The sequence below is a fragment of the Sus scrofa genome, chromosome 2 (genome assembly GCF_054392235.1).
Source record: "Sus scrofa isolate SSC_HxYL_T2T_F1_AM1 chromosome 2, Sscrofa_HxYL_maternal_Yorkshire_Landrace_v2.0, whole genome shotgun sequence".
Taxonomy (NCBI): Eukaryota; Metazoa; Chordata; class Mammalia; order Artiodactyla; family Suidae; genus Sus; species Sus scrofa.
The window spans coordinates 78,280,460-78,406,711 of NC_139384.1; the positions used below are offsets into that span (position 1 = coordinate 78,280,460).

Below are 126,252 nucleotides of genomic sequence, written 5' to 3' on the forward strand. Positions count from 1 at the left end.
GAAATATCCCTCTCCCTTTTTGAAGAAAACCATTCTAATTAATACAGTTAGAATCAGCCTTAATTTATTCAGATATAACACAAGAATTTCTCTTGACTCAGAATGTTGATAATCTAGATATTCCTCGAACTATGTTATCTGGACTCTAAATAAAAGTCAAATGTTCATAATTAGAAAGGGGTTTTGGGGGGTTTTGTTGGGGAGGTCTTTGTTGCTTTTTTAGGGCCACACCCTTGGCATATGGAGGTTCCCCAGCTAGGGGTCTAATGGGAGCTGTAGCCGCAGGCCTATGGCACAGCCACAGCTATGCAAGATCTGAAACACATCTGCAACCTGCACCATAGCTCATAGAAGTGCAGGATCCTCCACCCACTGAGTGAGGCCAGGGATCGAACCCACAACCTCATGGTTCCTAGTTGGATTTGTTTCTGCTGTGCCACAATGGGAACTCCTAGAAAGGTTTTTTTATGTGTCTTTTATCTTCATGGGTTTTTATTATTCTTTGACTTTCTGATTTCCCCTATTTCTAGAAATGTATGCTCAATATGTGGGTTGTCTTTTAAAAGTCTTTTCAAGGGAAACCTATGCACCACTGGTGGGAATTAACTTTGTTTGGCCACTGTGGAAATTCCTCACCTTTATGGTTAAAGGGGAAACATGCTTTTGGGACAAATAGGGTATTGGGGCTGACATATAGACACCACTCTATATAAAATAGACAGGTAACGTGTATAGCACAAGAAAATCTACTCAATATTAGAATAGGGGAAAAGAATCTGAAAAGGAATGGATATATATATGATGGGTTTATTTTGCTGAACACCTGAACTAACACAACTTTGTAGGTCCACTATACACCAATAAAATTAAAAAAATAAATAAAACTGCCCTGTGATTTGCTTTTCCATTTTTGGGTATACATCTTAAGGAAATGAAAACACTAATAGGAAAAGTTACATGCACCGCTCTGTTCATTGTAGCATTATTTACAATAGCCAAGATATGGAAACAACCTAAGTGTCCATCAGTGGGTGAGTAGAGGAAGAAAACATGATATATACACACAATGGCACACGATTCAGCCATAAGAAGGAAGGAAATCCTGCCATTTCTGACATGTATGGACCTTGAAGGCATTAGGCTAAGCAAAATAAGTCAGATAAAGACAAGTCATGTAATTCACTTATATGTGGAATCTAAAATCAAACAAACAAACCCTAAACTCAGAGAAAAAGAGGTAAGATGTGTAGTTTCCAAAAGCTGGGGGTGGGGGTGGGGAGTGGGAAATTGGATGAAACGAGTCAAAATGTACACCCTTCCATTCATAAGATAAGAAGTACTAGGGGGTGTATGATACAACACAATGACTATAGTTGACACTGTTCTGTGGTATATTTGAAAGGTAGGAAAGCAAATCCTAAGAAATATCGAGAAAAAAATGCTTTTTACTTTTTCTCTCTATATACAATGATGGATATTAATTTATTGTGGTAATCATTTCATAAAATGTTTGTCAGATCATTATACAGAACACCTTAATTTTATACGGTGCTATATATCAATTACATGTCAAAAAACCTAGAAAAATAACTTTTCGACTGTAACATCTAAACTCAGTCTAGCTGGGAGTTCCCTGATGGTGCAGTGGGTTAAGAATACAGCATTGCCATGGTTGGAGCTCAGGACTCTGCGGTGGCATGGGTTCAGTCCCTGGCCTGGGATCTTCATGCAGCAGGTCCTGCCAAAAAGAGAAAAAAAATCCTTACTCTTGTAGACTTCACATTTTGGTAACTATAGGTTAGCAAATGCAAAGTCACAACCTCATTACCCCATAGATGGCATTAGTATACAGTGCACTTCTCAATCATTGAACAGGAGTCCCCGTTGTGACCAGTAGGTTAAGAACCTGACTAGTATCCATAACGATGCAGGTTTGATCCCTGGCCTTAACAAGGACATGATATTTCCATATCTCAGGTTTTCAAACCGGACTCTAAAGTGCATTGTTATCATAGGAAATCTATAATCCATCATATTAGTGCCACCAGTGCCCCTAAAACCACTGGTTCAGTATCCTAAGTCACAGATGTGTGTATAAATGCCTCAGCCTCTATGTGCTGGTGTTCTTTATCTGGAAATTGAGATGATAACAGCCAGCTCCACAGATGTGGGGCATCTTAGAGTGGTGGAACTTAAACATTTGGTCCTTGCTTTGTACCAGAATTATAATTATTTTTGGAATAGTGGGTTTATGGACGAAATGCAACCCTAAGAGAGTTTCAATAATCTTTTATTTGATTATAGTTTTACTTAAAGAATAGTTGATTTACAGCATTGTGCCAATTTCTACTGTACAGTACAGTGATCCAGTCATACATATATATACATTCTTTTTCTCATACTATCTTCCATCATGTTCTATCCTAAGAGATGGGATATAGTTCCCTGTGCTGAACAGTAAGACCTCATTGTTTATCCATTCTGAATATAATAGTTTGCATCTACCAACCCCAAACTCAGTGTCCTTCCCACTCCTTCCCTGTTCCCCCTTGGCAACCCCAAGTGTGTTCTCCATGTCTGTGAGTCTGTTCCTGTTTTGTAGATAGGTTCATTTGTGCCATATTTTAGATCCACATATAAGTGATATCATATGGTGTTTGTCTTTCTTTTTCTGACTTACTTCTCTTAGTATGAGAATTCCTAGTTGCATACATGTTGCTGCAAATGCCATTCTTTTGTTCTTTTTAGGGCTGAGGAGCATTCCATTGTGTATATGTAATTGGTTATATGGCAGAAAATCTGAAGGGTCTCTTTTCCCAGGGCATGCACATAGAATGACTTGGAATCCTTTTTCTTTTTCTTTTTTGGTCTTTTTGTCTCTTTTTAGGGCCACACCCACAGCATTTGGAGGGTCTCAGGCTAGGGGTCTAATCGGAACTGTAGCAGCTGACCTACCCCAGAGCCATAGCAATGCGGGATCTGAGGCGCACCTGCAACCTACACCACAGCTCACATCAATGCCAGATCCGTAACCCACTGAGCGAGGCTAGGGATCAAACCTGCAACCTCATGGTTCCTACTCAGATTTGATTCCACTACACCATTATGGGAACTCTGACTTAGAATCCTAAAATGTGTCTGAGCCCACATGATAAAACGTGGCTTCCCCTGCTCCTTCTGCCATTTCTTTTTAATATTTATGAAAATCACTGTGTTGTTCTTTGAGTAATTCAATGTCATGGAGCTATTAAGTGGAAAATAATAGATCCCATTGAGAGTCCATGTCATACACACAGGCAAGTACCATTTTATCTTGTCTCTTGTCCTATGGGGCATCCCATAAGCACAGGCAAGAAAGCATCAGTGTGTGCAAGCCATATTGATTATTCTGTGTTTATGCGAACCAAAGAAGGGTCTACTCAATAGTTATCATACCTGGGGAGCTAAGGATCAAGCATTGCTGCAAGCTGGGCATGGGTCGCAGACTCAGCTCAGATTGATGTTGCTGTGGCTGTGGTATAGGCCCAGCTGCAGCTCCAATTCGACCCCCAGCCTGGGAACGTTCATATGCCATAGGTCTGGCCATTCAGAAAGAAAGAAAGAGAAAGAAAGAGAGAGAGAAATCAGTGTGACTCAGTCATTTCCATCTAAGTGCTCAGTATCTACTTGTGTAGGGACAAAAATAAAATGTTTTGTCAGGTATTCATTCGAAATTACATGTCAGATCACAAGATACTTTGGCCAAATGACATGAACCTTAGGGTTATCAAAATTAATAATATTTTTATCAAAAAGTTTGCCCTTAGTTTATGCATCCATCCCATATTTACCCACATAGACAGTATCCATTCCCTGTTTCTTACTCAGTGAGGTGGTATCAAACCGAAATCAACTCAGATGACAATGTTGATGCTCTGAGATACTAAGAACTTGCTCCAGCTCACTAGATAATAAATGCAGCAGATAGGATTTAAAATTATATGGTGGATCTCTGAGTCACAGGTAGTTAACTTCTTCACACTAATACAACTCAGGAAGTTTAAACCAGAGATCCACAGGTCTTAGCCAATGACACATCTTCTGTACATCGTCTCTGTTTCTGGTCTCCTGAGTATGGATGATGTTATGTCTCCAATTTAAATGGAGAAGGCTGAATTACAGGAATGGAGGAGGAAGTGGACAGGTGAGGCAATATCCAGGAGCAGAGATCTGCCCTCAGCTGTTATGAGCCAATGATTTCTGTGATCCTGCCTATGATCTCAGCCATCCTTTCTACGGTTGGTGCCACCCACAGCTCCCCACTGCGGTTTACCTGTAACCTCCAAAGTGAAGATCACAGTAACCGGAGATGCTTGATGGAATGGCCAGAGAAGTGAAATGACTGGGTTGGCAAAGGGACAATGCTGGCCAGGTGTCTGTGTCTGCAGTCAGGCTGTTTGATTCAAAGCTGACTTCATCCTATTCTATCCCATGATCTGGTGCAAGTTACAATAAATAAAAAACCTATCATCCTTCTCTCATCTGTAAAAGAACAATAACCTGTACACATATATCTGAGGGGTGACTATGCAGATGAAAAGAAATAAGCTACGTGGAGCACTTAATTCAGAGCCTGGCCCTTGGGAATCTTTAATGAATATTCATGATACCACATAAATAATCATCTGGCATCATCCTCATAAACACCTTCATGATCATCTTGGAATGTTTAGGGGACAGTTTAGAGGGACTCATTTCCTGCTCTGGTGAGAGAGATGCCAACAGAACCTAGAGCCAGGATGGGAGGAAAGCAGAAATAAGACTTCTCACTGAGACCAACAGCATCAACTTCATATGCCTCTGAGCTGACTGCGTATTGGTGCCCTACTCGCTCATCCTCCAACTGTCCTGCTTATCCTGATGATGAAGAAACCATCCTGCCCCAGTCCCTCCTGTACTCAGTATCTCCAGTGGTACTCACTGCAGGGCACGCTGGGGCATGACAAAGGAATAATGATCAATTGCCCTTCTCAGGCTGGGTGAGTGATGAAGGTTCAGTTTCTGTTCACAGGACAGACAGGAAGACAGAGTCAGATGGACCCCTTGATGAAGACAATGACTATGACAGGAGAAGACACACGTACTGATCCAGCTGGACTGGGACCAACAAACTGAAATGTTGCAGGGCACAGGCTGCTTATTTACAGGAGTCTGGGCTTGAGAGCTCAATGCCCAGAGCTCATAATTAGCCAAATTGGTCCATATTATCTCAGTCTCTGAGGGTTTGTTAATATTAATGGTACAGGACTACAAGAGATCTCCTTCATAGGATTTGGGTCCTGCCCCTTCTCAGGAAGAATCTCACCCTTACTCCTCCTCCCGAGTTTACAGTTTCATACATCTTAATAAGAAAATTCAGACTTACTCTGTGTGCATGTATTAGTTTCATGTGTACAGCAAAGTGATTAAGTTATGCATGTATGCATATATGCATATATATATTATTTTCATATCCCTTTGCATTATAGTTTATTATAAAACACTGAAGATAGTTCCCTGTGCTATAGAGCAGATCCTTGTTGGTTATCTATTATATATAGTGTGTATATGTTAATCTCAAACTCCTAATTTATCTCTCCCACATCCCTTTGGTAACTATGTTTTCTATGTCTTTGCATCTGTTTTGTAAACACAGTTCATTTGTATCACATTTGTCTATGTGGCATCATTTTTTAGATTCTACATATAAGCGACATCATATGATATTTGTCTTTATGTGACTTCCTTCACTTAATATGATAATTTCTAGGTCCATCCATGTTGCTGCAAATGGCATTATCATTCTTTTTATGGCCCAGTCATATTCTACTGTATATATGTACCACTTTTTCCTTGTCCATTCATCTGTTGATGGACATTTAGTTTGCTTCCATGTCTTGGCACGGTGCTGCAGTGAACATGGGGGTGCATGCATCATTTCAAATGATAGTTTTCTCCAGATATATGCCCAGGAGTGGGACTACAGGATCATACAGTAACTCTATGTTAGTTTTTTTTTTAGAGAACCTCCATACTGCTCTCCACAGTGGCTGCACAATTTACATTCCCACAGACTTGTTAAATTAACCTCTATTGACATGTGAGTTTATAATCATCAAATGCATTCAAATGACCGAGTGATTTTAGGGAGAATTGGGTCTCTATAGCAAGAATCTGATGGTATTCTTATTTTCTCAGTTAATTTTTTTGATTGTGGAAGCAACACTCAACATGAGATCTACCTTTTTAACAGATTTTGAAATATTCATATATTATAATTGACTGTAGGTACACTGTTGTACAGCACATCTGTAGGGCTTGTTCATCTTCATTCACTGAAATTTTACGCCGTTTTATGAGTAATTCTCATATTATTTCCCTCTCCTGCCAGCCCCTGGCAACCAGCTTTCCACTATATGATTTTATGAATTTGACTATTTTAGATGAATCATATAAGTAGAATCATGCAGAATTTGTCTTTCTGTGATTGTCTACTTCACTTAGCATAAGGTCTGCCCATGTTGTTGCAAATGGCAGCACTTTTTTCTTTTTTTTTTTTTTGCTTTTATGGCCGCACCCAGGGCATACAGAAGTTCCCAGGCTAGGGGTCCAATCGGAGCTACAGCTGCCAGCCTATGCCACAGCAGCACATCATCACAGAAGCACCAGATCCTTAACCCACTGAGCAAACCTGCAACCTCATGGTTCCTAGTCAGATTTGTTTCCACTGCGCCATGACAGGAACTCTGTAAATGCTTTCTTGAATGTGGTTTGTAGAAACTAAGAGAAAGCAGTTTCCATAGAAAAGGGAACGCTAACAGAAAACACAAGCATACATAACAGAATGAGAGTTAGAAGGCAACAAGAAATCTTAAAGGGCTGCTCCCCAACCTGGAAGCCTCACAACCAAGGTCATTAATTCCATGTGTTTCCATTTCTCTCTCCTTCCCATGTTATTTTATGCCAAGTACTCTATGATATCCCATTCCTCTAAGGACTTACCTCACTGCCTTCAGATCTTCAGATGCCATTTCCCAACTTCTAAAATATATTCAGCCATGATTTCTCTAGGTTTCCATAGTGTTCCAGGCACTGTTCTTTAAAACATAAACTCAGAGTTGCTGTTGCGGTGTAGTGGGAAAGAATCTGACTGGTAACCATGAAGTCGTGGGTTCAATCCCAGGATTTGCTCAGTGGGTCAAGGATCCTGCATGACTGTGGATGTGGCTGTGGCTGTGGCTGTGGCTGGCAGCTATAGCTCCGATTAGACCCCTAGCCTGGGGACCTCCATATGCCATGGGTGCATCACTAAAAAGCAAAAAATAAAATTAAGTAAATAAACTCATTTATCACTCTCAACCATTCTGTGCAGTAAGTACCATTAATAATCCCATTTCATCAAGTAGGAAACTGAGGTACTGAGAAATCAGAGAGCTTGGCAGTGGTTAGCAAAGAGTAGAACCAGGATTTGTGGCAGAGGAGTCAGGCTCTAGGATTTATAATTTGACATGATCCTTACTACCACACCTAGCTTAGCAGTTCAGTACACTGGTTCTGAAGCATAGGCTACCTTCTGTGCAAGCATAGTGATGGCTAGCCTCAACCCCGGAAGCTTAGTTGATTTGTCCCATCAAGCCCACCCCCTCAGATTATTAATTAAAATATGAGATTTATATAAGTGTTTCTCCAGTGAAGCTCATTGTCCAGATTGAACCATACACCACAATCTTACCAAATTAGTTCTTGTCAGGGGGCAATGAGGCCAAGGCACCACCAACACACATGGCTGTGCTAGAATACTAGGTGAAAGTGGGAAAAGGCAGAATCCTCCAAGAGGCAAATTTTGGCACCTCCAAAGGAAGAATGGTCAAATCATCTGAAAGGGGCTGATGCTGAGCTAGACACCACAGAGGCTGATGGACTCTTTTTTGAAGTGATAGATTTTGAAGGCAAAGATTAAATTGTGCTAACAATTAGAAGGAAGGAAGAGATTATCCATGAAAATGTTACTTGTATAAAATAACGACATTTGTAATTGCTTCTACTGAATGAAAACTAAATTGTTAGCCAAAGTTTACATTTTTTTTCTGTTTTTTGAGGGGGAGGGGTGTCACTAATATGATAAAAATATTTTTCATTTGTGGACTCCATTCCATCCATCGCTTTGTCAGTTACACGGCAGAATTATCAGCTCCATGGATGTAAGAAACTAAACAGGTGTCTTGGAATTCCTCCTCTGGGCCTCTCAGAGGACCCAGAACTCCAGCCACTCCTCTTTGGGCTGTTTTTCTCCTTGTACCTGGTCTTGGTGTGCGTGAACCTACTCATCATTCTGGCTGTTAGCTTCAACTTCCACCTCCACACCCCATAGGCTTCTTCCTCTCACACCTGTCTTTTTCTGATATTTGTCTTGACACCACCATGGTTCCCAAGTGATGATGAACATCCAGACAGTAAGCAAAGCCATAACCTAACCTATGCTGACTGCATTACCCAGATCTATTTTTTCTCAGTTTTTGTGTGTTTGGACAACCTCCTCCTGGTCATGATGGCCTATGACAAATTTATGGCTATCTGTCACCCCTGCACTAAACAATCATGATGAACCCAACACTTCTGTAACATGCTGGCTCTAGTCTCTTGGATTGCCAGTGTCATTGTTCCCTTCCTCCAGAGTCTGATGGTGCTGCATCTCTCATTCTACACACACACGGAAAGACCCCACTTCTTGGTGAACTGGCTGAGGTGCCTGAGTCCACCTGTTCTGATGCTCTCAGCAATTACACTGTGCTGTATTCTGTGATGGGCCTGATGGTTATTATTCCAGTAACTGGGATTCTTTATTCTTACTAAGATTATTTCCTCCGTATTGAAAATGTCCTCAGTGGAGGGGAGGTACAAAGCATTTTCCATCTGTGGGTCTCACCTAGCAGTCATTTCCTTATTCTACGGGACAGGGTTAGGCATGTACCTCAGTTCTGCCTTCTCCTCCTCCTCTACCTCAAAGGGGGCAGTGACCTCAGTGATGTACACCGCAGTCATCCCCATACTGAACCCCTTCATCTACAGACTGAGGAACAAGGACATGAAGGGGGCTCTGAGGAAATGTGTCAGCAGGTCTTTCTTCCCCCTGTGAAGAACCATGGATGCTGAGACTGGGATGTTATTATGATAACCAAGGGTCAATACCCTGGTAGACAGAAATACCAAATATTTGACTCCTTTGAGCATGTGACTTGTCCCTTTTGTTCTAAAAGACCATCACTTGGGTTTCTTTTGAGTTTACATGCCCACAAGAAACCACTTCCCATGAAATACCTTTAGTGACATTTATGCCCTCTTACCTCTGCAGATGGGTTTATACTTGGTCTCTGAGAATTGTCATTAGCTATATCAAGATAATCATCAATTCATCCACCATAATGGCAAACACTCAAATGTTTGAAAATACCAAGAACTAGCAGGGACTTGGAGCAATGGGAACTTTCAGAAACTATTAGTATACTAGTATAGTTATACAAGAAGTATAACTCCATGCAATTACTTTGGCACTTCTACTAAGTGCAAATATACTCCTACGGCAGAGGTCTCCAACTCTCAGGTATATACCTAGCAGAAATGGGTGCTTATGTGCGCAAAGCAGATCTAAAAATGTTGATAGCAGTGATTTTCATGATAGCACCAAACTAGAAATAATTCAAATGCCCTTAGTGGTTGAATGGATAAATAAACTATGGCATATGGCATAAATTACACAGAATGCAGAAAATGCAGAGAACTCCACACCAATACAAAAAGATGAAATTAGAGCTATGTACAACAATATGGACAAGCTTCAAAGACATAATTTTGAATGGCATGAAAGTGTGTTTGTTTTATGATCTCACCTTTATGAAATCTAGTAGCAGGCAAAGCCACCCAATGGAGAATGGAGTCAGGATAGTGGGCCCCTTGGGGTGGGGAGGTATTGACTGGATCAGGGCACAAAGACACATTTGGGGTGATGAAAGTGCTTTATATCTCAATCTAGGTTAGTAGCTACATGAGTATATGCATCATTAAAGTTCTTGCATTGAAGATTTATGTATGTTATTTTTTTATACAAAAAAATTAAAAAATTAATATATGTCTTCAAAAATTAATATATGTCATTCAACCTGTAGGTTTTCTTTCCTAGATGAAGTCTTGACTTAAATAAAGCCAAAGTGGGGTTACCACTGTGGCACAGTGGTTTAAAAATCTGACAGCAGAGGCTAGTATTGGTGTGGAAGTGTTGACTGAATCCCAGTCTGGGCATAGTGGGTTAAAGTATCTGGCATTGCAGCAGCTGTGGTGTAGGTCACAACTGTGGCTTGAATTCAGTCCTTCACCCAGGAATTTCCATAGGTCACAGGTATAGTCATAAATTTCTCTCTCTCTCTCTCTCTCTCTCTATATATATATATATATATATACATATATATATATATATATATGTATATATATATAGTGTACAGAGATCTCAGGGAGGAAAACATGTTAACTCATTTGTGCAAATACCTTTGATTATATTAATAAGAAACTATCAGAAACTCCCTGTTTAGATTTCTTGTAGTCCTGTTCCTCACTGACTCACTCTCTTCCCTTCTCTTTGCTAAATTCTTGATTGTTTGCTCCCTAGGAGCCAAGACCTGTATTTGCCAACTTTGGGTTGACTGTGTATAGTAAATGTATACCACAGCGTGCCCTCTTGAGGTTTTGTTAAATAACAAAACCAAATATATGCTATCTTTGTTGTAATATGGCTTCATCCTAGTACAATAGAGTGTATGTACATTATCTATCTATCTATCTATCTATCTATCATCTATCTATCTATCATCTATCTATCTATCTATTTATCTATCTATCTACTAGATTTCAGCCTGAGGCACAAGCAAGCCTGTGAGCACTTTTTCCTTCATGATTTAGGAAGATTTAAGTTGATGAAGATAAAGGAGAGTGTTCTTAGGGTGTGGGCAAGCCAGTGGGCAGAGTGGAACATTTTCAGGGACCAAAGATGGTTTGGTGCAGGATACATGTGGGTGAGAGGTATGGAAACAATAAAAGAGTAGCAAGTCTTATGTGGGCATGTACGTTTAATTCACTGAATGGTTTCCAGAGAATTATTCCCCTAAGTCTTCCAGAAAAAAAGAGAAAAGGAGGTTCATGTGATGGTGGGCTGCTTGTCTCCCTAATCCTGTGCTCATGTCAAAGCCCTGATTTATCTGTTTTAATTTTTATTAAAATATAGTTGATTTACAAAGTCCCTTCAATTTTTGCTGTATGGCAAATTGACCTAGTCATATATCTATAAACATTCTTTTTTTCATACTATCTTCATCCATCTTCTAGCCCAAGAGATTGGACAGAGTTCCTTGTGTTGTACCGTAGGACCTCATTACTTATCCATTCTAAATGTAAAATTTTGCATCTACCAACCACAAACTCCCAGTCCATCCCAATCCCTTCCCCCTCCTCCAGCAAACACAAGTCTGCTCTCCGTGTCCCTAATCTGTTTCTTCCATAGGTAAGTTCATTTGTGCCATATTTAGAATACACATATAAGTGACATCATATGGTGTTTGTCTTTCTCTTTCAGACTTGCTTTACTTACTATAAGAATCGATAGCTAGGAGTTCCCGTCGTGGCGCAGTGGTTAACGAATCCGACTAGGAACCATGAGGTTGTGGGTTTGGTCCTTGCCCTTGCTCAGTGGGTTAGGGATCTGGTGTTGCCGTGAGCTGTGGTGTAGGTTGCAGACATGGCTCTGATCCCATGTTGCTGTGGCTCTGGTGTAGGCCGGTGGCTACAGCTCTGATTCAACGCCTAGCCTGGGAACCTCCATATGCCACAGGAGCGGCCCAAGAAATAGCAAAAAGACAAAAAAAAAAAAAAGAAAAAAAAAGAATCTATAGCTATATCCATGTTGCTGTAAATGGTGTTATTTTGTCCTTTTATAGCTGAATAATATTCCATTGCATATATGCACCACATCTTCATAATCCATCTGTCGGTGGATATATAGGTTGTTTCTATGCCTTGGCTATTGTGAACAGTGCTGCAAGGAACATAGGGGTGCAAGTATCTTTTTGAATTAAAGTTTTGTCTGGATATATGTCCAGAACAAATATCCTCATCTTATTCAGCTGCCCGTCATCTCTGGAGCTGTCTCATAGTCTATCACTGTGCAGTCCAAGATGGTAACCATCAGCTACCCATGACTATTCACCACATTTCAAGTACTCACTAACCCATGTGCCTAGGACCATATTTGGGCAGTGAAGATATAATACATTTTCATTATCAAAAAACAAAAGTTCAATGGGACAGCTTTCTCCTACTCCTTTCTGGGAAAATGAAATTTTCCTGGATTTCTCACTACTCTTGCATTGAGAGCCCTAGCCTCCCAAGACACCACAAAGTATATGAAGTAAAGACAGAGAATGTTAGATTTCACTTCCCTTGGAAATGTTTTGCTCTTGTTACATGAATGAGCCCATGATGGCCTCTGTCTATTGGCCCAAAGGATGTTTATAGCTTCCTTGTGGGTTATCACTCTTCAGTGCAAAAGCCTGTCAGCACCAAACTCAACTTTTCAGGCATCCAGTTTTTAAAAATAGCTCAAACAATCACATTTGAAGTCATTTAGAGCTGTCTGCTTTGCACACCCTGAAAAACTCACTGGAGAGCTGTTACCAATGGATGATAGAAGGACCTCATAGATTTAAGACCCCAAGCAGCTCTAGCCCTTCCCTTCCATGGCTCTCTGACCCAGGGATACAGTGTTCCTGTGCGTGAAAGTGAGCTCAGAGTTTCCCACTTTGCCGTCTTGGACACTTTTCAACTATGTTTTATTTTGTTCAGTGAGATGTAGAGATCTCCTTTTACCATGTGAAAACCAACTTGTTCTAATTCTATGCTTGTGTTCCTCCCTGCATTGTCTTATAGATGCATTATTTTATTTTATTTATTTTATTATTTTATTTCAGTGGCTAGACCTGTGGCATTGGAAGTTCCCATGCTAGAGGTTGAATCCAAGCCTCAGCTGTGACCTATACCAGGGCTGTGGTATTACCAGAGACTTTAACCCGCTGTACCCAGCCAGGGATTGAACCAGGGATCAAGCCAAAGTCACTGCAGTGACCCAAACCTCTACAGTCAGTTCCTGAACCTACTGCACGACAACAGAAACTCCTGAAAGCCTGATTTTATTTCCAATATGCATATCACAGTTTTCCATCTATTCTAAAGTCAGGCATCTGATCCAATCCCAACTCTGCCATTTACAGCATATGACTGAAGCAAATTGATCATCTTCTCTACTGTGTTATTCACCCTAAAATAGAGGTAATAACCCTCAGGTAAGGTTATTATTAAATAAATGAATATTAATAAAGAGTGTGGTCTTCATTGCTGGTACTTCCGTTAATAAGTTTTCTTAACTGTGAATACCAAACTCTTTATTACTATTCATTCATTTAATAATAATCCTGACCTAAGAGTTATTGTCTCTATTTTAGGGATGAGTAACACATAGAGGAGCAATGGAGTTGTGTATTATCTATACAACTTCATATATATTCATATGACTGTGAAGAATATATTCATAAACTCTAATATCTTCATATATTCTGAAAAATATATTCAGATATTCAGGTCTGAAAGAGCAAGTCTTTGATTTAGGGTGCTGACAGGTACTTAGATGGCCCTATGGAATTGCTCTTTAAGGATGTTGATTGGCAAAGAATGAGTAGTTTAGATTCTAATGGGATATTTTTCAGAGAGACTCCTGAGCCCTGCATGACATCATGCCTAAGGAGAGGGGATCTCGTAATGTGAAAAAAATGTAACTGTCCACAAATATCCCATGTGGAAATAGAATTGTCAGGCACAGTTTCCAATTTTATCATGGTTCCTTCTTTCTTTCCCAAGGGCAAAGCTGTTTAGAAGGAGTCACACTAGGAACATTTATTTAATTAGGTGCTTTGGGAATTCACCCTCGGATGCCCTGAAAGGATAAATGTTCCTTGTGTGTCCCTGTGCTCCCAGCTCACTTACCCCAGACCAGGAAGAATATTATCACCTTGCCTATTCCAGGTGGTATCTGGACTTCATACCAACTTTCTTTCTGGGGATCTCTCACCATCCATCTTTCCATCCATCAGTGCAACCAGATTTTCTTCCCTGCTATCACCTGGATGATCAATGTGGGCTTAGTAAGTGCTTTCAGAAAGAGAACCGTGTATATGTGCATGTGGAGAAGGCTTTTGTGAGCAGTTAAGTGATTCTAGGGACAGGGACATGAGTAGTGGCTGTGAGCTTCTACTAAAAATTTCTGAAAAAACGTAGGCATGTGGCTTCTAAGTGGACCAGACTCTAGTTGAATTAAATGATAGTGATTTATCTTCTACTGATAACTTCAATGGTAATGGGACTAGTAAACTGATAAATTTACTGATAACTTCCCTGTAATCTGACTGCCCTTTCAGGGCTTGGTATGATACTGCCTGAGCATTTGAGCTAGATTTTCCCTATCATTTGGAGAAATAGCATCTCTTTCTTTGTGTGCTATAAGTGACCCTCCAACAACACAGCTTGTGTTATAATCCCCCTGACCGCTGGAAGCACTTTTATTTTATTTACTAAATTATTTTTGGCACTTTAAAAATTACGAATGACTTTAAATTTTGGTAAAGGGTAATTTTGTGCAATATCTTTCTTAATATATATTTCTTAAGGGTAATTTTGGTACAATATATTTCTTAATTTTTTAGCAGACTTCAATTGTGAGGATAAATGCTTCATGGTCACACTGAATTCATTTTAATATTTTTGTACTATTTTTGGCAGCTGTTTGTATTCTGCCATATAACATCATAAAAGGAATGCTTAGAAAAGTTTTAATATGGCTGGAGGAATTTTTGAAGCTCATAGCAACACAAATCATTTTGTCACTCCACAAATTTTTCCTCTTCATTGGTATATTTTATTCCTATCAGAATGAATTTTGATTCTTCCCTATTGTTTAGGATTTAATCTAGTGAATGCGCTCCTGATTGAAATTATAGAAACCCCGTGAAACCAGCTTCCACAGAAAAGGGAAGATTCACAGAAAACACGTATATGTATTTAAAAAGAATGAAGAAGGTGACCAGAAGTCTTGAAGGTGCTGCTCCCCAAACTGGAAAGCCTCACAGCCAAGGTCATCATTTCTGTTGATTTCCATTTCTCTCTCCTTCCCATATTCTTTGAAGCCAAATGATCTACGATATCCCATTCTCTCTAAGTATTTGACTCACTGCCTTCAGCTCCACAGACTATATTTCCCAAATTCTAAAATGTGTTGAGCCATGATTTCCGATGTTTCCATCATGTTCTAGGCACTGTTGTTTAAAACATCAACCCATTTATTCCTCTCGACAATCCTACAGAGTAGGTATCATTAAAATCCCATGAGCATCATTAAAATCCCATGTCAGCAAGTAGGAAACTGAGGTACTGAGAAATCCAAGAACTTGGCCAAGAGCAATGAAGAGTAGAGCCAGGATTCATGGCATAGCAGTCTGACTCTAGGATTCCTAATTTAACATGATCCTGACCACCACACCTAGTTTCACAGTTCAGTACACTGGTTCTGACTCATAGGCTGCCTTATTTTCAAGTATAACTATGGTCACCCCTAACCCCAGACCTTCAGGTGATGTGTCCCATCAGGTCTACCCCCTCTGGTTATTAACTAAAATATGAGTTTTATTTCTAAATATCTTCATGGAAGCTGATGGCCAGATTCGGCCACATGCCACTCTCTCATCAAATTAGTTCTTGTCAGGGGGCAGTGGGCCCAGAGCACCACCAACACACATAGTTTGTCTAGAGGACTAAAGAAATGTGGGACAAGGCAGAATCCTCCAAGAGGCAAATTTCAGCACCTCCAAAGGAAGAATGTTCAAACCATTGATGTGCTCCATTGGAAAGGGGCTGATGCCAAGCTGGGCACCACAGAGGTTGATGCTTTCTTGAGACAGATTTTGTATGCAAAGTCTAATTTGTGATAAATCTCAGAAGAGGGAATAGATTATCCCTGAAAATGATACCTGTAAAAGATAATGACATTTGTAATCACTCCCAGGGAATGAAAACTAAATTGTTAGCCAAAGTACATATTTTTCCTGTTTGTTTTTTTTTCTTTTGAGGGGGGTTACCAGTAGGATAAAAGTATTTTTATATGGGGGACTCATGTTTGTTTGTTTTAATTAGCATAGGTTTGTCAGTTACCTGGCAGAATTAACAGATACATGGATACAGAAAACCAAACAGGTGTCTCAGAATTCCTCCTCTCGGGCTTCTCAGAGGATCCAGAACTTCAGCCCCTACTGTTTGTGCTATTCTTATCCATGTACCTGGTCTCTGTGCTTGGGAACCTGCTTATCATCCTCACTATCACCTCTGATTCCCACCTCCACACCCCCATGTACTATTTCCTCTCCCACCTGTCTTTTTCCGATATTTGTGTCAACTCCTCTGTAGTTCCCAAAGTGCTGGTGAACATCCAGACAGAGAGCAAAGCCATCACTTATGCAGGCTGCATCACCCAGATGTTTTTTTCCTCAGCATTTGTGTGTTTGGACAACCTCCTCCTGAGTGTGATGGCTTATGACCGCTTTGTGGCCATCTGTCACCCCCTGCACTACACAATTATGATGAACAAACACCTCTGTGGACTGCTGGCTCTAGTCTCTTGGCTTGCCAGTGTCCTGGTCTGCCTCCTCCACAGTCTGATGGTGCTGCGTCTCTCGTTCTGCGCACACACAGAAATTGCCCACTTCTTCTGTGAAATGACAGAGGTGCTCAAGTCTGCCTGCTCTGATGCTCTCACTAATTATGTTACACTGTATTCTACAGTTGGTCTTCTGGCTGTTGTTCCACTGTTTGGGATCATTTTCTCTTACTCTAAGATTATTTCCTCCATATTGAAAATGTCTTCAGTGGAGGGGAGGTACAAAGCATTTTCCACCTGTGGGTCTCACCTAACAGTCATTTGCTTATTCTACGGGACAGGGTTAGGCGTGTACCTCAGTTCTGCCTTCCCCTCCTCCTCCTCAATGGGAACAGTAGCCTCAGTGATATACTCCATGGTCATCCCCATGCTGAACCCCTTCATCTACAGCCTGAGGAACAGGGACATGAAGAGGGCCCTGAGGAAGCTTTTCAGCAGGTCTTTCTTCTCCATGTGAAGAGCCATGGATGTTGTGACTGGGGAGTTATGATAACCAAGCGTCAATACCCTGGTAGACAGAAATACAGAATCTTCAAATCCTTTAAGTGCGTGCCTGTCCCTCTTTTTCTGAAATACCATCACTTGAGTTTCTTCTGAATTCACACACCCATGAGCAACTGCTACCCATGAACTTCCTTTAGTGACATTTATGCCCTCTTTCTTGCGCAGACATATTTATCCAAGTCTCTGCTGCATCATCAATAGACATACCAATATAGCAAATAATTCATCCCCCAGAGGAGCTAAAATCCAAAAGATTGACAATACCAAGAGCTAGCAAGGACTTGGAGCAATGGGAACTTTCACACACTACTAGTTGGCTAGTATCCTTATACTAGAGTATAAATCGATGTAAGTCTCTGGCACCTCTACCAAGTTTAAACATACTCCTACTCTACAGCATAGCTCCCCCATTCAGGTATATACCTGACAGAAATTGGTGCTTATGTCTACAAAGCATGTTTAAAAATGTTTGTGGCAGTGGAATTTTGGATAGCACCAAACTGAGAATAATTCAAATACCCATCAGTGGAAGAATGAATAAAGAAGCTATAGCATACGTAAATGCAGAAAACTCCACACCAATATGAAATTGGAGGAGACAAGATGGTGGAAGAGTAGGGGGACACGCTCGCCCTATCCCACAATCACAAAAAAAAAAAAAAAATCTACAGGATAAATGACTCGCACAGAACAGCAACCAATCATTGGCAGAAGAACCTAAACTCCAATAATGGCAAGAAGTTCGTGACATTACTAGGTAAAATAAGAGAAAAGAGGAGTGAGAGAAGGTGAATCCCAGCTGGACAGGCACTACCAAAAGGGAACTGCAGAGGAGAAAGGGATCCTGAACCCTGGAAATTCACCTACTAGGGGTAAAGATCAAATGAACCGGAGGAATCTCCAGATGCAGAGAAGAGTGCAGCAGTAAGTTGGAGTACTGAAATGCCGATCAAGAACTGAACAGACCATCTGAACTACGGGCACAGTCACCAAAAATTAAGACGCCTCGGTGGGGGCTGGGCACCGAGTCCTCGGTTCCGGAGGTTAGTTGTCTTTTTGTTTTCTTTTGGGTTTCCTTTGCTGTGCAAAAGCTTTTCAGTTTGATAAGGTCCCATGGGTTTATTTTTGCTCTAATTTCTATCGCTTTGGGAGACTGACCTGAGAAAACATTCATGATGTTGATGTCAGAGGGTGTTTTGCCTATGTTCTCTTCTAGGAGTTTGATGGTGTCCTGTCGTATGTTTAAGTCTTTCAGCCATTTGGAATTTATTTTTGTGCATGGTGTGAGGGTGTGTTCTAGTTTCTTTGCTTTGCACGCAGCTGTCCAGGTTTCCCAGCAATTCTTGCTGAATAGACTTTCTTTTTCCCATTTTATGTTCTTGCCTCCCTTGTCAAAGATTAACTGACCATAGGTGTCAGGGAAGACACTCTTTTCTTACTGATAACTTCCATGGTAATCTGACTGTCCTTTTAGGGCTCGGTATGATACTGCATGTTCATTTGAGCTAGATTTTCTTTATCATTTGGGGAAATAGTTTCTCGTTCTTTATGTGCTATAAGTGATGCTTCAATGACACATATTGTATTATCACACCCTGGCCATTAGAAGCACTTTTATTTCATTTACTGATTTATTTTTGGCCCTTAAAAATTTGCAAATGTCTTTAAATTTTTGAAAATTATGTGTCATCATTTTCAGAATATATCTATTTGTGTGAGGTATCAGTATACGAATCTACAATATATTTCTTAATTTTAAGCAGTCTTAACCTGAGAGGACATATACTTCCTGGTCACACTGAATTCATTTTAATATTTTCATATTACTTTGCAGCTGTTTTTATTACTGTCATATAACACCATAATAGGAACACCTAGAAAATTTTACTATGCTTGGAAGCATTTTTGAAGGGCATAGCAACCCAAATAAATAATTTTATTACTCTGGTCATTTTCCCTCCTCACTGGTATATTTTATTTATATGAGAAAGTATTTTTAAGGTTTCCTATTTTTCAATTATTTAATCTAGTTCATGCTCTCTTCAATTGAAGTTATTTAAACCAGATTCCATAGAAAAAGGAATATTAACAGAAAACACAAACATATTTATACAGAATGCAGGGTTAGAAGATGATCAGAGTCTTGAAGGGCTTCTCCCCAACCTGGAAAGCATCAGAACCAAGGTCCACCTCTTTCCATTTCTCTCTCCATTTCATATTCTTTTATGCCAAATTATCTACAATATCCCATTTTAAGTACTTGCCTCACTGCCTTCAGCCCCGCAGACTGTATTTCCCAACTTCTAAAATGTATTGGGCCAGGATTTCTCTAGGTTTCCATAGTGTTCCAGGCCTTGTTCTTTCAAACATCAATGTATTTATCCCTCCCAACCATCCTGTTGAGTACTTACCAGTACTAATCCCATTTCACCAAGTAGCTAACCAAGATACTGAGAAATCAGAGAACTTGGCCAAGATCAGTGAGATGTAGAGCCAGGATTCATAATGGAGCAGTCAGATTCTAGGATCCTCATTTGACTTGATACTTACTGCCACACTAGCTTAGTGCTTCACTACATTGGTTCTGGAATATATGCTGCCTTTTTGCAAACCTAGTGAGAGCCAACTGGAAATCCCAGACCCTTGGAGATGTGTGCCATCAGGTCCACCCTTTCCAATTATTAACTAAAATATGAGTTTCATTTGTAAGTTACCCTAGGGAAACTTTTCTCAGATTGGCTAGACACCACTCTCTTATCAAATTAGTTGTTTTGCGGGGGAGCAATGGGGCTAGGGCATCACCAACACACGTAGCTCTGCTGGAGTATTAAAGAAACATGGAAAAAGACAGAATCATCCAAGAGGCAAATTCTGTGACCTTAAAAGAAAAATGTTCAACCATTGATGTGGTACATCTGAAAGGGGCTGGTGCTGTGCTGCAAACTACAGATGTTGATGTTTTCTTGAGACAGATTTTGAAGGCAATTTTGACTGATTTGTGATAAAGACCAGAAGGAGGGAAGAGATTATCCTTGAAAATGTTACCTGTATAAGATAGTGACATTCATAATTGCTCCCAGTGAATGAAAACTAAATTATTAGCCAAAGTATATGTTTATTTCTTGGGGGAGGGGAGTTTGTGTGGTCAATAATATGATAAAAATATTTTTTATATTGGGGGCTCTTATTAGTCTGTTTTAATTAGCATTGCTTTGTCACTTGTCTGGCAGAATCATCAGCTCCATGGATGCAGAAAACCAAACAGGTGTCTCATAATTCCTCCTCTTGGGCCTCTCAGAGGATACAGAACTGTAGCCCCTCCTCTTTGAGCTGTTATTGTCCAGGTACCTGGTATCCGTGTTCAGTAATCTACTCTTCATCCTTCTGTGAGCTCTCACTCCCACCTCCACACCCCCATGTACTTCTTCCTCTCACATCTGTCTTTTTCTGATATTTGTTTCAACTCCACCATAGTTCCCAAAACTCTGGTGGACATCTGGACAGTGAGGAAAGCCATCACCTATGCAGGCTGCATTACCCAGATGTTTTTTTCCTCAGTATTAGTGTGTTTGGACAATCTCCTCCTGACTGTGATGGCTTATGACCACGTTATAGTCATATGTCACTGCCTCTACTATACTCTCATGAAGAACCCACACCTCTGTTACCTGCTGGCTCTAGTCTCTTGGTTTGTCAGTGTCCTAGTCACCCTCCTCCTGCAGTCTGATTGTGCTGCATCTCTTGTTGTACACATGCACGTAAATTACCCATTTCTTTTGTGAATTGCCTGAGGTGCATGTGACCACCTGTTCTGATGCTCTCAGCAATTACATTGTGCTGTATTCAGTGACTGGCCTGCTGTGTGCTCCTCTGCTGACTGGGGTCCCTTTCTCTTTCTCTAACATTATTTCCTCCATGTTGAAAATATCCTCAGTGGAGAAGTACAAAGCTTTTTACACCTGTGGGTCTCACCTAACAGTCATTTCCTTACTCTATGGGCCAGGGTAAGGAATGTACCTCGGTTCTGCCTTCTCCCCCTCCTCCTCAAAGGGGGAAGTGGCCTCAGAATGTACACCATGGTCACCCCCATGCTGAACCCCTTCATCTACAGCCTAAGGAACAGGGACATGAAGGGGGCTCTGAGGAAATTCATTAGCAGGTCTTTCTTCCCCCTCTGAAGAGCCATGGATGCTTCAACAGGGAAGTTACTATGATAACCAAGGGTCAACACCCTGGTAGACAGAAATAGGAAATCTTTTACTTAATTGTGGGTATGCATTGTCATTTCTTTTCTGAAATACCATCGCTTGAGTTTCTTGTGACTTTACACACCCATGAGCAACCTCTTTCACAAACATCCTTTAGTAACATTTATACCCTCTTTCTTATGCAGGAATGTTTATCCTTGGTCTCCTCTGCAGTATCATTAGACATATCACTATAGTCAACAATTCATGCCGAGAGTGGCTAAAACTCAAAAGACTGAAAATCCCAAGAGCTAGCAAGGACTTGGAGCAGTGGAAACTTTCACACACTACTAGTTGACTAGTTTATTTATACTAGAGTATCAATCAATGCAATCACATTGACACTTTTACTAAGTCCAAACATATTCTACTCTAAAATAATTTAAAAAAATAGAATCCAACTGCAACAGCTCAGGTTGCTATGGAGGTTTGGGTCCCATCCCAGCCTGGTGCACATGGTTGAATGATCTGGTGTTGTTGCAGCTGAGGCATAGGCCATAGTTGTAGCTTAGATACAGTTCTAGGCCCAGGAATGTCCATGTGCCACAGATAAGGCCATAAAAAAGTTGTCTTATGAATATGTTCATGGTTCATATTCAAAAGTTTTGAAAGAATAGAACATTTAAAATATTTATCTTATCCCTCTGAAGGAAGGAAGGAATAAAAAAGGAAGAAAGGTAAAAACATTGAATTTGTTCTTGAAAATTTCATTTGAAGTGCCTGTGAATCACCTCATTATTAATTTACACTTGCTGAAGTTCCCAGGTGGTGCAGCGGATTAAGGATCCAGTGTTGTCACTGATATTGCTTGCTGCTGCATTGCAGGTTCAAAACCTGTGCCAAGAACTTCCACATGCCCTGGGTGTGGCCAATAATAATTACTACTAATAATAATATCCATTTGGCAATGTAATATGTTGGTCAGACGTTATGTGTGAGCAATAGTTGTGGGAAATAAATTAACCTCCTCCACTGCTGCTTGCAGAGATTATAAAAGTGGTTGAAAATTTTCCATTCTCACCTTTCAGAGAACACCACCATCTTCCAGTAATTCATTGAAATAACCAACACAAAGGGAAAGAGGAGGGGCACCAGCTACATGTTCTCTAGGCCTTTTAGAAAATATAGAGTTGTTCCTTTGTACCCATACATGAGGATCTACAAGCAAGGTGATAATGTAGACATCAAGGGAATGGGAAGTATCCATAAAGGAATGCCCCATAAATGTTACCATAGCCATCTTGGAAGAGTCTTACAATGTAACCCAGCATGCTGTTGGCATTGCTGTAAACAAATAACTTAAAGACAAGATTCTTGCCAAGAGAATGAATGAGTGAATGAAGCATAAGTGCTCTAATAGCCCAGATATCTTCCTGAAATATGTAAAGGTAAACAACAAGAAAAATAAGGAAGTCAAAGAGAAAGGTCCTCTGGTTCAGCTGAAGCTTCAGTCAGACTCCACCTAGAGAAGCAGACTTCATGAGAATCAATGGAAAGGAGGCTGAACTATTGGAACCCATTCCCTATGAAGTCATGGCATGATAAGTGTAAAGAAAATAAAAGACCTGGTTTGGTTTAAAAAAAAAGGAAAAGAAAGAAAAGAAAGACAGAAAAGAAAATATACCATTCTCTTATCTCTGTGCTCCAAAAGAGCATCACAGAAAGTTAGTTCTTGGGTCTGGTTCTTAAAGAATTAAACTTTCTCTGGGGGACACCATGTCATTTAAGAGCCAAAACAAAGAAAGAGGAATTTCTCCTGGAAGGAGTAAACTCATCTCCCTCCAAGGCTGCATGCATAGATGACATCTTGGCTGAAAATTTTCCATACTCTTATCTCTATGCCTCAAGAGAGTGGAATTGTTTGGAGAGTGGAAAGACAATGGAACAGTTTATTTAATGAGCACCTCTGGGAATCCAAATCAAGAGATGCTGGAAACTTGAAATATGTCCCTGATGCCCCTTTCCTATAATTCTCTGAGCCCAGCCAAGTGCAAACAGAACTGGGCTTCTCAAGGACAGACCCTGGAGAACAGAGGGCTGCAGTGATAACCTTTAGAGAGAAAGTACCAGGAAAGGCTTGGGGAGTGAGACAGAAAAGAGGGGAGAGAGTGGGAACTGGGCTTTTCCTCTAGAACAATGATATGTAACAGTCCCATATTTATTTATCCTGTGACTGTGAAGTCCCGGTACTTTGAAAGTTCTTTAGTTTCTATGGAAACAAGTCTTTTCCAGCTCTTGCTGTTTCCTTCTCTTTCTTTGTGGAATTTGGAGCATCTCTCAAATAATTTTTCTAGTGTGTCTCCACTTCAGCCCTACTATTCCACAATTGCAGGCTTCTGTTGGATTTCTTGTGTCCAATCATTTATTCATCAAGTATTCAATGGAGATTGAATATGCACAAGGTATGGTAGAATTTATTACTAACGTGATTGGATTTTTCTATTATTTCAGTGTTTATTTGTTTAGAATAGGTGTTACTTGTTCATGATATATATTTTCTTAAAATAGATATGAATGCATTTTATCTAATATAAATACTGAATCTGGTTACTATATTCAAGCATATGATGAATTGGAAGTTTTCTTTTTTGTGTTATAACTTATTCCTTTAGTTCCATTTTTTTTTTCTGCACATGCAGCATGTGGGCCAGAGATAAAACGCACACCACAGTTGCAACCCAAGCCACTGTAATAACAATGCTGGATCTTTAACCCACTGAGCCACATGGGAACTCCTGGTCTCAAACTTTATTACATGCCTATCATTTGCATGAGTCGAGCACTTACTATATGCCAGGCAGCATATAAGTCACTGGAAAGATGATAATGAGCAAAAACTGTCATGACTTCTGACCCACAAATAAACACAGAATTACCAACATCAGAGTCACATCAAGAATAGTAGAAAATTAGAGAAAAAATAAACCCAAGGGACCTAATCAAACTGACGAGCTTTTGCACAGCAAAGGAAACCCAAAAGACAACTTACAGAATGGGAGAAAATAGTTTCAAATGATGCAACTGACAAGGGCTTAATCTCTAGAATACATAAACAACTTATACAACCCAACAGCAAAAAAGCCAACAATGCAATGGAAAAATGGGCAAAAGACCTGAATAGACATTTCTCCAAGGAAGAGATACAGATGGCCAGCAAACACATGAAAAAATGCTCAACATCGCTGATTATAAGAGAAATGCAAATCAAAACCACCATGAGATACCACTTCACACCAGTCAGAATGGCCATCATTCATAAATCCACAAATAGCAAGTGCTGGAGGGGCTGTGGAGAAAAGGGAACCCTCCTGCATTGTTGGTGGGAATGTAAACTGGTACAGCCACTATGGAGAACAGTTTGGAGATACCTTAGAAATCTATGCATAGAACTTCCATATGACCCCACAATCCCACTCTTGGGCATCTAGCCGGACAAAACTCTACTTAAAAGAGACACATGCACCCGCATGTTCATTGCAGCACTATTCACAATAGCCAGGACATGGAAACAACCCAAATGTCCATCGACAGAGGATTGGATTCGGAAGAAGTGGTGTATATATACACAATGAAATACTACTCAGCCATAGAAAAGAATGACATAATGCCATTTGCAGCAACATGGATGGAACTCGAGAATCTCATCCTGAGTGAAATGAGCCAGAAAGACAAAGACAAATACCATATGATATGACTTATAACTGGAGTCTAATATCCAGCAGAAATGAACATCTCCTCAGAAAAGAAAATCATGGACTTGGAGAAAAGACTTGTGGCTGCCTGATGGGAGAGGGAGAGAGTGGGAGGGATTGGGAGCTTGGGCTTACCAGACACAACTTAGAATAGATTTACAAGGAGATCCTGCTGAGTAGCATTGAGATCTTTGTCTAGATACTCATGTTGCAACAGAACAAAGGGTGGGGGAAAAATGTAATTGTAATGTATACATGTAAGGATAACCTGACCCCTTGCTGTACAGTGGGAAAATAAAAAAAATTAAAAAAAAAAGTATAGTACAGAAAGGAGTTCCCTTGTGGCATATCAGGTTCAGGATCTGGCATTGTCAGTGCAGTGGCTTGCTGTGGCATGGGATCAGTCCCTGGGCCTGGAAATTCCACATGCTGTGAGTGCAGCCAGAAAGAGAGAGAGTTTTTTAAAAAATACATTCCACCGACACCACACCCAGATTCCAAGAATAAGAATAAAATGTTAAAAAAACAATAGTCTAGGAACATCCACTTGTGGACCTCACACCCTGTCCTTTCAACCTTCACTCTCTGTTCTCCATCTCTCTGGCCTCTCAACTACCTTCATCTATCTTTCTTTAACAAGCTGACCAACCCACTGGGCAAATATCAATTCTGTTCTCTCTCAGCCCAAAATGATTGTCCTTTCCCAATCTCCTCTGTCAAATTCAACAATCCTTCCTCTCACAGCTCACTATTCATATTTGAGAGGTTTCTTCTACCCACCTCCCCAGAGCAAGTTACTCCTCAATGATTTTTCTCTCTTTAATGAATTGCATTCTCTAGGCATTACTAATGCCAAACTTTTTATCTATTATGGAGAATGTAAACATTTATTTTCATCTTAAATTTTCCTTTCAATTTTTAGAGTGGTCTGATACATAGGACTTTTGAATATTTTTTATCAAATCTTCTATTTTTTGTAATTAATGCCACTGATTATACTACTACACATTTCCACTTTTGAGCATGAACAAATGAGCTCCCATTCTCATAAACTTTGTATTTTATTTTAATAGTTTTGGGATTTGTTTCCTCTTCTTACCTATGAGTTCATATGATTTTCCCTCCTCTTGGAAGAATCCACCTGGCAGGAAGTATCTGAAAGCGGAAGCCATAAGGATCATTACTAACTACAAGAGCTACACAGCAGTCAAAAGAGGTAACAGGCCTGTTGTGTTTATAATTGGAACTCCTTCTTTGATGGCTGTCTTGTTTAAAGGGAAAAATGATCACTGATAGACAATTTGTAAGAAAAAATTTATTTATTTGAACAAGCTCACATTGATGAAGTGTCTGCTGTATATGTCAAAAGAACCACACTAGAAAAATATCATCTCGTTTAACTCATTCACTAGTCTTATGATCTATGGAATATTACCCCCATTGTAGAGGTGAAGCATCTGCACCTGAGAAAGATTGAACACCTTTGCTTTGAAGTCACACAGATGTAAGTTGGTGGACCAAAATTCTATTCAAGGAAGCCTGACATGAGATCCCATTTTCCTCGTTTTTGTTTTTCTGAACTCAAGCCACAGCAGTGACAATGAGAAATCCTTAACTGCTAGGCTACCAGGCTACTATCCCATTTTCTAGATCACAAATCCATACTATATGGTGGGAGATTTATGTACCAAAAATAAATATCATAAAAACATATTAATACTGATAATAATAGTAGCTATCAATTATTGAGATCTCACTGTGTACAAAGAAAGGCATTTTCAGACCTCACAAAGAATGTAACAAGAGTACCTGCAATTTTCGAATTAAAAAAAATAAAAAGGTATGGGAGAGTTAGCTGTGACATCAATTCAGGTCATAAAATTAAGGATCTAAAACTGTTGGAATTGAAAATCCATGATTTAGTCTCCACTAAATGAGTTATTACAACAAGTGAAGTTTGGAAATTATTGAAGAAAAGGACTTAAATGTCTTCACTTATTTTGGAAGGATGCTATCAAAGAAGAAATAGGTTTATGTTCATCAATTTGTAGAACAGAATTGGAACCAGTGAGGAGGAGATAAAAGGAAGGAGAGAGAGCAATTTCTGCTTACTAATGTCTGAATAACTATGCACATTTAAAATGGAAATGGGCTACCACCTGAATGAGAGAATCACTGGCAATAAAATGATTAATAGCAGGTGCAGGATGTCCATGAAAATGTGGAATAAAAAGGTGGTGACTAGCTCAGGTGCCAGTTGGCTGTTCACTGAAATTTGCTTTTGCCTCCTTCCCCAGCAGACACGCCAGCTACATGGAAGCAGGAAACCACACAGGAGTATCACTGTTTCTCCTCCTGGGCCTCTCAGAAGATCCAGAACTGCAGCCACTCCTTTTTGGGCTGTTCCTGTCCATGTACCTGGTCACCGTGCTTGGGAACCTGCTCATCATCATGGCTGTCAGCTCTGACTCCCACCTCCACACCCCCATGTACTTCTTCATCGCCAACCTGTCTTTTGTTGACATCTGTTTTGTCTCTACCACTGTCCTGAAGATGCTAGTGAACATCCGGGCTCAGAGCAAAGACATCTCCTACATAGGATGCCTCACTCAGGTGTATTTTTTTGTGGTCTTTTCTGGAATGGATGATTTCCTCCTGACTGTGATGGCCTATGACCGGTTTGTGGCCATCTGCCACCCCCTGCACTATGTGGTCATCATGAACGCCCGCTTCTGTGCCCTCCTGGTTCTGATGTGTTGGTTCGTCATTTTACCCATATCTCTGTTTCATATTCTACTGTTGACGCAGCTGACATTCTGTGTAGGCACTGAAATACCACATTTCTTCTGTGAACTGGATCAGATTCTCAAGGCTGCCTGCTCAGATACCCTCATAAATGACATCTGTTTGTATGTGATCACTGCCCTGCTGGGTGTGTTTCCTCTCACTGGGATCCTCTTTTCTTACTCTCAGATTGTCTCCTCCTTAATGAAAATGGTGTCCACTGAGGGCAAGTACAAAGCCTTTTCCACCTGTGGGTCTCACCTCTCTGTGGTCTCCTTGTTCTATGGGACAAGTCTAGGGGTCTACCTCACTTCTGCTGTGATCCATTCTCCCCGTAGAAGCTCCATTGCCTCAGTGATGTACACTGTGGTCACCCCCATGCTGAACCCCTTCATCTACAGCCTGAGGAACAAGGATGTGAAGGGGGCCTTGGGAAGGCTCCTCAGCTGAGTCCCTTGTTAGTGATGGGCCACTGGCCTCAGAACTAAGTGAACATGGTGGACCCCAAAGACAACTGTTGGCAATTTAAATGTCTTTGTTCTTTTTCTCCCCTCAAAGCATGCTTGATTTTTTTCTTTTCCCTAAGCATATGTGACTTGACATGTATTTTTTTGTATTGGTGTTTCAACAGCCTCCTCAGCAATTCACTTTTGACATTTCTCCCTTATATGTTGTCCATAAAATTCCATGTTTAGTCAGCATTTGCAGTTATTTATTTATTTACTGATTTATTTAGTCTTTTTAGGTCTGCACCCATAACATACAGAAGTTTCCAGGCTAGGGGTTGAATCAGAGCTGCAGCTGCAGGTCTACACCACAGCCACAGCAAAGTGGGATATAAGCTGTGTCTGTGACTAATACCACAGCTCATGGCAACACCAGATCTTTAACCCACTGAGCGAGGCCAGGGAATGAGTCCACATCCCCATGGATATCAGTCGGGTTCATAACTGAGCCATGATGGGAACTCCTGCAATCTCTCTTAAGATTTACAGTTGTAAATTTAAAGCAGTAATTATATCAAGCATTGATGTGGTCACCCCCAAGTTTTTCCTCTCAAACATTGGTGGTCTTCATCTTCATTTGGTTTTGTGCTTGTTGCCACCAGAATACATAGGATAAAAATCGTATAACAGCCATAACCAAGTACTTCTCATATCAGTACTGTGCTTGTTTCTTCACATGTATGACTTTATGTCATCTTGAAAATATCACTTTTAGATATTTTCTGTCATTCACCCCACTTTTCAAAACAAGAGACTGAGGTTGATTTGAACTATAATCTGGCTGGTTGACAATGACCCTGCCATCCCACTTTTCATAAGAACAGAGATGTGATGATTCAACTTCAAAGTAGGAATCTATATTTCCAAGCTAGTTTGTTCAGATGATTCATAGTAATATACTGCCTAGAAAAACTCTGAGCTGTTGCTTCATTCTTTGTGATCCTCCTTCCTTCTTTCCTTCCCTTCTTTTATTTGACATTTATTTCCCATCAAGGTATTTTTAATATATACCTTCTAAGATCCTAAAAAATGTGACAATGAATACCTTTAAGAGTTTTTTTGTAAATGTCCATCAACAGAGGAAAGGAGAATGTACAAGTGGTACATATATACAATGGAATATTACTCAGCCATAAAAATAATGAAATTATACCATTTTCAGCACCATGGATGGACCTAGAAATTATCATACTAAGGGAAGTCAGACAGAGAAAGACAAATACCATACAATATCACTTATATGTGGAATCTACAATGTGACTCAAATTGCAGAAAAGAAACACAGACTTAGAAAACAAACTTATGGTTGCCAAAGGGGACAGGTTAAGGGGAGGGATGGATTGCAGTTTGGGATTGGCATATACACACTCTGGTAAATGGAATGACTGGCCAACAGAGATCTGCTGTATAGCTCAGGGAACTCTATCCAATATTCTGTGATAATCTTTATGGGAAAAGAATCTGAGAAGAACGGATGTATGTACATGTATAACTGAATCACTTGATAGTACAGAAGAAATTATCACAACATTGTTAATCAACTATACTTCAATAAAACTTTTTTTTTAAGTGTTGTTTTCTCACATTGTTTAACTTACTTCCTGGTACTCCAGAAATGCCATCAGGAAGAGTAGTTACGCATAGATGGAACATGTTCAGAACTTAGCTGGCTTTTTGAGAAAGTTGGTTGAGTTGACTCTGCAGTGAAGGATGGAGCAGTAGCTGTCATCTATCAACATTCCTCCCTAGATCCTCTCAGCTTCTCCATGGCATGACGGCCAATGGCCAGCACTACCTGATACTTACTTTGCCTAAATGTGGTGGCAGAGGTGAAAGGGAGTTATGCCCCATCAGAGACAGTCCTTGATGGACAGGTGTGAGCTACACCCTGTGTTTCACCTTTTAGCTATAGAGGGATCCTGAGGCTTGGATTTTGTACCATTTCCCAGAATTTCCCCCATAAGAGGAAAACTCTGCTTATTCACAGTGGTAGCTGGCTTAATGCAAGTTTTTTGGTGTGTGTTTTCTTCTCTGTATTCACTTCTCCTCTAAACCACCCATGTTCCTTGCACCTTCCAATAAAGTGCTTGCATATGTATCCTTGGTTCAGCATCAGCTTTTGAGGAAACAAAAACTAAAACTAAAACAGGTGAGGAGTTCCCATCCTGGCTCAGTAAGTTAAGAACCTGAATAGTATCCTTGAGGATGCAGATTTCATCCCTGGTCTCACTTAGTGGGTTAAGGATCCTGCATTGCTGTGGCTGTAGTGTAGGCTGGCAGCTGCAGCTCTGATTCAACCCTTATCCCGAGAATTACCGTATGCTGTAGTGTGGCACAAAAAAAAAAAAAAAAAAAAAAAGACTGGGAATCTAGTTTTGGGAGCCAGTTTGTTCAGGTGATTCATAGAAATTTATTGTGTCAGATAATTCTGAGACACTGCTTCATACTTTTTTTTAATTTTTTTTTTTTTTGTCTTTTTAGTGCTGCATTCTCAGCAAATGGAAGTTCCCAGGCTAGGGGTCGAATTGGAGTGGCAGCTGCCAGGCTGTGCCATAGCCACAGCAACACAGGGATCCCATTCATGTCTACAACTTATACCTCACCTCACCACAACACCAGATCCTTAACCCACTGAGTGAGGCTAGGGATCAAACCCACATCCACATGAATACTAGTTACTGCTGAGCCATGACGGGAACTTCGCACTGCTTCATTCTTATCCTTCCTTTTTCCCTTCCTTTTTCCTTTTCTTGTTTCATTGGACATTTATTTCCCATCCAATACAGTTTTAAGATGCACTCCAAGATCCTAAATCATCTAATAATTAAAACAATAGAACAAGCATTTCATCACATTGTTTATTTGGGGGGAGGTGAATTTTTGAAGGTGCCATCAGGAGCGGTAGTTACACACTTGTAGAATGTACTTAGAACTTAGTTCACTTTATGAGAAGAATATTGATAATTGATTCTGCGGTGAAGGATAGAGTGGCAGAATCTGTCAGCATTTCTCCCACATTCTCTGGAATCCCTTCCCCATGTCCATTGCATTCCAGTCTGACTGCCCCTGTCAGCACCAGGTGGAACCTACCTTCTGCAGTGCTTGATGGCAGACCTGATTGCAAATTATGCCCCACCAGGGACAGACCTTGATGGAGAGTCATGGAGTATACCATCTTTTTCACCCTTTCGTCGTGTGTTAATTCTGAAGTTTGGATGTTGTGTCATTTCCCAGAATTTCCCTACAGGATGAAAACTCTGCTCACTCGTGTCAGGGGATGACTTAAGGTAAGCTTGTTTGGATGTACTCTCTTCCCTGTATCACTTCTCCTCACTCTAACCCATGTTCCATGGTCCTTATTCCTTCCAATAAAGTGCTTGCACATGAATACTTGGCTGGGCATCTGCTTCTGGTGAACCAAAGCTAAGACAGGTGATAAAGACAGTGAAGGGAAAACAATACCATAAACAGTACCAAGGACTTCGGGGCAAAAACTAAAAAGTAAAGAAATAAACAAGTATTAGATATATACAAAGATCTCCAAATTCCTGCCATATCAAAGCTTGTTAGTTTAGGAAAAACATATTCAGTGTGGCTTTAACTCAATTTGATTCCACTAAGTTTAATCCATAATGTATTTATCATCTCCTTTATAAAACACAACTGAGGACCAAAGAGATAAATGTAATTGCTATAAAGAGTGGCAACCATAAAAACAATGGTGTGTAATAAAGCATGTTGATAACAAAGATACAAACTTTCAACACACCTTGAGTAATTAAAAAAAAAACTTTTTAAAATTTGTTAATAGATTTCTTGAGGGATAATTTATATACCATGAAATTCAGTCATTGAGATTATAAGTTTAAATTCAACAGTTCTGGTAAGTCTAAAGTTATTCAATGATCATTATGATCTAGTTTTAGAACATTTCTATTACCCTAGAGAGTTCCACTGTGCCAATTTGCAGTTAACATTCATATCATATCATATGATATCACTTATTGTGGAATCTAAAAAAAATGATAGAGGTGTTTTCTTGTGGTTCAACAGATTAAGGATCTCACATTGTCACTGCAACAGCTTAGGTCACTCCTGTGGTACTGGTTTGTTTCCTGGCCCAGGAACTTCCACATGCCATGGGTGCAGCCTCTTACCTGCTCCAAAATAAAGTTACATGTGAACATATTTACAAAACAGATTCAAACTCATAGGCTTTGAAAACAAACTTACGGTTACCAAAGGGGAAAGGTGGAGGGGGGGGAACCGGGAATTTGGGATTGGCATATGCACGCTATTGTACATGGAATGGAAAGTCAATGGGGACCTGCTGTACAGCACTGGGAATGCTACTCAGTATTCTGTCATAACCTATAGGGGAAAAGAATCTATAAAATAACCTATAGGGGAAAAGAATCTATAAAATAATGCACATGTATGCACATATAACTGAATCACACTACTATATCACAGAAATTTATACAACATTGTAAATCAACTTCAATAAAAATGTAAAAGTCTCCATCACTGATTACTATGTTGAAATGTTATGGGATATGTTGGATTAAATAAAATTTATTACAATTGATCTCATTTAAGAGCTCCCACTGTAGCACTGTGGGTTAATGATCCAGCTTGTCTCTGGCATTGCTGGTTCAATTCTGGCATGGCACAGTGGTTGTTCAAGCACCCATCGTTGCCACAGTTGTGGTGTAGGTCACAGATGAGGCTTGGATTTGATCCCTGGCCCAGGATCTCTAGATGTAGCAAACAAAACAAAACAAAACAAACAAAGCAGGAGTTCCCCATTGAGGCGCAGGAAGCAAATCCACTAGGAACCATGAGGTTGCATTTTGGATCCCTGGCCTCACTCAGTGGGTTAAAGATCTGGCATTGCTGTGGCTGTGGTGTAGGCTGGTGAATACAGCTCTGATTAGACCCCTAGCCTGGGAAGTTTCATATGCCACAGGTGCAGCCCTCAAAAAAGAAAAAAAGGCAAAAAAAAAAAAAAAAAAAAAAAAAAAAAAGGAAAAGTGGCAAAAAAACAAACAAAACAAACCAAAAAAAACAAAACAAGGAAAGAGAAAAATCCAGACTTTCAGTGCTCCAAAGTTCATTTTTTTGTTTCCTTTTTATTTTTTCCCCATAAGTTGGAACAGATTTATTCCAATAAAAGAAATGGTGTGATTTCTATTTATTTATTCTAATAATAGAAATGGTGTGTTGAACTGACTCCTGCCCTTAAATACTTATTAACTGTTATCTTCTAGGCACTGGTATAAAGGTTAGAATGAAATAAAGGCCCAAATCTCATAGAGGGTACATTCTGTGGGAGAAAGAAATGAGAATAATATATAAATACATGGTAAAAATAGACTTCATGGTAAGTACCGTAAAAATGGTAAACATTAATTAGGAAAAAATTTTAATATAGTGTTATAATTACTTAACCATTCAGGACAGTTCCACATGTGGATCTCTTCATGTTCTCTATGGTGTTATCCTCTCTGATATAACATGTTTGGAGAAGAAGGAAGGAAAGAAGAAAAAATATTAGCTTGACTTTGAAAGGTTCAGTCTGAGGTGCCTGTGAAACATTCCAATAATAATTTCCACCTGACAGTGTTATGTATTGGTCAAGTGTCCCATCTTTTGTTTTGTTTAGTTTTCTTTCTTTTTTTCTTTTCTTTTTTTTTTTTTAGGGGCACACCTATGTATATAGAAGTTACCAGGCTTGAATCAGAGCTGCAGCTGCCAGCCTATGCCACAGCCACAGCAATGCAGGATCTGAGCCCCATCTCTGATCTATGATGCAGCTTGTGGCAATACTAGATCCTTAACTCACCGAGAGAAGCCACAGATCGAACCCACATCTTCATGTATACTAGCTGGGTTCTTAACCTGCTGAGCCTTAATGGAAACTCCCAGTGTTCCCTTTTAATACCAGTGGTAGTAGAGAGAGTTGAGTCTTTATAGAGAAGCAGGTCAGAAAAACAAGATTATGCTTGGCTGAGACTTACTTACGATGCTTCAGTTCTTGGTTTGGCCCTCACTTCCTAAGGAAAGCTTTTCCCAACTTGTGACCCCCATACATCCCAAATAAGTTCTCTCGGGACACACTCCATGTTGTTGCAGATCACAATCCAAACAGCCTTTGGAGTGGATTGTATTGAATACTGTGCTGTGTTGCCCCCTTCTCCTTTCAGAATTAAAGTCTTGTTTTTCCAGGTTTATAGAGTTCATCCATCTAACAGCACTAAGCCTTCACTTTGAAAATTGCCCTCAGGTAAAGGAAGCTGCTTTAACCAAGGTCACAGCTCTCAGATCTCTAGCTGTGGGAGCATAGCTGACCCAGAGCCATCTGGTTCCACCACTGTGTTTGCCCTGACGTTACTCCTGCGCCCAGCCACAGACTGAGCACAGCAGGTACCAGTGCCTGCCCACTGCCATGGTCACACAGTGACAGTGATCACCAGGGTCAAATTACCCTGCCTGGAGGGTGACTCCTGTTCTTGACATGAAGAAGTTGAAATGTCAGGCAGTAGCATAGGCTGAAGTCCAATGGGACTATGTCTCTGGAAGTGCTCTCTTTTTAGGTGTCAAGACCTTCCAACCTGCAGTGGCCAGAAGTTTGGAGACCTGGACCACAAACTCCCCACATGGCTTATTGGGAGTGACAGCTATTGGGATCCTCCTGATCTCTGTATCCCATGAGGGGTATGGTGGAGGAGGAGATCTCTCTTGGTTGCTGCAGGGAACATAATAACATGGTACTGACAAGAAGTAAATTGTTTCTGCTTGTCCTGAAAAATCAGGACAAAAAAAAAATCACATTTATATCAAGTGAATTAATGAACATTCATTATTAAGGGACAAGGATGGATGCTATTTAAGACTGAAAGGACAATTTACCAGAAAATTTTAAAAAAATGACATTTATATGCATCCAGTTATATTGCCTCAGAACAAAAGAGAATTTAAAAGCCAATCAGACCACCCACAGTCATACTGGAGCATTTTAACATACTCTCTCAATAAAGGGCAGACCAGGAGATAAGGTTTATAATGACACAGATTTTAAAAACACAGGAAGATTTATACATCAGATATAGGGAAAATCTATTATACCCATCAATTATAAAATATACATTCTTTTCAGCTATATTTGAAGGATTTTTAAACATTTGACCATATATGAGATGTATCAGTCGAGATTGAAATCCACTGTAACAGACTCTTCTTACAAGAGTTGTTTAAACCAGTTGGGAATTTATTTTTCATGTTACATGAAGTCCAGGAGTAAGCAACCCATAGTTGATTGTATATAGCCAAGTAATAGCATATGTCCCTATTATATGATCAGTAGTCTACGACTGTCATCTTACTGGTCTATTCTTTAGAAAAAAAAGAAGAGATAAAGGGCAAGTGGTAAAGAGAAAATGCCAGATGTGATGTTTCCATTTCCATGGAATTCTTTAGAGTGTATAAGCAGTGACCTCTGCCTCTTTCTCATTGGCTGGGACTGTGGGCTCATGGGCACTCACAGCTTCAAGGAAAGCTAGGAGATGAGTTCTTAAAAACTGTTCCCACTGCCAACTTGAACACAATTTCGGTTTTGTTATTTGAAGGAAGGAAGGGAGGAATGGATACGGGGATAGCAACTTCCTGTATCTCACGTATTAGGCCACATAGCAAGTCTCTGTTTGACTGTATATCATATAGAATCTGTATCATGAAGATCATGCATTCTGTGCATAAGGCAATTAAATTAGAAATCTATAAAAGATAGCTAAAATATGCAGAGTCTGCACATTAAAAAATATATTTCTAAATCGCCTGTAGTTCAGTCCAAGACATCTCGATAAGAAATGGACGGATTTAGTACTTACATACAATACAAATATTATATATCAAAACTTTTTTTTTTGTCTTTTTGCCATTTCTTGGGCCGCTCCCACAGCACATGGAGGTTCCCAGGCTAGGGGTCGAATCAGAGCTATAGCCACCGGCCTACACCAGAGCCAAAGCAACACAGGATCTGAGCCACATCTGTAACCTACACCACAGCTCACGGCAATGCCAGATCCTTAACCCACTGAGCAAGGCCAGGGATCAAACCTGCAACCTCATGGTTCCTAGTCGGATTCGTTAACCACTGAGCCATGACGGGAACTCTGATATCAAAACTTTTGTGATGTAAATCAAGGGGAATTTGGAGTGCTAGATAACCTTTAATACTCATCAGTTAACAAGTTGTCACACTTTAAAAATTAAACACTCACTGATAAATACAGTCACAGAACCATAACATTTTTAAGGTTGGTCCCAGTATAACATAGCTCAAGATTTGTACCTGAAGGTTTTCTACATTGGTCACAATAGGGTTTCTCTCCAGAGCGAGCTCTAAAAGGAGGAGTGAGGTATGAAGCACCCCTTAAAGCTATCTTATAGTCATTTCATTCATAAGAGTTTCTACCCAGTATGTATTCGTTTGTGCATTATAAGGTTAGTGCTGGTGCTGAAAGCTTTTCCACATTGAATACATTTATAGGGCTTCTCTCCTGTGTGAGTTCTTATGTGTACCCTTAGGCAAGAGGAATTCCTAAAGGCCTTCCCACATTCTTTACACTCATAGGTTTTCTCTCCAGTGTGAGTTCTCTTGTGTACAATAAGATAAGAGCCTGTGCTGAAGGACTTTCCACATTGATTACACTCATAAGGTTTCTCTCCAGTGTGAGATCGTCTGTGTTTCTTAAGGGATGACTGGTCAATAAAGGCTTTCCCACAGTCACTGCATTCATAGGGTTTCTCTCCAGTGTGGGTTCTCATATGTTTCTGAAGGGATGAAGGAACAGTGAAAGCCTTGCCACACTCCTTACAATCATAGGGTTTCTCTCCAGTATGAGTTCTTTTGTGAACATTGAGATGAGAGCTCTGGCTGAAGGATTTTCCGCAATGATTACACTTGTAAGGTTTCTCTCCAGTGTGTGATCTCACATGTTTCTTAAGGGAAGACTGAAAAACAAAAGCTTTCCCACAATCACCACATTCATAAGGTTTCTCTCCAGTGTGAGGTCTCACACATATCTGAAGGGACAAAGGGCCAGTGAAAACTTCCCCATGTTCATTACATTTTGAGCATTCCTCCACAGCATACATTTTTTTTTGGACACCAAGGAAAGATCTTTTTCCATAGTCACTGTATTCACAGAGTTTCTCTCCAGTAGGTATTTGTCCGTGTGCTAAAAAGGAAGAGTGTAAGCTGAAGGACATAAGGTGTTGATTATACTCAGAAGATTTCTCTCCTGTGAGAGTTAAGTGTTTCCTGAAGGACGACTCTTGATTGAAAGTAATTCCACAGTCACTAAATTCAAGATTGTTTTCTCCAGTGTGAGTGCTCACATGACTCCTAAGAGTTGAGAAATGGCCAAAGTCTTGCCCATATTCCTTATATTTGTAGCATTTCTCTCCCTTGCAAAATCTTGTACAAATAAGGTGACAGTTCTTTCTGAAGAATTTTCCACAGTGATTAAATCCCAAGGGTTTCTCATGAGGTTGAGCTGGTACCTACAGAATAAACAGTAAGTGCTGACTAAAGGCTTTCTTACTTTTATTACAGTTATGAGAATTCAATCCCATGTGTAGTCTGCCACATATAAGAAGGACACTATCACGACTAACATTTTTACCATTTCAGGGTGTCTATATTTTTTGCCCTCTTCTTTCAAGTAGAAATAGCTGAACACTCTTCCCAAGGCCCCATGGTATTCATCTAAAGTATAGTTTTTCTAATGATGAGTGAATCATGAGTGAATTATAGTAAATACTTAATAGTAGAATCATATTTAAGTGAATTTTTACCTTTTGGTATTCTCTGCCAGGCAGCAAGTGTTGAGGTAGGTTTGGAGATTTCTGCAATTTTATGAGATTCATAAAGGCTTTCCTGAGGCATCTTTCTGGTGAGTGAATTTCACTTGCCTCAAGTATCTCCCCTTGTTTGGGAGCTGTTGCTATTTTAATTCATTGAAATTCACAGAGTTATCCCTCTCTAAAAATCCACAAATCCTATCCAGTGACTCTTACCATTTTCATGCTCTTGGAAGTTTTTTCCCCAGGAACACTCTGCATAAGAATTGCATCTTTTGATTTAAGTTGAGTTTCCCAGTCTGAAAGTGAATAGGGGAAATTTTTATAATTACTGGGAGAAAAATAGAGTTGAAAGAAAAAAAATGAGGCAGGCACCCTTTGGATCTGTTTTCAAATAATACTAAATATAGAAGGAAAATGTGAAAAAGAAGATGCAACCAGTGATCACAGAAATTAATTTTCAAACTTGGCTCTGGGAGATGTCAGTGATAGAAACAAACAGTGGAAATGTATGGTATTTTACTTAGGATTCAGAGGCTTGAGACAGTAAGAGAAGATATTATCTGGAAAGCAAGTAGAGAGAACTGAACAAAAAGTGTTCAAGGACATGTGAAATTGAAAGAGGAATTTAAATAGTTCTTTCTCTGAGACCAGATGCAAGTATGAAATGAATGGAGAAAGGGCAAAAGAAGGAAAGCTCATGTAATGGCCTCAGTCTTCTTTTCCCACCCTGACTGATATCCCCAGTGGTACCACCCTTTGCAGGCTAGGGCTATTCCACACAGTGACCCCTTTCTGCCTGGGGCTAACCTGTGCCAGCACCTTGGAGAATTCCTCTCCCCTCTGGCTTCTGCTCTTCCTGCTCCATCTCAGTGATCAGGCTGTGCTTGCAGAGTTGATACCCTGCTTGTGGGGAAAGACACATGATGTGGGGAGACTGTTAAGAAGACAAGAACTCTCCAGGAAACTGATCCTAGTACTTTGGTCTTCAAGGATTCTGAAGATAGGCAAGTGCAACTTTAGGAGCAGCAAAACAATCAGATTAATATAGCTCTTTTGCAGGACTCCAAAAAAAAACACCCAGACTCCTTGTCCCACATGATTGGACCCTTGAATTCCAAGCCCAAGATCTGCAAATTACCTACATTTTTTAAGGAAAGAGAAAAATACAATCCATGTATTTTCATGGGAATCCTCAAGACTGCCCCACAAGAGCAGGTACCATCCATTCTGTGTTTACCATGTATTGCCATTCTTTTCATGGTTCCTAGAAAAGATATGTGATGAAGAACCATTTTGTGCATGAACAAATGGATAAGAAGGAATGAGGCCAAACTTACCCAGAGAGGCCAGGTTCCTAAAGTTCTCCAGCATCACATCTCTGTACAGGATTTTCTGAGCAGGGTCCAGCAAGGCCCACTCCTCCTGGGAGAAGTCTACTGTCACTTCCTCGAAGGTCACTGAATCCTAAAACACCACATATACATTCTGGTTCAAACAAGAACCATCTTTAACTGAATCAGAAAGAAGGTGGGCGAGGCTGATAGAACTTGGGAAGGAGACCCAATGTGTAAGAAGCTCAGACATGCTTCAAGAGGCCTCTCATTATCTAACCAAAGCTCAGTTCTTGTAACTTTTCACTTTTGTTCCCACTCCCTGAACCATCTCATTCATGTTCATGGTTTTAGCAGCTTTTCTAACACAGCTAAACTATTATTTCCACAACTAGGTTGCAAGACCTCCAGTCTTATTCAAGATCCAGTACAGACTGAGCATACTGCAGAATGAGAAGAATACTTGGAAAAATGAATGAATGATTTTCCTAGTGAAAAATCTTTATTTTCCCTCATGGTACTCAGCAGAATATGGAACTAATATTCACCCTGGTAAATTATCTGAAAAGGAAATTAACAAATGTTAAAGCCTTGCCTAAGGCATTCTCTCTCTTCCATTCAAAGAAGCCTAGAGAGGGGAGTTCCTGTCATGGCTCAGTGGTTAACAAATCCAACTAGGAACCATGGGTTCGATCCCTGGTCTCGCTCAGTGGGTTACGGATCCGGCATTGCAGCAGGCTGTGGTGTAGGTTGCAAATGTGGCTCAGATCCCAAGTTGCTGTGGCGGTGGCGTAGGCCAGCTGCTGCAGCTATAGCTCCAGTTAGGCCCCTAGCCTGGAAACCTCCATATGCCATGAGTGCAGCCCTAAAAAGACAGAAAAAAAAAAAAAAAAGAAGCCCAGAGAATGGTGAAGCCTGAGGCTAGCCTGATTAGCCTGTGAAGCTGTGGGTCATGGGCAAGAAACGAATACTTTAGGAACAATGGTTTTTTTGAAAACAGTAATTTCCCACATACCTGTGACCAGGTTGTCAGCAATCCTGCAGCCATTCTTCTGATGTGTCTCCTTCCTGGCCAGGCAGGGTTCTGAGCAAACAGACCTACTGAAAAAGGAAGAAGCTGTGAGGGTCTAGAACTGACAGATATTTAACACTTAACAGGCCTGGAAGCTTCCTCATAGTAGCTTTAGATTAATCACACACACACAAATGTACACATACATACATGCAATACAGTACAGATTTTATCTCCCTAAGAACAATTAGGAATTGAGAATATGGTATGTACTTACTTTGCTGTTTTTGTTTTGTTTTGGTTTGGTTTTTTGTTTGTTTTTTGTCTTTGCTAGGGCTGCTCCTGCGGCATATGGAAGTTCCCAGGCTTGGGGTCTAATCAGAGCTATAGCCGTCGGCCTACACCACAGCCACAGCAATGCAGGATCCGAGCCTCGTCTGCAACCTGGCAGACAACTCACAGCTCACGGCAACACCGAATCCTTAACCCACTGAGCAAGGCCAGGGATTGAACCCACAACCTCATGGTTCCTAGTCGGATTCGTTAACCACTGAGCCATGACAAGAACTCCCTTACTTTGTTTTTTTAAACTTTTTCCTAGACTGACACCACCAACAATGCCTAGATTCATTAACAACTCAGGAGCAATGAGCCCTCTAGGGTTAAAACTCCTCTAAATGCCATTTGTATAAGAAACCAAGATTCATTTGGGAAATAGCTATAGTCCAGCATAGAAAAAGAAATGTTTCAAGATGAATCAGGAACAGCTTATATCAGAAAGTAAAGAACCTACCAAAGACTAATGGAGTTGTGTTGAGAAGACACAGGAGACAACTTAAAAATGCTCCCACTGGCTTAAGATGGAACAATAAAGAATAATGACTGCAGTCAACTGAAACATATCAAATGTAAAACAAAACCATGAGTCCATAATGTTCCCCTCCAAAAAAAAAAACCCTTCAATAGTCACTATCAGAAGTAGCCAGGATATCATTTTGTTATTCTGATGATTCATAAGAAGAATAAAACACTATCACCCCCCCTTTATGGATAATATTTTATGATTACCAAATACTTGTGATAAGGGAAAGTTCTTTATAGGAGAGTTACAGAAATTTTTTAGAGGCTTCATTTATTTATTTATTTTTTCCCATTGTACAGCATGGGGATCAAGTTACCCTTACATGTATATATTTCTCCCCACCCTTTGTTCTGTTGCAACATGAGTATCTAGACAAAGTTCTCAATGCTACTCAGCAGGATCTCCTTGTAAATCTATTCGAAGTTGTGTCTGATAAGCCCAAGCTCCCGATCCCTCCCACTCCCTCCCTCTCCCATCAGGCAGCCACAAGTCTTTTCTCCAAGTCCATGATTTTCTTTTCTGAGGAGATGTTCATTTCTGCTGGATATTAGACTCCAGTTATAAGTCATATCATATGGTATTTGTCTTTGTCTTTCTGGCTCATTTCACTCAGGATGAGATTCTCTAGTTCCATCCATGTTGCTGCAAATGGCATTATGTCATTCTTTTCTATGGCTGAGTAGTATTGCATTGTGTATATATACCACTTCTTCCGAATCCAATCCTCTGTCGATGGACATTTGGGTTGTTTCCGTGTCCTGGCTATTGTGAATAGTGCTGCAATGAACATGCGGGTGCATGTGTCTCTTTTAAGTAGAGTTTTGTCCGGCTAGATGCCCAAGAGTGGGATTGTGGGGTCATATGGAAGTTCTATGCATAGATTTCTAAGGTATCTCCAAACTGTTCTCCATAGTGGCTGTACCAGTTTACATTCTCACCAGCAGTGCAGGAGGGTTCCCTTTTCTCCACAGCCCCTCCAGCACTTGTTATTTGTGGATTTATGAATGATGGCCATTCTGACTGGTGTGAAATGGTATCTCGTGGTGGTTTTGATTTGCATTTCTCTTATAATCAGCGATGTTGAGCATTTTTTCATGTGTTTGCTGGCCATCTGTATCTCTTCCTTGGAGAAATGTCTATTCAGGTCTTTTGCCCATTTTTCCATTGATTGATTGGCTTTTTTGCTGTTGCTTATGTATTCTGGAGATTATGCCCTTGTTGGTTGCATCATTTGAAACAATTTTCTCCCATTCTGTAAGTTGTCTTTTTGTTTTCTTTTGGGTTTCCTTTGCTGTGCAAAACCTTGTCAGTTTGATTAGGTCCCATGGGTTTATGTTTGCTCTAATTTCTATTGCTTTGGGAGACTGACCTGAGAAAACATTCATGATGTTGATGTCAGAGAGTGTTTTGCCTATGTTCTCTTCTAGGAGTTTGATGGTGTCTTGTCGTATGTTTAAGTCTTTCAGCCATTTTGAGTTGATTTTTGTGCATGGTGTGAGGGTGTGTTCTAGTTTCTTTGCTTTGCATGCAGCTGTCCAGGTTTCCCAGCAATGCTTGCTGAATAGACTTTCTTTTTCCCATTTTCTGTTCTTGCCTCCCTTGTCAAAGATTAATTGACCATAGGTGTCAGAGATTATTTCCGGGTTCTCTATTCTGTTCCATTGTTCTGTCTGTCTGTTTTGATACCAGTACCACACTGTTTTGATGACTGTGGCTTTGTAATATTTCTTGAAGTCTGGGAAAGTTATGCCCCCTGCTTGGTTTTTGTTTCTCAGGATTGCTTTGGCAATTCTGGGTCTTTTGTTGTTCAGAAGCTTCACTTATTACAAAGAAAATGCTAAAATCAAAAAGTCACCATTCTGCAACCACTAGTGAATTAATGGATTTAGTCAGTGACAATCAATGGCTCCAAAAATAATAGGTGAAAAGTTAATTGGGATGTTTATTTTCAACTTTTAATTTTGAAAACACTTCAAACTCAAAAGTTGTAAAAATAGTATAAATGAAATGAACTTCCTTACACTCTTACCAATTGTTAAAGTTCTGTCACATTTGCTTTCTCTCTTCTCTGTCTGTAGGGGTGGGTGTGTGTTTCATCAAAAATAATACTGAGAGGAATCCACTTGAAACTGCAGACATCATTACCCTTTTCTCCTACACACGTCGGTGTCATAGGAACATGGGACATTTTTTAACACAAACAAAATGATCAAAACTAAAATTTAATCAAAACCAGATTTAATCTTCTTTAATCTGGACAACTCCCTCAGCTTTTCTTCATTTTCCCAGGTTTGGAGATTCCAGGCCAAAAGTTTTGGTTCATTCATTGTTTTCTTATGATTAGATTCACAAAGTTCATTTTTGGATAAAATATTACATAACTGATGCTTGTCCTCCGTGCATCACTTTAGGAGGCATAGAATGCCAGTGTGTCTCATTATTATTATTACTATAGTTGATATATAATGTTGTGCCAATTTCTGCTGTACAGCAAAGTGATCCAGAATATATACACACATTCTTTTTTTTTTTAATAGTGTCTTCCATCATGATCTACCCCTATCCCAGGAGATTGGATATAGCTCTGATTCGACCCCTAGCCTTGGAACCTCCATATGCTGTGGGAGCGGCCCCAGAAATGGCAAAAAAAGACAAAAAAAAAAAAAAAAAGACACCTGAGGTAAACTGAAAATAGACAGGGTATAAGGTTATCGTGGAAAAGAGAAAAGCATTCCTGGTTTCAATATTAAAAAAGAGAGAGAAAGACAAGCAACCCCTGACAGGAGCTGGCGTGGTACTTTCAGCTAGGCCTGGATATTGTGAGGAGCTGGCCTGGAACTCACAGGTATGTTTGCGTTTTTTCCCACCAAACACCCAAAATATCAACAGTACACAAGGTCACTCTGTGACCGTGATATATTAAGACAAAAGCAAGGCTGCTCTGTGATTACCTGAACATGGACAAAATATTAAATCTAGGCTTCAAAAATGACCAAACGTCCCCCTTTTCTGGCTAATATGAGTAACTGCTGCTTGTTTATCAATTATAACTTTAGCCTTGGTCTAGCTTTCCTCCTTTGTCGCTAAGATTTACTATGATAACCAACACAGAACTGCCTAACAACATCTAAGCCAGGATTCACTCCCCAAATCATCTAATACATGCCCCAGTTCTTTCCTTATTTTTTTAAAATATAAGACATCGTAGTTAAATTTACAAAGATCTGTCATCTTAAAATATATTCCTTTAAGTTACACAGTTTTAGGTTCTCAAGTGACAGAGGTCAACTAGACATCAATAAAGTTTAAAAAATGCCCAACGATGACAAAGAAATTATTTAGAAAACTAGAGAATTTGCCTTCAAAAGTAGCTCTTTCTACCAAAGTGGAAAAAAAGATGCTGTTGGATTAAACTACAATTTTATTTTAAATATCACTGCCCCTCAGAATAGCAGTATGGTTTGAAAAATCACATTCATTTATAAGCAATTCTTGATCCTTGAAATGACATAATTCCAAAATGCATTGTGCTTCTGAGTCAGTAGTTTTCATCCTGGATGCCCTTTAAAACAACTTTCCTGAATGTTAAAATGATATGTGACTTTTTGTTAGACACATCATCCAATTTGCTAATATGTCTATTAAGAACAATGTTCCCCTTTTTTAAAAAATAATTTTAAAATTTATTTTTATTGAAGTAGCAGTGATTTATAAAATTATATAAGTTTAATGTATACAAAATAAAATTATTTCATAAGTCTTTCCTAACACCCTCTCACTGCACACCCTCACCATAGCGTGCATTCTGCCTTTTTGCAATGAGTAAGAAACTCAACTTGATTAATGTGTATCCCTGGTGTTCTCTGGCTAAAGACCACTGACTTGATTTTGAGAAATATTAATTTGGGGGTATGTGATAATGCTAAAAATTTCTGTTAGAAGTTGGAGGAAGTCACAGTTAATAAAAAATGTAAGTCACAGATATACAGTGTACCATGAGTGAAAGCAGCCGAAACACAAACAGCCAGGGGGGCGGGGGGAAGCACCAATACTTTAGATATTAAACTTTTTGGATATGGAATATAAAAGACTATATTTAATATAGACTTAAAGAATTTAAGAGAAACTTGGATGAATATGGAATAAGACATGTTAGACATATTAGAAATGGTCAGTTTTAAGAAACAAAATTTTTGGAAATGAAAAATGGACTCACTGAAATTAGAAATTCAATGCAAGGATTAACTACCAGACTAGAAATTTGTCATACCATTTAATGAGAAACTAGCTATGGATTTCCTAGAATTAGTAAAAGACACCAACCTTTGGGTCCAGGAAGCATAATACATCTCAGGCTGAATGAATAAAATGAAATCCACACCTAGATTTATTTTCTTCTTTGGTGTTTAGTTTTTTTTCCCCCACAATCTTAAAAGTAAACAGGAGAAAAGAAGAAAAAAAAAAAAAAAAGCAGGTCACCTTAAAAGGAAAGACAAATTGATATCTCAGCTCTCAAGAGCAAAAGTAGATGCCAGAAGAAACTAGGATGACACCCTCAGTGTGCTGAAAAAAAAAGCAACTTATCAACCCCAAATTCTAAATGTAGTTAAAATATCTTCTTTAGGTTCAAGGGTGAATTTACGAAATCAAACCCTGAATAGAATCAAGCTTCTAGACTTTTAATAGGAAATACAGAGACAAACGAGTTGAATAACATAAAGAAGCAGCAATCACCTAAATCGATAATGTAGGACAAATGCCTTGACATCTCCAATAAGTCAATGGAGATATAATAAAATACAGTAAGCCGAAAAACAACAACAACAACAACAACAAAAAAAAAAACAACAGAAAAAGGAGGAGGAGGGGATAAAACAGAAACTTAAGAGGTATATATTCAAAAAAAAACAATGTGAGGACCCTATTACAAACAAACTTCAAAACCACATCCTGGAGACAGCTAGGGAACTTTGGAGTTTGCCAGGTACAAAAATGCTGTGAAGGTTATGTACCAGCCAGAGAGGCATAATTAAGTACCAATGAAAGGGCATGATATTTGAAGTTTGCTGTAAAAACAAACAAACAAACAAACAAAAAAACACTGCAGAAAAAAAGAAAAAGCAGGTGACTAGGCTACTAGCACTGTTCAACACTATTACTACACTAATTCAGTAGCCACCAGTTACATATGGCTATTGAGCACATGAAATAGGCTAGTGTTATTTAATTTAAATTTTAACTTATAAATAGCCACATGCAGCTAATGTTAAGACAGCTCAGGCCTATGTGATCCAAGATTGGTTTACCAATCTTTGATAGCTGTCAAAGCTAAGTGTTGAAGAAATGAGAATTCACTACAATTATGTTCACTACTTTTGCGTGTGCTTGAAAATCTCCATATGAAAAGCTTAAATTTTTAAAAGAAGGGGAGTAAGATAAAGACTTTTTAAAGGAAAGACCCCAGAGAGTCTGCCCATCTAGACATCATCACTAAAGTAAATTCTCAGTATTCCAAGAAATAGACATTTGCATGACTGAAAAGTTAGGGAAAATGAACAAAAATAAAATGGGTAAAGCTAAGTAAACTATGATGATATAAAATGATAATAGCAATGTATGATTTGTGAGGTGGAAAAGCAAGCTAGAATGCTAATACTGAATAACAAAAATATATAAATTGGGAGTGATGTGATTGAAGTCTTATGCTCCTGGTATTCTTCTATTAGAGAATAAAGATACCGATTAGCTTTAGACTTTAAGTATGCATGATAAAATAGCTGGGGCAACTACTCAAGGACACAGAGGGTTTAACACACAGGTTAGAAGAAAAAAAAAATGTAATGAGTAAAAACCTTATTACCAAGGTAAGAAAATTAAGTAGGGAAAAGAGACAATAAAAGCAGGTAAAATAGGAGTTCCTGTTGTGGCTCAGGGGAAACAAATCTGACTAGTATCCGTGAGGACACAGGTTCAATCCCTGGCCTCATTCAGTGGGTTAATGATCTGGCGGTGCCATGAGCTGTGGTGTAGGTCACAGATGAGGCTCAGATCCAGCATTGCTGTTGCTGTGGCATAGGCCAGCGGCGATCCAACCCCTAGCCTGGGAACCTCTATATGCTGAGGGTTCAGCCCTAAAAAGGCCAAAAAAAAAAAAAAAAAAAAAAAGGCAGGTAAAAGAAAAGGCACAATGTAAGAAGGTGAAACTATCTCTATCAATAACCACAATAAATGTACAAATAAATGGACTGAACTCTATAGTTTAAAAACAATGACTGCCATGTTAGATTAAGATAAATTCTAGCTCCATGCTGCTTCATAAAATGCATTAAAAAACAAAATACAGAAAGACCGCATCTCAAAAATGGAAACAATGTACCAGGCAAATATTAACCAAAATAGTTTGTTGGCTAACTTAATTTCACACATTTTAAGACAAGGCACTATAACAGGTGACTACATTAAGATACATAAGTTTCAATTAACAAGGAAGATATAGATTCTTAAGTTGTGTACTCTAGTAACCTAGTCTCATACAAAAAGCTAACAGAATTAAAGAAGAAACAGGCAAATTGCCAATAGTGTAAGAGACTTTAACATACTACTCTGAGTAATGGATAGATCAGAGGAAAAAGAACAGCATTTAAATACTAAATGAACGATTTTCAACTAAAACACTTAAAGATGCTACACTCAATAAACAGAGAATACATTTTTTTTTTCAAGCATAAATGGACTGTTTACAAAAACTGGTCCACTGCTATACTATAAAGCTAGTCTTAAATCTTTCAAAGAATTTCTATAAAGATATGTTCTCTGACCAAAATGAAATTAAGGTTACAAATTTGAAGGCTGGATCTGGCATTGCTGTGCCTGTGGTGTAGGCCAGCAGCTGCACCTTGGATTCAACCCCTAGCCTGGGAAATTCCACCTGCTATGGGTGTGGCCCTAAAATCATCATCATCATCATCATCATCATCATCATCATCATCATCATCTTAGTAAACAAGGAAAAGAAATAGAAGGAAATGTCTTTAAACCTAAAAATGCATCAAAAACATAGAGCAAATATTTTACTATTAGAGACAAGCTGAAGGCCTTTGAGACACAGGAAAAAGACAAAAAGTCTCCTAGAAATCATGTGACAGACAGTACAGTATAGTGAGGAGACAGACAGTATATTGACAGACAAGGATGTGGAGACATAATAGATTGGAAGACTGTAAAGGAAGAATAAACAAATCCATATTCACGGATATGGCCATATTTAAAAATGTAAAAATGCAAAAGCATCTACAAGTAGATTATTTGAAAACTAAGAGAAGTGTGCAGCTTGCTGGGTACAAAATATACGCTCCGAAGGCTCAAAATAGAACCGGGGGCAGTTAGAAATATCTAGGTGTATTACATGTGACCCGACAGCTTAAGGGGTAAAAATCGACTTTAAAATCCCAAGTCCAGAAATATGAAGAAACATGCAGAAGCCTGTTCAGATGGAAAAGATTCAATCATTCATCAACAGGGGGATAGGGAGCATTCACACATCATGAACTGTAAGCCAGGTTTAAGGGGAAAATAAAAAAGGGGGGGAGTGGGGAGATCTCCGTCAACCTATGAGTACAAGAAATGTCATTAACGAAAGAAAATGAGGGACAAGAAAGAGCATTTTTTATGGAAAATTAAAGTCTGACTTGAGGAAGGGCAAGTGATGGAGAAAAGAGCCTGCGGATGCATCCTCCCCGTACCCGTCTCTTTCCGGGACAGACCTGAGCACAAGCAGTCTCTCGGTAGACAGTAGACGGGAGAAGCCGCGGCCCCAGTAGCGGCGGATGGAACATGTCTGGGCTTGTAGTTAAAAACGATGACATCCAGAGGCCCAGGGCAACAGAGCTCTGGCAGTAGTCGCGGTCCTAGAGCAGCCGAGCGGAAACCTTACCCTTGACCTTCCTCATTCTGGAACGGTGCTCCCAGACCCACGGTCGCAACCTGGGCTTGAGCCTGGCTGGACTGGACACCAAAGGATAAGCTGCAGCTCCAGAAGAGATCACACAACCCGCGGATGAGAGCCTCTGCTTCCGGTCTAGAGCCTTGGGGGACGGGTTCTGAGGCTCCAGCTTCTGGATCATTCGAGGAGAACTCTCACGCCAGGGTAAGGCTGGAAGGCGGGCCAAGAGAGAGTGGCTGAGGATTGCCCAGGCAGCTCGGGCACCGAGTTGAGCGAAGCACAGGCAAGTTTATTTATTTTAAGCAAAAGAGGCTTGCCATGTAAAGTAATTTACTTTTGATCACACATTTAAGTAAAATGGTCCGCTGGTACTTGAGCCTAGGTCTTTGACTCCATATGGTCTTCCCAGAGGAAAAAGTAGAGGTACCCAAACTTTGGAAAGGGAACGAGCAGTCAAAAGGGAAAAGGAGGGGAGTCCCTGTCATGGCTCAGTAGTAACTAACCAGACTAGTAGCCATGAGGATGCCAGTTGGATCCCTGGCCCCGCTCAGTGGCTTAAGGATCTGGCTTTGCTGTGGCTGTGGCACAGGCCCGCTCTGATTACACTTCTTATTTGTGAACTTCCATGTGCCCGTAAATGTGGTCCTAAAAAGCAACAACAACAAAAAGGGAAAAGGAGCACAAACATCACTTCTCACCCATTATGGATTCTTTTGTGGGGTCACTGTCCCTCCCTTCTTCTTAACCAGAATAAGCTCCCCATAAGTCAGTCTTTTTTTTTTTTTTTTTGGTTCAGATTCTATTTAAACAAGGACATCCTGCTATCAGAAACAAACAAGCAAACAAAGAGGGCATTCCCACTGTGGCACAATGGGTTAATGATCTGGTTTAACCCGCTGAGCCACAATGGGAACTACACATAGGTCTATTTACTTTTTCTTTTTTAGGGTCTCATCCACAGTATATGGAAGTTCCCAGGCTAGGGATGGAATCAGAGCTACAGCCATAGGCACAGCAATAAAGGATCCCAGCCAAGTCTGTGACCTATACTACAGCTCTGGCAACGTGGGATCCTTACCTCATTGAGCAGGCCAGGGACTGAACCGGTGTCCCCATGGATACTAGTTGGGTTCATTACCATTAGGCCATAAGGGGAACTCCAGTAGCTGGGATTTTGATTGGGTTGAATCTATTAGCCAAGTTGAAGAACTGACATCTTGACCATACTGATATTTCGTCTACCTGTGAATGTGAAGTATCTATTATTTAGTTCTTTGATCTTGCTCTTGTAGTTTTCCTCATACAGAACTCGTACATATTTTGTTGTGCTAATGCACATGGCATGTTTTTAATTTCAAATTCTATTTTTCCATTGCTGGTATATAGGAAAACAATTGATTATTGATTCATAGATGTGTGTGTTATCAAAACTTAAATTGTAAGCTTAGAGAGCATTTTTGCTGCCCCCACCACAGCTGAGCTTAAGCCTGGTGATGAGAAAGAGGAGGAAGAGGAGATAGTGGCTGGGAGCCAGTGGTGGAAAACTGTGGACATGCAGCCAGTCTAGAATACTGATGGTGAAGAGGATGTGTTTGGTGATTACAATAGATAGCTTTGTTGAAAACTCTTTTTTAAGCTCAAGTTGATGACCTGGAACAAAAGTATATGCAACTTGGAGTTTCTGCAGTGGCACTGTAGGTTAAGAATCCAACTGCAGCAGCTCCAGTGGCTTCATAGGTGGGTGCAGGTTCAGTCCCTGGCCAGGTACAGTGGGTTAAGGGACCTGGTGTTGCTACAGCTGAGGGGTAGGTAGGTTGCAGCTGTAGCTGAGATTCAGTCCTTGGCCCAGGAAATTCCATAGGCCATGGGTGCAGCCACTATATATATATTTCCTGAACATAGAAACATGCTACAGACCATGCCACTGATGATCTACGTTCAGAAAGCATTAAACACAACACACTCAATAGTACTACTAGAGGTGACTTTACTGAATTAAAAACAGATGAGCCTCATAAGGAATGATAGATGGAAATCAATATAATTGTTTTTACCAATTTAAAATGAATATTTCATTGATAATATTTGTTTCTATTTTACCTTAACAAATGCAAAAAAAAAAATAACAAAAGCTTCATTAGAAGTTCTTTTGTGGTGCAGTGATTTAAGGACCCAGTATTGTCACTGCAGTGGCTTGGGTCACTGCTGTGGCATGGGTTCAGTCCTGGGCCTGGGAGCTTCCACATGCCATGGGTGTGGCAAAAAAAAAAGAAGAAAAGAAAAGCTTTCTTAAAAGAGAATTAAAAATACCCCAAAAAAATGGATGAACAGGAAAAGAACCTGAATGGGCATGAAGATGTCTCTACTGAACCTGAAGCTGATCTTTATATGATGTACCTTCTTGACAAGTTTTATTCTTTGAAAATTTGCACAACTCTTCAGATGATTTGGGTGATGCATCCACTGAGAGGGACTGGAACTCATCCCCTCATGAGACTGTGAATGAGGAACTGCCCATTAACTGCATAGAGCAACCCCAGCAAATTGACAAATCCTCTTCTAAAAGTAGCACCAGTTCAGATGTGAATAAGAGAAAAAAAATCTTAAAGATCATCTAAAAAGGGCCATGACTGGAAATGCCAAGGCCCAAACACCAATACTTTCTAGGACTAAACAGCTTAAAAAGACTCTCCTATTTGAAGAAATTAATGTTGCTAAGAAAACAACTAAGTCATCATCAGATGACGTGGTCCTTTTTTGGCTGCCCCCATGGCATGTGAAATTTCCTGGGCCAGGGATCAAACCCACACCATAGCAGCAACCCAAGCCACAGCAGTGGCAATGCTGGAGCTACCAGGGAACTCCAACCAAATCCTTCTTGAAATATCTGTTTCTTGACTTTTTATTTCTGTTTTGTTTTGTTCTTTGTTTTTTGTTTTTTCCCCCTCTGATTGTCTGGTTGCTCCTCAGTTTTCTTAGCTAATACTTCCTTGGCTGTATTACTTTTACTTTGCTACCAAAACTTAGTTGTTGAAATTCCTTTGACTACTCATGTCTTGAGGGAAAGAAGTCAGTATTACTTCTGAAACTCCCAAGTTAGTATCTTATGGACCACATGAAAACATGGGTTTTCATCTCAGAGAGGAGACAGGTTGGAAAAGTAGAAGTCTAACAAATTCTGAATTGTGAGCTTTGCAGTTTAAGAGCTAAAGGTGTGTATTACCCCTTCAAGTGGATGTTAATTTTCTTCCCTCTGCTTTTCTTCAAGCACCTTATTGTTTGTTTAATCTGCATCTTCTGCCAGAATGAGTACGCTGAGGAGAGGGCTCTATCTCATTCATCTTTTTCTTGTGTAACTAGCACTGTGCCTTGTATGCTGGTAGGTTCTCAACTGCTGGGGTTTTGTCAGTTTAGGTAGAAATTCTGGCTGGGTCACTTAAACACAAGATTTGCACTCTGAGCCCAAGTTCCTGATCTGTTTAAAAGGGATAATAATAACATTTGTTTTACCAGTTATGTTCTGTGTCAAGGACATGCCAAATTAGACTTTAATAATAGCTGTCAGCAATTATGTAGATTGCTTCTAAGCACTTCAGTAAATAACAACTTTTAAAATCTGTTTTTATTTGTAAATCTGGCTTAATGACAAATTTAAAGCATAAATATGTGTGGTACTTTTCACTGAGCTAAGTAGTGTTTCTCAAAGTGCACTTCCTATACTGCAGCATTAGCATCACCTGGAAATCTATTGAAATGCACATTCTCAGGCTGCAACCCTAGACCTAGTATGAATCAAAACCTCTCAGGATGGGACCTGGCAATGTGCTTTAATAAGCCCTCCAAGTGATGCTGATGTGTGGAAAATTGTAGAGCCACTGGGCTAGAGAACTTCAACTTTATACTGTTGGTTTTGCCTTTTAATTATACAATTACATGCTTAACATGTTTATAGAAAGTTGGAGGCTAAGTTAATGTAATTTTTCAAGTGCATGAAGATAAAAGTTATTCTTAAATATTCATTATTTTTGTCATTTTATATTAAAACTCTGAGTTGGATAAAATGTGGCTATGGTCAAGTTGCATTTTCAAATAAATACCTATAGTCTGTCTGATAACTAATGAGTGATACTAATTTGAACTTTTGGTGGGGTTTTGTTTTGTTTTGTTGTCACAAAACAGCATGTGGAAGTCCCCAGGCAGGGATCAAACCTGTGATGCACTTGCAGCATGTGCCGTAGCTTTGGCAATGTGGGATACTTAGCCTGCTGCACCACAAGGGAACTTCCTAAAGTTTTTTTTTAATATTTAAATATTTAATTTATTTAAATATTTAAAAAAATTTTTGTTGAAGCATAGTCAATTTACAATATTATATTAGTTTTGGCTGTAGAGCACAGTGATTGAGGATTTTATTTTTTTGGCCGCCCCTTTAGCATGTGGAAGTTCCTGGGCTAGGGATCAAACCTGAGCCACAGCAGTGACCTGAGCCACTGCAGTGACAACACCAGATCTTTAACCCCCTGCACCAGAAGGAAATTCTGTGACTTGCTATTTTTATAGATTATACTCCATTTAAGTTATTACAAAATAATGGCTATGTTTCCCTGTCCTGTAAAATACTGAAATACTTTTAAAGTAAAAAATAAATAGTCATTTGCAAGTATTTCAGGCTACAAAGAATTACATCATTTAAAAAAAAAAAAAAAAAAAAAAAAAACACTTAGGAGTTCCCACTATGGTGCAGCAAGTTAAGGATCTGGCATTGTCTCTGCAGCAGCTAGGGTCACTGCTGAGTCGTGGATTTTGATCCCAACTGGGGAACTTCCATATTCTGCCAGAGCAGCCAAAACCAAACCAAAACAAAACAAAAAAAAAAATGAAAAACCCCTTAAATTGTACACTTAAAATATCTGCAGTTGATTGTATGGCAATTATACCTCAATAGACCCATTCATTAAAAGAAAAAAAAAAAAAAAGCCCAAAACCTCAACAATACTCAATAATAACTCAAACAAAAGATTCTAACAAGAAAAAAGACATTTGAACATACTATCATCAAAGATAAATAGATGACAAGCCTATGAAAAGATGGTCAACATTATTAGTCTTTAAAAAAAGTATGAATCCACCTTGGAAAAAACACACACACACACATAGAAAGGCAACTCATTTAAATAAAAATCCACTTGGTTTTCTTTGCCAGATTCAGTTTTCTTGTAGGCAGTTAAGTGAAAACTTGTATTCCAAAACTTTCCCAAATTCTTTACACTTTAGGTTTTATCTAAAAATCTTTTGTGATGTTTCCTGGTGGCACAGCAGGTTAAGGATCCAGTGTTGTCACTGCAGTGGCTCAAGTCACAGCTATGGCACAGGTTCAGCCCTTGGCTTGGGTGCTTCCACATGCCTTGGGCATGGCTCAAACAAAACAAAACAAAACAAACTTTTTGTAACATAGGTTTTTCATTTTAGGATTTTTATTTATTTATAAAAATATATAAAAGATATTTATTGAAGGCATTCTACTTGTTTTTGTTCTAATTGTTTATGTTCAAATAGAATCTCTCCAGTGTGACTTTCTACATGTACAATAATTTAACATAGCTTTTAACACATTCCGTACATTTATAATTTATAGCTCTTCTCCAATGTGAATCATATTTCCTAATGTCAAAGAACAGTTAAAGGCTTTCTTATATCCCTCACTGGTGGGATTTCTCATTATGTGTACTTTCATACTTTCTCAGAGAATAAAAACAAAACAGAAAAATCCTACATTTTTATATTTCTAAGATTTTCACACCTGTAAAATCACAGCTGAATATTAAGGTCTAAGGCAAAGCAAAAGTCTTCCACATCCCCTACAATAAGCTTACTTCCACTACTTTGTACAAGTTTAGTAAGTGTGAGAAATTTATTGCCTTTCCCACCTTCATTATAAGCATAAGCTTCTCTCAAATGTGAATTCATACACATTCAGAAAGGCATGAAGTATTATTAAAGGTTTTCCCATCTTCCTCATTGTGAGTTCTTAAATGTTGAATAAGATATTCAGGTAAAGATTTCCCACATTCCTTACATTTAGAAGGCTGCTTACCAGTGTGAGTTCTCATGTTTGCTGCAAGGTCTGATGAAATAGGGAAGGCTCTCCCATATTTTCTATATTAATATGGCTTCTCTCCAGTATGTGTTTCATTCTTTTTTCTTTTTCCTTCCTTTTAGGACTGCACCTGTGGCATATGGAAGTTTCTGAAGCTGAAGTAAGCCAGCCCACAGCCGCACCAATGCCAAATCCCACCCGCATCTTCAACCTATGCCACAGCTTACAGCAATGCTGGATCCTTAACCCAGTGAGCAAGGCCAGGGATCAAACCGCATCCTATGGATACCAGTCAGGTTCTTAACACACTGAGCCACAACAGGAACTCCAGTATGTTTCTTTTAAGTTGACAAAAGTATAAGGATTATCTAAAGGCTTTCCCACATTACACTCAAAATGTCTTTCTACACTATGAACTCTTAAATGTTGAGAAAGAAATGAGGGCCAAATAAAAGCTTCCCCCTTGCTTACAAAGTTTTACTCCAGGATGAGTTTGCATGTGACTTTTAAAGCAAGATGAACTACTAATGCTTTCCACACTCCTTATAATAAGGCTTTTCAACAGTGTGGTAATTAGCAAAGGCTTTTCCACATTACTTACATTCATAAGGATTTTCTCCAGTGTGAGTTCTATGTTTTATAAGACCTGAACAATCAGTGAAGGCTTCGTCACACTCATTACTCATATGGTTTTTCTGCACTCATATTACTCCTATGGTGAATTTGCATGTGAATATTTATAAGTTTTGAGAAACTCTTTGTTACACTCCTTACAAACAAACCGTGTTTCTCTCTATAATAAAATCTTCTATGTTTATCAAGGCCTGGGGAATAAGAAAAGGTTTTCTTCAAATTTCTTACATTACACAGGCATAAACCCACTGTGAGTTCTTAAATGTTGAATAACATGTGAAGACTGAGTGAAAAATCTTCCCATATCCTTTACATTCATAGGGTATTTCTCTCATGAGTTCACATAATACATAAGGCTTCTAGAATGAGAAAAAGTTTTTCCATGTTCTTTAAAAGTATATGTCTACTCTCCACCATGAATTCTTATACATCCCCTAAGGAGCAAGGATGAAGGTTAAGCTTTTCCCACAGAGCATTTATAAGGTTTTTCTTGGGTGTTAAGTTTTTTTTTGTGAACCAGATGTAAATTTTTGCTGAAGGCTTTTTCACACTGATTACACTCAGGTTTCTCTCAAGTATGGGTTTTCTTGTGCAGATTAAGAGTAGAGTTCTGGAGTTCCCGTCGTGGCGCAGTGGTTAACGAATCCGACTAGGAACCATGAGGTTGCGGGTTCGGTCCCTGCCCTTGCTCAGTGGGTTAACGATATGGCGTTGCCGTGCTGTGGCTCTGGCATAGGCCGGTGGCTGGTGGCTACAGCTCCGATTCGACCCCTAGCCTGGGAACCTCCATATGCCGCAGGAGCGGCCCAAGAAATAACAACAAAAAAAAAGACAAAAGACAAAAAAAAAAAAAAAAAAAAGAGTAGAGTTCTTTGTGAAGGCTTTTTCACACGGTTTACACTCACCATCTTTCTATCTAATGTAAGTTTTCTTATGAGTGTTAAGACAGGAATGTTCACTCAAGACTTCTTCACGGTGATTAAAATTGAACAATTTTTCTCTAACATAGTTTCTCATCTGTTGATGAAGAGATTAACGATAACTTGTCAAAGTTTTCAGCTTTCTTACTACATTCATAGATTTCCCCCTCTGTCTTAAATTGTTTTTCTCTATGAGAAACAAATCAATATGATTGAAGTTTTTCATTTTTTTCTCTTCTATTTTCATTGCAATGCATGGACTCCAGACCTGAGTGGTTTCAGGACTAATGAAGTTATCATTCTGGTAGAAAGTTTGTTGTTTTCTTTACTTTCACAGAGATTCTTATATAGAGTTCAGCTGATAATTCATCAAGATGAAATTATTTATTAAAAACTTCACTTGGGGAGTTCCCGTCGTGGCGCAGTGGTTAACGAATCCGACTAGGAACCATGAGGTTGCGGGTTCGGTCCCTGCCCTTGCTCAGTGGGTTAACGATCCGGCGTTGCCGTGAGCTGTGGTGTAGGTTGCAGACGCGGCTCGGATCCTGCGTTGCTGTGGCTCTGGTGTAGGCCGGTGGCTACAGCTCCGATTCAACCCCTAGCCTGGGAACCTCCATATGCCGCAGGAGCGGCCCAAGAAATAGTAACAACAACAACAAAAAGACCAAAAGACAAAAAAAAAAAAAAACTTCACTTGGGAGTTCCTGTCATGGTTCAGTGGAAACAAATCTGACTAGCATCCATGAGGACTCAGGTTCAATCCCTGGCCTTGCTCAGTGGGTTAAGGATCAGGCATTGCCGTGAGCTGTGGGGTAGGCCACAGACATGGCTTGCATCCCACGTTGCCATGGCTGTGGTATAGGTTGGCAGCTACAGCTCCAATTCGACCCCTAGCCTGGGAACCTCCATATGCCGCTGAGGCAACCCTAAAAAGAAAAAAAGAAAAAAAAAAAAAAAACTTCATCTGAATTACATATATAGGAATACTAGCTGAGTGAACTCTGTGTGAAAAAATACATTGTGAGGAGTGTTTAAAGTGATTGCCAAATTCATGATGTTCAGAGACTATGAAAAACAGGTGAGTGACACTTGCCTCAAATTCTGTCAAGGTCATTGTGCTGCTTTTCTATTTTATGGAATTGCTAATCTTCCACTAGTGTGGAAGGCAAGGAATTATAAATTGTGAATCTTTCCATTTCCACCACATTGGGTTTTTTCCCATCTAAAATATTCTGTTCAGGTGCTAACATTTTGGTATTAAGATAAATCTCCCGATCTGAAATAAGATTTTTAAAAAATTATTTTCTTAGAGAAATAAATGATGAAAAGTTGTTAAGAATGAAGGCCAATGTGTATTTACATTCAAATGTTGACTTAAAATATATTTTAAAACAAAAAGGAAATGAAAATATAGGTATTAGGGAGTTTGGCTGGACTAAGAAAGTTAGGTGTGATAAAGTGCTGTGGTGAAATTGGTAGGTGATTTACCAAGATAAGAGTGTATTAAATGTTGAGACTGACAGTGAACAGAAAGCAGCTAACCAGGAACTCAATGTTGAAAGGAAACGGATAAATAGCTTAATGCAAATGCAAAATTTAAAGAAAAAGTGGGACAGATCTTACTGCCATGCCTCCGAAGGGAAGTTTCAGAAGGTGAATGAAAAGTTAAAGAGAAAGGGAGGTTTGAAGTACCCAAGGAACCTCAGAAACTAAGTGGCTTTGGCATTTTGAGGGGGAAAAAAAAAATCTTCAAAAGTTTCTTATTTACCATTTCCAAATGGACTATAGCTCTCATGGACTACCGATATTTCTCATAAAGAACCACATCTGTCTTTTTCCTCACTTGGAAAACTCTTCACTTTCTTCATGTATCCTCTCTGTTCCACCTGCAAGAACAGACCAGATCTGTAGAGCTGATGGCCTGCTATCAGAAAAAGCTGCCCGATGTAAAAAGAACATGCAAGGGATGATAAATACCCCTAAGTAAGGGTCAAGACTGACTTCAGGGATACCAAACTGTCAGGTAAAACTTGGGAACAAAATGCTCATGACAACTTTATCACACCAGTAAACTTTTTTTTTTTTTGGTGGGGGGTTGCTTTTTAGGCCGGCACCCATGGCTTATGGAGGCTCCAGGCTAAGGGTTGAATCGGAGCTGTAGCCGCTGGCCTACACCACAGCCATAGCAACACCAAAGCCAAGCCATGTCTTTGACCTACACCAAAGCTCACAGCAACACTATCCTTAACCCACTGAGTAAGGCCAGGAATCAAACCTGCATCCTCATGGATACTAGTCAGATTTGTTTCCATTGAGCCATGACGGGAACTCCCAAACCAATCAACTTTCAAATGAAACTAAAATGCAAACACACACTCTCTCTGTCTCTCTGTGTATCTCTCTCAATCTTTCCCCTAAGACCAGGGTCAAGCTTATGTAAACATTTTTAAAGTTATAAGCCTTTTATCCAAGAAAAAATAAAGCCAGTGCAATGAACAGATCTTCATTTTCAAGGGAAGTTGTTTGACTGTAAATTCTGTGACCACAAAGGTCACTGGATCCTAAAACATCACAAATATCCTGGGTACCCATTGTGTTCTAGAAACAGTAGAAGATCGTATGATTATCAACATAGTTATTATTACTGTCATTCAATATTAGAGGTGACTTATGTTCAAACAAGCAAAGTGGCTGGCACAAGACCACCAGTTTGGAAGTAGTGGACCTGAGTATGAATGCAGGTTACTCTATCTCAAAGCCCAAACTCCTGAGCTTATTGTTATTCTCCAAAATGACTGGACAATGATCATGAAATGGTGTGTAGGAAATGATTAAATTAGCAATCTGGGTTTCTCAAATCCTCACTTTCCTGAAAGAGGCCTGAATTTGGAACTCACACTCGACTAGGTTTGTGAGAAATGACTTCTGATCCTATGGAATATCCCATCTGGTGAGTGTTCTTGTATGCTGGATGCCTTGAGCCACACAGTACCAGTCTGACCAGACAGTTATGCCAATATTGTGATTTGTGGTGAACATGTTTTTCCATGCCCTGAGAGTCTGAATGCAGGCTGAAGGCTGAATGGCTGAAAGTCAGTCATGCAGGTGCTGCAAGTCTATATGACTGGCCCCCAGTTAAAACTTCAACACCAAAGCTCAGGTGCTACAATGGAATGTTTGTGGCCCCCACCTCCATTCATATATTGAAACCTAATCCCTGGGAGTTCTCTCTGTGGCATCAGGTTAAAGATCTGGTGTTGCAGCTGTGGGTCAGATTCCATCCTTAGCCTGGGAACTTCCAAATGCTGCAAGTGAGGAAGGAAGCAAGGAGGGAAGTAAGAAAGCCAATCCTTTATGTGATGGTAAGGTATTCAGAGGTGGGGCCTTTGAAAGTTGATCAGTCATGTCAACAAAGAAAACACATGGATAACAAAATGACCAAATTTTTTTTAGAGCTGCAAACGTTCTTAAATTTCTATTTTATTTTATTCTATTTTGCTTTTCTTAGGGCCACACCTGTGGTATACGGAGGTTCCCAGTCTAGGGGTGAAATCGGAGGTACAGCTGCTGGCCTACACCACAGCCACACCAGATCCGAGCCTCGTCTTCGACCTACACCACAGCTCACTGCAACTTGGGATCCTCTAACCCACTGAGTGGGGCCAGGGACCAAATCTGCTTCCTCATGGATAACAGTCCAGGTTGTTTCTGCTGAGCCACAGTGGGAACTCCTTAATTTTATTTACTTTTAATTACTTTAAGTTTAGAAATAAAATTGTTCAGTTACTAAAAAAACTTTTCAGTATGGAGCAATCTGGGTTTGCAAATCTACGGTTTCAACAGTAAATTTTATGAAAGCTAAATACAGATCAAGAATTTCCAACAAAAATTTAGCATCCACATTGAGATGTGCCTAAGTGTAAAATACACAGCAGATTCCATCAATTTAGTACAAAAGAAATGTAAAATTTATCATTAATAATTTTATATTAACTACATTAGTCATTAATTTTATTAACAGTTTTATATTGATAACAGCTAAATTGGGTTAAATAAGATCTATTATAAAAATATCTTTGACTACTAAAATTATTTAAAATTACATCTGTACTTCACATTATATTTTTATTAGACAGTACTGCTCTAGACTCAACATCCACTTTATGAGATAGGGAAGTTAATTAAAAGCATGGGAAAACCATATCATATCAGAATGCCAACATTTAACAGTATAACTTAACTGGAATTTGCAGTAACCAAAATGAAATTTTTAATACAGGCAAATAAATGTATTTTAGGTAAAAGAGATCTAAAACCAAAATGCATCTTACACATCTTCTTTGGGTCCTAGCTCGAGAATCATAGACACTTTTGGCAAACCGGAGAAATTTTGACTTTCTCGATGGACAACTGAGGTGTTTTTAGTAGGAGATTGTCCTCATTCTTAGGAGATGCATGCTTAAGAGTAAAGGGTGAGGTGAATATCTGCAATTTCCCATTAAATGGTTCGTCATAATATGAATGACAAGAGACAAATGAGACGAAAAAAATCTCATTTATCAAAATGTTCCTTTTATTGACTCCACAGATTTTCTTTAGATAGGAACTTCAAGATGATTACTTGGAAGGGAAAATCCACCCGTCAAAACCCATTTTACTCATGGTAAATTCAATTTCAACTTCTGTACGAACACAACTCAGTCTGCATGGTCTTCCTTACCAGAGACTCCTGTCCTTTGAAGCTTTGGAGGCTTTATAGGGCTCTGATGAGGTACACTTAGTGTTTTACGAATGCATTTATTGATATCAGTCACACGTGCTCCCTATTAACCCGGGAAGCTTTCTCTTTCCAACAGAATACAACTTACCAAACTTGAATAACGGACAATCAGCCGGGACAATTCCACCGAATGCTCCCCGGGACTTGGGGACAAGGGGCCGTTATGGTCGGAGTCATTGACGAGAACGACGGAAATGCTTTTTCTTTTCCTTCCGGGGCAAGGACCCAGCGGTTGCTCCGGAGGCTTTTTAAAAGGGGAGCACAAAGGATGGAGAAAAGTACTGACAGACCCGTCTCCTCCCAGAGCTGCCGCCACGGACCCAAGCCGGCCAAGCGAGCCAGAGCTCTCGGCTGACGGGCAGCCGCCCAGGAGCGTCAGGCGAGAGGCCCGTGTGGCCAGTTCAGCTCATCCCTTGACTTGAGCCTCCCCTTTGGTCTCGTCCTCTCTCGCTTGACCGCACAGAGGACTGACCGCCAAATGCCGAATATTTCAGCCTCAGACCCGGGTAAGAGCGCCCTTGCGACAGCTACTGCCTGCGCACGCGCATACTCCAACGCACCCACGCAGTTCCAGTCTCCGCCTACTGCGTAAGGGGCGGGGCCTGGGGGGATGCTGAAGGCTGCAGTTTTTTCCAGGAGGGGCTGAAGAACTGCTCTTTTCCTACCACGAAGAAGGGATGGGGGGCTGGTCTGGACTCCAGTGGGGGCTATGGCACAGAACCGGTACAGTAGTTTGTTTTCCTCCATAGCCTGTGCGTCTTACATGCACTATATTCTGTGGGGAGATGGGGGAGACTATAGCCTGAGAGGCAGCTTTTAGATAGCTTTGAGAAACCACTCCAAAGAGCTAGGGGATGGGCAGGGAAGGCCTTATATCTGTGATTTTGGTGAAGGCAGGACGTACATGCCTTCAAGCACATATTTTGCAGAAGGTTGCTGCTAGTCACATGAAGCAGACATCACTATGAAGGATTTTAGTGCTTTTCTAGATATGAGGAGATGCAAGAATTGGGCTCATAAATCTCTTGAAAATATCTATCTGAAGACCTGTATTGCCAGTTTTTCCCAGAGCACAGATTGCCTCATTCCTGATCTCCACCCTGAACTCCTTACAGCAGTTGTAGTGACTCATGATTCTATCCTTCTAGAGGCAGATGGCAAGTGCTAATCTCCAGTTGGCACCTATGTGAATAACAGTTGCTTTCAAATAGAGAGGTAGTTGAATGCATCATACCCACTGTTGCACAACTTTGCAGACCTTTCCCCACAGGGATAATGAATACAGTCAGGGCATAACTGTACTTGATGTTTTCACATGTGCCATAAATTCACTGTGCACCATTTACTTTTTTTCAATATAGTTTAGCTTCCTCTCTGTGGTTCCCCTTACCTGGGAAGGGAGCAACAAACTGCCGTTAAGGCGAGGGGCAGCAAATGCTTCAGTATCTCAGTCTGGGGCCTCTGACACTGGAGGTAAAGAGATGACCCTAAGTTTAAGTCTGAGATGGCTGCTGCCAACTGTGTGGCTGAGGTTGCTGTCCTGGAGCAAGGGGATTCTTTAGCTACTGAGTTGCAAGAGCGACTGTAATGCCCAGCTGATCTCGAATTTCCATTATGTTCAAAGTCTGTAAGAGCTTGACAATCTACTTCAAATAACAAGAGAAAAAGAAAACAACTCGTTATAATTTGAGAGACCAAAAGAGGGATGGTTCTTGATATCATCCTAGAATTGGTCAAAGGCTAACTCTGCCTGACCTCCTAGGGCAGACATTCATAGGTTTTAATAGTAAGAAGGAGGCAGAGATAATTAAAGTCGCAATGCATGGTCTACCAAAGGTCTTAGGAAACCTCTAAGTTGTCTTTTGATAAAAGGAAAGGGAATTTTGTTTTTTTTCTCTTTTTTTGGCTGCCTGCAGCATTTGGAGTTCCTGGGTCAGGGATCAGATCCAAGCCATGGTTGCACTGGGTCCTTAACCCGCTGTGCCAGGCCAGGGATCAAACCTGTGTCCCAGAACTCCAGAAATGCCACCAATCCCATTGAACCACAGTGGGAACTCTTGGAAAGTGATTTTTTTTTTGGGTCTTTTTAGGGCTGCACCCATGGCACATGGAAGTTCCCAGGCCAGGAGTTGAATAGTAGGCTGTGTGTTGGCCTACAGCTCACAGCAACGCCATATCCTCAACCCACTAAGCAAGGCCAGGGATCGAACCTGCATCTTCATGGATACCAGTTGGGTTCGTTATCAGTGAGCCAGGACAGGAACTTCTGGAAAGTGAATTTTTACTCTCTGTTATTCTCTTTGATGTAACAGGTGAATCTGTTAGGTCTGATTGGGTTGTATTTTGTCCTCAGAAACATTATATAGCAAAGTTTTCCAGAGATGACGGGATTCCTCTTGAGAAGAGGTTAGATGAGGTGAGAATAAAAGCACATTATCCATTGCTTGAATCAAGGTAGAAGAATAAGGGAGTTCCCTGTCATGGCTCAGCAGAAACAAATCTGACTAGAAGACATGAAGGTTCAGGTTCAATCCTCGCTCAGTAGGTTAAGTATCCGGTGCTGCCATGAGCTGTGGTGTAGGTCATAGACATGGCTTGGATCTGGCAATGCTGTGGCAGTGGTGTAAGCCAGCAGCTCTAGGTCCTATTAGACCCCTAGCCTGGGAACCTCTATATGCCATGGGTGTGACCCTAAAAAGACAAAAAACAAACAAACAAACAAAAAGCTAGAAGAATAAGTTTGAAAGTCTTGGATTTTATGGTTGAGAAACTGGAACAAGTATGAGGGGATTTTAGTAAGTCCTTGTGGCATCACAGTCCAGCTGTATTGTTTTGCCACATGAAAGTGAAAAGGTATTGGGAGTCAGGATATAAAGGAAAAATAGAGAAGGTTGAACAGAGACCTACTACTGAGAATTATGATGATGTTAGAGGTAAAGAAGCCAGAATGGCATTTGGGTTGGGGACCACAGGAAATGTGGGTATGTAATACAATTTATAGCCCTTAAGTTTTTTACCAAACAATATCCACTCATTATTAGTTTTTTAAAGAGCATAGAAGTGTTGCAGAGACTAGCACAAGGAATGAGTAAGTCTTGGACTGCAACAATCTAAAACAATGGGTCATATGCTTCTAGTGCTTTGAGATTTGAGACAGCCCACTTTGCAGAGGCATTGTGAGGTTTATATTGATTTATATGGGTTCTATAGTCTTCTTTTCCCCCACATCTGTAAATGAGACATCAGGTACTGAGGAAAATAAATCAGGAAACTGAAGGAATTATAAGGGGGAAGTGAGTTGGAAACCCAATAGTGGAGGGCCCTCAAGGGAAGCCACCATAAATTAGGACATCAGAGTCTCAGAGATTTAATAAAATCTATCAGTGTGCACCATTGAGCCAAAAGTTCCCATCTAAATAGGTTAGTGCAGGTGATGCACTGAGAACAACATGTTGAAAATTAAGGGTCATGAAGAGATAGACAAGGTTTGGAGAAAGAGAGTGAAAAGGAAAGAATGTGAGTATGTTTGGTTAGTAAGTCCCACCACTGAGTTCTTTTTATTGCTCCAAGGGAATTCCCAGAAGACTGAGAGAAATTAATGGTGGAGAGTATGTTTCTAGTGTCTTCAAACACTGACATTTGATGGACACTTCCAAATAGAGCTATTTCACCTTGCTGACATAGGAGTAGTTTGTTATGTCATAACACTTTCATATGGTCCTGGTGTGTTTGTATAGTCATAATCAGTCTAGACAGTCAAACAATATTTGGGGTAAGGGGTTGATTCTGCATCTGCAGAGTAACCAAGAGAATAGGATAACTGGTTCTGTGACTATTAGTCAGCCTCCTTCTCCAGCTGCTCTTGTCTCCTCAGTGGGCTCCTGAACAAAGTAGCCATGGTAACTGGCTAGGGGATCAACAATATGAACTATGACTCACCAAAGCTGATCTGCTAAAGCCCATGCTGGGTGCTTAATATGCCAACAGCAAAATCAATACCAAGCCACTGATACAGCACCATTTCTTGTAAGGATCAGCCACTTACCAGGTGTCAGGTTAACTGGACCACATCTGTCATGTAAAGAGAAGTGCTTGTTTCTTAGTGGAGTAGACATTTAACTCTGGATATGAATTTGCCTTCTGTGTCTTTAGTGCTTCTGCCAAAACCACTTTCTGGAGACTTAAAGAATACCTACACACCATCTTGTTATTCCACACAGCATCAGCTTTTTTTTTTTTTTTTTTTTAAATGGCCGTACCCACAGCATATGGAAGTTCCCAGGGCAGGCACTGAATCCAAGCCACAGCTGAGAACTACGGCTAAATCCTTTAACCCACTGCTTGTGCACTGCTACAGAGACAAGCCAGATCATTAACCCACTGTGCCACAGCAGGAACTCCACACAGTATCACTTCTAACCAAGAAACTCACTTCATAGCAAGTGAAGTGTGGCAATGGGCCTGTGATTCTGAAATGTTAATTCACTTTTGATTCACTTAACTGTTCTAGAACAGCCTTTTGAAGATTCACTTGGGGCACCAGCTGAACAGCAAAGCCTTGCAGGGTTGGGGCAATGACTTTCAAGATGTGGAAATTGTGCTCTTTCTTCCAGAGCTAGGATTCCTGGGTCTAGGAATTCAGGGCTGGAAATGGGAATGGTTCTACTTACTGTTACCCCTAATGATCCACTAGCAAAATTTTGCTTCCATTCCCATGGCGGGTTGTGCTCATCTAGAGATCTTATTAAGGTCCAAAGAGAATTCTTCCACCAGGAGACATAATGATTCTATTGTACTGGAAGTCAGGACTGCCACTTGGCCACAGAGAATAAGCCCCTCCTTTTTTTTTCATTTTTGCCTTCAACCTTTGTACTTTTTGTCTTTTATTGCTTTTTGGATGGTCACCAGCAAAGCAGAGGGTAAAATATCTCAATTTCTAAATTCCTATCGTGGGACATCGTGCTGCCTTTTTTTCTTCCAGTAGAGGGGCACCAGTCTTTTTTTTCCAGAATCCTTCACTCCATCACTTTTCATCTCCCCAGGAGTTTGGGTTTCTTCCTCCTTGCTAGTGTCGTCCTGGTGAGTAGCAGCCTGAAGCAGGGCCCAAAGGCCATTTCGTGGTTTGGAACATTCCTTTAGAAGGATAAATCACTTCATAAGGGCTCCTGGGTAGACGGGGGTATAAACTTCCTTAACTTTAGTTACTTTAATGTTTTAGTTGGCTCAGCGCGCGGGGGTGGGGGGAGGGGGGGCGGAGCTTAATGTTCTTCTAGGGAGCGGCTAGAATGATGCTGAATGAAAGCAGACCTGAGTGGGTCACTGCAGAGGCATGCCAGCTGTGGACAAAGAGATCTCCTCTACCTGAGCTTAAGAGACCTTCCTTGGCCTGCCGTTTTTGCCTTATTGTCTTGTTAACCCGGTACAGTAGTGCCGGGGGATGAGGACATCTTCTTGTCTCAAAGCACCCCAAATCACCAGCCTGACTGTGGGAACTCTTCTTGCTAGAGTCCCACCTCTGGATCTGGTCCCACCCTAAGTTCCACTCAGGGATATTCAATTAAGCCACGCCCCTACGCCTGGTTTTGCCTCAGCTCCGCCCTACAAGCCTAGTCAATCAAGCCCTGCCACTGGCCTGGTCCCTCTCCAGCCCCGTCCAACCCCCAAGTCTTACGGTGGCCCAGTCCACGGATCCAGTCGCTTAGCTCTGCTGGAGGAAGATACCATTTCTCTTCCACTTGCGGCTAGAACCGGTCACCGCACCTCCCAACCCCGCCTCTCAGCCCTACGTAATCCACATTTCCCAGCTCCCGAGGCCCCGCCCTTTACGCTCTGCGTGAGGCAGAAACCGGAAATATACAGCAGTGCCCTTCCCCGCGTGCGCGAGCCGGCGACTGCCTCTCGTGTCCTCTGTCCTCCAGCCGTGCCGTACGTAAATTTTCGCCTCGGTCCACGTCCTACCTTGTTTGGCCTAACTTGCACAAGGTCCGGTGCGCGGGAGCCGGAGAGCTCGGCTTTGGGGTCAGTGGTCAAAAAGCGGCCGCTTGGGCTGTGCCCTCTGCTCCCTGCCAGTACCCTGCGCGCTGGGCCTCTAGCCGCCGCACCGCTTCCTCACAGTCGCGGCTGGTCCTCAACTCACTGAATCAGAAACCCTGTGAGGGTCCTGCAGTTGGGGTGAATCTGCTGCAGGAGAGAGTTAGAACCATCTTCGTATTTAATGGGCCTCCGAAAGCATCCTCTATTCTCTTTGCAGAAAGGAAACCCATCCCTGCCATTCTAGTCACTGGGTCCAGTGGCTCAAACCTTATCTCTACGCTGGCCTGTGGATTTCGGCATGTTCGGTGAGCATGGGGTGACGTTTGCTTAACTCCGTCCCCATCCCTCCCTTCCTGGTGCAAGAGATATTATTTAACCTGTGAATTTCCTCTGGGCGTGAGTTTGCTACATTATATTCAGTACATAAAAGTGAACTCATTACTTAGTATCTTTTAAAACCCTCCTCCTTGCCTAATGCAGGTCTAAATGTTAATCATTTATCTGGAGATTTTTTTGGAATTTCGCAACGAAAGTGTGATCATGTTTCATTCCATCGTTTTATTTTTCATTCCTTGTACCTTATATACTTTTTATTTCTTTAGTGCACTTGCCATGACTTTCAGTTCAGTGTAAAATAACATGATTTGCATCTTTGCTTTTTTCCTGATCCCAAAGGGAATTAATTTTCCATTTCACCATTAAATAGGATGTTTGCTATAGGTGTTTGTAGATAATACATTTTTTTTTCTAATTAAAACCCATTCCCCTCTAGTCTTGGTGGGTTAAATTATTATCACTAATCTGGACTGTACCTTTTTTTTTTTTTTGCTTTTTAGGGCTGCAAATGCAGCACATGGAATTTCCTAGGCTTGTACTAATATTTTAATAATATTTTGTCCTTGTACATATGAATGAGATCATATGTATACATGTATATACATAAATATATGTATATTTAGTTGTGAGTATTTTCCAGTCTTGGAAATACTCAGGAAAGTAGCATCCTCCCCGTTAAAAAAAAAAAAAAAAAAAAAAAAGAATTATGAGTCCCTTATTTATTTGGTGAGTCTGCTTGTAAAATAACATGTAACATATGTTCTTCTGCCCTTAGAAGTCAATAGTTAGTGTATTGATACTGATTTTTTTTTCTTCTATAGGAATTGATATTTATGAATACTGTTAACTCTTGAACAACATGGGTTCAAAATGCAAGGTCCATTTATACACGGACTTTTTTCAATAGTAAATACTGCAGTACTGCAGAATCATTGGCTGGTGGAATCCTTTGGTAGAAGGGTTGACTATGAGTTATACTAGAATTTTTGACTACCGGAGGGTTGGTGCCCCTAACCTCTGCATTTTTCAAATGTCAGCTATGTATAAATATATGTACCATGTCAGCTGTGGATTTCCAGTGTTACCTGAAACAACTATTTTAATTTTTTGCTTCTACTCTGCCACATGGGTTGTCCTGACGAGCTAAAAAAAAAAAAAAAAGTGTACCTGTATCTCCTTATCCCTGTAATGTGATGCATTTTGGTAGCACATATACCACCACTTGATAATATTTGTTAGTTTATTGTCCTCCCTCAAAAGATTGTAACACTCATGTGCCTCAGGATTTTCCAGTTTTGTTCAGTGCTGTATTTCCTGTGACTACATGTAGTAGGACAGGGTAAATATTACCCAAGTAAATGTGAGATGAAGGAGCAGGGAGTGGGGGGCGGAAGGGAAGCCTCCTTTCTTGAAGACCTGGGGCTTAGTCAAGAGAAGGAGATCCCAGATAAAACACTTCAACTCAATACTTCATTTACCTACCCTCTATAGTGTGCCCCGACAGGGTTCTAGGCCAGACTGTGGTAATGTTAGGGAACAAGAACCTCACTAACAACTGGGTATGATATCTGATTTGCAGTTTCTATAAAACAAATAGTCTCTTTGCGAAGATATGGGCATCTCTTTGCGAAGATATGGGCATCTCTCTGCAAACACATGCTCACATCATGGTTGTTCAGATGGAATGTGTTGTTAGTATAGTAAAGAATGTTATGGCCTTTGTGGGTGTTAAAATACATGTTTGGTCCACTGCAGTGGAAGAAACTGTTGCATTTTCATGATTTGAAATTTGGGCAGCAGTGCTCAGATAGCATTATCAGAGATGACACCCTTTGCTAACTTTAAGTATTATTGTTCTGCTGCTTCTGTACTTGCTGTACAGGCAATATTTAGCATAAGAAGTACAGCATGGTAGTCTCTGCCACCTGCCTTGGAATTCAGTCAGCTGATGCTCTTTTCTCGAACATCAGGCTTCAGGCTCCCTGCAATCCTTGGAAGGGAGTGTCTAGTAGTCAGAAGCTGAGCAGAAATACCTGTTAGCCTGCCATGTGGTGCAGAAATAAATATTGGAAGTACAGCCTCCAGAAGTCTGGTATATAAATCATTGCTTTCTTGGATTTGAGACTGAATGTATATTCTTAAACTTTTTCTTACATTATGTGATTTTTTTAAAATGTTCTTCATTATCATAGGCAAATTAACTGCTAAATTTTTTTAGACTTCACTGGACTTGCTTGCAAAGTGGGCCTCACTCAGTGGATTAAGGACACATCATTGCTGCAAACTGGGATGTAGTTCAAAGATGCGGCTTGGATCGGGCTTTGCTGTGGCTGTGGTGTAGGCCGGCAGCTGCAACTGCAGCTCCAATTCCACCCCCAGCCTGGGAACTTCCATTTGCTAAAGGTGTGGCCCTCAAAAAAAAAGAAGTGGACTATTTTCTAGCTCTTGAGGAAATACTATGGCTCCACCTTCTTACAAGATCAGTGTGTGTTTGCTTGAATATTTTGGGAGTATGCATGTGTGTGTTTGTATGTGTGTTTTGAGAGGAACGGTCACTCATAAAAGATGTGCTGCAACATCCACAGTCTTTTTTCAGCCGTGCCTGTGACATGTGGAAGTTCCCAGACTAGGGATCAAATCTTCACCAGAGCAGTGACAATGTCAGATCCTTTAACCACAAGGCCACCAGGGAACTCCCAGCATCTACAGTCTTGAGTGTGCAAATTGTGAGAAGACCTGGATTCTCATGGATTCTTTCTCCTGCCTCAGCTCTGACTTCCCAATACTCTGCCTTTCTTCATGAAGAGAACATGGAAGAAGAAAGAACTGCTGAGTTACAGAAAAACATGACACAGGTGAGTAATAGCTAATAATTCTCCAAAGGAATATTTAAATTCCACCATATCATCAATCTCTTAATTTTTTTTTTTTTTTTTTTGAAGGGCCGCACCCATGGCACATAGAAGTTCCCAGGCTAGGGTTTGAATTGGAGCTACAGCTGCCAGCCTATGCCACAGCCACAGCAATGTGGGATCCAAGCCCCGTCTGTGACCTACACCACAGCTCACAGCAAAGCCAGATCCTTAATCCACTGAGGGAGGCCAGGGATTGAACCCACATCCTCATGGATACTAGTTGGGTTCTTTAACCGCTGAGCCTGATGGGAACTCCAATCTCCTAATTGTTTAGAGCAGGGGTCAGCAACTGGTTCCTGCACTGAGCCACATAGTAAGCATTTTAGGCTTTGAAGGCCATAGAATTTCTGTTTTAACTCAATTCTGTCATTTTAGTGTGAAAGTGGTCATAGGCACTATATAAACAAATTTTTTGTGTATTCTGATGAAGCTTTACTTACAAAACAGATAGGAGGCCAAATTTGCAGACCACTGGCCTAGAGTCTAAGAAAACATGGCTAGCTCTGGGCCTGGGTTGAATGTTGTGCTTCTGCAGACTCCTGGGCCCCAGGTTTGTGTGGGGCAGGAGAAGAAACACTCCCCGTTCTTTCAGTGTGTTTTTATTTATCAAAGAAGTTCCCATTGTGGCTCAGCAGAAATGAATCTGACTAGCATCGAAGGTTCGATCTCTGGCCTCACTCAGTGGGTTAAGGATCCAGCATTGCCATGAGCTGTGGTATAGGTAGAAAACAGCTTGAATCTGGCACTGTGGATGTGGTGAGGGCCAGTGGCTACAGCTCTGATTTGACCCCCAGCCTGGGAACCTCCATATGCTGTGGGTGTGGCTCTAAAAAGACAAAAGACAAAAAAAAAAAAAAAAAGAAAAGAAAAAGAAAGAAAGAAACCTTATCGAGATTTGACCCAGTGTTTTGTGTTGTGGTGATTGCTATAGTAGGTAATGAGGGAGCTGATGAAATTGTTTCTGAAACAAGGAATTTCGGGTGTCAATGTGTATTTCATTTCTAGAGTATTTCTGTCATTTCTGCTTTATGCCCTGGATGTTCTAGATCATCGAAAGACTGGAATTAATCACTGTCAAACTGTGGAGAGATAAATTTATTATCTCAGAAGTCGTGGTAAATTTGTGAGATAGGGTGTTCCTATTGTGGCTCAGGTTAAGACCCTGACATAGTATCAGTGAGGATACGGGTTCAATCTCTGGCCTTACTCAATGGGTTAAGGATCCAGCATTGCCATAAACTGCAGCATAGATTGCAGATGCAGCTTGGTTCTGGTGTTGTGATGGCTGTGGCATAGTCTTGCAGCTGCAGCTCCAGTTCAAGCCCTAGCCCAGCAACTTCCATATGCCCCAGGTGCAGCCCTAAAAAGAAAAAACAAAAAAAAACCCACTATGAGACAGGTTTTGATTAGTCAGGATGCTTAGGTAGGAAGAGAAAGATCTGATGACAAAATCCTAGCGTAGATGTTGGTAGAATAGAATCTTCTGAACTTTATACCTTTTGTTTTTTTTTTGTTTTTTTTTTTCCCTTTCTAGGGCTGCACCTGTGGCATATGGAAGTTCCTGGGCTAGGGATCGAATCAGAGCTGCAGCTGCTGGCCTACACCACAGCCACAGCAATGCCGGATCCAAGCCACATCTGTGACCTACATTACAGCTTGTGGCAAGGCCAGATCCTTAACCCACTGAGCAAGGCCAGGGGTCAAACCCACATCCTCATGGATACTCTTTAGGTTCTTAACCCACCGAGCCAAAAGGGAACTCAACTTTATACTATTTATTTCTCAGTTTCCCGGTATTGTCAGCATCCTTCATCCTCCCCCACACTCTGGAGGAGTTGATCCCTTTCTGAACAGAATGTGTGGGATGTTTTAGGACCCAGTGATCTTTGAGGATGTGGCTGTAGATTTTACCCAGGAAGAGTGGGCCTTACTGGATCTTGCTCAGAGAAACCTCTACAGAGATGTGATGCTGGAAAACTTCCAGAACCTGGCCTCACTAGGTAAGAATGGCAACATTCCTTCATTTAGTTGTTTTGAAAACTTTTTTTTTTTCTTACTAGTAGACTTTGTTCTAGGATTAGGACTAAGAATTGGAAAAAAATGGTAAATGAGACAGACATCATCAGTGACCTCAAGGGTCTTATAGACTAGTTACCATGAAAGTAAGTGTGTGTGTTGTTAAAATATCACACTAATATTAAAAAAAAAAAAAAAAGTGAAAATTCTGACACTGGCACTGAATGCAGAGTTTTCATTTTACCCAGTTTATAAAGATGTTTATTTTTCTTCATTGAATCATTCTTTCATTCATTAAACATTTTTTTGAGGCTGAGCTCTGTATCCGAACTTTTGGAATATACATAAAAAACAAGATGTCACTGTATTCAAAATGCTTAAATGTAATGGGACAAGAAAATAAAAGCAAAATTAACATGCAAGAGAAAATACATGTATTAAAGTGGCTTTCGCTTTTTCTTGTGCTTTGAAGCCTCAAGGCTTATTAAGTATTGAAAGTGTGAGCACAGACCTCAGGGATCACTTTAGGGGACAGGGAGAAGATTGGTGGTTTGAGACCTTTTGAAATTTTTTAAAAAATTAAAAGAAATTATTTTTATTTTTATGGCTGCAGCAGTGGCATATGGAAATTCCCAGGTCAGGGACCAAATGTTTTAACCTAGTATGCTTGGCCAGGGATTAGACCCAGACCTCTGCAGTGACCCGAGCTGTGGCAGTTGGATTTTTAACCCACTGTGTCACAGTGGGAACTCTCCCTTTGAAAATCTAACTGCTGTTAAAGTCTTCTACTCAAAGACCACCAGTTAAACAAGTTGGGTTTATTACTTGAAACAGGAAGAACACATGCCATGGGGAACCATGGAGTGTCTCATAAAGAGCATGTTAGAAAGTAAATATTAGAGGATTTGTACTTTGGCTGAGTGATTTAGGGGTGTGTCTGTGGAAGCAGGCTGTATTGGTTTCCTAGCCCTTCCATAACAAAGAACCATATATTGGATGGCTAAGAACAACAGGAACTTATTCTTTTAAATTTCTGGAGGTTGAAAGTCTGAAATCAAGGTGTCAGGATCCTTCTGAAGTCTCCAGAAAAAATCCCTCCTTGTCTCTTCCTAGTTTTCAGTGGTTGCCAGCAATCCTTAGCTTGCAGCTGCATCACCCTGATCTCTGCCTTCATCTTCATGTGTCCTTTATCTCTCTGTCACTAAGTCTATCTGATCTTGTAACACCAGTCATTGCATTTAAGGTCCATCCTAATCCAGTATAGCTTTATCTTAAGTTATTATATCGTCAAAGACCCTGTTTCCAAACAAAGTAACTTTTGAAGTTCTGGATGGTCGTGGATTTTTTTTCCCCCAGTAAACTTTATTTTTTTCTTAGCGCAGTTTATAGGTTCATAGCAAAATTGAGTGTCAGGTACCAAGATTTCCTATATATCCCCTGCCCTCATACACACACAGTCTTCCTACCATACTGGTGTATTTGTTACAGTTGATGAACCTTCATTGACATGTAATTATCATCCAGAGTTTATATTAGTTCACTTTTGGTCTTACATTTTGTGGTTTAGACAAATATATAATGACATATTGACCATTATAATGTCATACAGTGGTTTCACCACCCTAAAAATCCTTTATCCCCTCCATCCTAACCAGTTTATCTCTTCTTCCTCCCAACTCCTGCCAACCACTGATGTTTCAACTGTCATAATTTTGCCTTTTCCAGAATGTCAACACAGTATGTAGCTTTGTCATATTGGCATTTTTCATTTAGTAATATGCATTTACATTTCTTCCATCTGTTTTCATGACTTGATAGTTAATTTCTTTTTAGTGCTGAGTGATATTTCATTGTCTGGATGTACCACAGTCTATTATCCATTCACCCACTGAAGAACATCTTGATTGTTTCCAAGTTTTGGCAATTTTGAGTAAAGCTGATATAAATATCCATGTGCAGGTTTTTAATATTTTTGAGGGGTTTTTTGGGGTTTTTTGTTTTTGTTTTTGTTTGACCACCCTGTGGCATGTGGTGTTCCTGGGCCAGGAATCCTTACTTAACCCACTGTCTTAGGCCAGGGGTCAAACCTGTGTTCCAGCACTCCAGAGATGCCAGTGATCCTGTTGCATCATAGTGGGAACTACCATGTGCAGGTTTTTGTGTGGACATGTTTTTAAGTTCTTTGGGTGAATTCCAAGGAGTACAGTTGCCTCCTTAAATGGTTGGGAGTATGTTTAGTCTGGCAAGAAACTGACAAACTGTATTCCAAACTGCCTGTAGCATTTTGCATTCCTACCAGCAGTGAATGCTACCATTTTGCATTCCTACCTGCTCCACATCCTCACCAGAATTTAATGCTGTCAGTGTTCTAGATTTTGGCCATTCTTATAGATGTATAGTGGTATCTCATTGGTTTGATTTATATTTTCCTGATGACATATGATGTGGAGCATCTTTTCATATGTTTATTTGCCATAGTTTTCTTACTGGTGAATTTTAAGAATTCTATGAATATTTTGGGTAACAGTTCTTTAACAGACATATCTTTTGCAAATATTTTCTCCCAGTCTGTGGCTTGCCTTTTCATTCTCTTGGAGCAAAAAATTTTAATTTTAATGAAGACCGGCTTATCGATTCTTTCTTTCATGAATCATGCCTTTTAGGTTGTTATTTGTTGACCTTAAAAATAAAAAAGTTATTTTACTGACAAAAATGACATATTTGGGAATAGCAGAGGGATTGCATCTTGCAACAAGAAAGCTATAGCAAAAGCCACAGGGGAGTCCAAGAAACAGTGGAGAGGAAATTGAGAAGGATTGTTTGAATGAAAGTCCTTTGGAGAAAAGAGAGGATTTAGGGTGATGGTGGTTTCATATTGACTGAGTTGCTGCAATAGTTGATTTCTTATGGGAGACATAATGTACATATTTTCCTATTAGGGCCTATAATTTGTTATTCTTGTTGATGATTCTTTTGTTGGGGTGTGTAATTGACAAATTTCTGTAATTAATGTTATGAGGAACTGTGTGAAAACTACCTCTTTTGGCCTCTCAACTCCATTTTAGTGAAGTTTCCCTTTATTAACTTTTACCTATCCAACAAGTCATCACCAAATCCTAGGTCATCTACATTTTCTCCTATGTTATCTTCTAGGAGGTCTGTAGTTTTACATTTTACACTTAGATCTGTGATCCATTTTGAGCTATTTTTTTACTCCCTATTGATGGGCCCCAAGTCACCCCCAAAGCCCAGAGTGCCTCCCCCTGTATTTTGAGTTAATTTTTGCAAGAGTATAAGGTCTGTATCAAGTTTTAGTTTGTTTTGTTTTGTTTTGTTTGTTATGTTGAGGTCTAGTACCATTTGTTGAAAAGCCTTTTTTTTTTTTTTTTCCCCTAGGGCCACACCTGTGGCATATGGAAGTTTCCAGGCTAGGGATCGAATTGGAGCTGAAGCTGCAGTCCTACACCATAGCCACGGCAACATCAGATCTGTCCCTCAACTGTGAATGAACCTGAATTCTCATGGAGACTACTTTGGGCCCTTGACCTGCTAAGCCACAGTGGGAAGTCTAGGAAATGAATTTTGAAGGACACTATTCAATCCAGCCCACATGGTATAGACTGGATACTGACAGAAAGCAAGGGAAAACCTTTTTTTCTTTTTTTCTTTTTTCTTTTGGCTGAAGAATTTCCTAGGCCAGGGATCAAACCCATGCCACAGTAGTGACAATGCCAGCTCCTTAACCTCCTAAGCCACCAGGGAACTCAAAGGGGAAATTCCATTATAGAGTGTTTGTGGGTGGCACAGTGGCTTTTTTTAGTCTGTTCTTAGACTAAATTATGAAGTAGCCTTATTTTTGTTTCATTTTTTCATGGTCTCAGACTAACCTTGTTTACTATTGGCATTCTGAAATTATTCATCTTCAACATCAAAAAATGTACTGCCTGTGAATACTAGACCAGCTTCTAATAATATTGAGGTTTAGGTATGAATGTCTGATCAGTTCCAGAAATCAGATCCCCTCCCCCTTAAAAAATAAATTTGACATTTTTATGGCAATTAAATTCATACTTGCTTCAGAGTATCATGAGACCAAAGTTTTTGCCCTGTTTTGTGGAAATGTATATGGTTCCTTATTGCTTTCCCTCATGATACACCTTTCTGCATAAACAGGGTATCCACTTCACACACCCTATTTGATCTCCCAGTGGAAAGAAGAGGAAGACCTAGAGACGGTGGAGAGAGGACCTACCCAGGGAGATCATCAGGAAGGCAAGAATCCTTGGGAGAAACTGATGTGGGTGGGGGATATGACATTTGAAAAAACCAAATAAAAGCAAAATAAAAACTTTGTTTTGTCTGAGGAGGCTGATTCCTTAGACCACTATTTTCACGTTTTATCAGTCCTCTCTCACTTTCTTCCTTTTTGGGAAAGACCCTATTTCCTCTTCGTAACTTAGTGTTTGGTCAGGTGCATTTTATCTAGTTCATTTTTGTTTTACACTCCCAGTAACACTCTCTTTTTGTTGCCATCAGTCTCAGTCTTCATGGAATTATTTCTTAGTTGCTTGGCCATTTTGACCCTGTGCTGATTACCAAAGTCCTATACCAGCCATGCTGCCAGAAGTCCTTTGCTCATGGGTGCCTTTACTTTTTTGTTTTAGGTTTTGAGACTCAAGTTAAAACTGATGAATCAGTTGCTCCACAAGATATTCATGGAGAAAAGCTATCTGATGAACAGAACATAGTAAAATTCAAAAGGAGTGATTCCTGCTCATCTACTTTACACAAAAACTGGGAAAACCATGAGAGACGTTTGAGGTGAGTGCCATTCATATAAGAAAGTAGTGTCTCAGAAGAGAATCTTAAAATTTCAAAAAACTTAAAAAGCATATATATAAAACGTGGTCGAAAATTACAATTTCATAAGGAATTTTCGTAAGTTATTTTTCCATAAATGAGGCTGAGATCTTCAGTGTTTGACATGTAATTCACTTGTAAGGAACCATCAGAAAAATCCCATAAGTGATAACATTGGCTGTTGTAGACTCCTCTGTGAGAACTTTTAGCCCATAGATGGACAGGACAGAAAACAGATAGTAACAAAAAAATGGTAAAAATTTACTTGCTACTAATAATGTGCCTTTTATTTTTAAAAGAAGTCGTGTGGTGGAGAACATCTATGAGTATAAAGAAGAAACCCAGTGTGGACAAACCTTGGGCCAAATTACAAATCTTAATATGCTCAAGAGAACGACTGAAGTAAAATTCTATGAATGCCATGAGTGTAAAAAGACTTTCACAGATCATTTATCCCTTAAGAATCACATTAGGTCTCACACTGGAAACAAACCCTATCAATGCAAGGAATGTGGGAAAGCTTTCCACTTTTTTGCTTGTTTTAAGAAACATATGAAAACTCCCATTGAAGAGAAACCCTATGAATGTAAGGAATGTACCAAAGCCTTCAGTTGTTCTTCATTCTTTAGGGCTCATATGAAGATTCATGCAGGAAAGACAAACTTCGAATGTAAGGAATGTGGGAAAACCTTTAGCTGTTCTTCATCCCTCACTGAACACAGAAGAATTCACAGTGGAGATAAGCCTTATGAATGTAAGGAATGTGGGAAGGCCTTTAGTTGTTCCTCCTCACTCTCCAAACACAAAAGAATTCACAGTGGAGATAAGCCATATGAATGTAAGGAGTGTGGGAAGGCCTTTAGTTCTTCATCTCACCTTATAATACATATAAGAATTCACACTGGAGAGAAGCCTTATGAGTGTAAAGAGTGTGGGAAGGCCTTCAGTGAGTCCTCAAAACTCACTGTACATGTCAGAACCCACACAGGAGAGAAACCCTATAAATGTAAGGAGTGTGGGAAAGCCTACAATTGTCCCTCCTCCTTAAGTATCCATATGAGAAAACATACTGGAGAGAAACCGTATGAATGTCTGGAATGTGGAAAAGCCTTCTATCTTCCCACATCCCTTAACACACATGTGAAAAATCAAAGTAGAGAGAAACCGCATGAATGTAAGGAATGTGGAAAAGCCTTTAGTTGTCCCTCATCCTTTAGAGCACATGTGAGAGATCACACTGGAAAGGTGCAATATGAATGTAAGGAATGTGGGAAGGCCTTCAGCCGTTCCTCCTCCCTCACGGAACACTTAAGAACTCACAGCGGAGAGAAGCCTTATGAATGTAAGGAATGTGGGAAAGCCTTCATTAGTTCCTCCCACCTTACAGTACATGTAAGAACTCACACTGGTGAGAAACCTTATGAATGTAAGAAATGTGGGAAAGCCTTTATTTACCCCTCAGCACTTAGGATCCACATGAGAACGCACACTGGGGAGAAACCCTATGAATGTAAGGAATGTGGGAAAGCCTTTCGCCATTCTTCATACCTTACTGTCCATGCAAGGATGCACACTGGAGAGAAACCCTTTGAGTGTCTGGAATGTGGGAAAACCTTCAGTTGTCCTTCATCCTTCCGAAGACATGTAAGAAGCCACACTGGTGAGAAACCCTATGAATGTAAGGAATGTGGGAAAGCCTTTGTTTGTCCTGCTTACTTTCGAAGGCATGTGAAAACCCACACCAGAGAAAACATATAAAGTAAAGAATGAGAATGTCTGTAAGGCTTTTTCAAATCTCCAGCAACATGTGTGATGTCACTGTGGAGACACCTTATGAATGTAAGAAATTGTCACTCATCTTTTCTGAAGACTTTTGAGAACTAAAACCTGAGAGAAAACCTGCATATGAAAATCATGTGGTGATGCCTTCATACGTATCACTTATTGTCAATAAAAAAATTCATACTGGAAGCAAAGATCGATGCTGTGGACTGCTGCCAGTTTTAATTTTCTGTAAGAATATATAAGGCGATGAATTTCCTCTTCACAGCTTTTCAGCTTTAGCCACATATGTTCTATGATGAGGTGCTTTTATTTTGGTTCAGGTGTAAATGTTATTTCCATTACAGAGTTTGTTGGACCCATTGGGGTTTGAAGTGTATTTTTTCATATGTGAGTAGGAATGGTGTTTGTTTTTTATTAGTTTCTGATCAACTCTCCATTGTTCTCTAAGCATGCAGTCGTCGTAGTATCGACACTTTGATATTTGTAATTTCTTTTGTAAATGGTAATTTCATTTTGATCTAATATGGCAGAAACTGGAAATTGCCTACCCAGTATTTTCTCCCTTCTATTTTACTAAGAGATTATCAGTTGTTACTTAAAAACATTTCCTATCTAGTAAGTAATCCAGTGGAAATGAATAAGTGCAAAGGAAGAGTCTCAGCTGATATGCTGTTTTTGTATTTTGTTCTTTGTCTTTTCTCACAACTAGGAATTGGATCCAGTGTTTTGAATTTAAAAAGAGACCTTATTGGAGTCTGGTAACCTGCTGGTTAAAGGATCCAGTGTTGTCCTTCTGTGGCCCGGGTTGCTGCTGTGACCTGGTTTGATCCCTGGCCTGGCAACTTTCATGTGTTGCCAAGGATACAGCTAAAAAAAAAAAAAAAAAAAAAAAAAGAGAGAGAGAGAGGGAGTGACTGTGTGACAGGAAAGCTAGAAGTAAAGTTGGTTGGGTTGGCTTGTGTTGTGTTACTTTGGGCATGGCTGGGACTACATTTACTAGAATTGCTTCCTTATCCAGGTCCTGCATAGAGTTTTCTGAAATAAGTTTTGAATGAGAATTGGAAGGCAGAGGGAAGAAGCCATTATGCTGAGTTTAGTGGGGCCATGTGACAGGGAGATGGATGTGTAGGGTCTTGGTAAGTGCCAGTTTCTAGGTCATTTTCCTAATTTTTGAACCCACTGATCAAATACAGCTCAGAAGGAAAAGTTAGATGCTTCAGTTATCTCAGAAGCAGCTCTGTAGACATCTCCATAGATTCCTCAATTGTGGCCATCACAGCTTCTTGGATTTTCTGGCAAGTTCTTGCAATATAATTTTGCTGATACTACATTTCCTCTGGCACATTGGCTGGCTGTGTAGAGTTGGCATATGGAAATTACTGGGCCTGTGGTTGAATCTGAGCCAGAGCTATGACCTACACTACAGCTGTAGCAATGCTGGATCCTTAACCCACTGAGGCAGGCCACAGATCAAGCCAGCACTTCTGCAGAGACAAGCTGGATCATTAACCTACTATGCCATAGGAGGAACTCCCTTTTTACCTGAGATGTAAGCTGTTTGGTTTTTGCTTTTTCAGGGACATTTTTACTTTTTCCTTCCATATTATTTCCCTTTACCTCAAAAAGTACAGCTGTACCACCTCCCTTTCATCACCTTTTACTGTTTTATTAAGGCATACATACACTAATAAGTATGGAATGTGCTGATCTTAAGTGAACAGCTTGTTGAAATGTCATGTGTATATACACTTCGATGAACATTTACAGGACTCCAGAGAATTCATTCACCTGCCTTCCCAATAATTACTCCATTGAGAAGTTCCCACTGTGGTGCAGTGGGTTAAGAATCTGACTGCAGCAGTTCAGGTCTCTGTGGAGGTACAGGTTTGATCCCCAGCCTGGCACAGAGGGTTAAAAGATCCAGTGTTGCTGTAGATGCAGTGTTGGTCACAGCTGTGGCTTAGAATCAGTCTCTGGCCTGGGAACTTCCCTGTGTTGTGGGTGCAGTCATTTTAAAAAAAAAAAAAAAAAAAAAAAAAAGTTGCTCTGTAGAGGCTACTGCAATTTTGGCTTTTATTATTATTTATTAGAATTGCTCATTCTTTATTTTCATACAGATTTTAAAATATAGTATGTACAATTATGTCTTTGGCTTCTTTTCTTAATGTAATTTTTAATTGCTCTTTTGGTGGACTTATGCACTTATTTCTCTTAGTATATGTTTTGTATATAGGAATTAAATTATTGAATCATAGGATAAACTTTGTTTAGTGTGGGTAGGTATTCTAGTTTTTTTTAAAAAAAGATTGATTTGATGTTTCCATTGTTGCTTAGCAGGTTAAGAACCAGACATAGTGTCCATGAGGATGCAAATTTGATCCCTGGCCCCACTCAGTTAAGGATCCACTCTTGCCATAAGGTGTAGCATAGGTTGAAGATGGCATCATGGATCTGGGGTTGCTATGGCTGTGGCATAGGCTTCAGCTACAGTTCTAATTTGACCCCAATGCAGGAATTTCCATATGCTGTAGATGCTACTGTAAAAAAAAAAAAAAAAAGAAAGAAAAAGAAAAAAGAAAAAAAAATGTTGATTCCATCTATAATCCTAAAAGCAATGTATAAAAGTCCCAGTTGCTCCACATACCTGGTCAGCACTTTCTAATTTTAGCCATCCAACACAAGATGTTTTGTGTTTTAATTTGCATTTATGGTTTTAATTTTCATTTACTTGATATGTGATAATGGTAAGTGCTTTTTATGTGCTTGTTGGCTATTTGGATATCTTTTATGAGGATACCTGTTGAATGATTTCACCCATTTTTGGTTCCTTTTTTATTTGAAAGGTTTCCTTCTGGTTGCTTGTTTTTCTAAAAAATGTATGTATATCTTTGTCTATATCTAATTACATACATATACATAAAATGTGTTATATATTACATATATATACTTAAATTATATATGTATATTATATATACGTATTATTTCAGATAACTTTTCCCAGTCTCTGGCATGTCTTCATGCACTTCATTTTTTATAAACTGTAAAGGGAATTGATTGGTTTGATTACCAAAAAGTCCTTGGGTATATCTAGCTTCAGGGATGGCTGGATCCTGGGACTAAAAAGGTGTTATCTGGAGGGATTCTGCCTCCACATCTTGGTTGTGCATCTTTCTGTGTTACCTATTCTTCCTGGGGGGCTCTTTCTCAGTGGCACTCAGAAGATCCAGGCTGCTTTCTTTCCAGTTTGAAATCTCAGGGAGAAGAAAGTGATTGTCTTTTTGAACAATTCCAATATTATTATTTAAAAAAATAATTTTAGAGCTGCACCTGTGGTATATGAAAGTTCACAAGTTAGGGATCAAATGAGAGCTACAGCTGCAGACCTATGCCACAGCCACAGCAGTGGGGGGCCTGAGCCACATCTGCAACCTACACCATAGCTTGCAGCAATGCTGGATCCTTAACCCACTGACCTGGACCAGGGATAGAACCTGCATTCTCATGGGTACTAGTTGGGTTCTTAACCTGCCAAACCACAATGGGAACTTCTCCAATATGATTATTTCAGTTGAATGTGATTGTCTCACTTGTTGCCTACTACTGAATCCTTGTGGCCAGAAAAAATGTAGTAGTCTGGTTTGTTTGGAACTGGTTCCCATACTTATCCAGAAAAGAGAGTAGAGTCAGTGTGAACTGAATCATGAGGTCCTAGCAGTTCTAATGTATATGGTGAAGGGAGGAGGCAGCAGGGGGCAGGTAGGGTGTAGATATGGGGGTAATAATAATAGCATGATGTGCTTCCTCTGGTTTTAGCAGTGGGTGGAAACTGTGAAGTCTGGGAACTCTCAGCCAGGGCTAAGTAGTTCTGGAAATCCTTTCAAAAAGGTTAGATGCCATCTGTTACCATGTCTTTTGATTGCTAAAGATGGCTTCTCAGAGTTCCCTTGTGGTACAGCAGGTTAAGGATTGAGTGCTGTCACTGCAGTGGCTCAGGTCACTGCTGTAGTATAGGTTTGATCCCTGGTCCAGGATCTTCCACGTGCCTTGGATGTGCCCCCCAGCAGCCCCCAAAAGAAGATAGTTTCTCAATCTTTATGTTATCTTGTAGTATTTTTGGATATCTGGTAGCAAGAACCTTCCAACTTTTTTATTCTTCAAGATTGTCTCCCTCTCTATGCTACGTTTGTTTCTATATTAATTTTAGAATCTTCTTATCAGTTTCCACAAATAAATCTTCTAGACTTTGCCTGGAGTTGCATCAACTTTATAGAATAACCTGAATAAAATTGACATCTTCACAGTATTGGGTCTGCCAATTGATGAATGTAATTTTCCACTTACCTAGGTCGTCTTTAATTCCTTTTAACAGTGTTTTGTAGTTTTAGCTGTAGAGGTCTTGAATAACTTTGTTTAATATATTTCTAGGTATGTGGTATGTTTATCATTGTAATTTTTTTTCAATTTAGGGGATGCTAGTGCACAAAATTGCATTTTCTTTTTGTACACCGATTGATCTTTTATCCACATTTATAAATTCAGTTATTTATTCAGGTAGTTTATGAATTACTTTGGATTTTCTGTGTATATGATCCTATCAATACCAATAAAAGAAAGTCTTACTTGATTTCTAAACTTTTATTTTTCTTGCCTCATTGCTTTATAGTGGTGAATAGAAATGATGAAACTGAGCACCATTGCCCTGTTCCTGATCTTAGGAGAAGGTGTTCCATATTTCACCATTAAGCATAGTAATAGCTGTAAATTTTTCATAGATAATGTTTTTAAATGAAGGGAATTCAGTTCTATTCCTTGATTCCCAAGATTTGTTTTCTATCATTATATATATATACACACACACATTCTTTTCTCACATTATTCTCCATCATATTGATCACAAGTGATTGGATATAGTTCCCTGTGCTATGCAGCAGCATTATTCTGCTTTCTAATTCTTTAAATTTTTTGATCTTATTTCTTTCTACTATGTTTAATTTTTTCTTATTTTCCTACCTATTTGAGATAGATGCTTCTACCAGTACCTCTCTTGGTTATATAACCATCCAATTAGAATATTCTATTGGGAGTTCCCACTGTGGTATGGTGGGTTAAGAACCTGAGTACAGTGGCTCAGGTTGCTGTGGAGGTACGGGTTCAATTGCTGGCCTAGTACAGTCAGCTAAAAGATGCAGTATTGCTGTAATTGTGGCAGAGGTTGCAGCTGTGGCTCAGGTTCAGTCCCTGGCCCAGGAACTTCCATGTGCTGCAGGTGTGGCTATTGAAAAAAATCTATCAACATGATCAGTAGCAATGCATTTGAGATGTATGTAGAAGAACACCTTTTATATGCCTTTCATTGTGGGAAGTCACAGGACTTCCTTAGTAGAATGGAAAGAAAACTGGACTGGGAATCAAGACACCTGATTTGTAATCATCACTTTTTAACTCATTATTACCTCAGCGATAATGACCTTTGACCTTAGAAAAATGTGAGACCTGAAACAATAAAACTCCTGGAAGAAAACATAGTATGTTCTTTGACATCAATCTCAGCAACATTTCTTGGATCTGTCACCCTAAGCAAGGGCAACAAAATCAAAAAACAAACACCAAAAACAAACTAATGGAAAGAGTTCCCTGGTGGCTCAGGGGTTAAGGATCCAGACTTGTCACAACTGCGGCTTGAGTCACTGTAGTGGCAAGGATTGGATCCCTGCCCTGAGAAATTCACATGCTGTGAACGTGACTAGAAAAATAAACAAATGGAATTACATCAGACTAGAAATCTTTTGCACAGTGAAGAAAACCATCAACAACAAAAAAAAGGCAACCTACTGAGTGGGAGAAAATACTTGCACATTATATGTATAAAAGGGAATTATAATTATATATGATAATTATATATATGATATATATATATATATATATATTTCAAATTACATTTCAACAAAATACATTGGAGTTCCTGTTGTGGATCAGTGGGTTAAGAATCTGACAGTGTCTGTGAGGATGTAGGTTCAATCCCTGGCCTTGTTCAGTGGGCTAAGGATCTGGTGGTGTTGCAAGCTGCAACCATACAAAGATATTACATGGTTATTGACTATATTTCCCCACACTGTATTTCATATCTGTGATTGATTTATTTTGTAAACTGAAGGTTTGAACCTCTTCATCTCCCTTACCTATTTCTTCCTCCCACCCTCTTCCACTTGGGCAACCACCTGTTTGTTTTCTGTATCTATGCCTGCTTCTCTTTAGTTACATTTATTTGTATTGTTTTTAAGATACATAAGTAGGAGTTCCAGTCGTGGCGCAGTGGTTAACAAATCTGACTAGGAACCATGAGGTTGCGGGTTCGGTCCCTGCCCTTGCTCAGTGGGTTAACGATCCGGCGTTGCCCTGAGCTGTGGTATAGGCTGCAGACGTGGCTCGGATCCCGCGTTGCTGTGGCTCTGGCGTAGGCCGGTGGCTACAGCTCCGATTCAACCCCTAGCCTGGGAACCTCCATATGCTGCGGGAACGGCCCAAGAAATAGCAACAACAACAAAAACAACAACAACAACAACAAAAAGACAAAAAAAAAAAAAAGATACATAAGTCGATTATAAGTAAACTCTTACAGCATTTGTCTTTCTATGTCTTACTTATTTTACTTAGCATAATAACCTCTAGGTCCATCCATGCTGTTACAAATGTTACATTCTTTTTATGACTGAGTAATATGATAATCACTTAGGTTGCTTCCATATCTTGGCTCTTGTAAATAATGCTGCAGTGGACTTAGGAGTGTATATATCTTTTTGAATTAGTGTTTTCATTTTCTTTGGATATATACCCAGAAATGGAATAGCTAGTAGTTCTAGTTTTAATTTTTTGAGGAATCTCCATACTGTTTTCCATGGTGGCTGCACCAATTTGCATTCCCACCAACAGTGCAGAAAGGTTCCCTTTTCTTCACATCCTCACCAGCATTTATCTCTCTTTTTTTTAGTAATAGCCATTCTGACAGATGTAAGGTGATATCTCCTTGTGGTTTTGATTCCCATTTCCCTGACGATTAGTGATGTTGAACATCTTTTCATGTGCTGTTGGTCATCTGGACGTCTTCTTTGGCAAAATGTTTCTTCAGGTTTTCTGCCCATTTTTGTTTGTCTTTGTTTTGTTTTGTTTGGCTGTGCCAGTAACATGTGGAAGTTCCTGGGCTAGGGATTGAACCTGCAGCACCACAGCAACAGTGTCGAATCCTTAGTCACTAGGCCAACAGGGAACTCCCTGCCCATTTTGAAATTGCGGGTTTTGGAGTTCCATCTGGCTCAGCAGGTTAAGGATCTGACTAGTATCCATGAAGATGTGGGTTCGATCCCTGGCCTCATTCAGTGGGTTAAGGATCCAGCATTGCTGCAAGCTGTGGTGTAGCTCACAGGCCCAGCTCAGATCTGGTGTGGCTGTGGCATAGGCTGGCAGCTGCAGCTCTCATTCAGCCCCTAGCCTGGGAACTTCCAAATGTTGTGGGAGCAGCTCCCCCCCCCAAAAAAAAATGTGTGTTTTTTTTTTTATATATTACCGTTCTATCATTATTATATTGTGTTACAAGGAGAGGTAGCCTATGTAAAAGGGAAAAACTACAACAGTGAATAAATTTAGATAATATATTTCTCAAGAAAAACAACTAGAAACACTCTAAAAGAATGCTAGACAATGGGAATATGTGATTAATAGTTTTCTAATATGCCAATATAAACCAGTTAGCAAAAATGGAGCCAAAGATATAATTTAAATTACCAACAAAACATTACAGATGAAACTTCACAAAGATTGAGAAGGACTTATTAAGAAAAATGTGAAGCTCTCCTTGCACATATAAAACTCTTCAAACATGGCGGAAGTTCCCGTATGGTGCAGTGGGCTAAGGGTCCAGCACTGTCACAACTGTGGCACAGGTCACAACCATGACATGGATTCAATCCCTGGCCTGGGAATCCCTTCACATTGCCATGGATGCAGCCCCCCCAACCCCCCCAAAAAGTTTAAACATGGAAATATTTTCAGATTCTAGCATGGTAAGTGTCAAAGACGCCAGTATACCTGATACTATTTCATCATTAGTGCATTTTCAGTAATGCATATTGCAATTGAATTTTCAACTGTGGAAAAAATTAATCTCATCTCCACAGACGAGCCTTCCTTTCACATAAATGACCAGAGGAGGCCAAGTGAACTTCCCACCAGGAAGGGGTAGGGCTCAGATGTCATTGATCTGGACCAGGGACACTGGCTTTTCTCTTCTTGTGGTGCTCCCAAGATTGTGAAATCTTCAGGGAATGGAGTACATGGGCCAGTTTAGCTAATTAGGGGCTCTGTGCATTGAGACCTCAAGGCCACAGAACTGTTCATAATCAGTCTGTGTCTCCAGCTCTCAGTCCATGTCTAGCAGGCTTCACACCTGGGTCTCCCTGTTCCAGAGTAGAAATCTCCATCAGGAGGCTCTGGCCAGAGTCTTGTCTTTCTGCTGATCCTGAGGATAGAGCTTGATTGAGCCATCATTGGTCACCAGGCAGGAGAGGGGCACCAGATTGGCCCTTCTTAGCCATGTACCAGCAGAGTCGCAGCCCAGCCCAGTGAGTGCCATGGGAGACAGTGGATGGAGAAGGGGATGCAGGAATGTTGTTTTTGCATTGTCAGAAATGACAGTTGAAATAGACAGATGGGAGGGCACTATGAAGTAAATGTCTTTGGTTCTAGGTGGGGTGGATCCAAGAATTCTTACCCAGAGTTCTGCTTTCCTCCCACACTGGTTCTAGTTCCCATAAGCCTTACTCCCACCCCCATAGCAGGAATCAAGTTTCTCTAAACTGTCCCCTAAGTGCTCCCAGATCATGATGTGAGGATGAGGATGAGGTCAGGAAGCATGGTATCATGAATCTTCACTGAGGATTTCCTAAGTGCCAGGCTCTGAGCTAAATATTCTGTGTTTCATTCCATCTGTAGAATCACACGAAGAAAGAGGAATGAAGCTTATTGTCATTTTATGGATGGGAAAGGGAGCAGATTTAAATAAAACATGCATGATGTCATGGGGTCTAATAGGAAGGAATTCAGATTTGAACCCAGGCACCCAGACTACATATGCAGGACACTTAGAATTCCCTCCTGCCGACCCAGCCTGTCATTTTACTTGCCTGGTCACTGCAGGCAGAAACCCTAGGTTCACTGTCCTGTCTCCTTTGGTGTTCCTGGTAGAACTCAGTAGAGTGTAATGACTGTCCTTGCTGCATTGACACGAGGCAGATTAATTAGCTGAGGCCGAGACAGGGGTGGTGAAAGGATCAGCAGATTATAATTTATCACTGATCTCTCTTTTGTTCCTCCTCCTAGATTTTGCTTCATCTGTCCACTTCCTCCTCCATTTTTATACTTTGGTGCTTCTCAGTCTCTAAAGGAGACACAAAAGCAGAGTGCTGGGTTCCATTCTTTTTTTTTTTTTAATTTTTTTTTTAATTAGAGCGTAGTAGATTTACAATGTTTCTTCAATTTCTTTGGGGTTCTGTTCTTCAGAAATTGAAATCAGTTTAAGTATGTATCTTAGCCATGCTTTTGGTTAAGCCCTCTGGACTCCTGCATTACTCTGTATGAAGTATAGGGAAACAAAGTGAAGAAGTTTAGTGAATGAGCATCAGAGACCAACAATTTAATTTTGTCTGGTCTTTATTATCTTGTGCAACCTGGGACAAATTCTTAGTATCTCTGAACCTCGGAGATTATTATTATTGTTACCTGAGTTGATCCCTAGTTGACACAACTGCATTATTGTAAGAATTAAACAGTATAGTGTAAGCTACGTATGTAGTTACATATATAGTAAATGTATACAGAGAGGGCAAGGTAAATTTCAGATACTATTAACAGGCTAGATTCATACTCTTTGATTAAAATATCCTGCCACTTCAAAGACGATACTTGTCAGTTTTCCAGGTCCCTGCCTCCCTGTAACAAAGCATTGGAACGGCAGATGTTTTACAAATATATTAAAGTGAAAGTACATTTTTAGAGAGGGAGTGAGGACTCGTGTGTACACAGGTTAAAAAGAGATCCCGACTCACTGTGCAATAGTCTTCATACCACACAGTGTGACCTGAGTGGGGACGCAATTTGATCTCCTGATTGGTCTTGGGCAGGATACCTTGTTTGCATGGGGAGCAGGTTATCATATGCTGGCCTGGGGAGGAATGGGGTGACTTCCCTTCTCTAGCGGGGAGTGAGCAGCCCAGGCTGGTCAAGGTGGGGGAAGGGGCATTACAATGAGACATGGCCAGAGGCTTTTGGGTTTAACCTCCTTGAAGGGGACCTGAAGCCCATAGCAATCCCCCCTCTTTTTTTAAGGGCCAAATCTTTGGCCCCTTTGAATACTCTGCTCATGTCTATCTACCTGCGTATTTTACTCTATGGCATCTGTGAACCCAGTTATAAGGGAAAAGGGCTGATGACCATTCTTGCTGAATGGGGCATTACAGGGCTCTGGGTTCCCTCTGCCTAATTTCTGTCAGGTCGTTCTTGAAGAGGGAGGGATGGCTCCATGGAAGGCGTGTTCCAAAGTTGTTCAGATGTTGACTGGTTGATATCCCCATCAAGTTATCATTTGGAGACGTGTTTGTTGTATTCCAGAAAAAACAAACTTAACAAGCAAATTAAAAGTTGAGGCCAAAGATCAGCAAGGGAATTATTGTAAAGTAATGAAGCCACTTGATGTAGTTATGGATTTAATGTAGGTGTAACAGACCCAGCCAGAAATAATTGGGGAAGTGACAGTTTGAATGTTAATAGACAAAAGAAATCTAATTATTTGAATAGGCCTGAAACCCAGTTTAGACCTGGCATTTTGGGAAGATTTGTAGCCAGGTAGTTAGTTGTCTAGTCTTATCTCAGTAGATTTTTTCTGTTAATGTGGTGTTGACTTGTAAATAACAAGACCATTAGACATTATGTTTTCATCTTTCCATTGTTATAAGGGGACCTTGAAAATGTAAGGTTGCAGCTCCCAGCTGATGTTGCTTTGAAAATGGTTGGTAGCATCAAGTGTGTGTAAACCTTAAGTTCTTAGCAATACCAGCGTTTGTCTGGTATGGCCTTAGATGTCTGAACCACAGCTATTCTATTTTGTCTTTTATTTTTTTTTTCTAAATGGCTAAATCAGATGTTATTGTTAATGATCTTAGTGTTTTCCTAGATAGGAGAAAATGCAAGAATTTGGGCTCATGAAGTCTTTACCTGAAAATATCTACCTGTCTGAAGGCCCCTTCTGTCAGTTTTTCCAGAGCAGAGAGCCTCATTCCTGATCTCCACCTTGAACTCCTTTCAGAGGAGGTTGAGGGTCAGCAGCTGCAGCACTTCATGATTTAATCCATGTAGAGGCAGAAGGCAAGTGCCCATCTCCAGCTCGCAGGTCTCCCCATGGTTGTAAATTTGGCCATAGTCTTGGGAGGCATTTCATGACCATTTTGTCCCGTGGTGCTAGGAATGCGTATTCCCAGGTCTGGCAAAGATTTTTTGTTGACAGGCCAGTCAATGTGCTATTATTGGACTAGGCCTTACTAACCGGAGGCAAAAGTCTCTGGACCACCCCTCTTACTAGTCTGTTATGGTCCAGGAAAATATTCCCTCTTGTTGCATTTTCTCATATCTAGAGTTACACCAAACTCATATGGAGCTGTGTACTATTTTAGAGACTCAGTTATACATTTGGCAATGTAAGAAATAGCAACTTTATAAAAAAAATAGTTAATAGAAAATAGTAGAGTTGGTAGTATTAGTAAACATTATAGAAAGGAATTTAAATCAAGAGCTTTTTACCAAATGCAGCACTGTATATCCCAGTTCACCTGGCTTTGTCTGTTCCTTATCTTTAAGGGAAAATATATACTGGCTTTGTCCATAGTAATGTCAAGAGTGGCCTTCACAGAATTACATTTTCCTAGAATAAAATTACCAAAGGCCTGGCTAGTGGAGGGAAGAAGCCCATCAAAGTAAAGCAGAAGTACTAGTTAGTAAGTTATTGACTATAAACCCAACAATTGGGTTGATTTTTAATATTCACATAGGAGCATGCCCATGATAGAAAATATTTGCTTTGTGTGTAAAGCAAAAAGAAATCAGGGAGTTCCCGTCGTGGTGCAGTGGTTAATGAATCCGACTAGGAACCATGAGGTTGCGGGTTCAATCCCTGGCCTTGTTCAGTGGGTTAAGGATCCGGTGTTGCCGTGAGCTGTGGTGTAGGTCGCAGACGTGGCTTGGATCCCGAGTTGCTGTGGCTCTGGCATAGGCCGGCGGCTGCAGCTCCGATTTGACCCCTAGCCCGGGAACCTCCATATGCCACGGGAGCGGCCCATGAAATGGCAAAAAGACAAAAAGAACAAAAAAAGAAATCAAGAAAAGTAACCATAAAATCAGGTCTGGCAATCTTGGAATAGCTGTCTACTTCTGAGGTAGTCTTTGTCCTGGCATTGGCATTTTTCTTTTTTCTTATTTGAACTTTATTTTAAGGTGAGTATGGAGTTAGCAGTTCTCTTTATAGACCGGTCTAATGCAAGGCTCTTCTTAAGAGAGAAATATAAATTTAAGAGTTAATTTTTAAATTTCTTTGTGTATGAGTCACTTAAGACTACCTGAAAAGAAACCTTTTATCTAGGTTGGAGATAGTCTTCAAATGATACCTTTCCCAGTATGTATAGCCCCTGGTCATCATAGGGCATCTGATATTTACCCAAACATAGACTATTGCAATCAGCTTCAAAAACGTGCTTAGAATATTTTCTTAATAATTCAATTAAACTTTACGGTAATGTAGCATAGCAGCAAAGAACTATTTGGGGGTGAGTTTTTAGACAGTAAACACTAAACTCAGTAACCATAGAAGAAAATTCAGGGTCAGAGCAGGTATAATTTACATTTCTGGATACAGTTTTTATTTACCTAATAAGACTGCAGAACCCAGCAGTCTCCAGTTTTTGGAGGGACCAGGCAGAGAAAAAAGAAAAAGGTTTTTAACTTTACCCACAGATGTAAATCACCAAATTATCATAGTTCATTAAGTAACTTGAAGGGAAAGGTTTTTGTATCTAAAAAATAAAGATCAAAAGCCAGTAATATGTCAAATAAAAGTTACAAAATTATAATTATGCTTAGCAGCTTTTATCCTGTGTCATTAATTTTGTTTTGCACAAGTCCAGTTTTTTATTAGTTTTGTTGATCTTGCCTGATGATCGAGGATGATAGTAACAGTGATGATTTTAAGAAGCCTGTGTGGAAAAAAAAAAATTAAGGCTTATATGTCCAGTGAAACAGGTGTCTTGACTCCTGGAGAGTATAGAAAGGGTACCCCAAATAGAAAACACATTTTTAAGCATTTTTGTGAGGGTGGCAGTCCTATAGCCAGTGAAAGTTTTAATCCATCAAATAAGAATTATGTTTGCCAGGGCACCGGGAAAGCCAAGCAGCTGTCTTGGATTTCCTATAGCCCTGACTGTTTAATTTAGCTATTGTTTACCCATTTTCAATTCCTTGATTTAACAGTAGACTCTTTCCATGTTATAAGCACTTCAGGATGGCAAAAGCCTGGCAATGAGAGGTTAATTGTCCACAGAGGTAAGATAAACTTTATCCACATATACCATATCTTTTATTTGACAACGCTCCCTGATTTACCTGTAAAGTAATCCCAGTTAGTTTAAAAAGTAAAGAGGAGTCATTTAAAGGCAAGGAAATTCACAATTTATTACCAAAGGCAGCATTCTAAGACAGCTTTCTTTTAACAGAGGGACCAAGTCCAAATTGTGTACCAGCTTACTTTTTATTCTTAAGTGCCTCAGTTTTTCTGTAAAATAAAACTAATGTTCAGTAATTAATGTCTCAGTATCTTAGTTTACCTGGAGATGACCCAGCTATTCAACAGGTTTCCACCATTTAACTTAGTTCAGCTAAATTTTTACAACTCTAAATTTTTACATTACCAAATATCTGGAGAGGTCATGCTTAGATATTCCTAGAACCATTACTCCTAAAAGTTTACCCAAAAGCTCTTATTTATATGAAGTTATTTTTGTTGGCAATTTTGTAACAGATATAACAAGATGTTAAACTTAATTTCTATTAAACCTTAGGTACAATAAAGGTGTTATACTTAACCATGACTCCAAAGACATGTTTATATTATATCAATAAGCTAACTTTAACTTTAAAACCAGATGTTAATATTGAATATTTCCAGTTCATGTGAACCTGGCATGAATTCTGGCCAGTTAACTTATGTATTTCAAGAATTTGTGTAAGCACGTAATTTCCTTTAAGCCAATGAAGTAGAGCCCTTTTATGAATTAATTCCGGCAATGCCATACGTGTACAGTGCACATATAGATGTGTACAAACACACAAAACAGAGGCCGCATAGTTTGTATATTGAAAGTCAAGGTGCAGAGAAAGTAAAGTTTATTGAGATAAGCCAGGAAGAGGAGAAATCCCAGTTATTTTAGAGGCATCCTCAGCAGAGCTGACGGGTTGTTTCCCATCTAAAATGATAGTCCTGGCAGGAGAGGGTGATGGATTAAGGAAGCTGGCAGATAGTCCCTAAGAGCTGGCATCCCTACATCAGAGAAAGGCCTGGTTCTGGAGCAATCATGTGCATCTCTGGCAATGCCTGTGAGGACAGGCGACCCTGGCCTCACAGATGAGACTTTTGCAGGGTGACAAAGGGATTTGGGGACACTTCTGGTAGGCTCAAGAGCCGAGTGTCCTCAGGTCATAGCCCGCATGTCCTGTGACCTCTCCCAGCTGCTTCACAGAACCCAAGACATCCCCTAACCAGCTAGCATGTTGGGCCCCCCTACTGGAAGTTTTCCCCCTGGTCTGAGTTCTCTGTGCCACACTTAAGATACTTTATCTTAGGCCAGGTTGTTCAGTCCAGGTGGTGTCATCCGACTGGGATGGGGCCTTAATCAATGGTGATGGACCTAGCCCTGGCCCAATGTTCCTTCCCTCAAGAGAGGGAGCGTGGCTTATGCCATGGGAGGAGGAAGAGAAATTGTCCTGGGATTTCCCAAGGTTTGGGTAAGAGGGCTGAGATTTTGTTCAGAGATAGTTTCTATAGACAGAGAAGAAAAGCAGTGAGCTTCCTTTAAAACAGCCCAGGATACATACAACTCAACAACAAAAACAAAAAACCCAGTCAGGAAACAGGCAGAAGACCCAAATAGCCAATCCTCCTACGAAGACGTATGGATGGCCAACAGGCACATGAGGAAAATGTTTAACATCACTAATTACTAGAGAAATGTAAATCAAAACTACAATGAGGTACCACCTCACACCAGTCATAATGGCCCTCCTCAACCAATAACAAATGCTAGAGAGGCTGTGGAGAAAAGGGAACCCTCCTTCACCGTTGGTGAGAATGTAAACTGGCACAACCACTATGGAAAACAGTGTGGATGTACTTCAGAAAACTAAATATAGAGCCACCATATGATCCAGCCACCCCACTCCTGTGCACATATCCAGACAAAACTTCTGTTTAAAAGATATGTGCACCCCTATATCCATCACAATAGCCAACACATGGAAACAACCCAAATGTCCACCATTAGATGAATGGATCAAGAAGATGTGGTACATACATGCAATGGAATATCCCCCAGCCATGAAAAGATAAACTAATGTCATTTGTGGCAACACGGATGGAACCAGAAATTCTCATACTAAGTGAAGTAAGCCATAAAGAAAAAGACAAACACCATATATCACTTATCTGTGAAATCCAAAACATGGCATAGACAATCCCATCTACAAAACAGAAACAGATCACGGCCAAAGAAAGCAGACTTGTGGTTCCCAGGAGTGGGATGGATGGGCAGGCTGGAGTTTGCAGATGCAAACCCTTAATCTTGGAATGAATGGGCAACTGGGCCCCATTGTACAGCACAGGGAACTGTATGTGATTGGGTTACTTTGCTGTGCAACAGAAACTGAAGAAACACTGCAAATCAACCACACTTTAACAAAAAGCACCTTGAACAATAAAAATAAAATTGACAGAACACTGTAAACCAGCTATAATGGAAAAAATAAAAGTCATTATTTAAAAAAAAGAACAGTAAGTAAATAAAATAAAGATATACAACTTGGCAGGCAAAATTAATATAAAATGGCCCAGGAGTGGCAAGTTTAAGGCAAAGTGACAGTAACAGAAAGAGAAGGCTGGAGGAAGAGGCAACAGCTACTAAAACAGTGAGCTATTGGGGCCTTCAGAATATACCAGAGTATAGCCCTGACCAGAATTTGTCAGTTGTTTCCATAGCCAGTCACCCATTCACAGAGGGTTTTGGACAGAGGAGTAGAGGAGGTGAAAGAGGAAGAAGAAAGAAAAAAAGAGAGGAAAAATATGGTGCAAACTACAGTTGCAGACCAGCTAAGTTGGTTTTAAGTTGGAGGTGGAGGTCCTGTTGCTCCCAAGGGGGGGAAGGGGGTGAGGGTGAGAGGTGTGTGTGGGAGTGATGTGGAGGGGTGGGGGGCAAGATATATAAGAGCTTTTGCAACAAAGACCAGGTAGTTGGAACATCAAAAGATTTCTGTTAATAAAAGAAAACCAGATATCTCAAGTTAAGGAATTTAGCACAAGAGGCAAGCGTCTAGGCTTATTGAAACAATTCCTTTGAGACACACCTCAGCTCTCTGGGGCCAGCATCCTGTGTTTTCTCATTCTGAGCTCCCTCAGGGCTCACTGTCAAGTGGCTTATGTGGCTGATGGCTGCAACACCCTTGGTTTCCTGATATGGCAGGCAGTGTTTTTTGTTAGCACATGTCATTCAATTATCAAAAACTTGTGGAGATTTCTTAAATAATTAAAAATGTAAAGGACAGAAAAAGGGAAAAAAGGGGATACATGGATTTACTTCATAGACTGAGTGAGACACTTTTAGAATTTCATGCTTTGGATGTCAAGTCATTCCTTGCTGTCATTTCCTGGGGTAAGAAAGGCTTTGACCTCTCTGTCATTCAATTAAATAAAAGTCATCAAATACATCTTGAGATTTAATTTCATCAACAAACTTGTTACTGCAAGAGGAATTCTACTTTGAAGATTTCACACTTAGGATGTCAAGTCATTCCTTGCTCTCATTTCCTTGGTAAGAAAGGCTTCAACCTCTCTGCCATGCAATTAAATAAAAGCTATCAGGAGTTCCCGTCATGGTGCAGTGGTTAACGAATCCAACTAGGAACCATGAGGTTGCGGGTTCGATCCCTGGCCTTGCTCAGTGGGTTAAGGATCCGGTGTTGCTATGAGCTGTTGTGTTGGTTGCAGACGTGGCTCGGATCCCGAGTTGCTGTGGCTCTGGCGTAGGCCACTGGCTATGTCTCCAATTGGACTCCTGGCCTGGGAACCTCCATATGCTGAGGGAGCGGCCCAAGAAACGGCAAAAAGACAAAAAAAAAAAAAAAAGCCATCAAATACATCTTGAGATTAAATTTTATCAACAAACTTGTTACTGCAAGGGGGATTTAATTTTTTTTAAATACCATAATAGAGGGAGTTCCTGTTGTGGCTCAGTGGTTAAGGAATCTGACTAGGAACCATGAGGTTCCAAGTTCGATCCCTGGCCTTGCTCAGTGAGTTAATGATCCTGCATTGCTGTGAGCTATGGTGAAGTTGTAGATGTGGATCAGATGCCAGCAGCTATGGCTTTGATTAGACTGCTAGCCTGGGAACCTCCCATGCCTCGGGTGCAGACCTAGAAAAGACAACAATAAATAAATAAATAAATAAATAAATAAATAAATAAATAAATAAAATACCATAGTAGAATATTAAGAGCCAAATGCCTAGGGATGTTATTCTCCCCATTTCTAGGTAAGAAATTCTGCAGGAAAGAAATTGATATTTATATACACTCCACACTCAATGTTTGACGGATGTGGAGCTCAGACTTTCATCTCCTGACTCCTGTCCCAGGGTTCCTGTCACTTTCTTTTTTTTAATTTTTTAATTATAGCTGATTTACTGTGTTTTATCAATTTCTGCTCTACAGCACAGTGACCCAGACATACATATATGTACATTATTTTTCTCATGCTACCTTCCATCATGTTCTATCCCAAGAGACTGGATATAGTTCCCTCTGCTGTTCAATAGGACCTCATTGCTTATCCATGCACTAGAGCCAGATGAGTGTATATTTTTCCAAGACTGCTCTGTGCCAGATGAGCAAATGTAGGCAGAAGCATTGCTTTCTTCTCTTGGGCCTCAGGTCATCTGAGAATTAGGAGAATGGGCCAGTGACTTCATATGGGTCTTTCTGGCATGAATATTTTGTTCATAGGATATTCTATGAATAGCAATTTTTTCATCCCGGCATGATATTCCCACTTTGGAATTTTGAGATATGCAAATATTATTTCCTCTGCATGTTGAGGATTTCCCGTGAGCCATCATGGAGTGGCTATTACTAGACAGAATTCAGGGATGTTCCTGACATCAGAAGTAAGAGCAGGTTAGTTGATTGTATCTCATTGTTTTATTGGGGGAAAAAAGTGTAGGCGGCCTAGAGTAAAATTAAATGTGCACTGATTTTTACAAGGCAAACCACCACACCAATGTATATATGTTTTAATATAACAATGCCTCATTTGGCCACACACATGGCATTCGAAAGTTCCTGGGCTAGGAATGGAACCTGCACCACTGCAGCAACCTGAGGCACAGCAGTGAAAGCACTGGGTCCTTAACCCACTGAGCTACTAAGGAACTCCTCCTTCACATGTTTTAGAACTAGAAGCATATTCAAATGCTTTCACCAAGTCACTACATAATGGAAACCAGCAAAAAGCAATCTCTAACACTAAGACCCCCTGAAATTGTGTAGAGTTTTTTTTTTTTTAAACAAATAACCTTGCATGAAAAGCTTAGTGTTAGGATTAATATTGGAAAAAGACTTTTAAAAGATGACTCACATATCTGAGTGAGCACTTATTTCCATTGAAGATGGGTCTCGGAAATCCAAATAATGATGAAAACCCGAAAAGTTGACAATCCTATCAATATTCTAACTTTTTAAACACATTTGACCTTAATTTAGAATATAGCTAAGGTTATAGGGTTTTTATACATATTCTAAATTAAGGGAATTTCTCTCACTGCTTTTGGAAAAGGTATATTCGACTGCTTTTTAGTGTCTTTTATTTGGAGTGATTTTTCTTTTTCTTTGCTTTTTTTTTTTTTTTCAGTCTTTTTGCTTTTCTAGGGCCGCTCCAGCTGCATATGGAGGTTCCCAGGCTAGGGATCGCATCGGAGCTGTAGTTGCCAGCCACAGCCACAGCCACAGCAACACAGGATCTGAGCCGCATCTGTGACCTACACCACAGCTCACGCCAATGCCAGATCCTTAACTCACCGAGCGAGGCCAGGGATTGAACCCCCAACCTCATGGTTCCTAGTCAGAGTCATTAACCACTGAGCCATGATGGGAACTCCTGGAGTGATTTTTCTTAAGGAAGGAATATATTTCTTTTTCCATATATTTCCTTCAAAGGAAGGGGCTGATACCTTATTGTGTTTATGACTTTATTAACTCTGAATTGGTTTGCTCCTTATCAAACTTTGGAACAGTGTCTCTAACATGTAGGTAGTGTCTCTAACATATAAGTAGGAGTTCATTCCTGCTGTGACTCAGAGGGTTAAGTATCCACTCCAGTGGCTCAAGATGCTTCAGAGGTGCAGATTTAATCCCTGACCCAGTGCATCAGGTTAAAGGATCCAGTGGTGCAGCAGCTTCAGCATATGTTGCAGCTGCAGCTTGGATCTGATCCTGGCCTGGGAATTCTGAAGGCACAGGCTTGGGTGAGGGTGGGAGTGGTGGTGGGGGTGAGGAAAGCAAAAAAATAAAATAAAAATGAGAAAAAAAGTAAATAGTCAGGAGATCAATGAGGAAAATGTTCTAAGAGGAAATGAGTTTGCCACCACTAAGAAATATCACTGAAGGTATTGGAGTGAATGATCCTCAAGTGGGAATACTTTTACTTGGTTGAATCCAAAATATAAACACAGTGCTGGCTCCCTGTTTGCTTGTTTTATTTAGTTAAAGCCTCTTTGCCTTTCTAGGAGTTGTCTTGGCCATGCTGGAGCAAAGAATATAACTCGTGTCTCAGAATTCCTCCTCCTGGGCCTCTCAGATGACCCTGAACTGCAGCCCCTCCTCTTTGGGCTGTTCCTGTCCATGTACCTGGTCACTGTGCTTGGGAACCTACTCATCATCCTGGCTGTCAGCTCTGATGCCCACCTCCACACCCCCATGTACTTCTTCCTCTCCCACCTGTCCTTGGCTGACATTGGTTACATCTCCACCACCGTTCCCAAGATGATTGTGGACATCCAAACTCACAGTAGAGTCATCTCCTACATGGGATGCATGACACAGATGTCTATTTTCATTCTTTTTGGATGCTTGGACAGTCTACTCCTGAGTGTAATGGCCTATGACCGGTTTGTGGCCATCTGTCACCCCCTACACTACCTGGTCATCCTGAATTCCCGCTTCTGTGGCTGGTTGGTTTGGGTGTCATTTTTCGTCAGCGTTTTGGTCTCCCAGCTGCAAAGTTTGGTAGTGTTAGAACTTACTTTCTTCCTGGATGTGGAAATTCCTCATTTCTTCTGTGACCCTTCTCAGCTATTCAGTCTTGCCTGTTTTAAAATCCCCAGCAATAATATAGTCATCTATTTTATTGGTGCCATTTTTGGTGGTATTCCAGTCTCGGGGATCCTTATCTCTTATACTCAAATTGTTTCCTCCATTCTGAGAGTCCCCTCATCAGGTGGGAGGTACAAAGCCTTCTCCACCTGTGGCTCTCACCTGTCAGTTGTTTGTTTATTTTATGGAACAGGCCTTGGAGTGTACCTCAGTTCCACTGTTTCACATTCCCGCAGGAAGGCTGTAGTGGTCTCAGTGATGTACACTGTTGTCGTCCCCATGCTGAATCCCTTCATCTACAGCCTGAGGAACAGAGACATCAAGAGGGCCATGTGGAGGCTCCTCAAACGAACAGCCTAATCTCAATACTTGCACCATCTTTTCCATGGAGCTTGGAAAAACCGGTAAAACCAAACAGCTAGAATTCAAATTTCTGATTACGCGGTTCCATAATTTTTGAAGCTCTTGTGCTTTTCAGTACTTTCAGTATTTCATATCTGTATAGTGCTTCATTGGGTACATTTTCAACAGGATGGAGTGGTTATTGTGGGATCCAGTCCCCATTTTAATCACTGCATGATTGAATCATGACTATAGAGCCTTCTTTATTTCTTACCTGTTACCCAGGCATCCTGGAGAAATGCACAGTGCTTATTCCTAACAATTCCAATCTTCAACCCTTTCCAAAACTCATGTCTGTTGTCCACACAACTTTTGTATCTTTCAGGTCTGTTTATGCAAGTTTTGAGTAAGAATGTTCTCAACTTTGGCTTCATGTGGAGTCACCTGGGAATCTTTAAAAAAATGCTGATGTCTCTCAACACAGGTTATAGTTTAATTGGACTGAGGAAGAGCCTTATCATGAGGACTGAAAAATTATCTCAGTTGGGTTTCATGTAGTTTAGGAATGAATGATAGGATCACGTTTTGCTCAAAGATGACTAGTATTTTTGGATCCTGTATTGTTCATGAGCAGATGGTGGAGTTTTTAAAGTCATATTTGCTGACAAGAGGGATGACATGAAAAAGTCCACCCTAGCAGCAAGGTAATGTTATTTTCCCCAACATTCCCAATATTGCTTTACTTATATTCTCTTCCATACCATAAAACTATTCATCTATGCTGGTGAATAGATGCTCCAGACTCAGCCTTCTAGACTTTACTTCAGCAAAGGGTAGCTCTTTCCTTTCATTAGTAATAGTATCTTTAGGACTGCACTTTGAAGCTGTTCTTCCTCTCTCTTCTCTTAACAAGTCTGTCTTTGAACTCTGATCTGTGCTGTACACCATATGAGTACTCAACTTTTTTTTTATTCTTTCCTTTTTTTGGGGGGAGGGCACAGCTGCAGCATATGGATGTTTCCAGGTCAGGGGTTGAATTGGAGCTGCAGATGCCGGCCTGCACTACAGCCACAGCAATGCCAGGTCCTAGATGCATCTATGACCTATACCACAGCTCATGGCACCACCAGATTCTTAACCCACTGAGCAAGGCCAGGGACCGAACCCACGTCCTCATGGATACTATTTGGTTTTGTTACCACTGAGCCACGATGGGAACTCTGAGTATCCACATTTTCTCAGGGGTGTTGCTACATGGTTTCTGAGGCAGTGATCTGAGGCTCTCTGAAAACCTGCCTTAATAGCTAAATTAACTTACTTGGCCTTTTACTACTAAGCTAAATCATCTACCCACTTTATGGATCAGGAACTTTAATAGTGGAAAAAAGGAATGCCCTTTACAGAAGAAGAAGCTATACCAATCAGTGAGAAGAGATAACTCCCTTTAAAAATGGCTAAATTAGGACTTTGATTGCTTGGTTTTCATGAGCTGAAATTAGACAATTGGAGTGTGATCTGGTCTGAAACAATGAATAGCTCTGTGTCTCCATTTCTGAAAACTTAAGGATTGGGCAAAATTATTCATGGAACTTTGGAATTTCTCATTGGGAAAGTAATGGGAATTTGCCAAGGTAATTGTGATAGTTAATTTTAGTCAACTTGGCTGGGTCATGTTGCCTAGATACTTTGTCAAATATTATTCTAGATGTTTCTGTGAAAGTGTTTTGTTTTGATTTGGCTGAGATTAACATTTAGATCCCTGGACTTTGAGTAAAGTGGATCATTCAGTGTGTGGGCCTAATCCGATCGGTTGATGGCTTTGATAGAACAAAGACTGACCTCAAGGAGGAAGAAGGAATCTGGCCATCACACTGTCTTTGAACTTGAATTACAACTCACCCCTGCATCTCCAGCCGGTTGATCTACACTGCAACCCTTGGACTTATAACAAGCTTCCACAATCATATGAGTCATTTTCTTAAACCTCTCTCTCTATAAATATATGTATAACCTACTGGTCCTGCTTCTCTGGAGAACCCTGACTAATACAGTGATGTTGCCCTTTGACATCTCATTTCACCTGCTCCAGAAGTAATCCTTTCTTCTTTTTCCTGTTGAACTTCAAAATTTAGAATGAATGTTATTTATTAACTAACACTATGCATGTGGGGAAAGCCTGAATATAAATCTGCTGCAAAGGTCCACAACAGCTATCCAGGAGTAACACTACTCTCCTTGGTATGAGAGACACATCACAGATAACAGAAAGAGTAAGGGATTTAAAGACACAATTCCACCTAGGTCTCGCCAAAAATTTGAGACCTGTGGCCACTCAGTGTACTTCAGATTCCTTATCAGTGAAAAGGCAACCTGGAGTTCCCTGGTGATTCAGCAAGTTAAGGATCTGGCATTGTTATTGTGGCTCTGGTTACTACTGTGGCACAGGTTTGATGAGAACTTCTACATGCTGTGGGCATGGCAAAAAAACAAAAAAAACAAAAAACCGCAACCTATGGAATGAGAGAAAACATTTGCAAACCACGTGGTCGATAATTAATTACTCTCCAGAATATGTAAGGAACTCCTCCAAATTAAGAGTAAAAAAAAATAAAAACTAATAACCTGGTTAAAAAATGGGCTAAGGGTATGGGAAAAAATAGTGGATATGTCTATCTTTCTAGCTAATTCATTTTGCTATTCATCTGAAACCAACACAACATTGTAAGTCAACTATACCCCAATAAAATAAAGTGGCTTAAGGACTTAAATAGACAGTGTTCCAAAGAATATATAAATGGCTAACAAGTATATGAAAAGGTGCTCAAAATCAATATTCATCAGGAAAATGCAAATCAAAACCACACTGTGACATCATGACATACTTCTCAGGATGGCTATTATTAAAGAAAAAAAAAAAACAAACGCAAACCCCCAAAGACAACAATGTTAGTAAGGATGTGGAGGAATTGGAACCCTTGCACAATGTTGATATAAATAAAAAATGTGGTAGTGACTGTGGAAAACATTGTAGCGTTTCCTTAAAAGTAGAACTGCTATGTGATCCAGCAATCCCACCTCTTGGTATTTATCTAAAAGAAGTGAAATCAAGATCTCAAAGAGATAGTAGTGCTATTAAGTTCATTGCAGCACTATTCACAATAGCCAAGATCTGGGCACAATTTAAATATCAGTTGACAGATTAATGGAAACTGATAAATATTATCACATGTGCAGTCTGTGAACGCTATTCAGCCTGAAAAAAGAAGGAAATCCAGCCATTTGCAACAACATGGGCAGACATTAGGACATTATGCTAAGTGAAGCAGACAATCACAGAAAGACAAATTCTGCATGATTCTACTTATATGATTCATCTAAAATAGTCAAATTCATAAAATCATATAGTGGAAAGCTGGTTGCCAGGGGCTGGCAGGAGGGGGAAATGGAGAATTACTCATAAAACAGCATAAAATTTCAGTGAATCAAGATGAACAAGCCCTACAGATGTGCTGTACAACAGTGTACCTACAGTCAATTATAATATATGAATATTTCAAAATCTGTTAAAAAGGTAGATCTCATGTTAAGTGTTGCTTCCACAATCAAAAAATTAACTGAGAAAATAAGAATACCATCAGATTCTTGCTGTAGAAGACCCAATTCTCCCTAAGATCACTCGGTCATTTGAATGCATTTGATGATTATAAACTCACATGTCAATAGAGGTTAATTTAACACGTCTGTGGGAATGTAAATTGTGCAGCCACTGTGGAGAGCAGTATGGAGGTTCTCTAAAAAAAACTAACATAGGGTTACTGTATGATCCTGTAGTCCCACTCCTGGGCATATATCTGGAGAAAACTATCATTTGAAATGACACATGCACCCCGATGTTCACTGCAGCACCGTTTACTATAGCCAAGACATGGAAGCAACCTAAATGTCCATCAACAGATGAATGGACAAGGAAGAAGTGGTACATATATACAGTAGAATATGACTCGGCCATAAAAAGAATGATAATGCCATTTGCAGCAACATGGATGGACCTAGAAATTATCATATTAAGTGAAGGAAGTCACATAAAGACAAATATCATATGACGTCGCTTATATGTAGAATCTAAAAAATGATGCCACATAGACAAATGTGATACAAATGAACTGTGCTTACAAAACAGATACAGACTCAAAGACATAGAAAACAAACATGGTTACCAAAGGGATGTGGGAGAGGTAAATTAGGAGTTTGAGATTAACATATACACACTATATTTAATAGATAACCAAAAGGATCTACTGTATAGCACAGGGAACTATCTTCAGTGTCTTATAATAAACTATACTGCAAAAGAATATGAAAAGAGTATATGTATATACGCATAGCGGAATCACTTTGCTGTACACATGAAACTAACACATAAACAGTAAGTCTGAGTTTTTTTATTAAGATGTATGAAACAGGAAGTTCAGGAGGAGGAGTAAGGATGAGATTCCTCCTGAGAATGGGCAGGACCCAGACTGTACAAAGGACATCTCTCTCTCTTTTTTTTCTTTTTTTTCTTTTTAAGGCCACACCTGCGGCATATGGAGGCTCCCAGGCTAGGGGTCTAATCGGAGCGGTAGCTGCTGGCCTATGCCAGAGCCACAGCAATACGGGACCGAGCGGTGTCTGCAACCTACACCACAGCTCACAGCAACGTCAGATCCTTAACCCCTGAAGGAGGCCAGGGATCAAATCCGCAACCTCATGGTTCCTAGTCGAATTTGTTAACCACTGAGCCACGACAGGAACGCCTTTTTTTTTTTTTCTTTTTTTTCCCAAGGACATCTCTTGTAATCCTATACCATCAATATTAACAGACCTTCAGAGACTGAGATAACATGGGCCAATTTGGCTAATTTTGAGCTCTGGGCATTGAACTCTCAAGCCCAGACTCCTGTAAATAAGCAGCCTGTGCCCTGCAACATTTCAGTTTGTTGGTCCCAGTCCAGCTGGATCAGTACGTGTGTCTTCTCCTGTCATAGTCATTGTCTTCATCAAGGGGTCCATCTGACTCTGTCTTCCTGTCTGTCCTGAGAACAGAACCTGAACCTTCATCACTCACCCAGCCTGGGAAGGGCAATTGACCATCATTCCTTTGTCATGCCCCAGCACAAAGGCAGTGCCCTGCAGTGAGTACCACTGGAGATACTGAGTACAGGAGGGACTGGGGCAGGATGGTTTCTTCATCATCAGGATAAGCAGGACAGTTGGAGGATGAGCGAGTAGGGCACCAATACGCAGTCAGCTCAGAGGCATATGAAGTTGATGCTGTTGGTCTCAGTGAGAAGTCTTATTTCTGCTTTCCTCCCATACTGGCTCTAGGTTCTGTTGGCATCTCTCTCACCAGAGCAGGAAATGAGTCCCTCTAAACTGTCCCCTAAACATTCCAAGATGATCATGAAGGTGCTAATGAGGATGATGCCAGATGATCATATATGTGGTATCGTGAATATTTATTAAAGATTCCCAAGGGCCAGGCTCTGAATTAAGTGCTCCACGTAGCTTATTTTTTTTCATCTGCATAGTCACCCCTCAGATATATGTGTACAGGTTATTGTTCTTTTACAAATGAGAGAAGGATGATAGGTTTTTTTATTTATTGTAACTTGCACCAGATCATGGGATAGAATAGGATGAAGTCAGCTTTGAATCAAACAGCCTGACTGAAGACACAGACACCTGGCCAGCATTGTCCCTTTGCCAACCCAGTCATTTCACTTCTCTGGCCATTCCATCAAGCATCTCCGGTTACTGTGATCTTCATTTTGGAGGTTACCGGTAAACCGCAGTGGGGAGCTGTGGGTGGCACCAACCGTAGAAAGGATGGCTGAGATCATAGGCAGGATCACAGAAATCATTGGCTCATAACAGCTGAGGGCAGATCTCTGCTCCTGGATATTGCCTCACCTGTCCACTTCCTCCTCCATTCCTGTAATTCAGCCTTCTCCATTTAAACTGGAGACATAACATCATCCATACTCAGGAGACCAGAAACAGAGAGGATGTACAGAAGATGTGTCATTGGCTAAGACCTGTGGATCTCTGGTTTAAACTTCCTGAGTTGTATTAGTGTGAAGAAGTTAACTACCTGTGACTCAGAGATCCACCGTATAATTTTAAATCCTATCTGCTGCATTTATTATCTAGCGAGCTGGAGCAAGTTCTTAGTATCTCAGAGCATCGACATTGTCATCTGAGTTGATTTCGGTTTGATACCACCTCACTGAGTAAGAAACAGGGAATGGATACTGTCTATGTGGGTAAATATGGGATGGATGCATAAACTAAGGGCAAACTTTTTGATAAAAATATTATTGATTTTGATTACCCTAAGGTTCATATCATTTGGCCAAAATATCCTGTGATTTGACAGTTTAACTTTTAATGAATATCTGACAAAACATTTTATTTTGTCCCTATACAGCTAGACACTGAGCACTTGGACGGAAATGGCTGAGTCACATTGATTTCTCTTTCTTTCTTCCTTTCTTTTTTAATGGCCTCACCCACGGCATATGGACCTTCCCAGCTACGGGTTGAATTGGAGCTGCAGCTGTGCCTATGCCACAGCCACAGCCACAGCAACATCAATCCGAGCTGAGTCTGCGACCCATGCCCAGCTTGCAGCAATGCTTGATCCTTAACTCCCCAGGTATGATAACTATTGAGTAGACCCTTCTTTGGGTCGCAGAAACACAGAATAATCAATATGGCTTGCACACACTGATGCTTTCCTGCCTGTGCTTATGGGATGCCCCCTAGGACAAGAGACAAGATAAAATAGTACTTGCCTGTGTGTATGACATGGACTCTAAATGGGATCTATTATTTTCCATTTAATAGCTCTACAACATTCAATTACTCAATTACTCTTGTTGTACTCAAGGAACAACACAGTGATTTTCATAAATACTGAAAAGAAAAGGCAGAAGGAGCAGGGGAAGTTACAATTTATCATCCAAGTCATTCTATGTGCACACCCTGGGAAAAGATACTCTTCAGATTCCCTGTCATATAGCCAATTACATACACACAATGGAATGCTCCTCAGCCCTAAAAAGAACAAAAGAATGGCATTTGCAGCAACATGTATGCAACTAGGGATTCTCATATTAAGAGAAGTAAGTCAGAAAAAGAAAGACAAACACCATATGATATCACTTATATGTGGATCTAAAATATGGCACAAATGAACTTACCTACAAAACAAACAGACTCACAGACATGGAGAACAGACTTGGGGTTGCCAAGGGGGAGCAGGGAGGGTGTGGGATGGACACTGAGTTGGGGGTTGGTAGATGCAAAGTATTACATTTAGAATAGATAAACAACGAGGTCTTACTGCATAGCACAGGGAACTGTATCCCATCTCTTGGGATAGAACATGATGGAAGATAGTATGAGGAAAAGAATGTATATGTATGTATGACTGGATCACTATGCTGTACAGCAGAAATTGGCACAACACTGTAAGTCGACTATTCTTTAAGTAAAAATATAATCAAAAGATTATTAAAACTCTCTTAGGGTTGCATTTCATGCATAAGCCCACTATTCCAAAAATAATTATAATTCTGGTTCAAAGCAAGGACCAAATATTGATTAAGTTCCACCATCCTAAGATGCCCCACATCTCTGGAGCTGGCTGTTATCTTCTCAATTTCCAGATAAGGAACACCGCATAGAAGCTGAGGCATTTCTACACACATCTGTGACTTAGGATACTGAACCAGTGGTTTTAGGGGCACTGGTGGCACTAATATGATGGATTATAGATTTCCTATGATAGCAATGCACTTTACAGTCCAGTTTGAAAATCTGAGATATGGAAATATTATTCCCTTGTTAAGATGCAAGTTTTCATATGGAGCAGTGATCATGGAATGACTATCATTAGATACTTCAGAGGTGTCTCTTAGTCTATACCTGAATAATACCTTGAATATTGATAGCAATCCATTTTTCTGTTGGGAATACAAATGTAGTCAGTAAATAGTAAAGTTGAACTTGCACATACCATAAATGAAATTCTCAGCTGTATGATATGGAGAAAGGCAAAAGAATTTTCATGGGATTATCAAAATAAGAAATTTAGTAAGTAAAATGAAGTTCCTTCTTCAGGCAATATTACATATCAGTTAAAGTATTGTATCTAGATGTATGCATTCACAGAAAGATTTAAACCTAAACCCAAAGTTGTGAGCGAGAATGTTTTAGATGCAACATGTGCAATAATGTACCATTTGTATAACATTTCAAAGCTTTATAAATACATAAATATAGACTAACATTGTGGAAACACTGACAGAAAATATACTGACCAAATTAATGACAGCGATTGCTTTGGGGACAGGTTTGCAGAACAATGGGATAATGCAGGGACTTGAAGAAAACCAGTTTTACTTAATTGTATTTAAACTATTAAATGTTTTGAAGCAAATGCTATTAAATGCTTATATTTTAAATATAGGCATTGGATATTACTTATAGTAATAATAAGCAAGATGTGTATTTTTCCTTTTAAGGCCACACCTGCAGAATATGGAAGTTCCCAGGCTAGGGTTGAATTGGAGCTGTAGCTGCCAGCCTATGCCACAGCCAGGTCAACACCAGATCTGAGCCGTGTTTGCTAACTATGCCCCAGCTTGTGGCAATGCCAGATTCTTAACCCCTTGACTGCGATCAGGAATTGAATCTGCATCCTCTCAGATGTTATATCAGGTTCTTAACCTGCTGAGTCAGAACAGGAACTCCTAGGCAATTATTAATCGAACATTTTCTAAGTACCTGGACGTACTTTAAGGCAGTGTTCTTGACCACTAAGAACGGTACACTTAGAGATTATTATTTAATTGGCTCTAGGCTATGGCCTGGGCATGGGTTTATTTTATAATTTTCCAAGTAAAGATAATAATCAACTAGGACTGGGAACCCTGGGTCTGAGCACTTTATATCTAATGTCTTTATATTTAATCTTTATATTGAATGTCTTGAAACAACCCAGTAAGTTAATTATCTCTATTTTGTGGATGTGGAAACTCCCCAGATGTTTGTTATATGAGTTTCTATTTTCTCTTGTGTTCCCCACCCGCCCCAATTAAATCATAGTGTGACCTGTCAAGGGAAATGAAGATCTGAGTCACCTTCAGAGAGTTGATCTGAGAGAACTGAATTTTAGAAGAATTAAGTTAAAGAAAATTCCCCCTGTTTCAGCAAAGATTGAAGTTAGGTAGGTGTGAGAAGTCTGGGTTTCAGACCTGGTTTGGGGGCCTGCCATGGTCCTTAATTCCTCCACTGTAAATAGGTGAGTGGGATTTGATTAAAATACAGCACCTCCAAATGTTTGGAATTAGATATACGTGTAAGTGCTTTTGCCAAGCTACCAGGAAAGGGAGACCAGAGAAACAAAGAGCAGAGCCAGACACTAGTGTGTCCCTGAGAATACGCAGGGTTGATATACAATTCTGCATAAGATCAAAAATAGGAAGAAAATATTTTTTATTTTAGTTTAGTTTATCTCTTTAGGATTAAACATTTTAATTTTAATTTAATTTATTTTATTTTTCTTTTTAGGGTCACACTTGCAGCATATGGAAATTCCCTGGCTAGGAGTCGAATCTGAGCTGCAGCTGCTGGCCTATGCCACAGCCACAGCCACAGCCACATCAGCGCTGGATATGAACCACATCTGTGGCCTACACCACAGCTTGCAGCAATGTTGGATCCTTAACCCAGTGAGCGAGGCCAGGGATTAAACCTGCATCCTCATAGATACTAGTCGGGTTCTTAACCTACTGAGCCACAATGGGAACTCCTGTTTAATGATCCAGAAGTGCACTGTACGCTAATGCCGTCTATAGGGTAATGATGTTGTGACTTTGCATTTACCAAAATGTAGTTATCAAAATTTGAAGTCTACTGGACTAAGGTTGTTTTTTTGTTTGTTTGTTTGTTTGTTTTTGTTTTGTTTTGTTATTGTTTTTGTTTTTGCCAAGACCTGCAGCATGAAGTTCCCAGGCCAGGGACTGAACTCATGCCACAGCATAGACCTGAGTCCCAACAATGGCAATGCTGGATTCTTAACCTGCTGCACCATCAGGGAACTCCCTACTAGGCTGAGTTTAGAAGTTACAGTTGAAAAGCATTTTTTTCTAGGTTTTTTGAGATGTAATTGACATTTAGCACCATATAAATTTAAGGTGTACTGTATACTGACCTGACTCAAACGTATTGTGCCACGATTACCACAATGACGTAATATCCATCATTGTATGTAGAGAGGAAAAGAAAAAAACATTTTCTTCCTTGAAATTTCTTAGGATTTGCTCTCTTAACTTTCAAATATATCACAGAACAGTGTTAACTGTAGTCATTGTGTTGTACCTTACACCCCTAGCACTTTGTATCTTATATATGGAAGGGTGTACATTTTGACTCGTTTCATCCAATTTCTCCACTCCCCACCCCCACCCCCAGCTTTTGGAAACTACACATCTTACCTCTTTTTCTCCGAGTTTAGGGTTGGTTTGTTTGATTTTAGATTCCACACATAGGTGAATTACATGACTTGTCTTTATCTGACTTATTTTGCTTAGCCTAATGCCTTCAAGGTCCATACATGTTGTCAGAAATGGCAGGATTTCCTTCTTTCTTATGGCTGAATCGTGTGCCATTGTGTGTATATATCATGTTTTCTTCCTCTACTCACCCACTGATGGACACTTAGGGTGTTTCCACATCTTGTCTGTTGTAAATAATGCTACAATGAACAGAGCGGTGCATGTAACTTTTCCTATTAGTGTTTTCATTTCCTTAAGATGAATACCCAGAATTGGAAAAACTGAATCAAATGGTAGTTGTATTTTTTTTTTTTAAATTTTATTGGTGTATAGTGGACTTACAAAGTTGTGTTAGTTCAGGTGTTCAGCAAAATAAACCCATTTTATATATATATATCTATATATCCATTCCTTTTCAGATGCTTTTCCCCTATAGGTTATTACATAATTTTGAGTAGATTTTCTTGTGCTAGACATGTTACCTGTCTATTTTATATAGAGTAGTGTGTATATGTCAATCCCAATCCCCTATTTGTCCCAATACCATGTTTCCCCTTTAACCATAAAAGCAAGGAATTTCCACAGTGGCCAAACAAATTTCCATTCTCACCAGTGGTGCACAGGTTTCCCTTGAAAAGATTTTTAAAAGACAACCCAGGAGTTCCCATCGTGGAGCAGTGGTTAACGAATCCAAGAACCATGAGGTTGTGGGTTCGATCTCTGGCCTTGCTCAGTGGGTGGAGGATCCAGGCTTGCCATGAGCTGTGGTGTAGGTGGTAGATATGGCTCGGATCTGGCGTTGCTGTGGCTGTGGCATAGGCCTGCGGCTACAGCTCCAATTAGACCCCTAGCTGGGGAACCTCCATGTGCCAAGGGTGTGGCCCTAAAAAAACAACAAAAAAGACCCCTCCCCCCAAAAAACCCCTTTCTAATTATGAACATTTGACTTTTATTTAGAGTCCAGATGACATAGTTCGAGGAATATCTAGATTATCAACATTCTGAGTCAAGAGAAATTCCTGTGCTGTATCTGAATAAATTAAGGCTGATTCTAACTGTATTAATTAGAATGATTTTTTTTTCAAAAGGGGAGAGGGATATTTCTTTTTTATATAACTTTTATGTTTTTATTAAAGTTTAGTTGATTTACAATGTTGTGCTTTTTCTTACTCAATATATTTCATTAAAAGAATAGACTGTCCTTTGCCATGATCAGGGATTTGTTATCTCTCCATTTCCTTGCTCCTCTAACATTCTTTAAGCCAATGTATAGAAAGAGGTGAATAACGTAGAATCCAGTGAGAAAGGAGCTGTAAGAAAACTGGATTTGGAACTTTGTGAAATAGTGCTGAAGGTACCAGGGTGTATGACCCCAAGTGTGAATATTGGCTTGTAAATATCCTAAATCCAAAATATGCACATAGTAGGACTGCATGCTCATTTACCTGTTTCCTTTCTTCCAAACCTCTCTCTCTCTTCTTTTTCAAAAGGTGTCAGAGCTACATGGGACCACAAAATCTAACGGGTGTCTCTGACTTCTTCCTCCTGGGACTCTCAGAGGATCCAGACCTGCAGCCCCTCCTCCTTGGGCTGTTCCTGTCCATATACCTGGTCACCATGCTGGGGAACCTGCTCATCATCCTGGCTGTCACCTCTGACTCCCACCTCCACACCCCCATGTACTTCTTCCTCTCCATCCTGTCCTTGGCTGACATGGGCTTCACCTCCACCACTGTCCCCAGGATGATTGTGAACATCCAGACTCACAGCAGAGTCATCTCCTATGCTGGCTGCCTGACACAGATGTCATTTTTTATGCTTTTTGGATGTTTGGATAGTCTCCTCCTGACTGTGATGGCCTATGACAGGTTTGTGGCCATCTGTCACCCCCTGCATTACTTGGTCATCATGAACCCACGTGTCTGTGGCTTGTTAGTGTTGGTATCACTCCTCACCAGCCTTTTGGTCTCTCAGATGCACAGTTTGGTGGTGGTAAAAGTTGCCTACTTCAGAGATGTGGAAATTTCTCATTTCTTCTGTGATCCTTCTCAACTCCTCAACCTATCCTGTTCTGACCCTTCCGCCAATACCATAGCCATGCATTGTGTGGGTGGCATCTCTGGTTTTCTCCCTATCTCAGGGATCCTTTTCTCTTACTCTAAAATTGTTTCCTCCATTCTGAGAGTCTCCTCATCAGGTGGGAGGTACAAAGCCTTCTCCACCTGTGGCTCTCACCTGGCAGTTATTTGTTTATTTTATGGAACAGGCCTTGGGGTGTACCTCAGTTCAGCTCTCTCACTTTCCCCCAGGGAGGATGCAGTGGCCTCGGTGATGTGCACTGTGGTCACCCCCATGCTGAACCCCTTCATCTACGTACAGTCTGAGGAACAGGGACATCAAAATGGCCATGAGGAGGTTCTTTGGCCAAACAGTCTAATTTCAGTACGTGGGTGTCACCCATTTGGAGTGTACTTTGGGAAATGTAGAAACATTAAACATGTAGACTTGAAATTCTCCCTCTCTTATGTCATCCTTTTTATAGCTCCTATGGCCTTCGCTCTTCTCCTTGCTTACCACCGGACTCTTGCTTCTTTTGTCATTTCTTCAATGGACCGAAGTTGAGTTCTAGGATCCTTTGCAGATCATAATCACCACATGACAGAATACTTGCTGCACACCTGAAGGTAAGACAACATTATGAATCAACTATGCTCCAATAAAAAATAAAAATTAAGGAGCTCCTGAGTTCTCTGGTGGCTCAGTGGGTTAAGGATCTGGCATTGTCACTGCTGTGGTGCGGCTTTGATTGCTGGCCCAGGAATTTATTCATGCTGCAGGTGTTGTAAATACAATAAAATAAAAGCATACACACAAAATAAAATAAAAAAAAATTAAAGGAGTTCCTGTTGTGGTGTAGCAGAAATGAATCTGACTAGTATACATGGGGATGTGGGTTTGATCCCTGGTCTTGCTCAGTGGGTTGGGTGTCCAGCATTGCCATGAGCTATAGTGTAGGTTGTAGATGCTGATCAGATCCAGCATTGCTGTGGCTGTGGTTTAGGCCAGCAGATGTAGCTCCAATTCAAACCCTAGCCTGGGAACTTCCACATGTTGTGGGTGTGGCCCTAAAAAGCAAAATAAATAAATAAATAAATAAATAAATAAATAATACGTAAGGATAGAGTTCCTAAGATTCTTTTTTTTCTCGTCTTTTGTCTTTATAGATCTGCACTGGCAGCATATGGAGATTCCCAGGTTAGGGGTCCAATCTGAGATGTTGCTTCTGGCCTACACCAGAGCCACAGCAATGCCAGATCCAAGCTGCATCTGCAACCTACACCTCAGCTCATGGCAACACTAGGTCTGTAACCCACTCTGCGAGGCCAGGGATGGAACCCACAACCTCATGGTTCCTAGTCAGATTTGTTTTCACTCCGCCATGATGGGTACTCCCTAAGATTCTTTTTTTTTTTTTTTTTTTCTCTTTTGCCTTTTCCTGGGCCACTCCCATGGCATATGGAGTTTCCCAGGCTAGGGGTCTAATCGGAGCTGTAGCCACCGGCCTATGCCAGAACCACAGCAACTCAGGATCCGAGCCGCATATGCGACCTACACCACAGCTCATGGCAACGCCAGATCCGTAACCCACTGAGCAAGGCCAGGGATCGAACCCGCAACCTCATTGTTCCTAGTCAGATTTGTTAACCACTGAGCCATGATGGGAACTCCCCTAAGATTCTTAATAAAATGAAGTTGCCTTTTGTTTATGCATTATTGTGCTTATTTAACCATGGTCATCACACCCACCTAGAACATGTTCCGTATGCCCTCCTAATTTATTCAACTAAACTGGTGGAGATTTTCATTCTGTGCTAGAACAGTGTAAAAAATAATTCACTCTGTGCATTCTCGACAGCCTTCAATCTCAACTTAAACTTCCACAAAAAATTTCAGTACATTTTCTCAATTTCTTACATGGTTAATTTTGTTTTTGATAATTATAGAAGTGAACTTTTTATGAGAAGAGATTTTCTCTCTCTCTCTCTCTCTCTCTTTTTGCCCACAGTTGCATCATATGGAAGTTCCCAGGCCAGGGATGGAATATGAGCTGCAGCTGCCACCCACGCCACAGTGGTGGCAATGCTGGATCCTTAATCCTCTTTGCCACAGTGGGAACTCCAAACTTTTCTCTTTTAGATGCTAATGTAAAGCTAAAATTTCATGGATTCTTTTTGGAGTGATAAAAAGATCTAAAATTGGATTGTGGTGATGGTTGAACAACTCTGTGAATATACTAAAAACTATTGAATTGCACACATTAAATTGGTGAATTTTATGGTGTGTGAAGAGTGTCTCAATTATTTCTTAAGATTAAAAAAAGTATTGTTCCTAGATGACTAGCAAATGGGATAACTTGCACCTACATTTCAACTTTTCACACAGGGTAGTTTTCTCTGACCAAATCATTTTAAGTTCCCTCTTCTGGATAGTACCCTATTTTATTACCAATTCTGGAACTGTGAACAGAACAACAGACATTATTTTTGAGGTAGATGCACATTGTTTGTAACCAAAAATAGATGTATTGTTTTTTTTTGTGGGTTTTTTATTACAGCATTATTGGGACATAATTGACATATAACACTGTATAAATTTAATGTGTACAATACGGTGTTTTGTGACATGTGTCTATTGTGAAATGTTTACCAAAATAAGATTAACACACCCTTTTCTTCACCTAATTACCATTTTTTTGGTTAGAAAGGTAACTCTAACCTCATAGCACTTTCAAGAATGTAACACTGTAGTGTTACCCATTATCACCATGATGTACATTAAATCCCGGCAATTTCTTCATCTATAACTGTAACTCAAACTACACCTCCTCTTTTCTACTGCCTTTCAGCCCCAGGCAACCACCATTCTACTCTGTTTCTATGAGTTCAGTATTTTCAGAATTTGAATAAGCTGGATCATACATTTGTTGTCTTTCTCTGTCTGACTTAATTTCACTTAACATAATGTTCTCAAGTTTCATCCATATTCTACCAAGTGGCAGGAATTCCTTCTTTCTTATGGCTGTATAATATTCCATTTGTGTACCACTGCTACTACTATATAACATTTCTTTTTAAAAACATTTTTATTGGATTATATATAGTTGACTTAAAAAGTTGTTAATTTTTTTCCTTTTTCCATTATTTGCCTTTTATTTTATTTACTTCTGCTCTTTTTTTCTCTTTTGGTCTTTTTAGGGCTGCAACAGTGGCATGTGGAAGTTTCTGAGCTAGGGGTGCAATGCCAGATCCCGTCTGTGTCTGTAACCTACACCAGAGCTCATGGCAAAGCCAGATCCTTAAACCACTGAGTGAAGCCGGGTGAACTCACGTCCTTGTGGATACTAGTCAGATTCATTACCACCGAGCCACAATGGGAACTCCCTACTGACTTTTGCTCTTGATTTCTTTTTTTAATTTTTTAAGTTGATTTTTAAATTTTATTTTTATTAGATTCTAGTTGATTTCCAGTGTTATGCAAATTTCTGCTTTTTTTTTTAATTTTAGGGATACCACATTTCTTTATCCTTCATCATCAATGGATACTATGTTGTTCCCTTTTTTTTTTAATAGTTACATCACCTCCTTTGGAAAAATACCCAGAAGTGGAATTGCTGTTTCACGTAGCAGGTCTTTTTAAAAATTTTAAGGAACTTCCATTCTCTTGTTCACAGTGACCATACATTCATATCAACACTGCCTCTGGATTCTCCTTTCTACACATCTTTGCCAGCATTTGCTATCTCTTGTCTTTTTTGTTTTTTAAATTTTACTGGAGTATAGTTGACTTACAATGCATTCATTTATTGTGTACAGCAAAGTGAATTAGTTATACACATACATATACCCATTCTTTTTTCCCCATATAAATCCACTCAATCATTTGTAATAATCTCTTGTCTTTTTGATAAAAGTCAATCTAAAAGGTGTGCCTATGATATATCCACCTGCTCTTTCATGTCCCCTGCTAGGGGCACAGGTCCTGACCTGATGGCTTCATCTTCCTTCCTGCCCTGTTCTCTGTGGATATTTTTCTTACAGTCTTGGTAGTAGAAGAAATGCTCTCAGAAATTCTGGTGTGTTTTCACTGAAAATTACTCTGCCCATAGATACGTTTATTTCTTTTGTCTTTTTAAGTCTTTGCCCACAGCACATGGATGTTCCCAGGCTAGGGGTAGAAAGGGAGCTGCAGTTCCTGGTCTATACTACAGTCACAGCAATTTGGGATCCTAACCACTTCTGCGACCCACACCACAGCTAACAGCAATGCCAGATCCTTTAACCCACTGAACTAGGCCAGGGATCCAACCTGCATACTCATGGATATTAGTCGGGTTCATTACCACTGATCCACAATAGGAACTCCAAGAAAAATGTGAAGATAATTTAACATTTATATATCCACTATTTTTCTTCTTGCCTGGAATCCCTTGTCTTCCACGAGCATCTCTAAGAATTCCTGGAGTTCCCGTTGTAGCTCAGTGGTTAACAAATCTGACTAGGAACCATGAGGTTGCAGGTTCGATCCCTGGCCTCGCTCAGTGGGTTAAGGATCTAGCATTGCCATGAGCTGTGGTGTAGTTCAAAGATGCAGCTCGGATCTGGCATTGCTGTGGCTGTGGTGCAAGCCGGCAGCTACAGCTCTGATTAGACCCCTAGCCTGGGAACCTCCATATGCCATGGGTATGGCCCTAGAAAAAAACAAAAAAAAAGTTCTTGCATCTTTAAGAATTCCTGAGAGAGAGTCAAAAAACATGGTTTGCTTGTGTTTATTTCAGGACTCTCAAAGGGATCTATTTTATTTTTTTAAGTGAAATTTATTCTTTTCTTTTATTTTTTTTTGGCTGCACCTGTGGCATGTGAGAGTTTCCAGGCCAGAGATCAAACCCACACCACATAAGTGACCCAAGCCACTGCAGGAACAACACTGGATCTTTAACCTGCTGTGCCACAAGGGAACTCCAGGATCAATTTTTCTCTAATGATAACTGCAATATTAAGACCCATAGAATAAAGTGTGTGGTTTGAAATTTCTCCAAAAAATAAAAGGATAAAAAGGTGAGGATAGATATTTCTCAATTACACATCAAACACTGAATATGAGAAGATTCTTGTATCCTTTAAGATACTCATTATGTGAAAAGAATTGAGAAAAGCACAAAGCCAATAACTAACTTATTTATTTATTTATCTTTTTTGTCCTTTTATGGCCGCACCAGTGGCATATGGAGGTTCCCAGGATAGGGGTCTAATCAGAGCTGTTGCTGCTGGCCTATGCCAGAGCCGCAGCAACATCAGATCCGAGCTGCATCTGTGAACTACACCACAGCTCACGGCAATGCCAGATCCTTAACCCACCAAGCGAGGCCAAGTATTGAACCCGCAACCTCATGATCCTTAGTTGGGTCCCTTTCCACTGCGACAGGAACTCCCAATCACTAATTTACTACATTAACACCAATATCTATGTTTTATATACACCATATCTTCTACACTCATCTTTGGCAGTGACCCTAACATCTGATCTCCTCTGCCCACTAGGCTCTGACTTTTCTTCAATATTATTTTACTGCTGCCCATTTATTTTAAAGAGCCCCAACACTCCTCTCTCACGAATCAACTCTACTCAAATGCCTTTTGATCAAGGATACTCATCATGGGAGGGGGAACTGGGAGAAAAGAACACAGCATATGTCTCTTGATGTTACAAACATAACTGACTTTGGTTTCCATGTCCCATGTCCTATAAATTCATCTTTGCCATTTATCTTAGAATCTTATCCCTTCTACTCACTATGAAATAACTTTAGTAATATATTTTTTTCCCATATGGACTAATTCTTTTAGAAGCCCCAACACCCAGTCTCTCCTTCTCATAGCCACTTCTACATATCAGCCTTGTACTCACACCTAAATAGCCCCTCTGTCACTTTTCCCCACATGGGTAAATAACATTATTTCCTCAATATACAATATGTTATGGTATACATTCAAGTTTTCTTTTTTCTTTTTCTCTTTTCTCTCTTTAGGGCTATACCTGCTGTATATAGAAATTCCAGAACTAGGGGTTGAATTGGAGATGCAGCTGCCAGCCTATGCCACAGCCACAGTAACTGAGGATCCAAGCCATGTCTGTGACCTATGCTTCAGCTTCTGGCAATGCTGGGTCCTTAACCCACTGAGTGAGGCCAGGGATCAAACCTGCATCCTCCTGGATACTATGTCAGGTTCCTAACCCACTGAGCCACAATAGGAACTCCTATTCAGATTTTCTTTACATCACTCAGTGACAAACCAATCTCTGAATTCCTTAGAAGAGATCTCCCTGTCAGAAAGGGTGCATGGGTAGAATTTAGAAAGTTACATCACACCACTATCCACATGCATCCCAGTCAATATGAAAGAAAAAACAGGTAAGCCCAAACATATTTCATTAGTCTTCAAGAGCTGAGAACACAAAGAAATGTAAAGAAAAAATCTTGAGTGAGTGGATTCCTCTCTAGTTAGCATAAATCTGAAACATGGGGAACATTAGTTCAATTTGGTATTGGAATGGCTGCAGAGTGGTCTGATGTGGGTGGAGGTGCTCTCCTACTGTCTCAGAAACTAGGGGGTCTGCTTAAGACTGGGTTACCAGGAGCAGTAGGCTGGGGTCTTAATCAGATGGAGAGGATGTTATACCCATTTCTAGACTCTCACCAGGGATTTTTGTTGTTGTTGTTGTTGTTATTGTCTTTCTAGGGCTGCATGCACGGCATATGGAGGTTCCCAAGCTAGGGGTCTAAGCAGAGCTACTGCCGGCCTACACCACATCCACAGCAATGCCAGATCTGAGCCACATCTGCAATCTACACCACAGCTCCTGGCAACGCCAGATCCTTAACCCACTGAGCAAGTCCAGGGGTTGAAACCACAACCTCATGGTTCCTAGTCGGATTCATTTCCACTGAGCCACGACAGGAACTCTACCAGGGATTTTTTATTGAGATCAGGTGGTGCAATGAATTCGGGATTATGAATTTGCAAATGAACAGGACCTGAGTCTGTGCTTGGAGCCAATGTCCTGATATAGGATGGTGCCTGTGTGGATGGCAGCATCTGAGATACTCTCAATAATTCCAACTCCTGGTTTTCATGCCCTTGTGTATTTCCCTCTCACTGAGTGTGAGATGGACATAGTGACTTGTTTCCAACAATAAGAATGTGGAAGAAATATTGGGGTGTCATTTCTGGGAATTGAGTAAAAAATAAATCTGGCTTTCTTCTCCTTGCCTCTCTCTTGCTTTGGGTTGTTTAGATTGATAGATGCCATCTATGACCATCAAAAGGCCCATGTGTTGATGAACCATAGGAATCCTCTGGACAATATCCTGTTTACATGTGAATCCTACCTGAGAGTTACCTCGTACATGGTCCTAATCAAGCCTTCAGTCCCCACATCCCTGGCTGACACCTTGATTGCAACATTATGAGGTGCACTCTGAACTAGTTAGTAAAATATCAGTTATAAAATTAATATGTAAAGATCAATAGTTTTATAATAGGCCACTATAATTCAATTAGAACAAAAATTTAGAAGACTAATTTAAATATGCAAACAAACAAAATCCTATAAATCACAATCATATAAGATGCCACACTGAGCAAGGGCTAAGGAAATGAAAATAAGAAATTATCCTTAGAATCAAATGAGAAAAAGGAAAGAGTATCACAGGCTTCATATAGAAGACCTAAGGCTCTATAGATTTCATGCTTAATATAGTGGATTTATAGATATCAAAATCACACATTAAGTGGTTAGACTTTTTAAAGGCTGACGTTTTTTTCAATTTCATTTAGTATTAATTTCATATTGGAGTATACTTGATTTACAATGTTGCATTAGTTTCAGGGGCACAGTAAAGTGATTCATTTATACACATACACTAAAAAGTCTTAATTTATGTTGCGATCCTGTAACTTGGAAGTAAAATCTAAAGAGTACAGTTGAATTTCCTCCTGAAAAAGAGGAAGAAACAAGACCCTTCCAAAGACATTCACTTTTATTTTTCCTCTCCCATTAATATTAGAAGGTCTCCAGAGACTGGGACCACATGGGCTCATTGGCTAATTCAGAGTTTTGTGCACTGAGCCCTCAGGTCACACCACTGTGCATAATTGCTGCTGCCTGCCTATCAGTTTGCCAGTTCTAATAGTGTGGTTCTTTATCTGTGTCTCTTCCATTTGTGGGCACCTGCATTTGAAGTTCCCAGCCCGATGTCTTCCTGCAAATTCCGAGACTTCTTCACACACCAGGCAGGAGGGGGGCAGTGAATCTGTACTCCTTGTTCATGGTCCAGCACAGATGCAACCCAGCCCAGTAAGTGTTGAGTAAGCCCATGATTGAAAGAGAGACTCTTAGGTGGTTGCCAAGGTGGAGGGAGTAGAATGGACTGGGAGTTTGTAGTTAGTAGATGCAAATTATTGCATTTTTAGTGGATAAGCAATGAGATCCTGCTGTAAAGCACAGGGAGTTATATCCAATCACTTGTGATGGAACATGATGGAGGATAATGTAAGAAAAAGAATGTATGAATACGTATAATTGGGTCACTTTGCTGTACAGAACATCATAAATCAAGTACAATAATTTAAAAAAATATATATAAATTTAAAAAAGAAAAGAAAGATGGACTGTTAGGATGATTATTCCCTCCTCAGGAGAATAAACATGATAATTGTGGTAGAAAGCCGAGAGTGTACCAATGTAAAACATTTCATAATAAAGTCCTATGAAATTTATATTCTTGGTTCTGGTTGGGATGTGAGAACTCTCTTCTGAGTTCTGCATCCACTCTCACTGGCTCTGCCTCTGGCTGGCATCTCCCCACCATAGCAGCACTTGGGTCTTTCTAAACTTCCTCCTAAAAATGTCAAGTGATCATGAAATCAATAAGAATGAGGAGGAAGATGCCATTAAAGATGCATCATGTATTCTTTTCAAGTGATTCCTAAGTACAAGGCTTTAGGGTATGTGTTTTATATAACTTGTTTGATTTCATGTGCATAACTTCTCCCAAACTACAAGGGCAGACATCATCATTATTCTTCTAATAAGAGGAAAGGAGCACAGCATTTGATGTGGCTTGTTCCAGGTCATGAGTTAGAAAGTATAGAAACCAGGTTCTGGGCAGACTGACTCCAGGCACAGGGCATCTTGGCAGACTTCCCCCTGCCCACCCAGAGTCATGTCACTTCCAGGTCAGTCCTGGCAGAGATTCACTGCTCACGATGCCCTTCCCTTTGGAGTTTTCTGGAGCAAATAGTGAAGGGCAATAGGGAACATTTTCCACATCAGCTACAGGAAAGTTGTATGAGATACAGGTAAAGTCACAGAAAGAATTGGCACTGGAAATTTACGGGTAGATCTCTCTGCTGATCTTGCTCCTGGTTTTACTTTGAGTGTTCACTTCCTCATCCATCCTCATAATCAGCCCACTCAATCAAAAAGGAGACATAAGTCAGAGTCTTTGTGCTCACTCCTGCTCAAGAAAATGAAAACATTGAGAAAATATACCTCAGATGTATTTATGATTAGACCTCTGTACCTTTGCCTAAACATTCAGAAAGTCTGGAAATAAATTTAGTGTGTGGGACTCGGAGACTGACAACTTCATTTTGAATTCTGTGTGCTCCCTCAATCTCAGGGCAATCTCCAGGTCTGAGACATAGGATTGTCAACTGAGTTAATGCCTCATTGACACAACTCCTCTTAATTAGGACTAAACAAAGAATGGATGTTCTCTATGTAATAACTATGTGATGGATGCACAAAAAGGTGCAAAATAAATTTTATATGCTTTTTTGGTAATAATGATAAGGCTAATTCTTATTAGATTTGAATTTCTGGTGATCTGGTATTATGGTTTTCCTACATCCATGAGAGGACATTTTACTTTTGTTTATATGTACAAACGTATACATGTATATATATCAGGAAGGTTGGACATGAAAATCTGTTACCTGATGCAAGAGGATGCATACTGACCTGGCTCTGGGACCACCCCTCATGCTGAACTTCTCAACTGTTAATAAAAGATTTATGGCCAGGAAAACAAAACTACCTGGTTTATGAAATTGTGCTTACCATCACTAATCTCAGGAAAAAAGTCAAAGCTCCAGTCAAATACCACCTCTCATCTGTTAGGATGGTTACTGTCAAGAAAACCAATGACAATACATGTTCTGGAGGATGTGGAGGAAAGGAAACCCTTGCACTTGGTTGATGGGAATGAATATTGGCACAGCCTTGACCAAAAACAGAATGGAGCTTCCTAAAAAAATAAAAACTGCTACTAATTAATATAGATCTTCTGTATCATCCAACAACCCACCTCAGATTGCATGTCCAAAGGAAATGAAATCAGTACCTCAGAGATAGCTGCACTCCCATGTTCACTGCAATATTATTCATAATAGTGACAACATGAAGTATCCCAAGTGTCTGGTGACAGATTAGTGGATAAAGATGTGCTGTGTGTGTGTGTGTATATATATTCAATGGATTATTAGTCATAAAAGAAAGAGATCCTACCATTTGTGACAACATAGATGGAACTGGAGGATGTCATGCTTATTGAAATAGACCAGACACGAAAATAATACATGATCTCAATTATGTGCGGAATCTAAGTAAATCAAATTCAGAGAACCACAGATTAGAATTGTAGTTATAAAAGGAAAGGGGTAGAGGTAGAGGGGAAATTTGATCAAATTGTACAAACTTTCAGGTATAAGGTGAATAAGTTCTGATAATCTAATATACAGCATGGTGATAATAGTCAATGATTCTGTATTGTATTCTTGAAATCTGCCAAGAGAGATCTGGTTAAGTGTTTCCACCTAACACAGAAACACAAATAGTAACAATGTGAGCTGATGGATATGTTAATTAACTTGATTATAATAATCATTCACAATGTCTGAGTATTAAATCATTATTTTGTACATCTTAAAGCAATCATCACGCTGTACAATATAAATATGCAATTTTGTCAATTATAATTCAATGAACTGGAAAAAAACCTCAAAATAATGAAGTAGTATTATCAGGCCACTACAGAATAGAGTCTAAAAAATAAAGAGTGGTTTCTCACACTAGATAGTTTACTGAGATTGTACTGGATTGAAATAAACTCATATAAAATCAAACATTTCAAAGGTATTTCTTAAAAAATTTTTTTTGTCTTTTTGTCTTTTTAGGGCTGCACCTGCAGCATGTGGAGGTTCCCAGGCTAGGGCTCTAATTGGAGCTGTAGCTGCTGGCCTAAGCCACAGCCACAGCAACACGGGATCTGAGCCACATCTGCCACCTACAACCACAGCTCACTGCAATGTCAGATCCTTAACCCACTGAGCAAGGCCAGGGATCAAACCAGCAACCACATGGTTCCTAGTAGGATTTGTTAACCACTGATCCATGACGGGAACTCCTTTTATTATTAATATTATTACTTTTGGGGGGGGCTGTACCCATGGCATTTGGAGGTCCCCAGGCTAGGGATCGAATGGGAGCTACAGCCGATGGCCTACACTACAACCACAGCAACGCCAGATCCTTAATCCACTAAGTGAGGCCAGGGATCAAACCCACAACCTCATGGTACTTAGTCGGATTCATTTCCACTGCACCACGATGGGAACTCCCTTAAAATTTATTATTGTTTAATCATTGACAGAAATTCTGGAGTTCCCATTGTGGCTCAACAGGTTAAGTACCTGACTGATATGCATGAGGATGAGAGTTCAAGCCCTGGCATTGCTCAGTGGGTCAACGGTCCAGCATTGCTGCAGGCTGAGGCATAGGTCACAGAAGTGGCTCGGATCCAGCATTGCTGTGGCTGTGGCATAAGCTTGTGGTTGCAGCTCTGATTTGACCCCTAGCCTGGAAACTTTCATATGCTGCAGGTGTGGTGCTGCAGGTGTGAAAAGGAAAAAAAAAAAGAAATTCTGTATATTAACCCCATCTTGGTAGTCATCATGCTGTATGATTATGTTCATACTTATCAAAATTTGAGTCCAGCAAAGCCAAAGATATGAAGTATATGGTAAATAACTTTTAAAATATACCTCTCATATTTGAGAAACTTATTTTTATTGAGTGACTAGAGAAAAGCAAAGAATGATAAACTCATAAAGGTATTTATCACATAAAAATGTTTTCTAGAGGTCCCTGGTGGCTCAGTGAATTAAGGATCCAGTGTTGCCACTGCTGTGGTACAGGTTCAAACCCTGACGTGGGAATTTTTGCATGCTGTGGCCTTGGCCAAAAATGTTTTCTCATTATGAACATTCAATTTTAATTTAGAATACAGTTTACACAGTGTTGTGATTTTTTCAAATTGCTGCATCTTCAGTATATGGAAGTTCCTGGGCCAGGAATTGAACCTGCATCACAGAAGCAACCTGAGCCGCTGCAGTGACAACACCTGATCCTTAACCCATTGTGCTACAGGGAACTCCATAGTGTTGTGTTTTATAGCGTATTTATAAACATTCTAGCTAAAGGAAATATATGGAATTGTATTTGAATAAAATAAGGTTTAT

The 126,252-nt window shown here is 40.1% G+C and overlaps 5 protein-coding genes, 1 long non-coding RNA gene and 2 pseudogenes across 85 annotated transcripts; 6 read left to right on the top strand and 2 right to left on the bottom strand.

The window, feature by feature from the left end:
- Nucleotides 1-16,334: 16,334 nt before the first annotated feature.
- On the top strand, nt 16,335-17,273 carry LOC110259644 (olfactory receptor 7C1-like). Its single transcript, XM_021085129.2, has one exon. It carries the CDS (start codon nt 16,335-16,337, stop codon nt 17,271-17,273), a length of 939 nt encoding a protein of 312 aa, XP_020940788.1.
- Nucleotides 17,274-21,396: 4,123 nt separating this feature from the next.
- LOC110259645 (large ribosomal subunit protein eL21 pseudogene) lies at nt 21,397-23,109 on the top strand (annotated as a pseudogene).
- Nucleotides 23,110-27,515: 4,406 nt separating this feature from the next.
- On the top strand, nt 27,516-28,493 carry LOC110259762 (olfactory receptor 7D4-like). Its single transcript, XM_021085509.2, has one exon. The coding sequence runs from the start codon at nt 27,573-27,575 to the stop codon at nt 28,491-28,493; it is 921 nt and encodes a 306-aa protein (XP_020941168.2). The 5' UTR covers nt 27,516-27,572.
- A 2,905-nt stretch (nt 28,494-31,398) lies between these two features.
- LOC110259338 (zinc finger protein 177) lies at nt 31,399-62,534 on the bottom strand. Of its 50 annotated transcripts, none has more exons than XM_085012843.1 (11): nt 62,085-62,534; nt 58,985-59,102; nt 55,661-55,793; nt 49,558-49,776; nt 45,948-46,052; nt 41,556-41,654; nt 40,766-40,851; nt 39,757-39,883; nt 39,227-39,319; nt 38,633-38,715; nt 35,469-38,116 (listed from the first exon to the last, which is right to left on the bottom strand). In XM_085012843.1, exons 5-11 carry the CDS (start codon nt 45,964-45,966, stop codon nt 37,022-37,024), a joined length of 1,602 nt encoding a protein of 533 aa, XP_084868969.1. In that variant the 5' UTR covers nt 45,967-46,052; nt 49,558-49,776; nt 55,661-55,793; nt 58,985-59,102; nt 62,085-62,534; the 3' UTR covers nt 35,469-37,021. The 50 variants fall into 50 exon arrangements, 49 of the variants coding, with proteins under 49 accessions (XP_084868969.1, XP_084868968.1, XP_084868985.1 ...); XM_085012842.1 differs by having other exon boundaries at nt 39,227-39,322; XR_014837565.1 differs by lacking the exons at nt 41,556-41,654; nt 45,948-46,052 and adding an exon at nt 31,399-33,380 and having other exon boundaries at nt 36,706-38,116.
- LOC110259339 (uncharacterized) lies at nt 62,206-80,300 on the top strand. 31 transcript variants are annotated; one of them, XM_085012803.1, is made up of 8 exons: nt 62,206-62,502; nt 67,006-67,075; nt 68,247-68,334; nt 71,135-71,220; nt 73,067-73,280; nt 77,470-77,568; nt 77,961-78,117; nt 78,456-80,300. In XM_085012803.1, the coding sequence occupies exons 5-8, from the start codon at nt 73,247-73,249 to the stop codon at nt 79,912-79,914; spliced, it is 1,749 nt and encodes a 582-aa protein (XP_084868929.1). In that variant the 5' UTR covers nt 62,206-62,502; nt 67,006-67,075; nt 68,247-68,334; nt 71,135-71,220; nt 73,067-73,246; the 3' UTR covers nt 79,915-80,300. The 31 variants fall into 31 exon arrangements, with proteins under 31 accessions (XP_084868929.1, XP_084868920.1, XP_084868926.1 ...); XM_085012794.1 differs by having other exon boundaries at nt 73,154-73,280; XM_085012800.1 differs by having other exon boundaries at nt 73,154-73,280; nt 78,459-80,300.
- Nucleotides 66,761-67,759, bottom strand: LOC110259340 (uncharacterized). Its single transcript, XR_002341633.2, has 2 exons — nt 67,668-67,759; nt 66,761-67,129 (listed from the first exon to the last, which is right to left on the bottom strand). It is a non-coding gene; the product is annotated as an uncharacterized LOC110259340 (long non-coding RNA).
- Nucleotides 80,301-94,989: 14,689 nt separating the features above from the next.
- Nucleotides 94,990-101,024, top strand: LOC110259646 (olfactory receptor 7E178-like). Its single transcript, XM_021085131.2, has 2 exons — nt 94,990-95,034; nt 100,056-101,024. Exons 1-2 carry the CDS (start codon nt 94,990-94,992, stop codon nt 101,022-101,024), a joined length of 1,014 nt encoding a protein of 337 aa, XP_020940790.2.
- A 12,019-nt stretch (nt 101,025-113,043) lies between these two features.
- On the top strand, nt 113,044-114,047 carry LOC110259763 (olfactory receptor 7E178-like; annotated as a pseudogene).
- Nucleotides 114,048-126,252: the final 12,205 nt, after the last annotated feature.

Bases quoted from the DNA above. Each gene is read 5' to 3' on its own strand.
- LOC110259644 (XM_021085129.2), top strand. From the start codon at position 16,335: ATGGATACAGAAAACCAAACAGGTGTCTCAGAATTCCTCCTCTCGGGC.
- LOC110259762 (XM_021085509.2), top strand. From the start codon at position 27,573: ATGGAAGCAGGAAACCACACAGGAGTATCACTGTTTCTCCTCCTGGGC.
- LOC110259338 (XM_085012821.1), bottom strand. The intron at 41,655-49,557 runs GTAAGGTTTCCG...GATATGTTTCAG, and splicing joins CAGAATGAGGAAGGTCAAGG to TTGACTGCAGTCATTATTCT. The intron at 38,117-38,632 runs GTAAGAGTCACT...TTTATTCTGTAG, and splicing joins CTTCCAAGAGCATGAAAATG to GTACCAGCTCAACCTCATGA.
- LOC110259339 (XM_085012789.1), top strand. From the start codon at position 62,475: ATGCCGAATATTTCAGCCTCAGACCCGG. The intron at 71,221-73,153 runs GTGAGTAATAGC...GGGATGTTTTAG, and splicing joins TACAGAAAAACATGACACAG to GACCCAGTGATCTTTGAGGA. The intron at 73,281-77,469 runs GTAAGAATGGCA...CTGCATAAACAG, and splicing joins CCAGAACCTGGCCTCACTAG to GGTATCCACTTCACACACCC.
- LOC110259646 (XM_021085131.2), top strand. From the start codon at position 94,990: ATGGGAGGAGGAAGAGAAATTGTCCTGGGATTTCCCAAGGTTTGG. The intron at 95,035-100,055 runs GTAAGAGGGCTG...TGTTTTATTTAG, and splicing joins TGGGATTTCCCAAGGTTTGG to TTAAAGCCTCTTTGCCTTTC.